Here is a 144,179-nt window from a genome sequence, read left to right on the forward strand (position 1 = left end):
AGAGAAACTGCAGCGGATCTGTCCTGGTGGAGTGTGGAAGGCAATCTGTCTCAGGGAAAGCCTTTCCATCTTCCTCCATCTGTTGCCACAGTGATAACGGATGCATCCACTCTCGGGTGGGGTGCTCATCTGGGGGATCTGGAGATGAAAGGTCTTTGGTCTCCAGAGGAAAGGTTGCTTCACACAACCTTCTGGAATTGCGGGCGATACGTCTGGCGCTCAAGGCCTTCCTTCCTTCCCTTCGCGGTCAGTCGGTTCAGGTCCTGACGGACAACACGACCGCGATGTGGTACATCAACAAGCAGGGAGGAGTAGGGTCGCAGTGTCTCTGCAGAGAGGCTCTGCGTCTCTGGTCCTGGATTCAGGATCATCAGATTTGTCTGATGGCAAATCATCTGGCCGGAGTTCTGAACGTTCGTGCAGACGTTCTCAGTCGACAGTTCTCTGCCGACCACGAGTGAGGCTGCACCCGGAGGTGGTTCACGACATCTTTCAGATGTGGGGGACTCCTCATGTGGACCTGTTCGCCTCTCGCGAGAATGCTCACTGCCTGTCATTCTGCAGTCTCCAGTATCCGATGCAAGGAGCTTTGGGGGACGCGTTTCAGTTGAGTTGGGGAAATCAACTCCTTTATGCGTTTCCCCCCATACCCTTGATTCCTCGGGTTCTGAGGAAGATTCGCCAGGACCGGGCCCAAGTTATATTGGTCGCCCCGGACTGGCCAAGAAGGGTGTGGTACACAGACCTTCTCCACCTCTCCTCTCACCTGCCGCTCCGTCTCCCTTTCAGGGCAGACCTTCTCTCTCAGATGGAGGGGCAGGTTCTACACCCCCACCTCCAGACATTACACCTTCATGCCTGGAGATTGAACGGGGCAACTTGAATTCTTTTTCTCTCCCTCACGATGTGGTGGATGTCATCTTGTCATCCAGGCGTGACTCCACTAAGTCCATTTATTTGTATAGGTGGTCTAAATTTGTCTCTTGGTGTAGGGAGAGGGATGTTGATCCTTTGAAAGCTCATTTGTCTGACATTTTGCAGTTTGCTCTTCTCTGGCGCAGCAAGGATTTGCTGTTGCCACGGTCAAGGGGTATCTTTCAGCCTTATCGGCATTTCTCTGTTTGCAGGATCAGCCTTCTCTTTTTAAGTCTCCTGTGGTTTTAAGATTTTTGAAGGGTCTCACTAGTAGATTCCCTCCTACTCCTTTTGTTGTTCCTCATTGGGATTTGAATCTTGTGTTAACCTATTTGATGGGTTCTCCCTTCGAACCCTTGCACAAGTGTCCCATGAGGTTTCTTTCTTTTAAAACGGTCTTCTTGGTTGCAATTACCTCGGCAAGGAGGGTAAGTGAGCTTCAGGCTCTTAGTTCCAAGCCCCCATTCTTGACCATTCATGCTGAAAGAATGGTTCTCAGGACCAGGGCTGCTTTTCTGCCTAAGGTGGTTACTCCCTTCCATTTAGGACAATCCATTACCCTTCCTACCTTTTACCCTCCCCTCACCCTTCCAAGGAGGAGGAGAGACTTCATCGCTTGGACCCAAAGAGAGCAGTCAGTTTCTATCTCGATAGGACTAAAGACTATCGTGTTGATTATCAGCTCTTCGTGGGTTTTGCTGGCTGCAAGAAGGGCAGAGCGGTCCACAAGCGCACACTTTCCAGGTGGATAATCCTGTGCATCAAGATTTGCTACTCCCTGGCGGGTAAGGACCCTCCTGAGGGTATTAGAGCACATTTAACTAGAGCAAAGTCTGGAACATCTGTGTTGTCTAGAGGTGTTCCTGTTGAGGACATTTGCAGGGCCGCGACTTGGGCCTCCCTCCACACTTTCGCGAAGCATTATTGCTTGGATACCGAGGTGAGGAGGGACGGCCACTTCGCACCCTCTGTCCTCCAAGATTTCCTGGTATAGCAGAGTGGACACCCTCCTCCGGGAGTGGGGACTGCTGTGGGACTCTATTCACAAGGGGAGGAATCCACAAGGCAGATGTATCTATCAGAAGAACAAGTTACTTACCTTCGGTAACGCTTTTTCTGGTAGATACAGTATCTGCCTGTGGATTCCTCACATGCCCACCCGCCTCCCCGTTGTCCGCTCTGCTATACCTGGTTTTATGTATTTATATTTTTTGGTTTGTTATACTTTTGCTACACACTTTGTGTGCAGTTTTGATTTGTGTACACTGTATATATGTATATTTACTGTCGTTGGTCCGTCCGGGTGCCTCGAAGGCACGGAAAAAAGGGCGGAACTGACGTCATCACGCCGACGTGGGTCTAATAAGGAGTCGGTGACGTCAGACGGATTCGCGCGCGATGCCGTGCTCCTATGAGGCCGCTCACGCCGGCGTGCTACGAAGAAAAATTCCGAATGTTGCTGATGCAAGGGGGATATTCACAAGGTGAGGAATCCACAGGCAGATACTGTATCTACCAGAAAAAGCGTTTCCGAAGGTAAGTAACTTGTTCTTTAGTTGCTATAAAAACAAATATTAGCAAAGGAAAGAGTCCGTAGTTAGAAACGTGCGAACTGTATTAGCTGAAAAAGCAAGAGTGACGTAGACCTTGGTGGACACACTATTAGAATCATTACGTCTCCAATCTGCCAATTTTCATTTCCACAGAACTATTGTTTTTGAGGCTTGAGAATTGAAGATTAATGTTGAGGCTCAAAGAGGCAGAAGAGGTGTGGCGCCGTGGCTAGAGCGACTGACTCCGAAATCTGGGGTTCACGGTTTGATCCCCAACACCGGCGGCTGATTAGCCCAGCACCATGTGACTCTCGGCAATAGCTTGCTTAATCTTCCCGACGCTCCCCAGCGCCTAGAGACCCTCACGGGTGATTGTGCGCTTTACAAATGTGGATTAATATTATTACTCTAAGTGGAACAGTTTCTGCCAGGTCTGAGCACTTACAGTTAAAAGGACAGGATGTTCACATTTCCTTGCAAGTCCTTCTTTTGACAGTCTCCACTTGTAATAAAAATTTGAATACCAGCTACAAACATAAAAACATGACAGAATTTTGTTGTATGGCATATTGACCATATAAATAATTTGAGGTTGTTCCCCCAATGAGTCTTACAAGCCTTCATTGCAGGTGATCATTCTCCTCATTAGCATCGGTGTAGCTAAATGTGTTCCTAAAACTGCTTTTAGTCGTCACCCATCTTCTGTGTTGCAGCTCCTGCCTCCATGTTGCCTTTGATTCTCATAAGCAAACACTATACTTTTAGGCTCCTCTGTATTCCAATGGTTCACAGTGTGCAGGGGTGCAAGAGGGACACTGAGCAATCCTGGTCCACAACTGTTAATAGTGAAACAGATAAAGCGGCGCATACATGGATCCAGGTTTTAGAGGAGCACCCCAATTATGTCTGTATTTTACTGTCTAACAGGAAGGAAGGGGAACATTTCCAATAGTTTTCATCCACCCATGCTACATCTAAGTGTGCCCCTTGGCTTGAGGGTGTATTTTGCTGACTTTGGGTGAGACTACATTAGTGGAGTGTGGATCACTTGGAGAAGCAGGCAGATAACTAGAGGACCTGTAGGATGAACAGGGAGAAACAGGAGGGCGAAAGGGAGGTCAAACAGAGGAGGAGGACAAGGGAACAAGACTCTCCAAAAAGTTCAGTACAACTGAATGGAGGAGGAGGAGGAGGAGGAGGACCAAGATCACTAGCAGGATTAACACGGAACTGGATTTCCAAGATAATGAAGAGAAAGCAATAGCAGGAGGACCATAGGAAAAACCTGGAGGATCAGGCAGCCAAAAACCACAGCTGACCAGGATGACTGAGACCCCAAGGACATTAAGCCCAGAATGCCCAAGACAAAGAGGAGGATCAGTAAAACCAGGAGAATAAGTAGAATGAAGTAGACCAGAAGGACCAGAACCAGGAGGCCAAAGAGGATAAGAAGTACAAGTAGCCACTTTATTAAGCGCCATAGAAGCCAGAAACTAGCTGACTCCAAACCCTTTCGGTGGTATAACAATGAATGTATGCAAGCAAGAATTGCCCTTGGCAATGCTATCAGGGTTGGGGAAATGGGTACTGTCCGTACTGCAAGATATGAATACAAAAAAGCTATCCATAAAGCCAAGTGCCTATGGGATGAGCTTAGATGGCAGGACCTAAAAGAAGCTAGTTTGTAGAATAATACCAAATTATTCTGGAATATCATTAAGTGAGGCAGAGGGGGTCAACCTTATCAGCCCCCAAGTCATGTCTCTCATGAAGGATGGGTTAATTACTTTAGGCCCCAATATGCGCGTAACCCTTTAGATGATCAAATGGAAGACGTTAGTTATGTTTTTTATACTGATGAGGCTTTTAATGACAAAGAAGTTTTAGCAGCTCTTAGTGCAGTTGCTGGAGGTAGTTTAAACAAAACAAGTTGCCAGTACTGCTATGTAAATCAACTAATTTCACATGCACAACGACTTCAAACTGTTGCTGCATATATATGGACACACAAATGTCACACTTAATCCTTTTTATTATTTTGACACTTTTTTATATTTTTGCACAAGAAAAGTTTTTCAAAAATTGTCAGGGCAGGGGGAGAGGGAAATATCTTAAAATCTCTTTTATCAGAAAATAGTGTATAAAGATGAAAAAATGCACCAAAATAGATGAAAAAATAGACCTCAATCACGCAGACTCATTTGTACGTCAACATTCATTCTGTGAAAAAGTCTTACACAAACTTCTTACTCGCTAAAACATACATGCAAGTGAAAAAGATAGGGGTGAGAACAAGTGTGAATACCCTCATCGAGACACAGGGGAATCTGTTATAATCGTGGGTGATGGGGTATTAATGAAATGATTTCACAATAATTTTACAAATGACGACAAGTGGTTCAAAGGCATCCCATCAAAAATGTTTAGGCAATCTAAACGTTTTTATAAATGGTATTAGCATATGATAGGCCTGAACAGACAAAACAGGGTCGACGCGTTTCGAAACCCCTTAAGTGCGGGGCTTCTCCTCAGGACCTTGGGGGATTCACTCCTTATCTTCTTCCCATTGAAAAATGGGAAAGCTCACGTTCCCGTGGTTCGACAAAACGGAATTTGCGTTGTCCTGTATATTGTAGCACCAATCATATACTTATTCAAAAAGGGTCTTTTATCTATCAATCTCTTCTGTTGTCTTTTTGATATTTTCCAACGTGCCAGATTCGGCTTGGTTATTAGTCCCAGGGAACCGGATCCTCAGTCAAGAAACGGGTCTCCTCTCCATTGCGCGGCGTCTGTCAATCCACCGTCGCCCTGCCCTTGAATAAGTATATGATTGGTGCACCTCTCTTAAGCCACTTAGATATGATTTGGGTAGAAAAGCTATTATTGATGTCACCAATTTTATATTGGCGCAGGTTGTGAACGACACCTGAACTCTCATCATATGCCTCAGGTTTTCTGGATGTAATAAAATCTGATGCCTTCCACAAAATCGGTTGGTTAAGAGGTGTTAGGAATAGCCTGATTGGCCTGGGAATGAGAATGCGATGGGAGAACCCATTAGAGGCTTCTTTTCCCTCTGAAAACATCCTAAAAGAGAAGTATTGGGAGTGGGCTGCTTTTAATGCTTGGAGTAACTCTGACTCTTCTTCTATGGATGGAATCTTCTTAGAAACAAAACGCATACCCAGATTAGAATCTTATTGGGATAATATCACCAGGCCGAGAGATAGGAAGCTTTACTTCCAACTCAGGGCAGGGTCCTTACCTTTAAAGTCCCTTATGTCCAGGTGGACTCCCACAAGTGATAACATCTGTCCTGCCTGTGGGAGTCATAGCGAAACAGTTGCTAACATGCTTTTTGCCTGTCCCACCTATGCACTCCCTAGGTGAGTTTGGCTGGCTCCCGTGTGCAAACTACTTTGCACATTTAGGAGCGCTGAAGCGGAAAGGCTTATCCGCACCAGCACTTTACCATTTATCACAATAGCGGTAGCCAAATACCTAGGATGGGCGTGGGCTATAAGGCTGAAACCTAAATCTGGGTAATTCTTTGGTGAGCATTAATTTGAACTTCCCTAGCCTGGCCACTGAATGTGATTGATTATTTAAACTGGGTGTAACTTTTATCTCGTCCATTTGCTCTGAGATCTAAGTTTTATCAAACATTTTTAACTATCCAGCCAAAGGCATTTTTAACTGTATCTAAATGTTGTTTGTTTTGTGTTTTCTGATAGATACATCTGCCGTGTGGATTCCTCACCTTGTGAATATCCCCCTTGCGTCAGCAACGTTCGGAAATTTTCTTCGTAGCACGCCGACGTGGACGACGTCACAGGAGCACGGCATCGCGCGCGACTCCGTCTGACGTCACCGACCCCTTATCAGGCCCACGCCGGCGTGATGACGTCAGTTCCCTTTTTTCCGCGTCTTCGACGCTAACGGTTTTCGGGATCTTCTGCGATACTTAGTATCTGGCTGTTGTTTAAATTGTCATTGTTTCTCTTTTGCGACTTAATTCTTCATCGAAGATGTCGTCGAGGAAGACAGGTTTTAAGCAATGTAGGTCTTGTGCCCGCATGATGTCTATCACTGACCCACATAAGGATTGTTTGTGGTGTCTTGGTTCGGATCACGACGTGAAGAACTGTAGTTCCTATTTTAAAATGAACCCAAAGGCGCTTCGTGAGCGTGAAGCTAAACTACTTCTCGCGAAGGTAAAACAGGATACTGGAAGATATTCGAAGTCGACGTCGAGACGCTCGAAGTCGAAGCAAAGGTCTCGATCGAAGTCGAGATTGGCGTCGAGATCCAGGTCAGGTTTAAAATCCAGAGCGGAGTCGAGATCCAGAGCGAAGTCGAGGTCCAGGGAGAGATCTAGGTCTGGATCCAAGTTGGCTTCAGGTCACGCTTCGAGATCTTCGAGGAGAAAGCATAAGAAGAGGAAGCACGGTTCAAGGCATCATTCAGGGAAGGATTCTTCTGATTCAAAGAAAAAGTCTCGTAAACACCATAAGGACTTTGTTTCTCCTTCTCCTGCTTTGTCAATCGAAGGTTCTCCAACTCCGGAACCGGAACCGGATCCGGTATCCTTACATCCTTTGGAACATGAAGAGGAAGAAGAGGTGATTCCTCAGACTCCGACTCCGATGGAGACTCCTGTGGACCCAGAAGGTCAGAGTGAACATGTATCGGAACGACCTCCGTTGGAACATCCGGTAGGTTCGTACCCTCCCTTTCCTGGTCCTGGTCAGGATCCCTCGCATTTTCTCAATGCGATGTTTGGAGTATATTCCAGGGCGATGTACCCCACTGGAGCACCTGTTGGTCCCATGGGTCCGTTATCGTACAGTCTGGGCATTCCTCAGTCGTACGCCCCTGCTCCATTTATGCCTTTTATGCCGGCGCCTCTTACACCTTGGCTCGGTACGGCTCCACCGAGGTCCTCGACTCCGCATACGGCTTCGCCGACTTCGGATCGGCCTCGTAGTTTGGATCGAGTTGCCACGCCAATCCGTGAGTCTCGTCTCCCTGCTGCCCCAGCTCCTCGCTCGACGTCGGAACCGGCTCCGTCGGAGTCGTTACCGGATCCGTCGACTTCGGTTCGAGTGGAGTGGTCGAGGCGAAGGGCTCAGCGTCTTCTTGAACAAAGGGAAGATGAAGTTTCAGATGTGGAAGAAGGTGAACTTCCTGATCATGATGATGACTTTGAAGACCTTCGTGATGCTAGTGGTCTGGAGCTCTCTCCTGAGTGGGGTCTACCTTCGGCTTCTGATGCTCCTTCTAGGGACGTGGCACCCTATCACACTGTTATTAGGAAGGCTGCTGATCTTCTCAACTTGAAGCTGCCCACAGTTGAGTATAAGCCCAACATCCTTACTGAGGTCTTACACTCTCCTTCTTCCATTGTTGAACCTACACTGCCGTTCACTGATGCTTTAACGGATCCAATAAAGGAGATTTGGAAAAAACCTTTGTCTGCTCCTGCTGTTTCGAGAGCTATTGCAAGGCGCTATAGGGTGGCTCCTGATGACCCTGCGTTCCTTTCTTCACATCCCTCTCCAGAAAGCCTTGTGGTACAGGCGGCTTGCTCTAACAGGGCTGCGGGCTCTTTCCCTCAAGTGCCTGCGGATAAAGAGTCAAAAAAATTGGATCAGTCTGCAAAGAAGACTTTCTCTTCAGGGAGCATGGCTCTTAAATCAGCGAATGCTACTTGCCTTTTAGGAAGGTATGTGCATGCATTAATGGATTCAGTGAAACAGTTATCACCCAAGCTTCCTGAGGAAGATAGGAAGAACTTTAATGAGGTGGTTTCTGATACTCAAGCTGCTGTGCGCATGGTCATTCAGAGTGGCATGGACACAGTTGATTCTGTTGCTAGAATTATGGGTTCTTCTATTGCGACCAGGAGGGCCGCTTCGTTAAAGTCCTCTGATTTCTCTGCGGATGTGCAGTCTACGTTGCTGGACTTACCTTTTGAAGGGACTGGTCTTTTTGGTAAAAAGGCTGATGTAGCCTTGGAAAGGTTTAAAGATAGCCGTGCCACCGCAAGATCTTTGGGTCTCCAGATGAGAGGGTCGACAGCTAAAAAGTTCAGAGGTTTTGGGAGATCCTCTTTTCGTCCCTTCAGACAAGGTCAACAACAACAGCAGCAGCAGCAGAACCCTCTATATAAGTCCTATAGAGGTAGACAGAAGGGTCGTGGACGTGGACGTCAAGTCTCCTCTTCCTCCACTTCCTCCAATAATGCCCAACCCCCACCCGCATCAGCAAAGCAGCCCTAGATCCACCATTCTGGATCATGTGGGGCCAGTAGGGGGTCGGCTTACTCATTTTCTACGAGATTGGGAATCGGTTACATCAGATCTTTGGGTTCTCAATCTCGTAGAGAATGGGTATGCTCTTCCTTTTCAGGAGTTCCCTCCCAATTACCCTCCTTGCCAAGGTTATTGTTCAGAGGATCACCTGCTTCTCCTGCAGGAAGAAGTCCTGGCTCTGTTCCGAAAGGGTGCAATAGAGGTGGTTCCAGAGCAGGAGAGGGGTCAAGGGTGCTACTCCCGGTATTTCTTGATTCCCAAGAAGGATGGCAGGCTTCGGCCGATCCTGGATCTCAGGATTTTGAACCTCTATCTCAAACAGGAGAAGTTCAAAATGCTCACCCTTGCTCAGGTTCTTCTGGCCCTGATGGAAGAAGACTGGATGGTGTCGATCGACTTGCAGGATGCGTATTTTCACATCCCCATTCTGAAGTCGCACAGAAAGTATCTCTGTTTTACGGTGGGATCGCAGCACTACCAATTTGCGGTCCTTCCGTTTGGACTTACTACTGCGCCTCGAGTTTTCACCAAGGTGATGGCAGTGGTGGCTGCGCATCTCAGAAGATCGGGGATACCTGTGTTCCCTTATCTGGACGATTGGCTGATCAAAGCGGAATCGCCGGAGAAGGTGCTCCATCATCTGCAAGAGACAACTCAGTTGTTGCACAGGTTGGGTTTTTCAATAAATGTACCCAAGTCTCACCTGGTGCCCTCCCAGCGCAACCTGTTCATAGGTGCGGTACTGGACACTACTGTATGTCGTGCATTCCCTCCACCTCAAAGGATTCACGACATACAGGAGATGATTCCTTTATTCTTCAATGGAGCGGTTGTTCCAGTCCTGAAGGTCCTTCGTCTGCTCGGTCGATTGGCTTCTTGCATTCTGTTGGTCAGTCATGCACGCTGGCACATGAGGGCACTCCAGTGGTGCCTCCGCAGGCAGTGGTATCAGCACAACGGAGATCTCAGGCAGGGAGTCAGTGAGGATCTCCAGAGAAGCTGCAGCGGATCTGTCTTGGTGGGGTGTGGAGGGCAATCTGTCTCATGGAAAGCCCTTTCAACTGCCTCCATCAGTGGCCACGGTGGTAACGTATGCATCCACTCTCGGGTGGGGTGCTCATCTGGGAGACCTGGAGGTCAAGGGCTTTTGGTCTCCAGAGGAAAGGTTGCTTCACATCAACCTTCTGGAATTGCGGGCGATACGTTTGGCGCTCAAGGCCTTCCTCCCTTCCCTTCGCGGTCGGTCGGTTCAAGTCCTGACGGACAACACGACCGCGATGTGGTACATCAACAAGCAGGGAGGAGTAGGGTCGCAGTGTCTCTGCAGAGAGGCTCTGCGTCTCTGGTCCTGGGTTCAGGACCATCAGATTTGTCTGGTGGCAAATCATCTGGCCGGGGTTCTGAACGTTCGGGCAGACAGTCTCAGTCGACAGCTCTCTGCCGATCACGAGTGGAGGCTTCACCCGGAGGTTGTTCACGACGTCTTTCAGATGTGGGGGACTCCTCGGGTGGACCTGTTCGCCACTCGCGAGAATGCTCACTGCCCGTCATTCTGCAGTCTCCAGTATCCGTTGCAAGGAGCTTTGGGGGACGCGTTTCAGTTGAGTTGGGGAAATCAACTCCTTTACGCGTTTCCTCCCATACCCTTGATTGCTCGGTTTCTGAGGAAGATTCGTCAAGACCGGGCCGAAGTCATATTGGTTGCCCCGGATTGGCCAAGAAGGGTGTGGTACTCAGACCTTCTCCACCTCTCCTCTCACCCGCCGCTCCGTCTCCCTCACAGGGCAGACCTCCTCTCTCAGATGGAGGGGCAGGTTCTACACCCCCACCTCCAGACATTACACCTTCATGCCTGGAGATTGAACGGGGCAACTTGAGTTCTTTTTCTCTCCCTCACGATGTGGTGGATGTCATTCTCTCTGCCAGGCGCGACTCCACTAAGTCCATTTATTCCTATAGGTGGTCTAAATTTGTTTCTTGGTGCAGGGAGAGGGATGTTGACCCTTTGAAGGCTCATTTATCTGATATTTTACAGTTTGCTCTTTCTCTGGCGCAGCAAGGTTTTGCTGTGGCCACGGTCAAGGGGTATCTTTCGGCCTTATCGGCGTTTCTCTGTTTGCCGGATCAGCCCTCTCTTTTTAAATCTCCGGTAGTTTTAAGATTCTTGAGGGGTCTTATAAATATGTTCCCTCCTACTCCTTTTGTTGTTCCTCATTGGGATTTGAATCTTGTGCTGACCTTCTTAATGGCTTCTCCCTTCGAACCCTTGCACAAGTGTCCATTGAGGCTTCTCTCTTTTAAGACGATCTTCCTCGTTGCAATCACCTCGGCAAGGAGGGTAAGTGAGCTTCAAGCTCTGAGTTCCAAACCCCCATTCCTGACCATTCATGCTGAAAGGATGGTTCTCAGGACCAGGGCTGCTTTTCTGCCTAAGGTGGTGACTCCCTTCCATCTTGGGCAGTCCATTACCCTTCCTACCTTCTATCCTCCCCCTCACCCGTCTAAGGAGGAAGAGAGACTACATCGCCTGGACCCTAAGAGGGCGGTGTCTTTCTATCTGGACAGGACTAAAGACTTCCGGATAGACGACCAGCTGTTTGTTGGTTTTGCTGGCTGCAAGAAGGGCAGAGCGGTGCACAAGCGCACACTTTCCAGGTGGATAATCCTGTGTATCAAGATCTGCTACTCCCTGGCAGGTAAGGACCCTCCTGAGGGTATTAGAGCACATTCAACTAGAGCAAAGTCTGCAACATCTGCTTTGTCTAGGGGTGTACCTGTTGAGGATATTTGCAGGGCCGCAACTTGGGCCTCCCTCCACACTTTCGCGAAGCATTACTGCTTGGATACCGAGGTGAGGAGGGATGGCCACTTCGCGCGCTCTGTCCTCCAAGATTTCCTGGTGTAGCAGAGTGGACACCCTCCTCCGGGAGTGGGGACTGCTGTGGGAATCTATTCACAAGGTGAGGAATCCACACGGCAGATGTATCTATCAGAAGAACAAGTTACTTACCTTCGGTAACGCTTTTTCTGGTAGATACAATATCTGCCTGTGGATTCCTCACATGCCCACCCGCCTCCCCGTTGTCCACTCTGCTATACCTGTTCTTTCTGTATATATTGTTTATACTATTGTATTGAATTTGTTCTAAGATGTACTGTGTACATTGTATACTTGTATATTTGCTATCGTTGGTCCGTCCGTGTGCCTCGAAGGCATGGAAAAAAGGGCGGAACTGACGTCATCACGCCGGCGTGGGCCTGATAAGGGGTCGGTGACGTCAGACGGAGTCGCGCGCGATGCCGTGCTCCTGTGACGTCGTCCACGTCGGCGTGCTACGAAGAAAATTTCCGAACGTTGCTGACGCAAGGGGGATATTCACAAGGTGAGGAATCCACAGGCAGATATTGTATCTACCAGAAAAAGCGTTACCGAAGGTAAGTAACTTGTTCTTTATGAGTATACTTCGAATAAAGCTACTTTGGAAGGGAATGGAATGGAGAAGAAGGATGTGCAAGTGGAAAGGGAGGTTCATCAGGAGGACCAGTACCACCAGGACAAGAAGGAAGAAGATGGGCAGGTCAACATGGAGAACCTACACCACTGTGAAGACCCTACACAGAATGAGGAGGAGGAAGATGTCCATGAGGATGAGTAAAAGGGGAGGTGAGGGTCCAGGACAGCCAAGAAGTTTAGAAACTCCAGGACCACCAGAAGGAATTGGAAAACTTGAACCAACAGGGGACCAATACCATGTCCAAGAACTAGGAAAACCAAGAGGATCAAGACCAGGAAGAATAGGAAAAGGATTTCTAAGAGGACTAGGAAAATGAGGAGGAAAACCAGGAGGAGGGAGACCAGTAAGAGGAAAAAGACCATGAAGAGAAAGCGGAGGCTAGGAGGTCCAGAACAGCAGCCACCACCATGACCACCAGGAAAAACCTGAGGGCCAACACCAGGATTGCTAGGAGTAACAGCACCAGAGGATTCAGAGGACCTTGGAAGAGGATGACCAAGATTAGCTGGACCATGAACATAAGGACAATGAAGATCATGAGGACCAGCAGGACTGGGACCAGAAGAATGAAAAGATTGAAGAACACCAGGGCAAGAGCACCAGAAGAACAACTAGGAGGGACATAGCAATAAGCACCATGGTAAAGATAATCCTTTTAACAGAAGTAGGATCGCAGGAGGATAAGGGCTACTTATGGCCAATGAACAATACCTAGAAGACCAGGACCATGAATATGTAGATGAAGACCAGGAGGATGATTTTGAGGAAAATATGAGTTGACAGAAGGGAAAGAAGAATAAGAGGATGATCAGGAGGAAGAGACCTAGAAAAAGGAGAACATGAAAATCAATACGAAGATTAGGAGTACTATGAAAAGGAAGACCTGGTAAATCAGGAGCATGAAGAGGAACACCTATAGGTGGAAGACCAGGAAGAGGAGAATGACCAAGAGGAGTAGAGGGACCAGGGCAACCAGGAAGTCCAGGAGCACTAGGATTACTAGGTCCACCAAGAAGGCACAACTATAAAGGGAATCACAACGGGACACGCATCAGGAGAACTAGGGACAGGAAAAGCAAAGGCAGAATGATGATTTGAAAAGGAAAGAGAGATCAACAAAACTGATGGGTACCATTAAGACCAAGACCAGCAGGAAGACCAGGAGCAGGAAGACCAAGGACATGAAGGAAGGGACTAAGATGGTCAAGAGGATCAAGACAGTGCCATAAGAAGAAGGAGTATCAGACAACCAAGAGAACTAGAACCACCAAGAGAACTAGGACAACCAAGGCAAAGGCCATCATCAACAGTGGCTAAGAATACAGGGCCTACGATGACAAGTGAGTCTAGGCTACATGTGTTAGGGCATGCCCCTGTTAAATGCTGAACATGCTCTCTTCTGGTTCCTTGATGGACTAAAATCCAACATCTGACTCCAACAGATAACCTCTACAGAAATCACTATATGGATCTGAGACATCTTAAGGCACTGTGAGTCCAGAAAACAGAGCAACCAGGAAAGAAAAAAATGGACATAAGCACGGTCATTTGTCAAAATCTACTTGTGGTCATATGTATTTAGAATTAGTACACAAGAGAGCTCATTCACACACCAACTCACTCTTGCATTCAGACAGAATTTACACTTTGAAGTTTGTAATTCACCACTGACCATCATCATTTGCACAAACTGCCCTTTGGCCTCATCTCAATTTTCTTATCTCCTTGCAGACCCTTGAGTTATGCATCAAGGCAGCTGTTGCTAAGAGTTGCAGAGCGCTGAATGGAACTGTGCCAACCGTGCTTGCCGTCCTGCATCACCTGGTAAGTATATACATGAGGACAAACAAAGTATTTCAGTGGGAGGCGACAGACATTTCCTGATTAACATATTGTAACAAATAAAGTTTCTACCTTAATCCAATTTATAGTAGGAGTGTTTTTAAAGGGCAGCATTTGGGAACACTCTTGCATAAAATATTAAATTATAATCCATACAAATCCTATATGAACCAATTTGCTTCTAGGATGCAAAGAAAGAAGACAATGGATATAAATCTGTCAGTGTTGAGAGCTCCTCTGCAAGAACCCCCCATAAGTCTGCCTCCCGGCAGCTCTAACTCTGATAATAGGTAACAGAGGAACAGAGTGACAGGGAAAGGGAAGGGACCCAGGGGGAACACCAAGGATGGAGGCCTGAAAGAAAAAAGTTGTACCCAATAACAATGGTTTACAACAGAGACATACTACTAACAAAGCTTATCTCGGAGGTTCAATTGTCCAGTTAGACTTTACTATGTAACATATACTGGACTCTTCATGACATTCCCAACAACAGTACACCCAATCTTAAATCTATATATTTAATAATACCAAGGCTATATCATATACATTTGATTAATGCCATCAATCAAAGGAAATTCAGTATTTATCCCACTAAGGTTCCTAAAGTCAATATGTGCAGAAACTACCCCACAATTTAGTTCATATAATCCAAATACACAACATTTCTGGAATATCCTTACAATCCAAACTTGAAGCATTCAAGACCCAAGTCCACATATAAGAAGGCCCTCTGAAAACAGGTGCACAACTTGACGGCCATAAGCATGAAATTCCAAATAGCAATGCTGGCACGTGGAATCTGGAATGAATGGGAAACAAAAGACAAGCATCTCTGATGAGGACCAAAGTGCGAGAACTGAGTGCCGGTAAAGAAAAAAAAATGAAGTGGTACAGCAGAAACAGCAAGTGGCAGTGAGAACAGAAAAAGGCCCTAATGAAGCCACCGACAGAAACACTCGCTCCCCACTCTGCTGACTAGAGACCTGGGACGCAAAATGGGCAAAAAGTGAAGCAAAAAAGGCCTGCTCTGAAAAGCATGCAACCCACTATGCTGGCCAGACACCGTAGGACGCAAAAGGGGAACTGCTTTACCGTCCCCAGAGATAAACCAAGATGAAGTGTAACAACAGCCTTCGTCTTGATTACGTTGAATAGCAGCCACTAGTGCCAGCTTTGTTAAAAGCATTAAGTACCACTACCTTCTGCAATCTCGCCAGGCTTCTGCGTCTACAAACTATCCAAAAACCATAGGAAACTAAGGCATCCATCTTAGAGTGGTAACTGAGAATTTGCACTTCCACCAATATCAGGCACCCTGAATATGCTGTATTCCACACAATTAATTTTTCTGTAGCGTGGTATGGATCATGGCCCCACAAGTCCTGACAAACTCCTATGCTGTCGTTCCCCCACTGGAAGTTATTTGCTGTCTGGATGTATAGGATTGGCTTTCAGATAGCCTAGCTTCCATTATTATTTATTATGGCTTTGTTATTGGCAGATCTGCACACCCTCAAGTGGGGTTTCCGATGAAACAGAAGAGCCACTCAAGTTGTCCACGGCTATTATCCTGTCACTGGGTGAGTTGGTCATAAATGTATGTATGTATATGTCTGTGATACTGCAAGTATATATTGGCCTTTACTAGGGATCAGGTCCTCTGTAACATTCATTTCTGTACACTGCCCTGCACGTAACTTGATCGTCTTAAAAGCTACTATTGCTTAAGTATTTTTCTCCCCCCCCAGTACATTGGTTGGCTTGCTACTGGAATATGGTGACCAGTTTACTATATACAGCTATAGTAGTCACGTGAGTACCATGTGCTCGTAAGATCATCATTAAATGTTGCAAACCATTGATAACATACCTCCTGGACATTCGTTGAAGAATGGCCTTGATGGGCTGCTCCCCGGCGTTGAGTTCCTTCTTGCATAATTTTATGTTGTGTTATTTTTCAATTATGTCTATTTTTTCTTTTCACTTTACTCTTGCAGCCCATTCTCACTCTAGTGAGGTCCTTAAATACTTTGAAAGTAGCTTGATGCAGATAGGTGCAGAGTCCCGTGCCACAACATTACAGCTGCTCTGCAAGCTCCTTTCGGAAACTGGTAAGACTGTCAGTGGGTGGGTGGCAGTGTGTGATTTAGGCAGGGAAAATAGTTAAAGGGATATAATGCTTGTCATAGAATCCGGAGCCCTAAGTTGTATTCCCAACTTACTCCCTTACTTGTCCAACATGGTGCAGCTATAAGCAAAATACTTCAATTTTATATTCTTCAGCTACATTAACTGCCACCTTTTCCTGGTAGAGCACTGCATTTTACGAATAAAGTCTTGCTTACATCAACTTCAATTATGTGAATCATGGTGAAGAAATAAAGGAGTGCAACTGTTTTCTTTTCGGTTAATTGTTCCCATTGTGAGCCATTAATTGGACAGGGACACTGTGAAAACCGATCCTGACATAGACACTGGACAGGAACAAAAAGGGAAATAAAATATGGAACAGGTCGACACAGACACGCTCAGTGGTAAATCATGACACAGACATGCACGGCGAAACAGGAAGGCATTGATAGCCCCATGGGGCTCACAGTCACAGATTCACAAACCAAAACTGAAAGACAGGACCCTCAGGGTGGTAATCACAGTTGATAGTGGAAACTTCACTACTTATGTATTAATCTTGATCTTACTAGACAAAGTCAATATCTATGTGTTATGAACATTTGGTGTATGGCTTTATTTAATAGATTCAGAAGGTGCCTTTTATCTGGATGCTGTCCATCACGTGCTTGAGGATGACAATCGCAAGGTACCATCAAGCTATTATACATGTGTTAAAGCACTTTCATAATTAGCAACTCAATCTAATTAAAGTTATGCAGTTTTTGCACAGTGCAGTAGTCCTACTTACATGGACTCAGAGCTGTGGTTTGCACACCACAATCTGTTGACTTTCTCCAAGGCAGTGGAGGTGTTGGGTCATGCAACCTCCAGACATTTCTGTCAGTTCAGTTCAGTGTGTCTTGTGTTCCATTGTCTCCCTGTCCTAGTGGACATATCCCAGTTTTCCTGCCCTAGTCTGTGTCAATGCATTATTTTCAGACCCAATCCCAGAGGTTGCTGATCCCTAATTGTTTAATAAATGTGTGTTAAAAGAAAGTTTGTGTATGCTGTTAACATATTTGGTCTGTATTTCACATTGAGTTGATCTGTAATACCCCTCACTGAGGAGGAGAATGTTGATGATCAAATAAGTGGTTTTGAATTTCAGAATATTAATATCTCCTCAAATCTTTAACAACCGTTGTGTAAGGTATTTCAAATGTCTCTACCAAGAATAATATTTGGGCTATGTCTCAGCGAAATCTCACCAAACGTGGATCGATAATACAGGATTATATTCAATGTGCACATTTGAAAAGTCTGATTGTGATATAAGAGATGTATTTTATGTAGAAATTGGAATATATGTGACTTTCTTGATGCCATGTATGTCCACAAGGTGCCTGACTTCAGTGCCATGGAGAAAGCAAGTAACTCAGTATCAGAATCATCATGTTCAGCATGTTAGCAAGCACAGGACATAGACACAAAGGAAAATCAACAAAGCTGTTTTCTTTTGATAACGAACAAAAGGTTGTATTGCCATAACTTTGTCTCTATTGGATTCTCTTTGAGAGGTGTATTGGGTTTGTCATTTTTAACCTCAGGGCACGATATAAACCAAGTGATCCTTAGATATTTTTCTGATTAAACCAGGAACATCAGAGACAGGACTCTGCTAGGAATGTTAGAATCACAGAAATCAAGCATGGATGTATTCTTTGGCAATTGAAGCCATTGTGGCCAGATTGTGCAAATATACAGCGTACAGAACCATGTTAGGGATTTGAATTTTAACTCAATACTGGATACAGGAGACTGTGACTATTTACGGTCTTGAGCCAAAACGACTTCTTGAAAGTGATATGGATCAACCAAACAACAAGGTGTGGGACAATCAACTCTAAGTACTGCAACCCATTTTTTATCTGCTGTCCGTGTTGGGATGTCTGTTCAATCTTACAGGTGGAGTTAGACAGCGGCCATCATTCTTCCCACAGACGACTGTAGTTTTTTTTTAATTCCCTCAGCAGTGGAATCCACAGCCTATTGAATTCTCATTTGCATTTTTGTAATCAATATCAGGTCCTGAAAGCTTTTTTGTTGGTTGTAACCTACCTAGGCATATTTTGCAATGTTTTTTTAATTTTTTTTATCAAATCTCAGGCACCTATAGAAGGTGTAGCCCACCTGGAATATTTGAATATTCCCTCAATCACTCTTCAGTCAGACACTCTGTAAAAACAGTTTAATTAAATTGACTCTAGTTTCATTCTCAGAGTGTCATAATAGCCCTTTTTGCAACATACTTTAAAAGGTTGTATCCAGGTACTGGCTTTCCACGCATAAAAATGTATATCTGTCTACTCTGTGGACAAAAGGAAGGAGAGAATGCATGGTTTTCTCACACTCCCTTGCTACTTTCTCACTGGAATGTGTGATTTTCTCCTATTCATACACCAAAAGGGTTTCTCACTAACCATGCTTACCTTTTTTCTCAATTACAGGTTATTCTTGCCACTTTAAGTTTAATGTCCAGTTTAACAGCCAAAGGTTTTTATGATGTGAACGGAAGAGCTGTGATGGATTATGTGCTTAAAAAAACCAGCCTCCTTATCAAAGAGCAGGTAAGTGGCAGATGTACATATTTGGGTAGGTGAATGTGTTAGGGAACAGCAACAGTAGTCAATCAATCAATCAATCAATCAGAGCATTTGTATAGCGCGCTACTCACCCGGAGGGTCTCAAGGCGCTGGGGGGGGGGGTCCGCTACTGCTCGAACAGCCAGGTCTTGAGCTGCTTCCTGAAGGCGAGGTGGTCCTGGGTCAGGCGGAGGTGGGTCGGAAGGGAGTTCCAAGTCTTGGCAGCCAGGTAGGAGAAGGACCTTCCTCCTGTGGTGGCTTTTCGGATGCGGGGGACGGCGGCAAGGGCGTGGCTGGTCGATCGGAGCTGGCGTTTGGGAACGTAGAAGTTGAGGCGGCTGTTGAGGTATCCTGGTCCTTGGTTGTGTAGGGCTTTGTGTGCGTGGGTGAGGAGCCGGAAGGTGATTCTCTTGTTGACCGGGAGCCAGTGCAGGTCTCTCAGGTGTCCGGAGATGTGGCTGCGGCGGGGGATGTCCAGGATGAGTCGCGCTGAGGTGTTCTGGATCCGCTGGAGTCTCTTCTGGAGTTTGGCGGTGGTTCCGGCGTAGAGGGAGTTGCCGTAGTCCAGACGGCTGGTGACGAGGGCCTGGGTGACCGTCTTACTGGTCTCGGTGGGGATCCATCGGAAGATCTTACGTAGCATGCGCAGGATGTTGAAGCACGACGAGGAGACGGCATTGACTTGTCTGGTCATGGAGAGGGAGGAGTCCAGGATGAAGCCCAGGTTGCGTGCATGGTCTGTTGGTTTGGGTGCGCTGCCCAGGGCGGGGGGCCACCAGGAGTCGTCCCAGGCGGAGGGTGAGGATCCCAGGATGAGGACTTCCGTCTTGTCCGAGTTCAGTTTCAGGCGGCTGTTCGACATCCATTTGGCTACGTCTGTCATCCCTTCGTGCAGGTTGGCTCTGGCGGTGGCGGGGTCGTTAGTGAGGGAGAGGATCAGCTGGGTGTCGTTGGCGTAGGAGATGATGTTCAGGTTGTGCTGGCGTGCGATGGCTGCGAGGGGGCTCATGTAGACGTTGAAGAGTGTTGGGCTGAGCGAGGAGCCTTGAGGAACGCCGCAGATGACTTCGGTGGCTTCCGATCTGAATGGGGGAAGGCGGAATCTCTGTGTCCTTCCGGCGAGGAAGGAGGTGATCCACTCCAGTGCCTTCTCCTGGATTCCGACGTTGCTGAGGCGCTGTACTAGGGTACGGTGGCAGACAGTGTCGAAGGCCGCGGAGAGGTCCAGGAGGATGAGGGCCGCTGTTTCTCCGTTGTCGAGCAGGGCTCGAATGTCATCGGTGGCTGCGATCAGGGCGGTCTCGGTGCTGTGGTTGGCTCGGAAGCCAGACTGCGAGAGGTCGAGGGAACCGTTCGTCTCGAGGAAGGCGGCCAGTTGCTTGTTGACTGTCTTCTCGATGACTTTGGCCGGAAACGGGAGCAGCGAGATGGGGCGGTAGTTCTTGAGGTCGGTTGGGTCTGCTGATGGTTTCTTTAGTAGAGCGCTGAGTTCGGCGTGCTTCCAGCTCTCCGGTAAGGTGGCGATGTCGAAGGAGGTGTTGATGATGTCCCGCAGGTGGGGTGCGATGACAGCGTCGGCCTTGTTGAAGACGTGGTGAGGGCAGGGGTCTGTCGGAGATCCGGAGTGGATGGAGTTCATCGTGCGGATGGTGTCTTCGGTGCTGATCGGGGTCCAGGCGCGGAGGGTGGTGGTGGGGGGCGGTGGTTCGGTCGTGGCGTGCGTCGGTTGAGTGATGAAGCTGTTGTGTATGTCCGTGATCTTGTTGTGGAAGTAGGAGGCGAGGGAGTTGCAGAGGTCTTGCGAAGGGGTGATGTCGTTGTTTCCGGCGTTGGGGTTGGAGAGCTCTTTCACGATGTTGAAGAGTTCCTTGCTGTTGTGTGCGTTGTTGTCCAGTCGTTCCTTGAATGTGTTTTTCTTGGTAGCCTGGATCAGCTGGTGGTGTTTTCGGGTGGCGAGCTTGAGGGCAGTCATGTTGTCCGGTGTTGGGTCTCTGCGCCAGGTTTTCTCGAGTGCTCTGCAGTTCTTCTTGGAGCTCTTGAGTTCTTCGTTAAACCATGGGGCTTTCTTGCTGCTGGGTCTGCTCGGCGGGGTCTTCAGCGGGGCGAGGTCGTCTGCGCAGTTGCTGATCCATTTCGTGAGGTTGGTGGCTGCTTGGCTGGGGTTTGTTGTGCTGGTGGGAGGGTTCTTGTTCAGGGAAGTGGCGAGCTGGTCTGCAGTGATCTTGATCCAGCTTCTGCGGGGAGCCTGTTGCTGGTGATGGTGGAGCGTGGTCCTTCTGAAGCTGAAGTGGACGCAGCTGTGGTCTGTCCAGTGGAGTCCCGTGGCGTGGCTGAAGGCGATGTCCTTGCTGGAAGAGAAGATCGGGTCTAGTGTGTGTCCGGCGTAGTGGGTGGGGGTGGTCACCAGTTGCTTGAGTCCGAGGTTGGCGAGGTTGTCCAGCAGGGTGGTGGTGTTGCGGTCGTTGTTGTTCTCCAGGTGGAAGTTGAGGTCCCCGAGGAGGATGTAGTCGGCGGAGGGGAGGGCGTGCAGGCTGATGAAGTCGGCGATGTCTTCGCTGAATTGTGTGCGTGGTCCCGGGGGTCTGTAGATGAGGGTGCCTCTGAGGGTGGTCTTGGGGTTGACGTGGATCTGGAAGTGCAGGTGTTCGGCGGGTGCGAGAGTGTCGTCGGTGTTGGTCGTGATGCGGATGGTGTTCCTGTGGATGATGGCGATGCCTCCTCCGGTCTGGTTTGCGCGGTCTCTCCGGGAGATCTTGTAACCCTCTGGGATGGCGATGGCGATGTCGGGCGCTGAGGAGGCGTTCATCCAGGTTTCCGTGAGGAAGGCGACGTCTGGGTCTGTGGTGTCGAGCAGGTTCCAGAGCTCGACGGCGTGTCTGTGGATGGAGCGGGTGTTGAGCAGGATGCACTTGAGGTGGGTGCTGCTGGAGGTCGGCTTGGTGGGTGCTGGTTTGGCGTGGGTCCGGTTGCAGGTGAACTTGCAGGAGTGGCAGCTGAAGGGTCCGTGGGTGCGTCTCGGTGTGGCTCGGTAGCAACCCGGGGTTCGGCCGGTGTTGAGTGCGTTGAGTTCGGTGGCGTCGTAGGTCCGTCGGGTCGGCTTCCGTCGGTGGGGGCCAGGGGTCCTGGCACTGGGCGCGGTCCAGACGCGGACGGGCGCAGACGGGCTTACCTTTGACGCACCTTCGGCGCTCATTCGGTGCTCCCGCTGTGCGCGTCCGCTGCGCGGTCGCTCAGGGGGCGTCATAAGTGAGGAGCCGGGAGGGCGGGTCAGCTGGGTGGCGGGAGCGGGGCGGCCAATGGGCAGGAGGGGGGTGGAGATACCGGGGGGCAGTGGCGGGAAGGAGGGCGGCTCGAGGGAGCGAACGGGAGGGGGAGGGCAGCACAGGGGTACAGAAGGCAAAAGGGGGAGGCAAGTGAGCGAAGGCAAGGGGGGACAGGTAGAAACCGGGGGGAGACAGAAAAACAAGTGGAGGCAAGTTACACAACGGGGGGAAGGAGAAGATGCGAGTGGAGGCAAACAGGAGAATTTACCAGGGGGGCTAGTGGATAGTACAAGCAGCGGGCGCACAGAAGACACAGGGGGGAAGCAGGCACGCCGCAGCAGACAGACAGCGGCGAAACGAGGGTGTGCAAGGCAGTGCGCGGCACTCAGCAGGGCAGGGTCCTGGCCACGGCGGGCAGGAGCAGCGGAGGTGGGGCAACCTCACCTGGAACAGGTTCGAGCGGTCGCTGCTCACCTCTGTGCACAGTCCCCTTAAGTGAGGAGCCGGGAGGGCGGGTCAGCTGGGTGGCGGGAGTGGGGCGGCCAATGGGCAGGAGGGGGGTGGAGACACCGGGGGGCAGTGGCGGGAAGGAGGGCGGCTCGAGGGAGCGAACGGGAGGGGGAGGGCAGCACAGGGGTACAGAAGGCAAAAGGGGGAGGCAAGTGAGCGAAGGCGAGGGGGGACAGGTAGAAACCGGGGGGAGACAGAAAAACAAGTGGAGGCAAGTTACACAACGGGGGGAAGGAGAAGATGCGAGTGGAGGCAAACAGGAGAATTTACCAGGGGGGCTAGTGGATAGTACAAGCAGCAGGCGCACAGAAGACACAGGGGGGAAGCAGGCATGCCGCAGCAGACAGACAGCGGCGAAACGAGGGTGTGCAAGGCAGTGCGCGGCACTCAGCAGGGCAGGGTCCTGGCCACGGCGGGCAGGAGCAGCGGAGGTGGGGCAACCTCACCTGGAACAGGTTCGAGCGGTCGCTGCTCACCTCTGTGCACAGTCCCCTTAAGTGAGGAGCCGGGAGGGCGGGTCAGCTGGGTGGCGGGAGCGGGGCGGCCAATGGGCAGGAGGGGGGTGGAGACACCGGGGGGCAGTGGCGGGAAGGAGGGCGGCTCGAGGGAGCGAACGGGAGGGGGAGGGCAGCACAGGGGTACAGAAGGCAAAAGGGGGAGGCAAGTGAGCGGCGAAGGCGAGGGGGGACAGGTAGAAACCGGGGGGAGACAGAAAAACAAGTGGAGGCAAGTTACACAACGGGGGGAAGGAGAAGATGCGCGTGGAGGCAAACAGGAGAATTTACCAGGGGGGCTAGTGGATAGTACAAGCAGCAGGCGCACAGAAGACACAGGGGGGAAGCAGGCACGCCGCAGCAGACAGACAGCGGCGAAACGAGGGTGTGCAAGGCAGTGCGCGGCACTCAGCAGGGCAGGGTCCTGGCCACGGCGGGCAGGAGCAGCGGAGGTGGGGCAACCTCACCTGGAACAGGTTCGAGCGGTCGCAGTCGTAGTCAGCACACAAGAAATAAGTGGACCTTTTAGCCCCCCTGTGCCCCAATGTAGTTACTTTGCCATATAATATTCATCGGCAGGGTCACATATTTGCCCCTGGTGGTGGAATATAGACATCATGTCCCTCTCGTTAGTTCCCATAGTCTCACCTTGACATTCTATGTTCCTCATTTGAGCTTGATGATCCCTACTTCCACTCCAGTGCGTCTTTCTCCCTCCGTCACTTTTATGGGTGTTCCTTATCCATTTGGCTGCTTACATTTGCACCTGAAATTCAGCAGCTGCCCATCAGTGCCAACACTGTACATGCCTTTTCTTCATGTCTTTTTATTCCAGGGTGCCCATGATGTGAACAAAACCACTCAAGTGAATTTACTTATAGCTTTCACTTCAAGAGTCATTCTTCCAGTACACCCAATCTATGGTATTCCCATTATTGTGAAAAGTTTAACCTAGTGTACCCATACTATTGTGGGGTCTGAGTTAGTGATGTCAACTGCAAGTGGAGTCGTTGTCCCGAAGTTCAACTATTGCAGCTGGTTTGATTCGTACTGTGGCACTTCGGGCAATTTTATAACTTTTATCCTGCTCTTATGTTGTGCAAAATCGTCCACTGTTGTGAACAACGAGTTTCAGAAAGTGGTCTGATAATATCCTTTAGTTATTCTCTTTCTCCTTCATTGCCCTCCTCTTCCACAGGCCTCATGTATGATTTTGTATTGGGCACTTCTTCTGTTTCTTCTCTTTTCTTGGACCATCTCAAGTCCTTTGGGCACTTACACTTTGATCCTATCTCTAGTAGCTGGAGGAAACACCTGTCATCTGACTAGGGGCCAGGAATGGGTGTTGGATCAGTGCTCTTCACTGGTGCTTGTGGGGCTGCAGGTGATATGTGGCAGCATGGGCAATGGCATGTGGCATGGTGTCTGAAAACTGCAGTATTCTTGGCTTTGCCAGTGTCTCTGGGAGAGTAGGCCACAGTGTTTTATGGTCTCACCAATTCCTCCATAACAGCAGAGGTGCCATGACCTTCTTGATCACTGTGAACCAGGTAGGACTTCCTCAAGCTTGGCCAATGCATCCATGTTACAGAGTAGTTGTACCAAGATGCACAACTCAAGTCCATGCTCAGTAATATGTGTGGGGATTGGGCACCACTGATGACGTCTGGTATCCATCTCCTTGGGGCCTGACCATAATCCAGAGTGTCTGCAGTCCATGCTTAGTCTCACTCTTGGGTTCCCATTAAGCTCAACTAATAGATGAGCCAGACACTGTCCATAGTTTCTTTTACCACAGGCCAGAGGCATCATGCCAGGAACAATTCAGATGCCTGTCCTTATGTTGCATCGCATTGTAACAATGGTGCTTGAATAGATCCCATCTTAGTAACCAGATGCACATGTTGACTGGCATGACTGCAAAGAAATAAGATGCTCAGACACTGTGAGAATGGAACTCGCTCCGTACACGTCTCAACAGCAGTGCTCCCATGCAGTACATAGGCCTACCACACAATCCAGCCTATGTGAGACAACTGGCCCTTAGACTTTGCCGGGGCTAACTGGGAAAGTTCTTGGGTGATTGGGCAAGACACATGGGCATTCAGCGAATGCACTGATAAGCTGTGTTTTTCACTGATAATTCATTATCTAGTGGGCTCCTTTCTGTTACATACCCCGCTTTATCGTTGAAATGCCTAACAGGGCAAACTACCAAATCCTACACAAAGTAGCACAAACAAACTTCAAATCAGTATTTCATATCAACACTGCCTCCCAAAAATGCAGTTCCCGGTTTTGTCTTATTGAGTGTAAGAAGTACCATAATGTAGCACATACTTCCCCATCAAGCAGCAAGGGGAGGGCTCATGGGGCATCACAATCTTTGTAGTGAGCAAGAGAGACTACCTTGTGGCGCCAGAGGTGCAATGTCTCAGATGTAGTGCCCAGTGCATCAGAACCTTACATATTATAAGTGAGTCCACCGGTATTTTGACTGTATATGAATGCTATACACTTCTCCGTCAAATGACCATATACTTTTATTCTCTGTAGAGCGGAGCATGGGTGCATAACCTCATTTATACATTTTTATTTACATGTTTGCGGCTAGTGGTTTTAATTTCACATTTGAATTTAAGCCAAGAGGTTCTCTCTGTGCTTACCACCTTGATTTGAAAATTGTGATGTTTTCACTCTCAAATCTCTTGAACCTCCATGAGGAGAGAAAACACAGTGAAAATGATGTGAAAATATGTTACTTTACTTCTCTTGCTTTTCCACATTTTCACAGGGCACTACTAGTCACATGGATCCTGAATCTGATGTTGAAGAAGAGACCATCCACATCCAAATCTCTCAGCTCCTCAATAAAATTGCATTACGCCATAAAAATACTGACGAGGTAAGTGAGAAGTATGTGAAATAAGGTGGGTCAATAAACTAGAAGTGTACAAAATATAAATTGCAGAATGTCCAAAGACTCCTCAATTCCAGGGTTATCTTCATTATCCTCTAACTCACATAATAGCATGTTTTAGTAAAGCTCTCTCTGCTGCAGGTTTGTATGTGGGAAATATGCACATAGTGATCTGAACCATGAATGCATGTTCAAAATGCATTCCTTTTCCACCCAAGCCGTTACCATGATTTGCCTTCGGGAAAGCACTGGACTTTGGAATAGTATTTACTATTCCAACTCCAGTCTGTGCAACAGTAGGGAAAGAGTTGGACTTAAAGTACAACATTAGTCCAACAACGCTTTCCTTCAGGGAAGTGGTTGTATTGGCTTGATGGATAAAGGAATGCATTGAAAAGACACATTAGGGCACGTACAGCAATTACGAGTCTTGCAGGGCAATGTGTTGGGATCTTAAATACCTTAAAAACATCTTGTCTTCCTGCCAAAAGGTGCCAGAAAGACAGTGGTCCAGTCTTTAATCATGTTGAGACTGTATTACTGCATTGTTCTGTATCTCGGAGTGTCACAGACATGATGAAGAAGACGACAGTGGGTGCAGAATATGGCAGCTTGGCTGCTATTTCATCTGCCTAGACACTCATCATCAGCCCCAGCTCTATCAATGCTGCTCTGGCTTCCGTTAAGGCATTGGGTATATTTCAAAGCCATGTGCTATTGTCACAAGATTCTCAATCATAAAGGCCCTAAATATCTTCACCTCTGATCACACCTTATCTTCCTAAACGAAATCTGAGATCAGCTGATGCCTCTCTTGCATCTATCCCCAGAATCCAAAGTGCTCACATTGGAGGCCATTCCTTCAACTACTTGGCAGGCAAGATGTGGAACTCCCTACCACTTTGGCTTAGGCAAGAAAAATCTGAAATACGATATCGCAAGAATTTAAAAACATGTTTTTTCACGCTAACTTAGATTAGGGGAATTCATATTCTTACTCTGTATAATAGGACTGATAGCCAAGTGCTGGGACACGCAGCTGACGCAGCTATGTGCTTTATAAATCTCAATATTATTATTATTATTAGTGGTTTGGACCAAGTTGTTAAGGCACAGCGTGATTTGAGACGCGATGTAAAGTCTGTTTCCTCTGCTGCAGGGATAGAGGTCTGCTGTCCCATGCAGTCCTCATTCCCAGCATTTCCGGCATTCATAGAAGATTGTTGTATCCTACCTCATTTTTTTTAATGAGGCAGGAGGTTTTCCAAATTATTCTAAATAGCCACTTTGAAACGAGATTGAATGGCACATCAGTCACATTGCAAAACATAGCTACTCAATCTGCATCTCCTATTTGCTACTTGCCCGATGATACATCAAACACCAATATTTCATATCAACAGGGTTGTTCATTCCCAGCCATAGCTTTGCACACTCTGGCACATTTATAAAGATAGTTCTGTTTTGCGATTGTTATGAGGATAACAGCAGATAATGAGATAATTTACAAAGCAGCTCACTCACAGGGTTTTTGGAAAATAAATGTTGCACTCATTCTCTGCAAATAATTGCTCGGATATAGAATCACGGATTGTAGCATTGAACAGGGTTGGTGCTACATCAGTGTAATACCAGCAATCTGTCTGTATCCGGAAGGGGACAATTCAAATGTAGCCCCATCTCCAGAAGACCCACCAAAAACCCTCCCACCGGCTATGACTGTTTATCTGTGGGAATGCAGCCTTATTAAATGCTAATAATACTAATAACACATTCGCTGCTCTTTCTTGCAGGGATTTTGGAAAGAGATTTTGAGATACATGCTGGAAGATGACTATACTTCATCTGTGCCAGCACTGTGCCAGATGCTACTTGTTGTAGATAAGAAAGCAAGCATCAACTTTCATGAATGTGGTGAGTCTTAAGCATCCTACTCATTGACACAGTGGGATCTACCATTGAAGGTGGTTAATGCTTCCTCCTCCACTCCCCAGATCCCCTCTTACTTTGTTATGATCAGGCATGAGTTGAAGAACCAGTCCATTAGCTCAGGATTTGATGGTTGATTTACTATAGAATGTGGGTGTCAATATTTCAAATAACATGTATTGCTCTCCTTTTAGAGATATATGTGTCTGTGCTGATGTTGCTGCTCGCTGTGAGCCTTATTCTTAAGGAATTAACTAATTGCTGTGCCTCAAGCCATTTGTCTGTGCCACGCTGCGTTAATTACGAAGCACCGGGATGCTTCATATCCACAATGATATAATGGATCCCTTTGCTCTCCCAGTGCTGGTGCATAATTAGCTTCCATGCACCTATGAAGGCACCCTTGTACCATGGTGCAAGGGTGGCTGCGTCACAGGGATGATTGTTTTTGTGCAATAAGGCTATCTTTGTTTTTATGCAGTTAGGCATACCTTTGTGCACAAAAACAATCACAATAGGTAATTTCCTCTTCCTGAATGTGCTGCAGTATGCAGTACGTGTAGAAAGAGGTAAACAACAAGGAGAAATAAAAATATTTGTTCTTGTTGCACCTCCCTATACCTCCCCCTGGGGAGGTGTAGCATTCTGACACATTTCCAGGTGTACTATTTCTTGTAAATCTGGAAATGCGGCAGAAGCCTTGGGTGTTGCGCAGGAAATCTCACAGCAAAACCCATGGCACAACTGTTCCACACAAAGTGTTGCGTGTAAAGGGGCCATATTAACAAGGGCATTAAAAGCCACGCAGGGTGGCTTTACCTGTCCTTGTAAATATGGAGCAGCAGGTTGCACTGCTGGTGTGTCTCAAAAAGTGATGCACAGGTGGCACAAGGGTTTTGTAAATAATCCCTATATACTTTTTGTAGTTTGCCAGACATAAAGTGACTTTCCTGTTTGTTTCAGCTCTTAGTCTGGTTAATGCTCCTACCCTCTAAATGCAATGTACTAACTGTCCCAGGTTTCCACACACCATAAGGCTACTCAGGGCTCTAATGCTCCTCTTCAAACCTTGGAGTATTCTTGCTCTCCATGATGTTACTTCTGTCTAGTATGTTGGTCATGCCCTGCTCGGTATGGTACCTATTTATGTGTTGTTACTTTTGCCGACCGCAACAGGGATGTATTTTATTTCTCCATGGAGTTACTTTTAGTTATGATATTTGTCTCTGCAATGTTTCTGGTTCAACTTTTTGGACTTCAGCTCCATACTAAAATGCTAGTTAGTGGCCCTCACTTGTAAGCAGGGATGCATGCTCAATGATGGTAAATGAAAATAAATATTTTGACTGACTCCAAGGTTACGAAGGAGATTTGCATCTGGTGGTGAATACCTGTAATTGCTATAATTCCAGGGTTCCAATTAGCTCTCCCCGCTCAACTTTCCAGTGGATGTGTTGATAAAGTGCAAGTGACCTGGGAAGATGGTATCATAGTCTATTTATTTGTCACTCATGTTAGGAGTCCTGAGCAGAATCGAACAGGCAAAATATGTGCTCGTTCTTGCTTGCCCCAGGTCGTTAACCTTATTAGAAAATAGATATGCAAGAACATGTTCTGGAGTCCTCTTTCCTTCTGGGGTATCCGCTGTCAGAAAATGGCTCCCATTTTTCCATGGTCCTTCAGGATGTAAAGCACGTCCACGGCTCATGACGCATCCTCTCTTATCCCACTGGAGTCTTCTATCCCTCAATGAAAGCTGTAGCAGGAACCTGTGCATGGCAGCTTAGGTAGCTCCTCCTCCAGCTTTCATTCCTTGACAGCAACCGCTAAGGGAGGGAGGAAGAGAATTGCAGCATAGGCTGTCAAGGTACTGTACACCCCTGGGCGTTCCTTAGTGGTAGGGGTGCCTTTGCCAGTATTTGCAGGAATTTCAAAGCATCCTCATGACCGCTAGAGGCTCATTGAAATGCCACCCATCACCCATCATCTTCTTTACAGGTACTACTGGGTGTCTTAAGTGTGTGTGTCAGCCATATGTCTTCCTTTGGCAAGTATTGCTCAGTAATTTATGGAGTGAGTATGACATGTCTTCGTTCTTTTGTACCTAAACAGCTAAAGAAATTCCAATACACAGACTCTTCATAAGATTGCTGGTGAGTATCACATTCCACCCCCATCATATTCCACCAGATCCCTCTTCCCAAGTTGTTTGCTGCCATTTCTATGCAACCTGCTAATAGAGATCTTAAATTCAACTCAGCTTTTATCCTTTTGAATTTGATGGTTTTATTTCCAGTAAATTGGTTATCAGTACGACATGCTACTTACATTGTACAGAAACAGCCAAAATGTGGTTGGTACTAAGTACTTCGCAGAGAACAAGGTAGCATTTCCAGAAGTTTTAAAGGCTAGAGAATAGGAACTCATGAAAGAATCACTTTCTGAATTCTTTGTTGTGGGTTTTCAGGTAATTTCTTCATATCCTCGCTGGGATGTCGAAAGTGGAACTTCAGTCTTGGCTCTTCTCGGGCGCCTGATTCCTGCAAATTACCCATTTCTAGCAAAACTCCTCAGAATAAAGATCCCCCCGCTGATATCATATTTAGAAGGTGAGACCCCAAAGCATGAACCAGTGAGCACACAATTTAAACAAGTATTAATGGCATTTCAAACAACCATTGACCAATGACAAAGCCATTAAGTCTGGCGTTGGCTGCTAGCTTTTAGACTTTGTCCACTCATGTTTTTTTCACGGTTTTTATAAACTTGTATTGTGGGAGGTGATGCCAGGTACATACCAAGATAAAAAATACTGTTTTGGTCTCAAAAGGTCCCATTCTTATTGTTGTTCCTGGAACTAAATGAAAATAATTTGTGTGTGGATGTGCTCCTTGTGAGAAAGCAGAACGCCATTGTTCACAGTGAAGTTAGCCAACGGCAGAATTGGCCCATGATGTATGCTGTGGAGGACAGAAGAGAATGAGAATGATAGGACATGTTAGGCCAGCAGATGAGGAGGTCTGGCTGAAGGCTTGTTTAAGTAAGCAAAAAAAAGATATAGTCACAGTCTTTCTTTGTAGCTGGCCGATGCCATACTCCAAACCGAATGAGGCAATAACAGAAACGGAGTCAGGTATCTTCTTGCAATTTCTGGGTTACTTCCGCATATAACAGAAAGGCAGTTGACACATTGGTTTGCCCAAAAAATCAGTTTAATACAAAGCTTCTGCCATGAAGCGCTTCATCTGTCAGGTGCAGCCTTGATCACATAAGAATGCGGCATCTTGATTCAGTGTTTTAAAGTACATATGTGCCAAAAAATTCCATAAACATAGAAAAAAGTATTTCTTCAGTATATCCAAGGTCAACATTATTTTAGAGCACTACCTGTTTTGGCACCTTTTCTTTTATTTCAATTGTGACTTATTGTAACAACTCAGTAGCATCAACTCTTCTAATGACTAAACTTGAAACAAAGACCCCTGGTGGCCTCAATACAGAAGAGATTTTGCACACACATTTATGAAAACCAAACGCTCTCTCTGCGTTTGTATTAGAAGTAGGTATTAGTCAGGGTACATGGTAGGTTAGATTAGTCTACTCGGGCATAACATTGTTTGTGTGATGACTAAGGATGAACAGGGTATTTCACAGCAATTAATATGAAAGAAAATGTTAGAACTCTGGTACAACCATATGTTGCAGTTAAAAGTAATGTTTTAAATGTTGCATAATTGAATCCTACTATGTGAGAAGTTCACATGGAGAAACATTTAGAAAAGTTGGTGATATTATGTTGTTAATAAATTGATTGATACATATTTCTGTAAGGTTAGACACCCTTGTTTTCTGAAAAACAAGATTTATATTTCAGCCTGTGTAGCAGATATCATGCGGAAGTGTTTTATTGTGTTTTTAAGGTAGAATTAATTGCAAATTATAATGTCACTTATGTGAATTAGTCGGGTAGTTCCTACAAATCTATAAAGGATCTCCACGTTTTAGACAACATAAACTAAGGGATTGGTGTCCAGACTGATTCCAGACACCCCCAAAGGATATGTTAGTATGTAGACCAGCTAGCTCACAGTGCCACTATAAGCCCCACAACCTTACCAAGGAGATAATAGTTTCTGGCAACTATCGAACATGAGAACCCTGACCCCTCAGGGATCATGGAAACAGTACAATACTTTTTGATGGTCACTTGTGCTCACTTTATCTCCGAGAGATACACAGACTAAATGGTGGGGGCGTTTTCAATAGGTATTTATTGAACCAGAGTTATTCTAGCATAAAATACATGTGCTGCAACAACCACGAGACAGAAACAGATATAGACTATTACAAGCACGAATAGAGTAAATAAAAAGTAGAATTCTACCATGGTGCTAAAATAGTGAATATATGCAGACATATAAATACATGACGTTAATAGTGCGTACTCCTACGATGCAAACCCTAACTAGATGTACCTAAGTGTACTTAGCATGTATGTTGGTGTATAGCCAAGAACCTCCTAGGAAAGAGCAAACCCCAATACCTGATGTGAGAGAGCAAAGGACCCCATCTTGGTCTCGAGTGGACAACCCACAAGTAATGTCAGACGACTGCTAACTGGAGTGTCTGCATGCAGGGACTTCAGCGTCTCATGTCAGCATAGAATCTTTTTTCTCCTCCAGCTTGCCCAGCAAAGATGTGGTACTTATATACCTGAAAGGTACCATCAGGGGTTCTACCTAGATGTGCCATGGTACTGTGGGCATGTCAGCCAAGGATGACGATAGTGGTGACCCTTATACAGAGTTATTATGCACAAGATTGTAATCCTGCTGTGATACTAAGAATCCTCATGCATAATAAATTAGGCTAGTTTTTTGAGAAAACTACACAACATTTATGCAGCACCTAACTAGGTAAAAGGTCAGGGCCAGAACTGTTATGTAGAGCAAGGTAGGACAAATGTCGGTAAAAGCTTGTGCGACTACCTAGGACTATATTGGGGTACATTGGGTATTGTAGCAAATTAAGAAGTGTTACAAAATATTTTGGTCTTTGATATAATAAAGGAGTATTTTTCTATGTGTATGTAATTTTAGAGCACATATGCACTTTTTTACTCTGAACCACAACAGCGATCCCCTATGTGATCAAGGCTTCATCTGACAGCTGAAATGATTATTGGCAGTAGCTCTGTAATAAACTGATTTTCTGCAAACAAGTGGTGTGGTGACCTTTCTGTTATATAAGAAAGGAAACCAGAATATATAAACCTAAAATTACAACCAGATATAAGGAGCTAAGAGTGACATTAAGGGCACATGAACAACTAATGACCTTGAACTCAATTCCCAGTACAGGCTGAGCCAACAAACACATTTTGCACACTTTGAATTGTGTAAATCTACTTCTGCTAGTGCTTGGTATGTAAGCACATTGCCTTTGAAATGTTGCTTGCTATTCACTTTTACTTACATATATTTCTTTTTTACCAACTACTATTTCAGCTTCCACGGAAAGAACCTTTGACTTGGCAAAGTGGAAATGCACGCTTGTTTCAGTAAGGATGAATTACTAATGAATGTCACACATGACGCTTGTCTCTTTGTTTTCCATAGCCACTCATTCAGCGTGAATATATGCAGATATTAAATTCAACCCATCATAGTGCTGTTCTGCTATGAGGTTGCAATATTCTCACCATATCCCTATTATTTCTATGGATTATGATCGTTGCTATGATGTTGATTATGCTTGGGCACAGAGGGGGAGCAGCTGTACTTGATACATAACATTTCCCTAATATGCAATATTTACCAGAAGCATTAAAAACCTTTTTGGCCCAAGTTGACATTCATAAAACTGGAAATTGCATGCTTACGACACCTAGTCCTACATGTATCAGAGTTTATCTGCATGGTTTACCCAGGCAAATTACAGGCTCTACAGTAACCCTGGGCGTAGTGGGGCGTAGTGGGGCTCCGCGGAGCTACGCGGAGAGGGCGAGAAGCTACGCCCACTCCCGCACTCCGCGTAGCCCCACTACGCACCTCCCTCCCGCTCTCCCCTACATACATTATTTAAGGAATTACAGTGATTAAAACAATATTAAAGCACTTACCTTGTCCGGGGCTCGTCCGGGGCTCCCTCTTTGGATAGCGTCCTTTCCTGGATACCAATGCGCATGCGCGGGCGGCCGCGCATGCGCATTTCTCCCGAGAAATGCGCATGCGCGGGCTGCCGCGCATTTGTTTCCAGGAAAAGGACGCTATTCAAAGAGGGAGCCCCGGACGAGCCCCGGACAAGGTAAGTGCTTTAATATTGTTTTAATCACTGTAATAGCTTAAATAATGTATCTAGGGGAGGGCGGGAGGGAGGCGGGTGGCGGCCGACTCGGCTACGCCCACGGAGTGGGCGTAGTGTTGCCGGCTACGCTGTCTACGCAAAATGCGTAGAAGGCAACACTACGCCTACTCCGTGGGCGTAGCCGAATCGGGCGCCCACCCTTACTCTACAGTGATCATTGCATTACTCATAAATCTGATTGTTGTTGCACAGAGCTACAAATGTAGCCCCTTACTGGTAATTGTTTCCTCCGACTCTTTTTTATCCCCCAGGATAGTCACACTAGCACAACGTTCTTCTTTCCTTGGATTGTCACACTATCACTCTTCCCACTGCATTCCACATTATCAGTAAGTTCATATTCTGCAATCAGATTGGCACATGATCCATGCTCCCTATCTTCATTTGAATTGTCACTCTGTCACTGTATGCTTTGCCAGGCCATCACACTCCACTGAGCTTCTATTGTGCTCCTGAGATGCAATTTTTTGTTCCTTGTGTTCAGTCTTCACCCTTGTTAACACAAAAGTTACATTCTGCCCCCTTGCTGGATACCCAAAATGTTTTTGCATTCTGTTTCTAAGTATGTGATATTGTTGCTTAGTCCCAATGTGTTTTCTGTCTGGATGGCTGCACTGTTGTTCTTTTCACAATAATTTGTGGGCAGCATGGTTTTGTTGCATGTGTTTCTGTGTAAATCACGGCCACTGTCAAGGCATCCTGTTTCTTCTGAGCACTGATATCACACCACACTATTTAAGCATTGCTGTATGTGTTCTCTGATTCTTCTGTCCAAATATAATTTCGTCATTACAGAGGTTGTTAGCTGAAGTTTGTTTACCCTTATCTTCTCACAATCACTGCAGACGTCAGCCGTGGATACTGCATTTACGTCTCTATTACTGCATTAAAGTCTCTCACTGTTTTCCTTGCAGTTCCTGGGGACTATCCTAAAACAAGCCCCATACAGAGAATGGCATGTCTCTTTTATGGAAGAACTCACCGAACAGATTGAGAGTTTTGCCTATCATATGAATGAGGAGGTTAGTGCTCTCAAGGGTCAGTATTGAACCACTGGGGAAGTCAATTTAACACAAAGTCGGAGAAGGGTAGAACTGTGTATTCCATTAGTAAAGGTAATTTTTATAATATGGGTACACAGCATTGGGCTTAGCCTGTTGGGAAAATCAGGTATGGTTCTCCCACTCCCTGGAAGGAATGACCTAATAAGAAGCAGATGGAGATGAACTCCCTGAGGTAATCCTCTCCACTTGAATCAATAAAAGCCACATTTCAGGGCTAAATTCATTTCCCTAATGGATCTCCTTTAGCCAATAGGTAGTCTTCATGTTAGAGCCAATCCCCATTCAGGGGATGTGAGGCCATATTCATGCAAAAAGCAGTGGAGGTATTGTTCCTATCAAAAAGCAAAGAAGAAAGGAAGGCGGGCAAAGAAGGGGGAATCTTAAGGATTATTTCTTGGTGCCCTCACACATCACTGAGGATGTAATGCTTCATAGTGGGCTTACTTCTCATAGGTCCAGCGCTATAATGCCCTACGGGCCCCAAGAAGGGTCACTTTAGGGGAGATCTTTTCATTTTTTATGTCTGATGAGAAGTGCTTGTGTAAGTGCATTTTGTATGTGAGGGGTGATGTAAATGTTTACAGTGAAGTAAAGGGAGACTAAAACTATCTAAGAGATGGATGTATGACGTTACAACGCATACTTTTACCACGCATACCTTTACAACGCGGTTTTTACCACGCATACCATTACAACGCATAGCGCTTAGATGTGCTGGATAGTGGTAAGTATAATTTTCTATTCCAACTCCAGTCCCCGTGGACACTAGGGAAGGTGTTGGATAGAAAATTAAACGTATTCCCTATCCTAGAGCGCCCCCCAGCGCAATGCGTTGTAATGGTATGCGTGGTAATGCCTGCGTTGTAATGGTAGTGCGTTGTAAACATTTTGTTGTAAACGTTACACACCCTAAGAGATACCGAACTGAACTGTAATGTGATGGTTCCCTTGGTAGGATTAAAAAAATATAATTTGTTTGGGGCTAAGACAGGGGCGTGATGTACCCAAGTAGACTAAATCTGTGAGTGTGGTCAGGTTTCGATGGCCTAAAAAGGTTCCACAATGATTCGTCAGGACCAAAAATATGGGGGATAGTCCGACCCCACACCTAAGACATGATATGCTGCTAAGGTATTCCTTTAGGAGGAAATACCTGGTTCAAAATGTTTAGAATTGATCATCTAACCTAGAAAATAAATGAAAAAATAAAGAAAACACTCAGTAAACAAATGTTTTGTATGTTTGGTTCAATGTGTCACCAGAATCGATTTTCCAACTCACTGTATCATAGTGTCTCTAAAGGTAGACATGCGCATGCTATTTTTGGCGCTGACCAGTCACCACAACGTGAAAGAAGTGAAAAACACACAAGTACATATAATATAACAGAATAAGCAAGTGAACATACATGGAACAGACAACATAAACCAATCTGTGTTCGTGTTACTCAGCGTATCATAAGTGATTGGTTGTCCTCCATTGTGATTGACGGGTCTTACCCTTTGGATCAATTAATTATGCCCTATAGGTCAAAAGCAGAGGCTAGTGGTCAGCTGCTGACAGTGGAAAGAGCTATGATGGTCAGTAAAAAGAAACAGTAAATCAAGGGGACCCAAATGACTTAGTGTTAAAAGAAAAAGAAAAAGTTTTCAAGAGAAGCAACCATACTCACATGGTTTCTGCACGGAGAGCACAAGAGACCTACCCTCCTCTGCTCGCCTGGCTCGACACTGAGCAGAGGAGAAGACCTGTCATTGAAGGTACGGGCAATTGGTGCGATTGTCCTCAGGTGTGGTGTGGGCAGCAGCTGGAAGGAGTGATGACCTAGTGGACAATGAGGAGAGGAGAGGAGGGGAGGGGCGAGCTTGAGCCAAAAGCAGTGAGCTTCTCACGTGCTGATGTAACGAAGGTATCATGCCTCAGTGGTGCCTATCTCAGAGTGTGCAGTGGTTAAAAGCTGGGCATCCCAAAGTCATCCATGGTTTTTGTAAGGTGGCCTCTAAGTAGTAAACTAAGACAGTTGAATGTTTTGTTAATCAAGGGTAATGGTAAGAGAAAAGTATAGTAAACCTAAGTACTCTTGCATATACAGTGATGGAGAGCAAATCAGGTGCACATAACTCCTAGCGATCCCTCATGGTGGAATCTAGGCATATTGGCATCTGTGTTCATGTTTGAAATCTAGGCCATCTCATGTAATAAGTAACACGAGGCGGCCAAGTGGTCTATTCCCAATGGATTAGGATGCTTGGTGAGCACTATTGGGAAATGTCAAATGAGGAGAAGAGGAAAGAGAAGAGGTAGGCTGGAGCCAATAGGAGCAAGCCCCTCATGTGCTTGTGTAGCAAAAGTATCATCCCTCCATGGTGGACATCTTGGAGTGTGTAGCGGTCAAATGCAGGCCGACCAAAGTTGTCAATGGTATTAGTAAGGCGGCTTATGATGGATACAACTGCCAGTGGATTCCTCACCTTGTGAATATCCCCCTGCATCAGCAACGTTCGGAGAATTCTTTGTAGCTCGCCGGCGTGGACGACGTTACAGGAACGCACGACATCGCACGCAGCTCCGCTGACGTCACCGGCTCCATAATAGTCCTACGCTGGCGTGATGACATCAGTTCCCTTTTTTCCACGTCGTCGACGCTAACGGTTTCGGGGAACCTCTGTAGCTGTTAGTAACTTTGTTACTGTTTTTCTCTGTTTGGTGTCTTCTTGCTTCTTTGTTTCTCATTGAAGATGTTGTCTAAGAAGACCGGGTTCAATCCATGTAGTGAGTGTAGCAAGATGATGTCGATTACGGACCCGTGCGAGGATTGTATCTAGTGCCTGAGTTCGGACCACGAACAGCAACCTGGGCTTCCGGATCCGATCTCGACGCCGGCACCGGCTGCGTCGAAGTCGGTCACGGATCCAACGGCGCGACTCTTGAAGGAGAAATCGAGACGAGAAGCTCAGCACCTTTTAGAGGAGCAAAGATTTAGAGAGGCTGAGGCTGAGGTGGAAGAAGGTGAGCTTCAGGAGGACTATTTTGATCATTTGAGTGATGCTAGTCGTTTGGAGCTTTCCCCTGAATGGGAGCTGTCCTCTGTATCTGATGCCCCTTCAAAAGACGTTGCACCATACCATGTGGTCATCAAAAAAGCTGTGGATCTTTTAAATTTGACTTTGCAGCTGAATACTAGTCTAATCTTTTGACTTAGGTCCTCCATTCCCCGTCTTCAGTTGTGGAACCATTGCTTCCTTTTAATGAGGCTTTGACTGAGCCTATATTGGAGGTTTGGAACAGGCCTCTTACAGCTCCTGCAGTGGCTAAGGGTGTTGCAAGGAGGTATAGGGTAACACCTGGTGATCCTGAGTTTCTATCCTTGCATCCTTTGCCTAAAAGTCTGGTTATACAGGCAGCCTGTTCGAAGAAGACTGTTGGTGCTTTCCCTCAAGTGCCTGGGGATAAGGAGTCCAAGAAACAGGATCAGACTGCGAAGAAGATTTTCTCTTCGGCAAGTATGGCTCTAAAATCGACCAATGCCACATGTCTCTTGGGGAGATATATACATGCCCTGATGGACTCTGTACGGCAGTTGGCTCCTAAAATTCCTGAGGACAGCAGGAAGGATTTTAATGAGGTGTTGGCCGATACACAGGCGGCTGCACGTCAAGTGATTCAAAGTGGTCTTGACACTGCTGATTCAGTTGCTCGCATTATGGGAACTTCTGTTGCCTCTAGAAGGGCTGCCTGGCTGAAGTCATCTGACTTTTCTGCGGACGTTCAGACAGCCTTGTTGGATTTGCCATTTGATGGTGCTGGACTATTTGGCAAAAAAACTGATGCAGCTTTGGAAAGATTTAAGGACAGTAGGGCTACTGCCAGATCTTTGGGGCTGCAGTCCAGAGGCTCTGCGACTAAGAGGTATAGAGGTTTTGGACGTTCGTTCTTTCGTCCCTACCGTCAAACTCAACAGCAGCAGCAACAGCAAAATCCACTATATAAATCCTACAGGGGCAAACAAAGAGCTCATCCTCGAGGACGTCAAGCCTCATCCTCCTCTTCCCAACCCCCTTCACCATCAACAAAGCAGTCCTAGATCCGCCATTCCGGATCATGCGGGTCCTGCAGGGGGTCGGCGTAACCATTTTCTACGGGATTGGGCATCGGTTACATCAGATCTTTGGGTTCTCAATCTTGTAGAGAATGGGTATGCTCTTCCCTTTCGGGAATTTCCTCCAGATTACCCTCCTTGCCAAGGATTTTGCTCAGAGGACCACCTACTTCTCCTGCAGGAGGAAGTCCTGTCACTGTTACGAAAGGGTGCGATAGAGGTGGTTCCGGAGCAGGAAAGGGGTCAGGGATGCTACTCCCGGTATTTCCTGATTCCCAAGAAGGGTGGCAGACTTCGTCCAATCTTGGATCTTAGGATCTTGAACCTTTACCTGAAACAGGAGAAGTTCAAGATGCTCACCCTTGCTCAGGTTCTTCAGGCGCTGCTGGAAGAGGACTGAATGGTGTTGATCGACTTGCAGGATGCTTATTTCCATATTCCTATCCTGAAGTCGCACAGAAAGTATCTCCGTTTCACGGTGGGATCGCAACATTACCAGTTTGCTGTCCTTCCGTTTGGTCTTACTACTGCACCTCGAGTTTTCACCAAGGTGATGGCTGTGGTGGCAGCACATCTCAGAAGGTCGGGGATACCTATATTCCCGTATCTGGACGATTGGTTTATCAAAGCAGAATCTCCAGAGACAGTGCTCCATCATCTGCAAGTCACAACTCAGTTGTTGTACAGGTTGGGTTTTTCAATAAATGTACCCAAATCTCACCTGGTGCCCTCCCAGCGCAACCTGTTCATAGGTGCGGTACTGGACACAACTGTATGTCGAGCATTCCCTCCACCTCAAAGGATTCTCGACATACAGGGAATGATTCCTTTATTTCACAATGGAGCGGTCGTTCCAGTCCTGAAGGTCCTTCGCCTGCTCGGTCTGATGCCTTCCTGCATTCTGTTGGTCAACCATGCACGCTGGCACATGAGGGCACTCCAGTGGTGTCTCCACAGGCAGTGGTATCAACACAACGGAGATCTCAGGGAGTCTGTGAGGATCTCCAGAGAAGCTGCAGCGGATGTATCTTGGTGGAGCGTGGAAGGCAATCTGTCTCACGGAAAGCCTTTCCATCTACCTCCATCGGTTGCCACAGTGATAATGGATACATCCACCCTACGGTGGGGTGCTCAACTGGGGGATCTGGAGATCAAGGGTCTTTGGTCTCCAGAGGAAAGGTTGCTTCACATCAACCTTCTAGAGTTGCGGGCGATACTTCTAGCACTCAAGGCCTTTCTCCCTTCCCTTCGCGGGTGGTCGGACAACAACACCGCGATGTGGTATGTCAACAAACAGGGAGGAGTGGGGTCGCAGTGTCTCTGCAGAGAGGCTCTGCGTCTCTGGTCCTGGGTCAGGACCATCAGATTTGTCTGATGGCAAATCATCTGGCCGGAGTTTTGAACGTGCGTGCAGACAGTCTCAGTCGGCAGTTCTTGGCCGACCACGAGTGGAGGCTTCATCCAGAGGTAGTTTGTCACGTCTTTCGGACGTGGGGAACTCCTCAGGTGGCCCTGTTCGCCACTCACGGCCCGTCATTCTGCAGTCTCCAGTATCCGATGCAGGGAGCTTTGGGGGACGCGTTTCAGTTGAGTTGGGGCTCACAACTCCTTTACGCGTTTCCTCCCATACCCTTGATTCCTCGGGTTCTGAGAAAGATTCGCCAAGACCGGGCCCAAGTCATATTGATCGCCCCGGATTGGCCAAGAAGGGTGTGGTACACAGATCTTCTCCACCTCGTGCCCGCCGCTCCGTCTCCCTCTCAGGGCAGATCTCCTCTCTCAAATGGAGGGGCAGGTTCTACACCCCCACCTCCAGACCTTACACCTTCATGCCTGGAGATTGAACAGGGCAACCTGAATTCCTTTTCTCTACCACATGATGTGGTGGATGTCATTTTATCGGCCAGACGTGACTCCACCAAGCCTATCTATTCTTATAGGTGGCCTCGGTTTGTTTCCTGGTGTGGGGAGAAATCCATCGATCCTTTGAGGGCTCGTTTATCAGCTATACTTCAATTTGCTCTTTCTTTAGCGCAGCAAGGGTTTGCTGTTGCTACAGTCAAAGGTTATCTTTCGGCTTTGTCTGCATTTTTCTGACTGCCGGATCAGCCGTCCTTATTTAAGTCTCCTGTTGTTTTAAGATTTCTAAAGGGCCTTACGAATAAATTTCCTCCTACTCGCTTTATTGTACCTCAATGGGACTTGAATCTGGTGCTTACTGGGTTCTCCTTTCGAACCTTTGCAAAAGTGTCCCTTGAGACTTTTGTCTTTTAAGACGGTCTTCCTGGTTGCTATTACCTCGGCAAGGAGGGTAAGTGATCTTCAAGCTCTTAGTTCAAAGCCCCCATTCTTGACCATTCATGCTGAACGAATGGTTCTTAGGACCAGGGCTGCTTTTCTGCCTAAGGTGGTAACTCCCTTCTATCTAGGACAGTCTATTACCCTTCCTACCTTCTATCCTCCCCCTCACCCTTCCAAGGAGGAGGAACGGCTTCACCGTCTGGACCCTAAGAGGGCGGTGAGCTTTTATCTTGATAAGACAAAGGACTATCGAGTGGATGACCAGTTGTTTGTTGGATTTGCTGGCTGTGGAAAAGGAAGAGCTGTGCAAAAGCACACACTTTCAAGATGGATTATTCTATGCATCAAGATCTGCTACGCCCTGGCTGGTAAGGAACCTCCAGAGGGTATGAGAGCTCACTCTACTAGAGCAAAGTCATCAACATCTGCTTTGTCTAGGGGTGTTCCTGTAGAGGACATTTATAGAGAGGCAACTTGGGCCCCCCTCCACACTTTCACGAAGCATTACTGCTTAGATACCGAAGTGAGGAGGAACGGCCACTTTGCGCGCTTTGTCCTTCAGGACTTTCTGGTATAGAGGAGTGGACACCCTCCTCCAGGAGTGGGGACTGCTGTGGGAATCTATTCACAAGGTGAGGAATCCACTGGCAGATGTATCCATCAGAAGAACAAGTTACTTACCTTCGGTACCGCTTTTTCTGGTGGATACAGTATCTGCCTGTGGATTCCTCACATGCCCACCCGCCTCCCCGTTGTCCACTCTTCTATACCTGAATTTCTGGTAATGTTTTATTAATGTATACATGTTATCCTCAAAGGAAGTGTGTTCTTGTACATGATTTACTATGTTATATTCACACTATGGGGCCGATTAGGATGGCGGACGGACTTGCGTCCGTCCGCCACCCCTGAGTTGGAGGGACCGTCCGCATGGGCAGCGGCGGTCCCTCCATAGCAATTAGGATGTGACCGCCACCCTGGCGGTCACATCCTGTATGTTTTACATTGCGGCGGATGCTGCTTGAAGCAGCATCTGCCGCAATGCAAAAAACGAAAGGTGTGCATTTGCATGCACAAAGCGGCAGGCACCGCGCGGTGCCTGCCGCTTCGTGCACGCAAGGGCAGGGGGGTACCATAGGTACCCCCCATGTGCACCCCCCACGCAACCTTCACCCAGGGGGCCCGCAACGGGCCCCCAAAGTGACTGTCCGTATGCTTTTCCACGGCGGAAAAGCCGCCGCGGAAAAGCATGACTCACCCTGCATCCTAATATGGCTGGCGGTGTCTGATAGACACCGCCAGCCATGTTATTGCTTTTCCACCGTGGTCGCCTTCCGACCGCGGCGGAAAAGCGGCGGACGGATTGGGAGACCCACCAGCCATCCTGATTTGGCGGTGGGTCTTTCAGGCCTCCTCGGCGGATTTCCCGCATACTCCGGGCCGGCGGTGGCTTCCGCCGGCCCGGAGTATGCGGGAAATCCGCCATCCTAATGACCCCCTATGTGTGTTAACTTGACTAGTTTGTACTATGTATACTGTGTACATATCTATTGTTGTTGGTCAGTCCGTGTGCCTCGAAGGCACGGAAAAAAGGGCGGAACTGAAGTCATCACACCGGCGTAGGCCTATTATGGAGTCGGTGACGTCAGCGGAGCCGCGTGCGATGTTGTGCGTTCCTGTGACGTCGTCCACGCCGGCGAGGTACAAAGAATTTTCTGAACGTTGCTGACGCAGGGGTATATTCACAAGGTGAGGAATCCACAGGCAGATACTGTATCCACCAGAAAAAGCATTTCCGAAGGTAAGTAACTTGTTTATCTCAAACAGTAGACTAAGACAGTTAAATGGTTTCTTATTGGAGGGTACCACCTCATTGGTATCAACAGAATCATTTGTGTTACTGAAGAAGAGACCAATGCCAAGTCGCAAAATGCTTATCATAAGCACTGCTTAGTGTGGTGTCTGGGACTCCATAGCCGGGCATTCCATATGTGACATGGTGTCAATGGTGATATGGTATATCAGGTCCCATGTATGAAGAAAATGTCAATCCAGCCATAGTAAGCGAGTATCTGATTTCACAGGGGACTGAATTACACCTCGCACTAGAGGATTCCATCTTTCAAACCTTTGCTGTTGGTGGAGAGGCATAAAATCCACCCTTGTTCCATTCTGAAAAGGTTTGAAGGGCTCCATGAATTAATAGCTTCCAAAATTATCTGCCGGAGGTCATCTGGAGAGTGGTTGGAGTTGGAAAAGTGATGACACATTTTTGTAGTGCTGTGTCTGCAGCATATGTTGCTCCAGTGCTCCTTTATTCTTGGTTCGATAGCGCTCGTGGTCATTCCCGCGTAATGAAGGCCACAAAGGCAGGTAATCAGGTAAACACAGTTTTTTGTACTGCAGTTACTGTGACTTTTCTGTTTCCAGGCGAATTGGGGACCCAACCTGACCTCTTAGGAATGTATAGTCAGTGGGCATACCCCGTAGGACCCACAGGGATAGTGCCCTGTGACAGGTGGTAAGGCCCACGAGGTGTTCTGCATGTGGGACTGTTGAATATGAGGTCTGGTGTTTACCAGGAGGTCCTTTAGTTTCTGGGTACACTTAAAAGCGAATCATGGCTCTTGAATCTCAAGGGGCCCAGTGCGTCATCACTCTTTCCCACGGTCGCATGCACCCCACCCAAGGACAATCACTACAATTACCTGCACCTTAAAAGACGGGTCTTCTCCCCTGCTCAGTCTCAATCCAGATGAACAGGGGATGGTAGGTCTCCTGTGCTCTCTGCACAGAAACCACATGAGTATGGTTGCATCTCTTGAAAACTCTCTGTTTTCCTTTTTTTTCTCACCCCAAGGCAATTTGGGTCCCCTTGACTTGCTGTTTCTTTATGTTGACTATCATTGTTCTCTCCACAGTTAGCAGCTGAGTGCTACACTGTGCTTTTGACCTATGGGTCACTGATCCAAAGGGTAAGACCCTTCAATCACTCCTGCTGACAACTTGTGATACACTGTGTAACATCAACACAGATTGGTTTTATGTTGTCTGTTACCTGTATGTCCACTTGCCTGTTCTGTTATATTGCATGTACTAGTGTGTTTTTTACTTCCTTCACATTGTGGCTACTGATCAGCGATAACAATAGCATGCACATACAATGTCCCGGAAAAGCGATCCTGGAGACACATTGGCCCATACATGCAAAACATTTGTTTACTGTGTGTTTTCTTCATTTTCTCATTTTTTTTCCAAGTTGGACGATCAATTTTAAACTTTTTGAACAAAGGTATTTTCTTTTAGGGGATTACCTACACTTTATATCACATCTTAGATGTGGGGTAGGGTTAGCTCTCCCTTTTTTAGGTCCTGAAGAAGTGGTATAGATACTTTTTGGGCCAACAGGCAAGAAACACGTTGACCTGACCACATTCACAGATTTAGGCTACTTGGATACATTACCTCCCTGTAGTCGCCCGTACCAAATTATGTTTTTTTTAAACCTGCCAAGGAAACCATTAGTTTAAAGTCCAGTTGAATACCTCTTTTTAGTCTCTCTTCATTTCACTATACACATTCACTCAACCTCACACATTCAAAACACCCTCACACTGGTACTTTCATCAGATGGCAAAAATAAAAAGATCTCTGCTAAAGAGACCCTTCGTGGGGCCCATAGGGAATTGCATTGCCAGCTGCCAGCCCTATGAAGAACACCCTTGATGATGAGACATTACATGCTCATGGATTTGTGAAGGCACCAAGAAAAAAATCCTTAGGATTCCCCTTTCTTTGTCCGCCTTTCTTTCTACTTTGCTTTCTGAAAGGAGCAGTATTTCCACTGGTTTCTGCATTAGCACTTTCAGGGCCTAGGTACTGGACCTTCATTATCTCACATTACCCCTCACTTCCTTGTTTTGAGTCATATTCAGGGCCATATACAAATCTCTACAATGTCCAGAAAATATAACTATACTATACATAAGATAACAAACATTTCACTCAACTTATTAAGTGCTATTCGAACGTGGGAGACAAATATGTGTGTAGAGTGAATCAAAGATGAATACTCCAATATGAGTAAGACTTTCATAGAGTGAGCAGGAGATGCTGTTTATTCTTAACTCAGACTGTCTTTAATTCACTCCCATATTAGGGTTTTATTTTCCAGTGCCTTGGTAAGTGCATGGCCAGCTGTGATGATACTGCACTGATCTTACCCTTCCTTCGAAGCATGTTCGAATCTACTAGGTTCATCGCAACGCCTCACCATGCAGTAAGTATCAAGTGCATTTCTTACAATTATCATAGATTTATTTCCCTAGGGTATTTCACCCTGTACGACCACAACAAAAACAAGTTGAGAAGGTAGTCATATGGGGCTGTGGAGCATCTGGATGTACATTGTGTAGGTTTGTAACTTCATTCATAGAACTTGATGGTAAATTATTGATGACCGGTGAAACATTCCTCACTCAGTACTTCCTCTCACCCAAAAGTGTGCATAGCCAAATTATATTAGAGTGAAACCCCTTTACAGAGTAGATGAGGACTAAGTTAGCAGAAATTAAATGTAGAGCTCCTTTTTTCAGGTGATTAATAATGCATTTCATCAGGGATAGTTAGGAGCCTCTTTAGGTGATCTCTCTTGATAGAAGCCAGTGTTTGAACAAGATAAATCAAGTTTAATCAATTTAGCAGATAAAGCGGTGAAAGACATAAAGCTATGTGAAGGCTTTGAAATGCCTCTCAGAAAGGCCTTCAAAATAGACAACAGTAGACATGAGGAAGAAAGGATAAGCACCCCTTCTAAAGAAATCACACTCCTTTGTTGTAAAGAAGGCTTGTGTATTGAACTGTCCTTGCAGTTCCTTTATGTGAAACACCAGAGAGAACAAAATGACAGAAAACAAATAGTGACAAAACTGTCATCTTATTGTCCAAAGACGCTTTTTAAGTAGCATGGTAAAGGCCCTCCACATAGCTGTATAAAGGTATCCTTAAATCATGCTTTCAGGCCACTGAATATATTTGCTTTACTAGTTGACAATCATTCACCAATACCAGCTGTAAACACTGAATGTGAAATCAAGAACCAGCTTTATCCTTTCTTTCTAATATGAAATCTCTAGTACTAAATGTCTGTGTTTGGTTAATGTCTATTGTCTCCCTGAGGCTGTGAGTTGTCTTTCCCTATTTGCAGGGCATAGTAATTGGTTTCCAAACATGTGCCAAGGTTCATCCTTTCGCATGCCGGCAGGTACTTGAAGCGTACACGGGTTGTCTTTCTGATATTGAGCAGGTGAGAACCATGCATCTCTTTCTGTCTCATATTTCAAACTTTCCTCAGCAGCGGCGGTTCACATTTATTAAATGTATTTTACAATTAGATAAAAGTTTACGAGAAAGAAAAGCTCAAATATGTCTAAAGACGTAGGCAGTATACAATTCCGAAAACAAAACTGTATCAAATAAATGGCCAGTGCAGCTTACATTCCTCATGTGTATATAACATTTGTTGAAGAAATTTAGAAATTTGTTTAGAAAATTTATTTTGAAGGGGCTTATGATACCAAAGGCAACAATCTCTTACATTTACCATAAAAACAAGTCATTCAACCTTTACTTTCTCCTTTGATTTACTCATGACTTCAGAAGTAATAGAGCACCAACGGAAATGCCACCCTCCAAGACAACTTACATTTAGGAATGTGGGTGTTCAATACAAGACCGGGTCTAAGACTAGGCCCTGGACTCAAGGGGGGAGTGGTACTCGATATCAAACAACAGACCTGGGCTAAGGCTGCGCTCTGTATCTACAGAATACAGTTACATTGAGGAAAGGTATGCGGCTGAGTCCATATTCTATAGCACACAGCATTACTGTGTTCTAAACTCCTACTGAAATGGTGACTGGCCCGGGCCAGGAGGCAACTGGCACCAGCACTGGTGTGTTGTGTTACAGGACTACCTCTCCTGTCTGAGGATGGGCCTTCATGAGGCCAACGTGAACAACCCACCCTGACACATGGGTAAGGCAGTGTGATTGCATTGTAGGGTCAGAGAACCACACATATCTCCTATGCCTAGGACAAGGCCAGGGAGGATCATTGTATTTGGGGGCTGGGTGACACTGAGGCCAGGGTTGATTTAGGCAGCCGGGTAAGGCAATATTCACTGGATCATTGGTTTTGCAGGGCATTTTGTTCGTGGCGTTCCTGCCGCCTTTGTGGTTGTGTGTGTGTGTGTGTGTGGGTGTGTGGGTGTGTGTATGTGTGTGAATAAGAGTTAGGGTAAGGGTAATGGTACACATTAAAGTTAGGTGTAGAGTTAATGTAAGCATAAAGGATAGAGATTGACTTCAGGTTGCGTATATTGTGCCAGTTACGGAACAGCTCTTGTTTAATGTTAGTCTTAGGGATAACTTTATGGCTAGAGATGAAGTATGGGCATGATACAGGGTTAGGGTAAAGAATTTTGTTCAGCATACTTTGCTGGAATGAACTAGGTTCAGGTCTATGAAAAGTGGTGGGTATATTATCCTCCTAGTGTTAGGGGGTTTGGGTTTCGGTTATAGTACATAATAGTAATGGGCACGTGATAGTGATAGCATTATGGTTAGGCATAGGATTTTGGATTTGTGTACCTTACAACAAGAATAAAATCCTATAAAATCATTTTCAGATACTTATACAGCATTAACATTTGAAATATCAGTTTCTCACTTTTCTTTTTGTATTTTTTTCTCAATATTTAATTTCTACATTTTAACCTAAATACCACTGGAAGGGGACAAGTGTCTTTTGATCAGACAGGTGCATGAGGTAGTGCTGCCCAAAAGTTCTTTGACACCATAATTCAACTTTGAGTGAATAATTTATGTTGCCTGCGCCACCACAATTGTCTAGCACAGAAAAAGAATTGTGTTTAAACTTTATCATAACCAACAGCCATTACACATCCCTCACTTATTTCACAGTACATTGCGTACCAGGGCAAGTGAAAGCTGCACTCCAATAAATGCGCCAATAGCTATGACAAAAAATGTGTTTGTTAAGACATGAAACCTATGGGCTGCACCCTTTAAATGAAATAAAAATAAGCTGTATAAGTTTATAAATGATATTAAGTGTGATGGATCGATATCTGAAATGTACGTTTTCGTTTGAAGTTTAGCAGTGCCCAGAAGCTGCATGAAGTTGTCACTAGTGGAGAAGTGTGGCTCACTGGATAGAGGAGGCAGACCCTGAAGGAGAGGTCAGACCCGGGACCAGGGTTCAATTCCCGACGCGGCAGGGTCTTGAGCCCAAATGTCCACGGACTCGATAATTCTCGCTTCGGTGCCTACTCGAATCACGGGTTCACACTCTGCAACTCTGGGCAATAGCTTGCTTAATCTCCACTACGGCCCCCCCGCGGCGGGATGACTGGCTTTCACCTTGGGGATGCCCAGTACGGGTTATCTCACAGGGAAAAGCCAGGACGGGTTCCTAAAACAAGCGCCTTGAGACCTTGCTGTGAAAAGGCGCTATATAAGAACCTTTGACATTGACATGACATTTACACTAGATGGATGAAATTACTTTTTCCGACAGGTTAAAGATCCGCTTTCTGGCAAAGCTCTTAACTTACAAAAGTGGTTACTTCATAGGTCTTTGCTCTAGACAGCGCGTGTGCGCTGCTCTAAGCAGCCTGCCCATAGGCTTCCCTTTAGCTGCCCCAATCGTCACTGCATTCGTCCGTGGCTTCCTGTATTGAACCCCCCCTGAAAGCACCAGCCAATTACATATGTGTTAACACAGTGGCCATTTTAGGTACTCATTTTGGGAATACTTTTTCCATTGGTTAGAACTACTGTGCACGGTGGTTATAGGCGCACTCTCTCGTTGATCTTAGAAATGCTTGTTTTTTTATCGTTATCTTGTGCTTTTATCTCAACACATTATTGGCTCAGGTTTGTTTTCCGTTTGTGGTGTTTCCGTTGTTCAGCGGGTGCCCCTTTATGGCCGCTGCTTCATTGATCTAAGGGGTATCGCAAAGAAATTGGAATTTCAACAGCACAATACCTGTCGTGTAAAAAGCTATTTTTCTGTAGTGAGAGCATAATTCTGACAATGCCCAATGCTGTGTTGGCTAAAACACCGCTTCTATGTTGTGAAAATCAAATAGGAGCGCTCAGTCAGATCACATTGGAAGCAAAACTGCCTACAGGACCTGGCAGTAAGATCATAGATGGGACCAAGCAAGATGTGAAAACATGGGGTACACGCTGCATAGGGCTGCAGTCTTCTCTGCAGGTTTCGTTCTCACCCAGCAGAAACATTCAGTTTACTCGTATACTTTCTTTCTGCTCTCCTCCTTCTGACTCTGCGCACATGTTCATGTTTAACAGCCTGAACACCGTAATAATAATAATGTATGTTTTCATTTATAGCTCATGTAACTGCATTTTGGTAGTTTCATAGCATTGCTGCACGTCTTGCAGATAATGTTTTTAACAACCCAGGCGCAAATAGATATCACATAGGCCGAGGGCTTTAAGTGGGCTGGGTCTTGCTGGTGCACCAGCAGTTCTAAAAAGCAAGTGCTGCGACGGGTCCTTAATGGGGTCTCCATTTTTGCCCGCACCCTCCATGCAGAAACCTCCGTTTTGTCTGATTCCTCTTTTTTGCTGGAATGTCTGCTCTGATCCCGCTGCTTAAGGGAAGTTCCTTGCTACAGGGAAGGATGTGTCTTTTACCATTGCAACATACTCTGCAGAACAGCAATATAATGCAGAGTACATTATTACAGTGTTCACTACAAATGACATTAACTGTCATTGTCCTCTACTAGGGAAGGTTTCTGCCCTTCATGTGCTTGTATACTTCTGTAATTAAGGCAACGATTATGCTTACATGCTGTTGTTGCACAAAAGGACATATGACTAGCCAGGCCACACCAAGGTCACGTTATGCTTTTTTCTTTCTTTTTTTTCCGGCAGTTTATATAGTGTAAACTTGGCCCTAGGGCACTAAAGGGCTTTACATGTAAACCATATATTTTTACATGACAACTGTTCTGCAGGAAGAAATGCTTTGAGTGTGTAATCGAGGTATTGAAGCATATATTTTGTTAAACACCAGTGTTGTTAAAAATAAGGTGTGCAGGAAAAAAAGTTTTGAGAGAAAGGCAAGGGCTTTACTTGGATATCCTGCGTTAAACTCAGGAAAAACAGAAGATGGCCTATTTAAACTAACCTTTTCAAATCCTCCCTTTGATAACCAGCCCCCATTGAGAGAGAAAAGACTTAAAAGGAAACAAATTATTTGAAAAGGGCATGGAAATGTTCACCCTCAGATATAGCCAATGGAAATACACACCATTGACAAAGCTGACAACCTGGGCTTGTTGTATCAGCCATGTAACTTGCTGTATTATATATCTGGGTGCAATGACAGCAGCTCCAAAATACTAGTGGGGAGGCACACTATACAGAAGCACATATTATTAGCTTACATGTTTTAAGACACATCCGTAATCTTCTTGCCACGCCCCTTTGAGGGACCCACCAGTTTTTTCATAGCTCTTGAAGCCCTGCATAGGCCTTTCATCGTAGGCCAGGGTTTACTTAATGAAGCATGCTACAAACAGTAACTTGCTACATTTAATTTTTTTTCTTTCTGAGCATGATGAGCTGCCAACTGTGGTAGACTTTTATGTTTATGGTAATTGAGCATTAGTCATATCATGTTGGAAATTTGTATAACACGCCCTCCGCAAATTGCTGGAATCTTTGTTTCAATTTTTTTGAGGCTAGTCTTATTCATTATTCTATGATTCTAACTCCTGTGGCCTTGCACCCCTCACACTGCAGTGGAATTGAAAGTGTGAGCATTTAGTTGTCCCTTTCCACCGCCCACCTGGGCTCTGCAGGTAGGGCCTTTTCCTGCAAAGTGTGGCCCGCAGTGAAGTGGCCTCCCACTCTGTGCACTGCCTGGTCAACAAAACATGAACATTGCCTATTTTTCTCAGAAAGTAAATGTAGGTGAAATGGTTAGTATGTGTATGGAAATGCGTGGCAAACTGTAAGGTACTACACAATAAACGTTTTGGTAACTGTCAAAGTCATTTTACACTCATTATCTGATCCAATGAAACCTGTTACATATATTTCTGTTATTATATTGATTATACCGTGATTGCATGTACATGTGATTTTTCTAGGATTACCTTCGTCGGCATTCTTCCAAGGGCAGGATGACATATTGAACATTTAGTGACACCCATATTTCCTGCATCTACAAATCTGTCAACTGCCCCCACACCGTGGTCAAAACACACACAGCCATTTTGTTTGTCGGGAATGCTGCTACCACCATTTCATAAACTACAATGTCTGCTTGCTCATTCAATCTTGATCTCTATCTCACTCTGAGAACACAGAAGAGAACACATATGCGCTTGTACAGGCAAAGCATTGCAGCGCTATTTGGTATCTCTCTGATGGTAAACCACGCAGCTGGATAAAGTCATGTTTTTTAGAACTCAGCTCTAAACGGAGCATATGGGCTGTCTCAAACCGAGACATGCTGCATCTACTGGATGGGCTTTAGCCTGCCCATAGGCTTCCCATTTGCTGTCACCATCATCACTCTTCAGTTATATCCACATATTCCAGAGCACACCATGCCACATATTTCCTCTACACAGCTTCACACCATGCCATACAATTCCACAACAAACAATTCCAATCTAACACATCACTCACTCCCTTGCACTATCATCAACCCTGTCATCACTTCCCTACACACCCACTGCCTCTCTCATCTCTCCCTCAGACTCCCAGTACCCCCTCTCATCTTACAATACCACTGATCTCTCCCATCCCTCCCTCACGTCTTCTCTCTATACTGCCTGCTCACATCCGCTACCTTCCTGTACCTCCTCAAGCTCTTCACTGGTCCACCTCTTGCCTCCCCCCCTATTATTGGTGCCCCTTCCACTTGTACCTCTATCTCTCTCTCTCGTACTCTCTCACTGCTCTCTCTCGCTCTCTCATGCACTCTTCCCGCCTCTCTCATACGGTTCACTTGAGTTCTCAAGCACAGTTTCCATACCATGCCTTTTCACAAATTTCTGTCCCTCAAATCCACACTCTCCTCTTATTCTTTAAGTGTTTTACTTTCCTGCATACATATGTGCCCCCACTTTATGCATCTATGGCCTCCTCTCCCCTTCTTTCTCACATACACTTTCTGCTCCTCTATCTCAAATTTCTGTCCCTCAAACCCACACTCTCCTCTTATTCTTCAGGTGTTTTCCGCATACACATGTGCTTCCTTTTATGCATCTGTGGCCTGCTCTCCCCTTCTTTCTCACATACTCTTTCTGCTCTTCTATCTCAAATTCAATCACCATTTCCTGCACAAACTACCTATCCCTCTCTATCATCCATTTCTATCTATTTTGTGCAGCTCTCACCCCTATCTATTCACAATGCACTGCAATTCCACTACACAAATACACCACACACTTCCACCCCACACAATTTCAAAACTAATAACTTGAATACAACCGACATAATTCCACTGGACACCACATACATCCACTACACTCCAAACCAAAAAACATAAGTAAAAGACATTGTCATTTACGTCTATAGCTCTAACCCGTGCAGATTCGAGACCTATTGTAAAATCATGCAAGCTAATATATGTGAAGGTCTCTGCTCATTGGCTGGGGGTATGACAATGGTAATTAAGATGATCAGTGGCTAACAAAAGCAAGACAATGAAAGGCTCAGATTAGATGAATAGTTTAGAGAAATGCAACAGCACCAAAAAAGGGGGAAGAAAGGTGTCTTATAATATGTCAGTCACAACAGCAGTCCCAGCTCTAGCTAGTTACTCTAACACTTTACACTGGTATTGCATGTATGTATGCATAGATATTTCTATAATCTGAACTTCAGAAATATTGGAGTGTTGATAGATGGGCCAGCCCATCAAATAATGAACTCCATTTGGGCAGGGCAGTGGAAGCATGTACTCCACTGACCTGGTAGCCATACAGCTCACCGTATTGAGGGATTTCTGACAGCCTGAAAATCCCATGATAGGTTGTAGGACTTCAGTCAATAATATTAAAAGTTGGGGAAAAGTCCAGCCGGCACAACTGCAGGGTCAGCTTTGACAGCGAAGTGAACAGATTGGTTGAGTTTCATTGCTGCAATTTCACCCTGGTTCAAGAGCAGTTATTGCGCAAGAGGAAATTCTTGTTGAGTTTTCCTGTAGCTGGATAGTAATTTCTTTTTTTTTTGAAAATTCTTTTTATTGAGTTTTCAACACATTTAAGATCACACTACTGTATCACTGCATAGCACTCCCTCCCATGCCCCCCTTGCAAAACATCCCAATCAGTTCTGGAATACCATGAAGTAGACGTCAGTTAAGTCTGCTGCTACCAATCCGGCTCACTGTAGATGGATATGTGCCATGGACAACTGTGCACTTTCCACCAAGAACTTCCTATGGGTGGCCAGCTCTGGGTGTTTTGTGCTGTACTTTCCACTGTTCCCAGATTCTATCATACTTTTGTGGTTACCCTCTGGATCTGTACACTGCTTCTGCAGCTAAAGAGCAGTTATACCATCCCTCTTGGCTACTTTGAGATTGTGGGGGGCCTGCATCTCCAATGTCCTGCTTTGTGAGGTTTAGCAAAAACACAACCGGTCCCAATCATCTGCTTCTGATAGATACATCTGCCGTGTGGATTCCTCACCTTGTGAATATCCCCTTGCGTCAGCAACATTCGGAAATTCTTTTTTCGTAGCCTCGCACTGACGTGGACTCCTGACGTCATAGAGACACGACCTCGCTCGCGACTCCGCTGACGTCACCGACGCCTATAATAGGCCCACGCCGGTGCGATGACATCAGTTCCCTTTTTTCCGCGTCGTCGACGCTAACGGTTATCGGGAATCTCTGTAGCCAACGGATACTTTGTTGCCTATATTGTTGCCTTTTTCTGATTCTCTGTATCCTATTCTTCGAAGATATCTTCTAAAAAGACCGGCTTCAAGCCTTGCAGAGAATGTGGGAAAATGATGTCCATCACCGACCCTCACAGCGACTGCATCTGGTGCTTGAGTTCGGACCATGATGTGGATGACTGCTCTTCGTGTAAGAAGATGAACCCGAAGGCCCTGAGAGAGAGAGAGGCGAAGCTCTCGGTGGCTAAGATGAAAGCTGGAAAGGAGAAGTCGTCGAGGTCTCGTTCTCGAAGGGCGAGGTCGAAGTCAAGATCGAGGTCGAGGTCTAGATCTCGGGGGAGGTCATCCTCGAAGTCGGCTTCTGATCATGTTTCGAAGAAGAGGAAACATAAGAAGAGGAGACATGAGTCCCGACGTCGTTCTGGTAAGGAGTCGGGTTCGAGGTCAATGTCACCGAAGAAGGTACGTTCGAAGGTGGTGACCCTTGATGTTTCGGATCCAGAACCTGAAGGTGAGGCCTCTCCTTCTGAGTCGCGGGTGCCGTCTCCGGCTCCGATTTCGACTCCGGCTCCGAATCCGTCTCCGAATCCGTCTCCGGCGCCGTCTCCGGCCCGAGATGAGGAGGAGCTTCTTGAGGATGAGGGTTCCGCACCCTTAGGTGAGCCGAATCCGAACACTCCTCAGGACAGGCCTGAGGGTTTTCAACCACCCTTTCCTACCCCAGGCCAGGACCCATCTGCGTTTCTCAACGCAATGTACGGAGTATTTTCGAGGGCGTGGTACCCCTCTGGTGCACCTTCGGGTCCCATGGGTCCCTTAGCTTTTAATTTAGGAGTCCCTCACTCCTACCCTCCGGCTCCGTTTATGCCTTGCATGCCGGCTCCGACGCCGCTGTGGCATTTTCCGGCTCCACCGAAGCCGTCGACGCCGGTTCCGGCTTCGCCTGCTCCGAGTCGTCCTCAAACACGTCCCTCTGAGCCATCGAGTTCGATTCCGACGTCGATTCCGAATCCGTCGGAGCCGGTGGTGGATCCGGTGGCAAAGCGTGTCAAGATGAGATCCAGAAGAGAGGCTCAACGCCTTCTGGATGAAAGGAGGTTTTTGGATTCACAATCTGACATTGAAGAGGGTTAATTGGATGAAGATGCTTTTGAGGAGTTGGCAGACGCAGGAAGCCTGGATTTTTCTCCAGAGTGGGAGTTACCCTCAGGCTCTAGTACTCCTTCTAAGGACGTTCAACCCTATCATTTAAATATGAGGAAGGCTGCCAGTCTCCTTAAGTTGACTTTGCCTACAGCAGAATTCAAGTCTAATATTCTGACTGAAGTATTACATTCTCCGAGTTCAGTGGTGGAACCTCTTCTTCCTTTTAATGATGCTCTGACAGAGCCCATTCTGGAAGTGTGGAAAAAAACCTTTGTCGGCTCCGGCTGTATCTAAGAGTGTAGCCAGAAGATACAGGGTTGCCCCTGAAGATCCTGCCTTTTTAACCTCTCACCCTTCACCGGAGAGTTTGGTCATTCAGGCGGCATGCTCCAAAAAGAACGTTAGCGCTTTCCCTCAGGTTCCTTTCGAGAAGGAGGCGAAGAAGCAGGATAATGTGGCAAAGAAGTCCTTCTCCTCTGCCAGTATGGCATTAAAATCATCAAATGCCACTTGCTTGATGGGGAGGTATTTGCACGCACTTATGGATTCTTTGCGTGTTCTCGTTCCAAAAGTTCCTGATGACAGCAGGAAGGATTTTGAGGAAGTCATCTCTGACGCTCAGGCGGCGGCTCGCCAGGTCATTCAGAGCGGCCTGGATACTGTAGACTCTGTGGCGCGCATTATGGGCACTGCTGTCGCTACTAGGAGGTCCGCCTGGTTGAAATCTTCTGACTTTTCGGCTGATGTTCAGGCGACATTGTTAGATCTTCCTTTCAATGGTTCAGGCCTCTTTGGGAAGAAGGCTGATGCGGCCCTTGAGAGGTTTAAGGATAGCAGAGCGACTGCTAAATCTTTGGGTCTTCAGATGAGAGGCGCTTCAACTGGCAGAAGATTCAGGGGTTTTGGTCGCTCTTCCTTTCGGAATTTTCGGCAAGGCCAACAGCAGCAGCAGCAACAGCAGCAGCAGCAAAACTCCTTGTATAGGACATATAGGGGAAAGCAGAGAGCACGTCCTCGTGGACGTCAGGCCTCTTCCTCCTCCACTTCCTCCAACCCCCCTGCCCCTGAGAAGCAGCCCTAGATCCGACATTCAGGATCATGTGGGTCCGGCTTACCCATTTTCTACAGGATTGGGAATCGGTTACATCAGATCTTTGGGTTCTCAATCTTGTAGAAAATGGGTATGCCCTTCCCTTTCGGGAATTCCCTCCCAATTTCCCTCCTTGCCAAGGGTATTTGTTGGACCTGGGCCTCTTGGCAGGGTCATCCCTAAACTTTTTGCCTTCCTCCAAGACTCTCTCTGACCTGTTTTTGTTGGTTTAATGACTCTGGGCACTTTTACCACTGCTGACCAGTGCTAAAGTGCATATGCTCTCCCTGTGAAAAGTATATATGTGATTGATATACCTGATTGGTTCATTGGATTTACTGTCAGTCCCCAGTAAAGTGCACCAGGAGTGCCAGGGCTTGTGAATGCCAATACTGCTAGTGGGCCTGCAGCGCTGGTTGCGCCACCCACAGAAGCAGCCTTAAAATGTGTCTAGGGTCTGCCATTGCAGAACCTGCGTGCAGTCTGGTACTGTCATGCTGGCTGGGCAAGTGCACACACTTGCCAGCCCCTAAACCTTCCCTTAACTTCATATTAGTCACCCCTATGGTAGGCCTAAGGGCAGGGTGCATTGTAAGTGTAAGGTAGAACATGCCCTGATGTGTGTGGCATGTTCTAATAGTGAATTACTGCCAAATTCGTTTTTCACTATTGCAAGGCTACCAGTTCCCTTCTAGGCCAGATGGGCTGCTGGAATTATTACACTCTATAATCCCAGCAGGCTCAGGGAACATGGTAGAAATTAATGTTTAGTATGCCTGAACTCAGAATAATAAAATACTTCTTTTAGTAAAGTTTATTTTAATATCCTGTGTTTGCAAATGCTACTTTTAGAAAGCTAGCATTTGCTTGTCTAACTATTTCAGCCCGCCTCTGCTTTTGTGTGTATCTGTCTGTCTGGTGTGTGTGAGTGACAGGGCTGGGAGTTGACAGGTAGTGATTAGCAGGAGGACCCCTTAGTGGGTGGTGGGAGTTTCCCCTGAATGATGCATCAGGCTGTGCTCTGCCACCACAATGCTGGCTCCGCCCTCCTGGGGAGCGACTGATGACTCAGCCTGCACCTGGCCCAGGAAGGACCGAAGCTTGTCAACAGAGTGCTCAGGCTGCCCCTGTCTTCACAATGCCGGCTCCGCCCCCCTGGGGAGCGGCTGATGTGCCTGCCCTCACACTGAATACAGAAGCAGAAGTACCCACCACAAGTGCTCAGGAGCTGAGAGCAGTTATGCAGAGGCCCCCCTGGCCAGTGAGAACAAAAGAAACTGTGTATAAAAGTAGGAGCCCTGCTCCTTGTAAATCAGAATCCTGTTTTACCACGAAGGACCTCTGCCCGCCTAGAAGGAGAAGAGACGCTGGGAGAACTGGCCTGCTGCTTGCCTTGCTGAGAAAGGAGAGGAAAAGACTTGATAAGAAAAGACTTTGCTGCTTTGTGCTTAAACATTCTCCAAGGGCTTGACTGAGCTTGCCCCCTGACCTGAGCCACAGGACCATCTGGCTCAACCTGCCTCTGCTCGTCTGCCGGTAATTAACCGGGATATCTACTACTGCCGGAGCTGTGACCTTGGTGCCCCCCAGCCCCTCCCTGAGGCCGTGACCGACTGTGTCTCCTCGTCCCCGCCGAGGAAGAGCTCCGCTCCGTTGAGCCGCTCTCCCCCCGCTGAGGAGATCGCTGTGTTGACCGCCTGGAAGGCTCGCTGCTGTGGTGCCCCCCAGCCCTTCCCTCAGGCCGTGACCGACTGTGTCCTCTCGTCCCCGCCGAGGAAGAGCTCCGCTCCGTTGAGCCGCTCTTCCCCCGCTGAGGGGATCGCTGTGTCGACCGCCTAAGAGGGCTCGCTGTGGTGCCTCACCCTCCCGCCAGAAATCCTGTGCCGGACTACAACAGACCCAGGGGACAGACCTCCGCTGGACGGACGCCTCGGGTGCCAGCCTCGCTCTGCCTGAGCCGCTGGGCACCTCGCCTCTGTCACCGGAGAAAAGCCGCCACTGAGACTGCCATCGGGCTCGTGGCCCGCAACGTTCCTTGACCCCCTTTGTTGTCTACCCTGTTCCCAAGTGCCCCCCCGGCCTGAAGATCCGCTGCGGTGCGAGCCGCCCTTTCCCGCTGACTCGCACCGCTCTCTCTGCCTGCCTTCAGCTCCGCGCTGCGAGAGCGCTCCAGCCCCTCCCGCTGGAATCCTCTAGCTGTCGGGTCCCGCAGGCTGCAATCTCAGCCCCGGCACGAGTGACTGGGGCTGCACTGGGTTCCTGGGCCTTCCCTCCCCCTGGATAGCCCTGAGGTCGGTGTCTCCCCCCCGTGTGGGTCCCGTAGACCAGGGGGGCCATCCGCTGTCAGAGACCCGGCCGGGCCGATCGCGCCTCACGCGGGAAGCGTGAGACTTGGCAGGGCGTCGGGATTTCACCCGTCTGAGGCGCCGCGAAGCGCGGCAGAGTGCATAACCGAACCCCATAGGACCTAGAGGGGAGGAAAAGTGCACAATCTGGGCAGAAACGAACAAAGACTCACGGGAACACTGTGGAATACAACTTGAGATAAGAACAGTGCATTTTTGAACTACAACTAAAAGAGAGCTTGCCTATTTACAACCTGTGGGCATCCAGAACCGTTATTTGATCTTGTGATAAGTCTGTTCTAAAGAGTATATTTAATTTTTACATAAAGAAGCGTATTTTTATATACTCACAGCCTGGTGTCCATTTGTGGGGGGATTGGTATATTTTACTGTGTGTGTGTCTACAAATGCTTAACTGACTAATGCCTGGAGAATCGCCTTGGCTGCTCACGCCACGCACCTAGAGGGTGAGCAAGGGTAATTCTGAAGGGTCATCCTTTGCCCTGACTTAGAGGAGAGGGTCCCTGCTTGTCACAAGTACCTACTTGCGCCAACCAGAGACCCCCAATTCTAACATTGGTCGCAGCGGTGAGGATTTGCGAATTTGCATTTGTAGTTTACATACAGTGAATTACTGATCACCACATAGTGAGAGCAGATCTATAACGTAGCCACAGGTTTCCATTTTTATAATTTTGCTGGGAGATCTCCATGTGCTTGTGAAACGTCATGCCTGGTTCAGTGAGGATGGAAAAGGCAGCAACCAGATGCCTGTCGCCAGAGGAGTTGGCAGACAGGGCAGCAACCAGGGCGCATGAAATAGAGATGGCGAAATTAAAAGGACAAATGGAAATGGACAAGCATAAATTGGCAATGGAAAGCCAAAAATTAGCCATGGAGGCGCTAAAACGCCAAAGAGATCACTACTTTAGGATGAAAGAACTTGATTTGGAGCTTGAAGCCAGGAGGGCTCCCGCCCAACATCCAGAGATTTGTGTAACTCGCAGATTGAGCTTTGCTGAGTTGGAGGTGGAGTCCAGCTCAGATGGTGGCAGCAACATTCAGGTATCTAGTGCTGACAGCATAGCGCGCGCACCTAGAGATATGGCACCTGACTTGGAGGGGGTTAACATACACCAGGAGGTTCAAGGGCATGAGGTAGCTCCAGTAGTGCGCAGCGTCCCTGAAGGGAATAGGGTGGCTGGCGTAGGAGTTCATGGTCCTAGTGGTGGGAGGGATTCCCCCATGGTTGAGGTCCTGGTGGGTGAGTGTAAGGACCGCCCAGAAGAGTGTGGGTTGCGTGACAGAGACAGTCCGCTACTGTCTGGCCAGTCTCAGAAGAATGGTGTGGAGTATGTGTGTGAGGCGCTGGATGGTGAGGTGAAGGATAGTTTGGTTAACCCTGCTAGGGGGCTGTGTAATCCAATTGTGGGAGAGCATACTTTAAGTCCCAGTTTTCCAGAGCTATGCCAACACCTGTTTGAGAGTGAGTTCTCTGACCCCAGGGAGCTCACATTGGAGGCAGACCTTGTGGTGGATTCCAGAGGGTCTGGAGAGGCATTGGGGTGTGATCCTGTGGGGAGTGGCTCAGGTATCTTCCAGCCCAGAGTGGTGGAAGTGGCGCAGAGTAGCCCAGCTAGGTCCTGTAATAGTGAGAGGGGTGTAGGGCCTCACGTCCTGTCCTTAAGGGGAAGGAGTGAGAATGGGTTTTGTCCCGGTAGTGCCCAACCTCAGTCTCAGAGCCTGGATGGTTCTTTAAGGGAACACCAGGAGGGGAGCCTAGGCTGTCCGGATGAGTCACCCTTTGAGGGGGATCCCCCAGTGGCTAGAGAATGTGGAGGCTCTGTAAACAGAGGTCCAGTAGTTCTGGTATCTGGCAGTACCGCTCCAGTTGGGAGGGTGCAGAGGTCCAGATGGAGGGGCGAGAGGGGGAAAGAGTCCCCAGTGGAAGAACCAGTGGGTCAGGGGCCAGCCAGCAGGGCTGCGTCCCCAGTGAATGACCAGGGGGACACCACTTCTGTCCTGGGGGATCTTCCCGCACTGTCAGAGGGACAGGGGTTGGGAGATCTGCGCCAGGCAGACTGTTGCACGGCACAGGAGCTATGTGCCACCCTCAGGGGGGGCATGTGTGCTCCCCGAGAAGTCCTGGTGCGCCAGGCAATTGTTCAACTGCAGGGTTGGGTCCCTGAGTTGGAGAGCCAGGTTCAGGTGTTGTCTGACCTGGAGGGTGGGACCACTGTAATCAGTGTCCTGACCCATGTCACTTCTAGGGGTACCACTCCAGTTGGGAGGGGGCCGGACCCTGGAAGGGGGTGCAGAGGGAGGGAGTCCTCGCCTCTGACCCCGGTGCGACTTGAGGGTTTAGACCCTAGGTTTAAGGGCCAGGTGCAGGGTGTCCCCCCTGACCTGGTGCCCCAGTTGCAGGATAGCACCCCTGAACTGGTGGGAGAATTGTGCAGATCACCTGCCACAGGTGCCCTGACAATTCTGGAAGGGGGTACCACTCCAGGTGGGAGGGTACAGAGACCCAAGGAGGAGAACCGGTTGTGGGAGAGCCCACCCCAGTCTTTGGTCCAGCAGCCAGCTACAGGCCTGGGGCTGGTGAGTCAGTGCCAGGATGGCATACCTGACCTGACAGGAGGGAGAGTGGACAAAGGGTGCCAAGCACCTGGGGCTACTGCCCCCCGCTCTCTGAGGCCACAGAGGTTTGAGAGCCCTGAGAGGCATGAGGCCTGGGTCTCAGCCCTGACTACCGTCAGTGGCCACTGTGATTGGATGACTGCCTGTTGGGACACACCTGTGGGCCAGTTAAGGTTAGAGGCTGCACAGGTGGTGTCCATAGAGGGAGAAAAGGGTGCCCCAGGGATTGGCTTGGTGGACCCTGAGAGTATGGACAGAGGATTTGAAATAGGTTCAGATTGGCGTAGAACTGGAATGTGCCCCTGCTGTTGCGGGCCAGGTCCAGGTTCTATCGCCCAAAGCAGGGAAGCCCATCACAGTGGTGATTGGTCTACCCTGCGTTTCGGCTGGAAGGGGGTTGTGTTGGACCTGGGCCTCTTGGCAGGGTCATCCCTAAACTTTTTGCCTTCCTCCATGACTCTCTCTGACCTGTTTTTGTTGGTTTAATGACTCTGGGCACTTTTACCACTGCTGACCAGTGCTAAAGTGCATATGCTCTCCCTGTGAAAAGTATATATGTGATTGATATACCTGATTGGTTCATTGGATTTACTGTCAGTCCCCAGTAAAGTGCAGCAGGAGTGCCAGGGCTTGTGAATGCCAATACTGCTAGTGGGCCTGCAGCGCTGGTTGCGCCACCCACAGAAGCAGCCTTAAAATGTGTCTAGGGTCTGCCATTGCAGAACCTGCGTGCAGTCTGGTACTGTCATGCTGGCTGGGCAAGTGCACACACTTGCCAGCCCCTAAACCTTCCCTTAACTTCATATTAGTCACCCCTATGGTAGGCCTAAGGGCAGGGTGCATTGTAAGTGTAAGGTAGAACATGCCCTGATGTGTGTGGCATGTTCTAATAGTGAATTACTGCCAAATTCGTTTTTCACTATTGCAAGGCTACCAGTTCCCTTCTAGGCCAGATGGGCTGCTGGAATTATTACACTCTATAATCCCAGCAGGCTCAGGGAACATGGTAGAAATTAATGTTTAGTATGCCTGAACTCAGAATAATAAAATACTTCTTTTAGTAAAGTTTATTTTAATATCCTGTGTTTGCAAATGCTACTTTTAGAAAGCTAGCATTTGCTTGTCTAACTATTTCAGCCCGCCTCTGCTTTTGTGTGTATCTGTCTGTCTGGTGTGTGTGAGTGACAGGGCTGGGAGTTGACAGGTAGTGATTAGCAGGAGGACCCCTTAGTGGGTGGTGGGAGTTTCCCCTGAATGATGCATCAGGCTGTGCTCTGCCACCACAATGCTGGCTCCGCCCTCCTGGGGAGCGACTGATGACTCAGCCTGCACCTGGCCCAGGAAGGACCGAAGCTTGTCAACAGAGTGCTCAGGCTGCCCCTGTCTTCACAATGCCGGCTCCGCCCCCCTGGGGAGCGGCTGATGTGCCTGCCCTCACACTGAATACAGAAGCAGAAGTACCCACCACAAGTGCTCAGGAGCTGAGAGCAGTTATGCAGAGGCCCCCCTGGCCAGTGAGAACAAAAGAAACTGTGTATAAAAGTAGGAGCCCTGCTCCTTGTAAATCAGAATCCTGTTTTACCACGAAGGACCTCTGCCCGCCTAGAAGGAGAAGAGACGCTGGGAGAACTGGCCTGCTGCTTGCCTTGCTGAGAAAGGAGAGGAAAAGACTTGATAAGAAAAGACTTTGCTGCTTTGTGCTTAAACATTCTCCAAGGGCTTGACTGAGCTTGCCCCCTGACCTGAGCCACAGGACCATCTGGCTCAACCTGCCTCTGCTCGTCTGCCGGTAATTAACCGGGATATCTACTACTGCCGGAGCTGTGACCTTGGTGCCCCCCAGCCCCTCCCTGAGGCCGTGACCGACTGTGTCTCCTCGTCCCCGCCGAGGAAGAGCTCCGCTCCGTTGAGCCGCTCTCCCCCCGCTGAGGAGATCGCTGTGTTGACCGCCTGGAAGGCTCGCTGCTGTGGTGCCCCCCAGCCCTTCCCTCAGGCCGTGACCGACTGTGTCCTCTCGTCCCCGCCGAGGAAGAGCTCCGCTCCGTTGAGCCGCTCTTCCCCCGCTGAGGGGATCGCTGTGTCGACCGCCTAAGAGGGCTCGCTGCGGTGCCTCACCCTCCCGCCAGAAATCCTGTGCCGGACTACAACAGACCCAGGGGACAGACCTCCGCTGGACGGACGCCTCGGGTGCCAGCCTCGCTCTGCCTGAGCCGCTGGGCACCTCGCCTCTGTCACCGGAGAAAAGCCGCCACTGAGACTGCCATCGGGCTCGTGGCCCGCAACGTTCCTTGACCCCCTTTGTTGTCTACCCTGTTCCCAAGTGCCCCCCCGGCCTGAAGATCCGCTGCGGTGCGAGCCGCCCTTTCCCGCTGACTCGCACCGCTCTCTCTGCCTGCCTTCAGCTCCGCGCTGCGAGAGCGCTCCAGCCCCTCCCGCTGGAATCCTCTAGCTGTCGGGTCCCGCAGGCTGCAATCTCAGCCCCGGCACGAGTGACTGGGGCTGCACTGGGTTCCTGGGCCTTCCCTCCCCCTGGATAGCCCTGAGGTCGGTGTCTCCCCCCCGTGTGGGTCCCGTAGACCAGGGGGGCCATCCGCTGTCAGAGACCCGGCCGGGCCGATCGCGCCTCACGCGGGAAGCGTGAGACTTGGCAGGGCGTCGGGATTTCACCCGTCTGAGGCGCCGCGAAGCGCGGCAGAGTGCATAACCGAACCCCATAGGACCTAGAGGGGAGGAAAAGTGCACAATCTGGGCAGAAACGAACAAAGACTCACGGGAACACTGTGGAATACAACTTGAGATAAGAACAGTGCATTTTTGAACTACAACTAAAAGAGAGCTTGCCTATTTACAACCTGTGGGCATCCAGAACCGTTATTTGATCTTGTGATAAGTCTGTTCTAAAGAGTATATTTAATTTTTACATAAAGAAGCGTATTTTTATATACTCACAGCCTGGTGTCCATTTGTGGGGGGATTGGTATATTTTACTGTGTGTGTGTCTACAAATGCTTAACTGACTAACGCCTGGAGAATCGCCTTGGCTGCTCACGCCACGCACCTAGAGGGTGAGCAAGGGTAATTCTGAAGGGTCATCCTTTGCCCTGACTTAGAGGAGAGGGTCCCTGCTTGTCACAAGTACCTACTTGCGCCAACCAGAGACCCCCAATTCTAACAGTATTGCTCCGAGGAACATCTGTCACTTCTGCAGGAGGAAGTGTAGACTTTGATAAGAAAGGGTGCGATAGAGTTGGTCCCAGAGCAGGAAAGGGGTCAGGGATGCTACTCCCGGTATTTCCTGATTCCGAAGAAGGATGGCAGGCTTCGTCCAATCCTGGATCTCAGGATCTTGAATCTCTATCTGAAGCAGGAGAAATTCAAGATGCTCACCCTTGCTCAGGTTCTTCAGGCGCTGCAAGAAGAAGACTGGATGGTGTCGCTCGACTTGCAGGATGCTTACTTTCATATCCCAATCCTGAAGTCGCACAGGAGGTATCTCCGTTTTACGGTGGGATCGCAGCACTACCAGTTTGCGGTCCTTCCGTTTGGACTTACTACTGCGCCTCGAGTCTTCACCAAGGTGATGGCAGTGGTGGCGGCGCATCTCAGGAGATCAGGGATTCCAGTATTCCCTTATTTGGACGACTGGCTGATCAAGGCGGAGTCGTCAGAGAGAGTGCTCCATCATCTGCGAGAGACAACCCAGTTGTTGTACAGGTTGGGTTTTTCGATAAATGTGCCCAAGTCTCACCTGGTGCCCTCCCAGCGCAACCTGTTCATAGGTGCCGTACTGGACACAACCGTATGTCGTGCATTCCCTCCCCCTCAAAGGATTCACGACATACGGGAGATGATTCCTTTATTTTACAATGGAGCGGTTGTTCCAGTCCTGAAGGTCCTTCGCCTGCTCGGTCTGATGGCTTCATGCATTCTGTTGGTCAACCATGCACGCTGGCACATGAGGGCGCTCCAGTGGTGCCTCCGCAGGCAGTGGTATCAGCACAACGGAGATCTCAGGGAGTCAGTGAGGATCTCCAGAGAAGCTGCAGCGGATCTGTCTTGGTGGGGCGTGGAAGGCAATCTGTCACAAGGAAAGCCTTTTCTACTGCCTCAATCGGTGGCCACAGCGATAATGGATGCATCCACTCTCGGGTGGGGTGCTCATCTGGGGGATCTGGAGGTCAAGGGCCTTTGGTCTCCAGAGGAAAGGTTGCTTCACATCAACCTTCTAGAATTGCGGGCGATTCGTTTGGCGCTCAAGGCCTTCCTCCCTTCCCTTCGCGGTCGGTCGGTTAAAGTCCTGACGGACAACACGACAGCGATGTGGTACATAAACAAGCAGGGAGGTGTAGGGTCGCAGTGTCTCTGCAGAGAGGCTCTGCGTCTCTGGTCCTGGGTTCAGGACCATCAGATTTGTCTGATGGCGAATCATCTGGCCGGAGTGTTGAACGTTCGTGCAGACAGTCTCAGTCGGCAGTTCTCTGCTGACCACGAGTGGAGGCTTCACCCGGAGGTGGTTCACGACATCTTTCGGATGTGGGGGACTCCTCGAGTGGACCTGTTCGCCACTCACGAGAATGCGCACTGCCTGTCATTCTGCAGTCTCCAGTATCCGATGCAAGGAGCCTTGGGGGATGCGTTTCAGTTGAGTTGGAGAGGTCAACTCCTTTACGTGTTTCCTCCCATACCCTTGATTCCTCGGGTTCTGAGGAAGATTCGCCAAGACCGGGCCCAAGTCATATTGGTCGCCCCGGATTGGCCAAGAAGGGTGTGGTATACAGATCTACTCCACCTCTCCTCTCACCCGCCGCTCCGTCTCCCTCTCAGGGCAGACCTCCTCTCTCAGATGGAGGGCCAGGTTCTACACCCCCACCTCCAGACAATGCACCTTCATGCCTGGAGATTGAACGGGACAACCTGATTTCCTTTTCCCTCCCGCCTGACGTTGTGGATGTCATCTTGTCAGCCAGGCGTGATTCCACTAAGTCCATCTATTCTTATAGATGGGCGAAATTTGTCTCGTGGTGTGGGGAAAAGTCTATTGATCCATTGAAGGCCCATTTGTCTAATGTTCTCCAGTTTGCCCTTTCTCTGGTGCAGCAGGGGCTTGCGGTTGCCACGGTGAAGGGTTACCTTTCGGCGTTGTCGGCATTTCTCTGTTTGCCTGACCAGCCTTCTCTTTTTAAGTCTCCTGTGGTCTTAAGGTTTTTGAAGGGTCTTACTAATAAGTTCCCTCCTTCACCTTTTATTGTGCCTCAGTGGGATTTGAAACTTGTATTGACTTTTTTGATGGGTGCTCCCTTTGAGCCTCTCCATAAATGTCCCATGAGGCTTCTTACCCTTAAGACAGTCTTCCTGGTTGCAATAACCTCGGCAAGGAGGGTTAGTGAGCTTCAAGCTCTTAGTTCCAAGCCCCCTTTCCTGACCATTCATGCTGATCGAATGGTTCTTAGGACCAGGGCTGCTTTTTTGCCTAAGGTGGTAACTCCCTTCCATCTAGGACAGTCCATTACCCTTCCTACCTTCTATCCTCCCCCTCACCCTTCCAAGGAGGAAGAGAGACTGCACCGTCTGGACCCTAAGAGGGCGGTGTCCTTTTACTTGGACAGATCCAAGGACTTTCGTTTGGAAGACCAGCTCTTCGTTGGATTTGCTGGCTGCAAGAAAGGAAGAGCTGTCCATAAAAGAACTTTATCGAGTTGGATTGTCCTCTGCATTAAGATCTGCTACTCTTTGGCCGGTAAGGAACCACCAGAGGGTATAAGGGCTCATTCTACAAGGGCTAAGTCTTCTACCTCAGCATTGACTAGAGGCGTTCCTGTTGAGGATATTTGTAGAGCGGCAACTTGGTCTTCCCTCCACACTTTCGCGAAGCATTACTGCTTGGATTCCGAAGTGAGGAGGGACGGTCACTTTGCTCGCTCTGTCCTTCAGGATTTCCTGGTTTAGAAGGGTGGACACCCTCCTCCGGGAGTGGGGACTGCTGTGGGACTCTATTCACAAGGTGAGGAATCCACACGGCAGATGTATCTATCAGAAGAACAAGTTACTTACCTTCGGTAACGCTTTTTCTGGTAGATACAATATCTGCCTGTGGATTCCTCACTGACCCACCCGCCTCCCCGTTGTCCACTCTTCTATACCAGAGTTACTGTATTGTAATGTATATATATATTTTGTTGTCAGGGTAATGTTTCATTTGCTTTCCTGCATTTGCTTAACACTGTGTGTTTTGCCTTGACTATTGTGTACTGTGTATACTTTGTATATTTCTACTGTCATTGGTCCGTCCGTGTGCCTCGATGGCACGGAAAAAAGGGCGGAACTGATGTCATCGCGCCGGTGTGGGCCTATTATAGGCGTCGGTGACGTCAGCGGAGTCGCGAGCGAGGTCGTGTCTCTATGACGTCAGGAGTCCACGTCGGTGCGAGGCTACGAAAAAAGAATTTCCTAATGTTGCTGACGCAAGGGGATACTCACAAAGTGAGGAATCGACAGGCAGATATTGTATCTACCAGAAAAAGCGTTACCGAAGGTAAGTAACTTGTTCTTTTGTCCCCTTACCCATCCCATCCCAGAAATACTTCCATGATAGCCAACGTGGGATTTTGTTCTATCAGAAATCGGCATACCCTTTGTAGGTTAGGGTAAAGCAGGATCCAATACACCTGAATCACCTGGCATTTCCATACTACATGCATGAAGGAGCTTCTGGCCTGTCCATAACGAAAATATTCAGGGCAGCTGTCCCTCCCCATCCTTCATAGCCCCTCAGGGGTTTAATATATTCTTTAACCTGGTCTAATCTCAGGTGAGGCAATATTACCCATTTTGGGCTGCCATTGTTTGCCTTAATCCATTTGTCATCATCCAAGGGCTGCAGGTCTGACTCATATCTTTCCTGCAATTTGTTTAGCCGGTCTGGGACATTTAGCACCAGAATTCTGTATAAGCAAGATCTGCCTTTCCTACCAATAGCTAACATCATTAGTCAGATTTCTAATGGACTGTACTCTTGAGAGTGCTGTTATGTGGCCCGTGTACCTAACCAGTGCATGTCCGCACAGTAGGTAAATAAACAACTGGGATCTCTGTTAATCCTCTTTAGCTTCAAGTTGGTCGTAGAACGTCATAAGGTATGTCTGCCAGATGTCTCCCTATTTACAGATCCCAAACTTATCTCAGTGCCCTGCAGCCCTACCATTTCCGTTGGGCATGTACCCATGCACAACAGCTTCTTCCTAGTAGGCAACCTCCAGTTAATCAATGGAATGGCTGGAACGGCTAAAATGGCTGGAATAGTGGGCAGGAGAAACTCCCCATACAGCCAAAACCCTGGTGCTTACCCGGTAAAGGGAGTCTGCTTAGGTTTCGTGGCTGGGTCCCCTCGGTCCCCAAAGATCCAGTCATTAACCGCCAGCAGCTGAGCTGAGCTGCCCAGTATTATAGTCTGATGTCTACTGCCCCTAGTCCACCATCACAAAGGATTGAATGCACTCTTTATGAGAGATTCATGGCACCGGTCCTCCCTACTTGTAGCTATTGATGTTGAACTGTAGGGTTGTAAACCAATGGGTAAGGATTTTCTGGAGGTAGTGTGGCAAAACATACAACAGCTGTGGCAATGCCACCATTTTGAAGAGGGCTATACAACCTCATCATGGAAGGAAGCAACAGTGGTCTCAATCTTTAAAGAAAGGCGCAAAACGTGACCTGGCGTGCCAAAGGCCCATTTAGTTGATAGATGCCACAGATAGGGTTTTGGGCAGAGTCCTCCTTGCACGCTTGAAAGATAGGGCATCAGAAAATTGGATTCTGTCCAATACTCAATATGGTTTTAGGAGAGGGCGGGGTGCAACTGAACAATATCTTAATTCATCTTTAATCATTAATAAGCACAGAAGGTCCTTGAAGAGTTCTATCCATCTGGCCTTCATGGACCTATCTGGTTCTTTTGACACTGTCAACCGAGATAAATGATGGGCTATGTTGGAAGGTATGGGTGTGGAAAAAGCGTTAGTAACCCTACTCCCCAGTCGTTACTCCGGTACCAAAGTCATAGTATGATATGGCACTAAAGGGGAAAAAACACATACTTAGATGCCTGTCAGGTTTTAGCACATTACACAGAAAAGGCCAGTAACTACTCATACTTGGGCAATCTTTTTAGCAAACTGTTGAGATGGGAACCTCTTTTAACCATAAGAGCACAGCAGACAAGTAGGGTGATGGATGCACTATTCCGTTTGGCTTCTAAATTGGGGACAACTTTTTGTCTTTATTGCATTGTCCCTAGGGAGCTGGGGGTCTTGTCCTTTTTCCTGTTTGAAAATGAATAAAAGATTTAAACCATACATTGGGGCACAAGCCTGTGAAGGAACTAATTACCCTTTATAGCCAAATGTCTCTCTATTGCCAGGTATGGATCTGCGGTTTGGGGCTACGCTAAAAAGCAACAGTTTGTAGGAATCGAAAATAAATTCATGAAAAGATTACTGATGCTCCCAAAAAGTGTTCCTACCTCTTTTGCCATACAGAACTTAACTAGAATTTATGGAAGACCGTATAGGCAGTGCCCCTTTTCTTCTATAGGCCAAGATAGGGACCTCTGAGGATTTAATATTTTCATGTGATGTTATTAAAGATTCCCAAAAATCAGACAATGTTTTAAAGGTTCCATGGTTAAAGAGGATTTACCATGAGATTGGTCTGGAATAATTTATTGAAAACCCTGAATGAATTCCCCTACATGCCAAATGAGTTTTCAAGGAGGCATACTGTATCAGGGGCAATAGGCTTATTAGTTACCAACATGACAATATTGGAGTCCCCTGTTTGCTTCCTGCCCCTGCACAATGTTATCTATTTATTTCTACTAAGTTCCAGTTTTGATTTTATCTAACCAGGTTCTGTTTATGCACTGTGCACTTTGTTGCTGGCATTTCCTCACCAAGGAGGGTGGTCAAACAAGGTTATGCTCTGCCCATGTGATAATGTCTCAGTTTAAAGAACTATGGACGTTGTATTATTTTACACATTGTATAAATCAGAGAGAACTAGATTTCTGCTCCCATTACTAAGAAATACTCACTCTTGCTCGTATTGATGGTTTTAACTTCTTACCGTCTTTGGCTACGGCTGAAATCTGTATTGCAGTAGCTAATTACATAAGAGACTCCATTGCGATCAGATAGCCTTAGGAGTAAAATCTGTACAGAGATTTTACCTTTTTATGATGAATTGTGTATGTATTGTATTTTAATCATATTAATTTGTAAATCTTTTCATGGTTCTCTGAACTGAAATAAAGTTATTCTTAACTTGACTGGCTCTATACTCCATGGTGATCGGGGGGAGATCTATCTCACCATATTTCCCTTAATTTTGCGTGTCAACTGGCTCATATTCCTGTCCCAGCTTTCCTATGGGTCTCATGTGTTAGAAATTGGGTTTCTGGTTGGCAAAAGAATGCAGCCTGTCCAAGCAGAAGCGGTAATCCTAGTCAGGGTAAGCTAGATCCACACTAAAAGATAACCTGTGTTTACCCTCTGGTAGCTTGGCACAGAGCAGTGAGGCTTATATAAAGAGGCAACACACAGCAACAGAAAGAATACCCCACAAAAAGACTCCATACAGGTTTAGAAATATAACACTATTATAAACAAATCAAGACCAAAATGACAAAAATCCAATGTATAGAAGTTGAAATATTAAATGTTAAAGGAATACATGCAGTGAAGCGCTTAGAAGCAAGTCAAATTTAAAAGTTACTTTACATCGTGCTGGACCGGGTCAAAGTCAACGTTCAGGCTGACCGCGTGGAAGGGCAGGCCAGCTACAGGACCCATGCAGGACCAAGTGATCAAAGTACCTTTCCTGGTCACAAACAGTGAGATGGGTCAATCTGTTCCACGTAGTGATGGCGATGTGTCAGTTCGGAAGATGGGTGCTTGAGTCGAGAGGTGTTGAGTGATGTGCCTCACCAGATTCTGCCACACAGTTGAGGGGATGCATCGATCTCACCAAGCTGAAGTGGCGGAGATTAGCTGTCCGATGCATTAATCTCTAGAGGCAAAGTGCTGGTTCAAATGTGATGTGGCAATTAAACTCCAGCAACAGTGTTGATCGCTGGTTCTATTACTCACAGACAGGAGATGCCCCAAATTCCATGTTGCAAGTATCTGGGCCACTTCCAGTAAGCTTCAAACAACAAAAGAGTGTAAATCAATAAATGTGTAGAAGCACAAAAGGAGAGAAGATGAGTATGCAAGTCTTATTAGATTTGTGTAGGAAGCCCTCACTCACCACCCTGGTTGGTGACATGCTTCATCATCGGGCCCACCGGGAGAAGCCAAATCCCTCCCCGGTGTGCTACAACGCCAGGATTACTGCGGAGCTGGTTAGTTGTGAAGAATATGTAAATGTGAAAAGGGTTTAAAAATGTCCAGATTGTGTCTCACATAAAAACTTTATTCTGTGGTCAATCTGACATATTAAAAGCAATGTGTTTAGGAAGCTACCAAGTTAATTGTTTGGCTATTTCCACTTAAAGTGGGGTCAAAATGTTTCTGCCCTTGATGTGTGATTTACTGGGCATTCGTCAGGACCATGGAGAGTGCACCTCGGCGGTATGGGCACGCTAAGGCCCACCCTGACCAGAGGACGTGAAAGTTAAAAATCAGTGTAAAAAAGGTGAACAATGAACAAACCAGCAAGTTGTGGGAAAATTACCTCATAATCAGCGGAACCTGTATAGTTTGAAAAATAAAAGATCCACTCCCCATAGGTCTCGGGAGGAGGGTGGAGGCAAAAATGGCACACCGCCCGCAACGCCTGGCACCCGTTCGATACCTGCGTGTAGCCTCTAACCGGACCACTTCCAGTAAGTTCAGGCACAGGAGCAGGGTAAGGACTTTGATATCCCTGAGTCTCAAGCAACAGGAGGCAAGCCACAAGCACCTGGAGATCACTTGGCGGTAAGGCAGAGTCAAGCTCTCCTTCAGCAGAATCCGAGAGCAGCAGACAGCAGGGCAACGCAAGATAGAAGCAGGCCTTTCAAGCTTGCAGTCTAAAAATGAGTCATTTCAGCACCACAACAGTCCTTCTGATAGATTCAGTTCAAGATCTAGAAGTGTCTGATTTTCGGGGTGGGGGTCAAAGACCCAGTACTTATACCCAAACGTGCCTTTGATGTGAGGGTGTGACTTCAAAGCAGCCCTCTGAAGTGCATAGGTTCTCCTTTCAACTCAGTCCTGTCCATCAGGGATAATCTGTCCTTTTTGTGAGGACAGGACACTGCCTATTCAAGTGACGTGTTAGACCCTCCCTTCCACCCCGCCCAAGCAAGGCCATCAGAATGCAGATATATTTAGATGGGTACTCATATCCATCTACCCTTCATGTGTTGTGGCGGTCTTGCTTGAATGCACAAAGTGTAGCTGTCACCCACCCCAGATGTATATTAGAGACGGGCTGTCACGCACAAACAGCAGTAAGTGCAATGTCTACTTTCTAATAGTGCTGTAAATAAATAGAGCCTAAAAAGAGCCCGTTTGACTAGGGCCTGTGCAATGTGTCTTGCATGAGATGTAGTATTGTGACCTAACTCAACCCTAAAGTACCTACCTTTTCCCCCAACAACCCTCTAATCAACACTTCTAAAGAGGAAGCATCTGTCGCCCCAAAAACAAGCAACCTGAATAGGAACAACATACAATACAACATAGTACTCTATCAAAATAAAGTAAACACCATAGTCTTGTGTAGCAGGGAGTGATTTGCCCCAAGACAGCCCCTCTTTACAGATGCCATGTGTCTCGTCTTTGTCAGCGAATGAGAATAAACTTGTAGCTCTACATGGAAGAAAGGAAGGAAAGGGACCAAACTCTATACCACTGAATAACATCTCATCATCCACTGGTAGCGTCCCCTCCCCCATGATCACCAGAGCTCTCTGAGGAGGATGCCCTATGTCTGTCCTCCAGTTGTGACCACAGTTGGCCTCCTATCAGTCTACTGAGTTTCCTCCTAGAGTGAGATGGTTGACCCCCTTCGGCCTCCCAAATTGTCATTGGCTCCTTAGTTAATATGGGCAGTTATTTCCTCTTCGCCGCTCAGTCCCAGAGCTCTTCCGGACTCTTAAACAAAATGATTCTCCACTGATACATTACTTTCAGTTTGGCAGGGTACATCAGCATATATTGAATGTCCTTAGCCCTAACTTTTCCCTTAACCTCTAAGAAAGATGTAAGAAGGGCTGCACTTTACCTGCATAATCGGGGGAGAGCGTAACCATAGAGTTGGTGCAATGGACGTTGTTGTGCCTGCCATAGGATATAGTCTGTCCATAAGGTACAGTATACTGATGGTAATGCCTCTAGGCGGTCTCCCTGGCTGTGGTCTTAGGACCAGTGCCCTGTGCGCCCTTTCCAGAATAAAGTAGGAGGATAGCTCACAATCCATGATGCAGGTTCTGAAGTATTCTGTGGGGAATTTCTCTCATGTTGCCCACCCCCTCTTTTCTACTCTGGGCCACCAAATCAGCTGGGCTGTCACAAGCCCATAGGGGTGCTGAAAAATGAAAGGTGGTCCCTACCACTCTGCCCCCATGTGGCTGTATCCTCTCCCTTGCAAGTCAAGAGTCAATGCAGAGGTAGAGGTAAGTCGCTGCAGTGAGATTGCAGCTCCAGGTTGTGTCTGTTGGCGGCATGTCCATCTCCCGGCAGGTCGTTGTTTGCCTAATAAGTTTCTCTCATCCCCGACTCCCTACATGGGCTTAGGTTGACCAAAGGGGACAAGTGTAGCGGGCACCACATGGATGTTTGCATCCAAGAAAAGGTTGCCCCATAGTTGGCTCAACCAGGCTGCAGTTTCAGTCCACGGGCCACCACCTGGAAGTGAAAGCAGCAATGTGCCACACCTCAGCCACGCACCTGTCTTCTCTCCCTCTCATGCTCCAGGAGTCGATGCAGAGAGGGTTTGCCACTGTGGGTTCACAGCTCCAGGTGGTGTTTGCCTCTGGCAGGCCCATCTACAGGTAGGCCGTATGCACACCCAGGCGGTCGATTGCAGAAATTGGCTCTCTCATCCAGGGCTCCCTGGATAGGTTCGGGTGGGCCAAAGGGGGTGATTATAGGGCCACTGCACTGGTGCCTGCAACTGAAAATAGGTCACCTAAGGTTCGGATTCAGCAAGGTTCTAGAAGCTGGCATGTAGCTCGCTCAAAATGTGGCTGCCATCTTAGGCTGCTTGGCCACGCCCCCCAGTAATTTCTTTCTTGATTTCTTTACAATGTGGTGGAGGTGAGTGATCTGTCAATGGTAGGCGAGCCCTTTGGGAGCCAGGATGGTATTTATCAGATAAGGTAGAAACTGTATTGTTTAGAAAGAGCCATACAAGATTTCTTAGGTAAAGAGCAGAGTGAGCACTTATGGTAGCAGCACACGTATACACTGCCAAATCACTATTATTCACTGTTACTGCATCTTTGATCCATTACTCACAAAAGCAATATTTCACTCACACATATGTTCTGCTTTTAGGTGATGAGTACAAGGTGCTAAGGATGTGAAATGCCAAAATAGGAGTGAACATAGTATGCTGTTTCTTGTACATATGTTTTTTATTTGCTTGAGGTGTGCAGCCTTTCATGACTTTCATCTTCAAGACTCATGACAGTCTACATTTGTTTACAATGGTCTTGGTAATGCTGATCTTTTTTATTATATTTTCAGGATCCAGACAATCTGCTTGAAGAAGTACCAACAACAGAATACAGGGATGACTTCCACATCCCCAACTTTTCACCTGAGAAACTAGTGAGTTTTCTTTAAAATACAATACCATCATGTTCATGTGCCTTCTCTCTCAAATTCTGTTTCTTCCATACCATCTTCACAAACAAAGTACATCCATATGATATCACACAAATAACTTCCCATGGAAACTATACTCCATTCTTAGAAACACAAGGAATTCTTTACGTTATTAACAAGGAGTGAATGGTGTAGCAACTCAATCCGTCTCTCATTCACTGGTACCCTTAGAGAGCTAGAGCTGATTTCTTAACTTCAAAGCTGGTTTTTGTGCACAGTGTAAATGTACAGAGGTGGAATTTATCTCCTGAAGGAAAAAGAGATTATTTAAAACAATTGCCCTTCTGACTACTAGACTAACCTCTTCTGCCAAACAAAATACACTGGGGTTGATCCAATTTGTGGGCGAGCAAGGATCTATGGGCTAAAAATTCCCTTTCACAATAGGAGCAAATTTAGCTTTTTCTATCCTCACTTCTAGACTAGACAAAGAATTTGGCTGGCCTTGGCTTTAATCAAAGGAGAAAAAAGCTCCTATTCCTTGGGGTCAACCATTTACTGGCAATGCCCACAATTTGCGTTTTTTGAGAAAAATAAGTCAACTGTTATACATGTTGTCATGTCTAAATAGCCTTCTTGTTTCCATTCTCTCTATCTACCAGCTTGACGACATGATCAAAATGATGAAAAGCACTCTCCGGTTGTGCGAGTTCATACTTTCTAAGTAGGGTGAGGTAAGATTTTGATGCTGTTTTCCTGTCAATGTGAGTGAGAGTGTGAGTACTATCAGACTAAAAGGATCACACAACAAACCATCACTTATCGATGGGGGTCACTGGAATGTAATGTAAATGTAGGGTGGATTTGTAGAGAGCTGCTTGTCACCTGTGAGGGTCTCCAGGCACTTCTTCCATACAATAATGGGTTTACTATACTTGCCAAACAATCCCCCCTATGCTACATAGTTTACAGTTTTTTTTTAAAATAAATGTTTTGCTAGTTTAGAAGAATCAAAAATTACACATGGTGTTGCTCTGTGGCAAACGTTAACTACTCACCTGAATTTATCACCCATGTGTTATACTGGTACTAGAGAGGCAAAACATTTTGCAAGAACAGCATTAATATTTGATAAGGCAGCAAAATAGTATTGTCACAGAATGTACTACATTATGCTGCATAATTTGCACTGTGTTCCATAATTTGGCCTTCCTATGTGTCTCATGAATAACAATATTGTGGGACACTAATATCATTGATAAAAAAATCAGGAGACAAAATATCAAAAGGTAAGTATCTAAAGATTTTCTGTACCTAATTCAACATATGTGTACCAAAATACATATACATATATCTTTATTTATTTGGAGTTAAGAATGGCAAATGTATATGTCCCTTTGTGCATTTACCCTTTAATATTTTGTCCCTCGATATTTTGTCCACAGTATTACTGTGCCACGATATTCTTGTACTAGACGTTCAAGAGTACAATCGGCCCTTCTTAGTCTCATAATTCCAGAGCCACTTATAATATAAGGCCTTTGGTTACTGTTTTAAATTACATTACAGTTATGAGGGTTGAAAAGGAACGAAATACATAGGTTTTCAAGAGCCTAGGGAAATATGTAACCAACAATGGAACTAGCGTGACTGAGCGATCACATCCCATTGGTGCTGGAGGAGGAGAGATTTCGGGGTAGTTTTGTCCAAAGCACTCATTATCATAAAATAAACACCTCTATTTTGGGGAAGATTGGGTGTAAAACCTTTTAGAAGAGAACTACTTTACCAATTCAGAGATTCATCATGTGAGAATAGAGCCACCAAGAGCTTGGCTGTAATTCCTCTATGGATGCTTTGTGATTGCACAGAAGAGCAAAATAATTCTGCAAATGTGGTACAGATGCAAAGGGGTGGGCCCATGAGTAAGCATCGTTATCTGCCCCCTTGAGTCCGCCCAACACTGTTATGGAAACATGGACCGACTGACCTCTAGTTGGCAGTCCCACCGCCTAATTATGATGCAACCACACATGGTGCGGTCACATACTTACATTTCCCTATGGGAGCATGTGTTGTGGCTATAAATCAGCTTTAGCACAAGCTCCCATAGAGAAATGGGAGGCTGTGTTCCTCCCTGCACCACGTGGCAGGCACCTCAAGGTGCCTGCCACACAGTGCTGGGATCAACGTGCCCCATTGGACCCCAACCGGAGGCCGCAACAGAAGGGGCCCTGCTAGAGGCCCCCAAACACGCTTTCCAACAGGCTTTCCATGTCGGAAGCCGGCATGGAAAGTCTGCCCCAGAAACCGTGCATCATAATTAGGTCTCACGGTTTTATGGTATTTATTATTTGAACATTTCCGTCTGTATTTGTCCATATTTATTTTTTGGAAAGCTTATTGGTATTTATCCATATTTAATTTGTGTTGTTTAAATAGATGAGGTGATAACTCGTGTATTTCTGCATTTATTTAACAGATAAATGTGGACTCATACTTAAATGCCTGTCAGGTTTTAGCACATTACACAGTAAAAAATATAAACATAATAAACCCACATTAAAGAAATAGTGTAATAACACATATACATGTTGAGATATGCAGTAATTTAAGGACATATCATTGAGTTTTGTAGCTCCCATTGCTGTCGTTATGTACAGCTACTGGCCTGAAAGTGATTAATCTCAGCATGATGAATCACTCAAAAGAAGCTAAATTATCTGTATTTTTCCACTTTCAAAAATAAATACAGACAGGGGAGACAGTGTTTTCTGTCTGTGTTTATCTGTAAAAATCAGACAAAGCGGAAATCAGGGAACCCTAATCATAATATGGACGGTATAAAAATGCGTCCATATGAATTACGGGCCAGACTCCGACAGGCCGACGGGCTCCTTGAGCCTGTTGGAAGCGAGCTGGAATGACTGGCCAGTTGCATTTCCGACAACCGAAATTGTATTCAGGGGGTCAATAGTGAAACCAACCATCTCGGTCGGAAAGCTTCCGTTTCGACCGAGATCGTAATCGACCCCTAGGACTGACATTTATCAGGCCTGTTTCACATTGTTAAAAATAATCTGTATGATTCCAAAACAACAGGGTGTGACACTGGAGAAGACAAGAGGCACCTACTGGAGTACAATATTGTATGGCAGCACATTTTTATAAACTGCCTTACCTCTTGTCATGTTTGAAGAGTCACAATCTCTTCAGTGCTGACTCCCCCGTCACCTTGGTTAACGTTATTCAAATTCTTTGCAAGCCAAAGTTGAACACAGAGCAAAATATATTTTATGAACTCCTGGTGCCTCCATTGCTTGCTGGACTGTGAGGATGGGCAATTGCCTACCTGACCTATCTGACATTGTACTTTTCAACTTTCAGGTTTCAACCTACTTACCATTTCTTTGGCCTTTGATTCGACCACTGCGACTGATACCACTGACAAAATGTATTGAGGATCCCTAACCATCTGCCTTTCTCATAAACATTCATTGCTGAAACACAATATCCCACCAGAGGACATCCAGAGAACCATTAGAAATCATTGAACAGTAAAGCTACACCAGCCATAGAGAAACATGAAGATTTGACTTTTGTGATTTGGCGAAGGACGACAACCGCATCTCAGGAGTATGGCTGAGGATCACTTCGAATGATAATGAAATACTACTTCCACCTGGTCTGGTGCTCCTACATCAAATCATTCACCAATATCATCCATGACATGTTAGTTCATAATAACTTGAGCAATATTAAGCAGTTGTTCAATAGTCACTGTACAGCCATGGTGAATGTTAAATTGCTTACTATTTGTAATGTAAATCTTACTGTTTAACATGTTTGTATTGCAAATGCTCTTGTGCAACCTCTCGGAATATGAACATTGTACATTATTTTATGTAATTTAATTTAATTTAAGGGCCCTTGGCAGTAAATAACAATCTTTTAAAAATTAAATCACTCTTGTCTTTAATGATGACTCTCATATATTCTTGGCTACATGACTGGCATAATCCTTCAAGACAGAGTTTCAAAACTAAGTAGGTGTGGGGCATGTTGCATCACAATGCGTCATTCTTGAACAATCACTCTCAGCAATGTTTTTCTAAGCAGAATTTAGGATTTGGATGGAACATGCTTCTTCAATCACATTCAAAAGTTTGAAACACAGAGACCCACTGGTCTTTGTCTATTAGTTCACTTGGCTCAGATCTGTGCAAGGGAAGCAATTTGAAAAAAACAATTCTGTTCATTAGACTAATTTGTAGGCCTGGGCGGTAAACTCTGCTACCCTTGAGGAGTTTGTGGACTTTTTCTAACTCTGCACTCCGCATGGACAGCAGAGCTTCTAAAAACTCAGCATATTGGTGTGCAGCAGATTCTTTCCTCTCTCATGGCTCGCCAATATTGAGTTAGCAAGAGCGAGCTAGGAAAATCCAATGCTAGACTATCTCCTGGCGAGATTTCTCATTGCGAGGGGTCACGGTAGGTCATTACTGCTCATGTTGAGAAACCTGCCACTTGCATTGAGGAAGCTGCCACTCGAGTAGAACATCTCAAGTGGCAGAAGGATGCACCCTTTTGAGCTAAAAATCAGCAGTGCAACTTACCTAACTCCATCGCTTGCGGAACTCCATGGTGAGTTTTTTGGTCACTCCGCAAACTCTGGCCAGGCCTCCTACTTTGTCCCTTGTTTACGAAAACGCTTATGCCAGCCATTAAGAATCTAGGAAACCGCATTTACACAACCACTATAAAAATAAATTCCATGTTGTTCACATTTAGGAATCTTCTTTGGCTATTCTCAACGATCATCGTAATTTGGGGTGTTCAACGGACAAAAAGAATCTTACTGTTTAAACATACATCTTTCTTAAAGAAATAAATAAATGACAAAACTCAAAAAAGTGAATCTGTGCACAAGCCCCTAACTTGCATGAGAACTTTATCCCAAATTATGTTTTCTACTCCTGACTCATTCTAAGAAGGTAGATATATACCTCAGGGTCACATGACTTCTCTGTCACAGGTCAGAGACGAGATAATTAGAAAACAAACCCCTGCCACTGTGTGTCTCAAAATGTCCTTTGTGAGAGAGAATTTGCTTGTTGTTTAGCAAAAGTGGGAGGGATGGGATCAGATAAGCAGGATGAGGGTTTGGTGGTTTTTATGGTAGGCTTAATACTGCAATCTCTGGAGGGATTTCTTTCCTCATGATGCCCCTTATTACTTCGTCTTTACTTGATACATGAAAACTCATGTCATATGGTATAGTGCCTCACTAAAGGCCTTTACTAACTGACCCTTGGGTTACAAGTGTTGAAGGCCTAAGGAGATATGATTGTGTGAAAATTGTCATAACAATATGATAGTGCTACTTTTATTCACTTAATCTCCCTGTGCCTTAAAAAATGAATGTGTCCCTCTGTAATGCAACTGGTGTTCATGTGAGGAGCTCTGATACCTTTGGATCAAGTGTGCCCTATATAAAACTGAAAAGAAAGTGCTTCACCCAAAAACAGGTTGCCGGGCTCACTCACCAAACAATGGGTTTGCAGCCGTTCAAATAGGAAACAGCCATAACCAGGCGAAAGTACAATATAACCCGTTCTCTCCTAAGGAGAGGGAGAAAGGCTTTCTAGAGAACTGGGAGAAGTACTTGTTCAAAGGACATCCCATCTGATGAGGTAGAGGCCATTCTTGGGTCGTAAAAAGGAGTGCAGGTGGTTTTACACAGCTTTGCTGATCTGACAACAATGGTAGGCTTGAATTCACTAACAAAATATAATATTTAGTATTTTTATTCTTTTATCCCAAATTTATTGTGACATTGTTAGTACTGATCTTGTTGAGATGACTGTTGTAATACTTAGATAATACTAGAGGATAGGATTTAATAAAAAACCCATTATATTAATTATCTATTGCCTGTATAATGAATTGAGTAGACACAATTGGGGTAGGCACATCATGGGTCCTCCAACTACTCTGTTAGGTGTGCTCACAAATGGGCTTTCTTCTAATGTGTATGGTCCTCGGGGACGGGTATGAGATGACTGTGTGCTTTCCCTAACCTGCAGTAACGCACACATATTCCTACAGCTCTGGGAACTAGCAAAACCTAGCCAGGCGTGCCTTTAGAAAGGAGTGATATGAACCAGTGGTACCCTATATTGGCCAGTTCACTGGTTGCTACAAATTTCAAATTTGAGTGACATACTAATGTGTTTGGAAGACCCATGTGTACTTATAAATCTTCCATAGAATGAAGTCCCCTTATCCCTTAGGGCTTTTTAAGTGTAACAGATACAAAAGAAACCTGAGATAAGAACCAGTACCTGAATGTTACTAAATTGTGGCTGATGAAGAAAATATTCCACAGAAAATGCATCCTGTGGTTACTATCTACTTGACAGGGAATAAAGATCCTGCTGACAGAAGAAGAGGTCTCATTCATTATAGGGACATCTTCACTCGTTAAATCTATCAATAATGAGTAGCTGTAGCTGCAGCTGACAGTAACAACTGATGAAAAAAAATCACTTTCTATTACACCTGCCCAAAATCATCCTTACTAATGCAAAGAGCTTCTCTTAGCATATTCAGAGCTCACAAAGTAATACCAGTGAGGGTTAACACATATCATGGATCCAGGGTGGGTGAGTCTATTAATGCTAGCAGTCAGCAATGACCAGCTTTAGTGGAATACACCTCTCACCTAGCAAGAGACCAACAGTAATTAGTGGTCAGCAAGAACATTCTACAAGAGGTTATAAATGTTTACTGACAGCTGAGACCATATGTATTCATGACTGCAGCAGGCCTACTTCACTTGTTACTCCTACCTAGATTAATTCATTGACTATAACGGTTACAGGGTACAATGAGATCTTCAGGAGTCACAAATTAAATTACAAAGAGTACCAGGGGCATCGACATGCACCAGTTTACAGCTGCACTGCTTACAGACAGTCAATCGTCTCAGTAATCTTATGAGTAATCGATGTTTGTAGCACAGAAGTGCGCCAGTCCAGCAAGGAAGGAGGTAGTGAATCCTTCCATCTCCTACATATCTCCCTCCTGGCCAACAAAATACCATAAAAAAGTAAATATTTAGCCAGCCCCTGAAACTCTGGAGAAACACCAAAGATAACAAGAGCAGGACATAATATAACTGGGGATCCCAAGGAAGTGGAGAGTGATAGGCAAACTGCATTCCAAAAGGGTGATAAAAGTGGGCAATCTAGGAACATGTGCAAATCGGAGGCTGCTATCAAACCGCATTTAGGGCATGAGACAGGTGAATTATCCGAAAACTTTGACAGGCGTTGTGGCGAATAATAGGCTCTATGCAGCGTGAACAGGTGGTTTCGGCATAGCCAAGATGGTTTCACAATATTCCACATGATCTTAAAAGACTCAAACCACAAGTTCGCAACGCTGGTGTTAGTAATATGTGCGGTCCACAACAAATCAGGCAACTGGAACTCACTATCGATTTCATCCAGTAAAAGATTGTACCAAAGTGAGACCTCTTTCTTAGTTGGAGGTTTATCTGTTAAGAGGGACACTATTTTACTATCACCCCCCTAACTGAAATCTGCCTTTAACAGAAATCTGTGAGTGTGCCCAGCTTTGTATTTGTAGATATTTAAACCTGGAAAACCCATCCCCTATTTTTGAACTCAATACCTCCCACGGGAGTAGGCTACCATCAACAAAAAGACCCCCCCATACCACCAATCCTGCCTCTCGCAGCGGTACTGCAAGACTATCCAGAAGCCAGCTCGGGGATCCTGGTGAATTCCATAATGGAGCCTTACAAGAATAATAATCAATTTTAATGGAACGCCTGAGTTTGGCCCATGTTTTAGATATATCTCTCAACACCTTCAGTTTTACTTTTTTTTAAAAACTTGGGATCCACAAACTTATACAAAAATTCGTGATCAGCAACCTTTTCCCCTCTTAAGATCAGGCAACTCATGCAAGAGAAATTTCTGTCTGTTATTAAATTGGTAACGGTTCTTTAATTGTCCATGTTTTTTTTTTGTTTTTTTTCCCCCCAAGGTCCAATGATTACGCTGCTTGGCACCTTTTCCACGTTTATTTATACCCAATAAAGTTGACATCGGTATAGAAATGGGTATACTAACGCAGCATATGACCCTGATGGTTGTTCCAATGTGGTGTAGTTGGAGTTTGGCATTACTTACTGAGGGGCAACTTATGCTGCTCCACTTAAAGCCCCTTCCAGTCTACCTGTGACAGTAAGTTCATCTCCACGTGCTACTATTTGGTTACCAAGGGCGAAATATGAGGACAAAAAAACCAACAAAAAAACAATCTTATGAGTAATCCTTTTCATCTATTTTTATCTGTGTTCAATTTAAAGTTCAGACAGAGAGAATGTGATTTAAAATCTTTTAATGCTCCAAGAATGCCCATCTGGGCTTTGTCCAACAGCTCCGTGTATCACATTTCAATTTGAGTAACCAGATTTAAAGTCCACCCAATGCATTTTGGGCTACAGGCCCTTCGTCAGTGGTAACTGGAAATTTAGAACAACCCATCAGGAACCATGTATAAATTGTTAGACTCTTCAAAATTAATGTAAAATGTTATGCATATTGTACTCAAACATATATTTTATCAAAATATGTGTGCCTATTATCAATTACTTAAAATTGAAAATTAGTGAAAAATTACCCATGCTGTTCATATATGTGCCTTTACACCGCAAAATGAATAAAGCACCAAAAAGTGAATGAAACAAAAAGTGAATAAACCCTCTGTTAAAATCAAACACTATTTATAAAAAACCTAACCCAAAATCCCAGCTCAAGAATTCTATGAACGTTGTTTTTAGTCATCTCTGACTCAGCCTTACAACCTTCAGTGGAGCCGCTTGTTAAATAGTACATGCCTGTAACGCATTGAAAGAATAACCTTTGGGCCACAAGCGCAGAACGGACCACAGTCAACTCTCAAGCTGTGTGAAAAAGGCTGCTTTACTGAAGACAGGTGCATCTTACAAAAAACATAACCTTGGCCTTTGCCTCCCAAAACTAAACCTCTCTATACATGCTTCATCTACGTATCCCCTTTGACCACCCCTAAGGTTTCCACTCCCTTCTCCTGTCTTTGCAACTATTTAGCAACCGCAACTCAGTCAATAACGGTTGTCCCTTTAAAACCTGTAACCTCTTCTTTACCTGTCAAAAGATCTACCTAACTAAGTATCTCCTATCCTACTCTTATTACCTGCTCCTGGAGTAACTTGTTCCCAACTATAAAGTGAACTGTAAAATTGAACAGAACTAGCTTCCAGACGCCATGAACCTGCTTCAAGTGACAACCAATTACAATGCATTTTCACTCCCCCGATGCACCTGTACCCAACAAATTCGGCCGTCCATCCCATAATAACCAAAATAACCCCCCCATATTACCTTCTAAAGGGTCGGTAGGAGGGGATCGGAAACTGTCCCTAACTGCCGGCTGCCATTTCACCTTACAAAATGGTAACACAGCCTCTAAAATTTCCAGCTAAAACACCCAAGCACATAGCCCAAGTGCAGCCCATAGAGAGACCAATTTGTCGCAGGCTGCACCAATTGCCCAAAAACCCCGGGGGGTGCGAGCCTCCCCAAAGCCCCATTGGGCCACATGCCCAGAATGGACCACAATCAAATCTCAAGATGTGTGAAAAAGGACACTTTATTGAAAACAGGTGCATTTTACAAAAAACATAACCTTGTCCTATGCCTCACAAGACTAAACCCAGCTATAAATCTTTCATCTACATATCCTCCACCCCACCCCTAAATTTTCCCCGGCCCTTCTCCTTTATTTGCAACTATTTAACAACCCCAACTCAGTCAATAACTGGTGACCCTTTAAATCCTGTAACATCTTCTCTACCTGTCTAAATATCTACCTAACTAAGTATCTCCAATCCTACCCTTATTATCTGCTCCTGGAGTAACCTGTTCCCAACCATAAAGTGAACAGGAAAACTGTACAGAACCAGCTACCAGACGCCACTCAGAAACAGTCCCTATAACTTTCCTGCCAACCCTCCCCCCCCATCACCTAGGCTACTCTTGGGCATCTTCATATGTATAGTGCTTTGTCTAAAACTTCCTTTATTTGTATATCAGGTAAATCTCCATACCGCAGTGAGACAAATGAACGCCATCAACCCTGAAAAAGTACACTGCAGCATATCTTAGTTCTGGTTGTTCCACTCTACCGAAACCTGACTCACCTCAAAAGACCCTCATGTCCCTGTTTATCTTCCTCCTGGCTTTATCAATGGCGGCACCCTCCATTGTCTTCCAGGGATGAATTCAGTCCAAACGACAAAGCATCCCGACCACTGCTGCCTAATCTCCCTCAAGTCCCTTTTCATTTGCTTTAGTAGGGCCAAACCCTTGCAAACCACTAAATCATTCTCCCCGAAATTAATTATTAGAACATTCTGGCATCAATTTATTCAAACTGGGATTGAGCTTGTGCCAGCGCAAACCCCCTTTCCCATGCCAACTTATTTTAAACAAGGCAGGTTCCAATCCAAAGTTAACACCTTTCCCTTTTTGAAGCTAGTGTCTCTCTGCCAACTTGACGAATGAATGCCCGACTATGCAAATGGCTAGCGCCTCCGACTCTGGCCCTGCTACTGCACCTGAAAAGACACATGTCCATGTTTGTAATACGTACCCCCATCGAACGGGACATATCAAAGCCTCTTCATTGGCCCCTAGTAATACTGTCTTCTACAAACCCCTTTGGTCCGTCTTCGAGTGCGTGAGGAGGATCATGACCGCTTCACTCCGTGTACTTCCCTCAATGAAGGCCTGCAATCCATTTCCTCCCCAACAACTCTGATACTATGAATGCTCTGAAATACAGCCATTACATTAAGGCAGCAAATAAATCTGCTTCCTGTAAGCTAATTCATATCCTGGGTAGCTCCTCTATCATCCTGCCTAATAATGCTTTTGACACCGGCATCCTGGCCCGCCGTCCTTTCCCTGCTTGCCTGGCCCAACCTTCCAGCATACACTTTCCTAATTCACCTGCCAAAGGGGCATATCCCCACCACAACTTGTCCATGAGTGCTATCCCCGCTAGCTTGGCAGCAACAGTGAACTTCACCAAACCCCTATCAGAGACATAATGAACTGTATGACATCCTCCTCTCCGGCCCAAGTCCCTGTCCTCCTCTTTGCCCCTCCTGTTATAAAGGCCTGCCAGATCCTTGCCATATGCCCGTCTCGTAGAAACTCCTAATGACCCTACCACCAGTTGCGGCATCCTTTGTCTCCTACGGACCACATCCCCGCAGGCACCAGCGTCTTCTGAAACTCCCTCTCCGTGGCCAGTCCATAGAACCTCCCCCACTGCGAACGAGAGAAAGCATCTGCAATGTCATTGTCCACTCCCGAGATGTGCTTCGGCCGCAACTGTACATCACACTTCAGACAACTTTGAATGAATACTCTCATCAACTTCAGGACCTGCTCATCTCTTGCTGACTGCTTGTTGACCACCTGCACCACTGCCATGTTAACCACCCCGAAAATGACCTTTCTATGCGCTAGGCTCTGCATCCACACTGTGACCGCTATGACTAAAGGAAACATCTCCAAGAAAGCAATAGTCCTGCCCCCATTCTTCCATTGTTGTGGGCGTACCTCTGGGCACCACCTGCCCTGCCAGTACATCCCAAACCGGCATGCTCTTACAGCGTCGGAAAATACCTGCACATCCCATTCGCACTCCTCTGGTGCGGACATGGGAATCCCATTGAATTCTTCTAAGAACTTGCCTCACATGTGTAAATCCTCTTTCGTCCCTGCGGACAGTCACATGTAATGGTGTTGCAACATGAGTCCCGCTAATGACCTGCTCAATCTCCTGCAAAATGCCCTTCCTGACTTAACTACCCTGCATGCAAAGTTCAGATGCCCGAGCAGCACCTGTACCATCCTCACCATCCCTTTTGTCTTGGCCAACATGTCATCAATAAACAATCTCACATGCATTTTCTTATCCGCCGGCAACCTCGCTTCCATGGCCACCGAATCCAACTCAATACCTAGAAATGACAACACCGTGCTTGGACCCTGCGTCTTCTCTGGTGCCAGGAGCACACCTAGTGCCCCATTGAGCTCTTGGAAATATGCCAACTGTTGCCGATAGTCCAACAAACCAGGCCATCCCACCAGGAAGAAGTCATCAAGGTAGTGTGTCACCATCTCTTTGCCCATTTTCCAAGGGAAGACCCATTGCAAGAAGGAACTAAACTTCTCGAACAAGGCACATGATATTGAACAGCACATGAGAAACTCCTGATCCACAAAGATGTTCCCATCCACTTGGATGCCCAGCAGCTGAAAATCCTCTGGGTATACTGGCATCAGATGGCAGGCAGCCTTAATGTCACATTTTGCCTTCTAGGAACCCCTGCCAACGTGTTCCACTAGGTCCCTCGATTTGTCCCCTGATGAATAAAAAACTAATGTCAGGTCCTCGATATGAAATCATTCACTAATCCTCCCTGTGGCCATGACAATTTCTGAATCAACCAATACTAGCTTGGTTCTTTCTTTGGCACCACTACCACCGGCGAAATAATCAAATCCGTTATCGGGCTAACAGCGAATGAGCCCTCCATGCACCCTGCTTCAACTTCCTTTTTCAATTTTCCCCAAACCACTGATGTATGAGCCACCACTGACTTCAGACTCTCTGCCCATCTTGCTGTCCGAGGGGCCTCATACCCCAATTTCAAACCTTCCCTGAAACCCTTACTCAGTAACTATGCATCCTGCTCCCGTGGGTAGAATGTCATCCAGGCATCCACGCAGTCATTCTTAATGGATGTATGAGCATTTGCCTATGTAACCCTGCGCCCCTCTTCCTCCCCTGCCTCTCAGCCCCCTGTTGTCCCTGCTGTCCACTATAAGCATTCTGTTGTTGGAAACCTTGCCCCCCTTGCTGTCCCCTTCCTGCATATCCTGCCCCGAAGCATTGCACCAATGGGTGCCTTCCTGCGCATTTTGAGCATTCATGACGAAATCTATAATATACCCGCGTACAGGTTCCTTTATTGTAATCCCAACATACCCCGGACTCCCCCACCTCCTACGGTGTGTATCCTACCCCTCCCCTGGTGGGGCGATTTTGAAAAGGGCGGTAAACGAAATGTAGCCCACTGGCCGTATACGTTGTCTTCCCCAAGTTGACTGCCCCCATTATCTGGTGATACAATACCTTCCCAATTTGCCTCGGGATCCCAAACTAGTCTGGCTCGGAACTCTTTGTAGTAGTGCGACCATGCATAACCCCGTATGTCAACTGTGCCCTCCTAACCACGTCCATGTATTTAAACAAGGACACACACCTGTCTGGGTATTTCTCGCAATATACACTAGCGAAAATCAGAAAAGCTGCTGTCCAGTTTTCTATGGTCCTCTTTCGATCTCTCTTTGGGCCGCAATTCCCTATGCAGGAGCTTCAACATATCCACATATTCTCCCTTCCAAATATTTTCTTTTGTGGCTAACATGATGTATGCTCCCAAACTTTTAGTTGGTTTCATTGGTTTAGTTGATTTTAGGCAATCAGACCTCTTTGCTCTCTTTGGCCCCCATCACTTGGATTTTTTCTCCATCTGTTTTGCCATCTCCTGTGTCATCCATCTCTGTCACTGCTGTCTGAGCTTTCCCGCCTATCTTCCTTGTGTTTCCACTAGACCCTGTCTCCCCCTCTGTCTTCCGCCCTTCTGTACCTACCCCTGTGTCCTGTACACATTGTCCTTTGCGCAGATTGATCTCCCCGTCCTCCCCTCATGCATCAGTTCCCATGGACACCTTCCACCTTGGTCTAACTGCCCAGCCTTTTCCCCACTTTCTTAACAGGCTTCAAGGTTGTCATCCTCACTGGATCCCGCTGCCTAACCAGTCCTGCAGAGGGTTGAGTTGCATGAGGCTTGGCCGGGACAACCGCTTCCTGCTCTGTGTCCTGCAACATACTAGGCACAAAATGACTTGTCCCTTCCTTTCTTCATCTACTATCTCCCCGTCCTCTATGCTATCTTCTTCATAATCCAATGGTATTTCTTCCCATAGCCCCCATCTTGCTCTATTTGCTCCCCCAAATGTGCCTCTGCACACTGTCGCATACGCTGAATAAATTCCTCCAAATTGTGCTCCACATGTGGCGGGAGCTTTCGCTGCCGTTCTGCCTCCTCTTGCTGTCCCTGCATTGACCATGTCACCGCAGAGCTAGAGGCCGCATCGGCCCAACCGGGCGGTCACCCCAATGTGACCATATCAAACCTCCACTTATCACTGAGTCCGTAGTCCCTGGCCGTGGTCCAGCTGGCCTTCCAAGACCCTGCCATCGCTTCCACTTGGTACTGCGGAGCAGCATCTGGCTCACCCGAGGTGTGTGCCTCTCACACCCGTTGATCCTACAATGAAATGGCAAGGTCCGGCGGGCAGTGTTTAGTATCCCTATCCGACCCAGTCTCCCATTGGGCCGGGCACAACTGCTAATACTCCCTGGACCTGTACTGCTCTTCAGGTAACTGTCAGTGCCCCTTCACACCCCTTCCCCCCCAAACTGTCTGCCTAAAACCTCCTCTACTCGTTCGCGCAGTGTACCCCCTCCTGTTTGCCTGGGCCCCTACTTTTGACCCATACGCTCATATAACCTTACCAGAAACTCTTGATTACACTCTGCCTCACTACCATAAAACTAAACGGTAGATCTCAATGTTTGGAAACTGTGATCGAAAACTGTCCCTAACTGCCGGCTGCAGTGTCAGTTTACAAAATGGTAACACAGCCCCTAATATTTCTGGCCTAAAACCCAAGCCCGAAGCCCAAATGCAGCCCAAAGAGAGCAGAATTGGGCCCAGGCTGCACCCATGGCAAAAAAAAAACCAAGGGTGTGAGCCTCCCTACTGGACAGCCACCCCCCCAAAGCCCCATTGTGAACACCGCACGTGCAACCTTTTCAAACCTGCTGTACAACTATCCTAACGTGTAAAAACCATGTGACTTAAGTAATCATTCTTAAACTAACTTAGAAAAAATAGATCTGCTAATGAAAACAAAATGAAAATAAATCATGCTGTTTACACCAACAAAGAAGTAATGCAAATCAAGCAATAAACCAAAACAAATTCGTGATAAACACATCAAGGAATAAACCGAAACAATTTGGTGAAAAACACATTTTTGTTTTTCAATAAAACACAATGTTTGTTATCTTAATATGGCTGCTTGGTTATCTCAAATAGCCTCTGAGAGGGTGCTTTTTCCTTTAAAACATATGGGGTGCAAACATTGTTCATAGGTGAAAGGTGAGAGGTGGATCCTCTGGGTTCTTTTTGTGAAGAAGGAGATGATCCATCTGAGCGCGTCCCCTTAGATGCCGATATGTTAGATCCTTTCGATCAGAGTGTGCTGGGATACGGTGTAGAAAGCTGCTGAGAGGTCGAGGAGGATCAAAGCAGCTGTTTCTCCATAGTTGAGGAGGGTTCGTATGTCATCAGTGCTTGCCATTGTGCTGTGATTGCTGTGGTAGCCAGATTGGGAGGAGTCGAGTAGCAGGTGTGTCAAGAGCTGATTGTTGATAATCCTTTCCAGTACCTTCACTGGGAATGGGATGGGAGAGATTGTCCAGAGGTTTTTGAGTTTGCTGGGGTCAGCGGAGGGTTTTTTGAGTGGTGGTATGACATCTGCGTGTTTCCAGGTGTCGGGAAATGTTGCGGAAGTGATAGAGGTATTGAGTAAGATGGTGAGTTCCTGGCTAAACCTTTGGTTTATGAGGTTGAAGGTTTGGTGCAGGCATGGGTCTGTAGGAGCTCCTGAGTGGATGGATTTCATGGTGGAGGTGGTGTCATGGGCTGAGAGGATATTCCAGATGGTCAGTGTGTGGTTTGTGTCAGTTACGGTGGTGTTGTATCTGTCAAGGAAGTCCGTAGGTGTGAGTTGGGGTTTGAAGTTCCTGTATAAGGTTGCGATCTTGTCAATGAAGAAGTGGTCGAGGTTGTTGCACAGCTCCTGTGATGGTGTGATGTTGTTTTTGCTGGCAGACAGGTAAGAGAATTCCTTAATAATGTTGAAAGATTCCTTGGTGTTGTTGATGCTGGTTTCCATGTGTGTGGCAAGAGCTGTCTCCTTTGTTGCCCCCAGCAGGTGGTGGTAGAGGTTGAGGGAGGGCTTGAAGGCTGCCAAGTCCGAGGTGTCCTTGAACCATCTTCTCTCCAACTGTTGGCTGTCTCATTTCACTGTCCTGACTTCTTGGATGTACCATCTGGCCTTTTGGGGGGATTTTCTCTGGATGTTGCTCTTGAGAGGGATGATTCTGCCTGTGGAATTTGTGATCCATGCATTAAAGTTTTTCACTCACTGTGCGAGGTTGGTGGCGATAGTAAGCTTGGAGGTGTTGAGGGCATTTGCACAGCGCGTCTCAGAGATTTTGTTCTACCTCCAGTGAGTGGTGTTGGTCATCTTGGGGGTGATGGTGCGGGGGCTGGAGATGCTGAAGTAGATGATGGAGTGAGCGGTCCATGTGAATTCTATGACATGTCTGTATTTGATACGGTTGCTGAAGGTGAAAATTGGGTCCAGTGTGTGTCCAGCAGTGTGTGTAGGGTGGTGGACAATCTGGGTCAATCTGAGGCTGCTCATATTTCGGGGGTTTCAGTGTTTTTGTCATTGGAGTCGTGGAAATTTAGGTCGCTGAAGAAGAGGGGTTCATTGTAGTCGGCGATGGTGCTGCAGAAACTGGAGGCAGGGCCATGGGTCAGAATGTGAGGGTACCTCCGATAGTTGTCTTGTCATCCATGTGGAGCATGAAATTGAGATGTTCCATGGGAGTGGTGGTGGTGTTGTCGGTGTGCCCAAACAACCAGCCCACCATATGTCGCAGCAGTTACCAGGAGATAGAGACTGAGGCCACCACTGATTCTGGAGAGTGGTCTGACCTAGTGCTAAGCTGTCTAGGGCACTTTCAGATAAGGCTGTCAAATGTGATCACGATTTTCTCAGTCCAATGATTCACAGGCTTTATGTCTTCATGGGAGGGATACCACAAAATACATTTGTGGTATCCCTGGGCATGTCTCAACTACAGGAGATACTTTCCTGGACACAAAGCAGTAATGCTGGGGTCTCGAAACCTCTCCACACAGCCTGAGGTGCAGATACTTCTCTGTTTAGCAGCACACATCTCCAAGTTGTTCCACTCCCAGTTCCTCACAGTTCACTCCTTATAGGTATGATCTTCTTCAGGCAAGAGTACCTCTAGCACTCTTCCTCAGCAGTCAGCCAGCTGCATTCTTCAAGGCAGACTCCAGCATCTCTTTTCCTGACAGATCACAGAGCACCAATTTCCATATTTCCACACATGACAAAGGGTAGCTGGCATTCAGCAGCCCCAACCTTCAAGTAAAAAATAATTTTTGGGGTGCGGAAAAGATGTGCATACCCATGCGGCCTGGGTTTCAAGAAAGTGGTCCAATCAGGCGTAAGACTTCTGAGCTATCGAGTAATGTGTATAGTCTCTATCACTGGGGTGGTGGCTCCGCCATACGTCCCTGATCCCACAATCCTCCTACCACTCCCTACCACTCCCTGACATAGATCCTGCCCCCCAGTCCTCGGGTTAGAGCGGTCCATCCTTGCATCCATGACCAAATTTAAATTGCCACCCACCACAACCAAGGAGTCGGGTGTGTGGAGAACCTCGACCAGGGCCTCAGTCAGGAACTTCTCCTGATGTTCGTTTGGGGAATAGATTGAGGCTATTGTGAGGTTGTAGGTGCTGATTTGTATCCTCATCGCAAAGAGGTGCCCCTTAATCTCTGCCACTAAGCCCTCTATGGAACCTCTAAAGCGTTTGAAAAACAGGATGGCCACCCCCCCCCCTTCTTACTCTTCTCTGAAGACCAGAACTGCAAGGGTAACCCCCTGGATTGCATACGGTGTCTATCTTTGTGAAGCAGGTGGGTTTCTTGAAGTAAAAATATATCCTCCTCTGAATGCTCGAGTAAGGAGAGCACTGCCCTCCGCTTGGTAGGATTGATAAGGCCTCCGACATTATAGCTGACCACCTTAACTTCCATCAGATTGTAAAGAACCATGGGGATATATGTCTTATGCTATGGAGCCGAGAAAGGGGGACAGACCATGGAAGGGACCACACAGACAGATGTGACTGGATGGACCCTCCCAAAAGGGCCACAAGTAAAAAGCTCACCCGAGAGAGGATCCCCCATGCAATAAAAATATAAACAAACCAGAAAACAATAAACCACCAGCAAAGGCAAACACACAAAGTCCATCTCAACTTTGCTGCCACTTGATGATCGACAGGCTTTGGCAAACAGTTTTTCCTTGTGCTGGCAGGTCGCATCCTATATTCAGGGTTGCTATATTTACTGCAGAATATATTAGGTTACTTGATAGGCATCTTGAGTAACACATCACTTTCTTTGCTCACTGATTAACCAGTTCTATTTTGATGGGGCAGTGTCTAGAGAGGCTACCATGTAAGCAGCACCCACCTCTGATAATTCAAGAGAATGCTCTAGAGTGAGCATAGCCAGTAGTGTCCTTTTCACTTGGTGTAGAATTCTCTCCTTAGTTTTTGCGATTAGCAGACCTGGATTATTTCAGCCCGAATTTCTTCATCTGTGTGGTCTAGCTCAGGTGTGCTGGCAGGATTGCACAGGCGAGCATAGAATGAGATTATAGTTTAGTCCAGACCTTGCTTAGTTTGACAATGAACCTCTCGCAGTCAGATTTTGACTGTGTGCTGTGCTGCCCATTTATGGCTGCTATTGTGGCATTATAATTATTACCCTAGCGTTTGTTTGGAAGAGTGAAGAACATTTGTGCATTTCTCCCCCACCAGGTGAAGTAGAATAGGGCTTTTGGTGGTAGAATAGACCTATTGGATAGATCTTTCTCTTTATTAGCCGACAGGTAATTTTTAAAATGAGCTATCGAGATGTTCCAGCAAGAGAGTATGTCAAAAGGCTGGATCATCATATCTGCACTGTTCAACATGATTTCAATTCTGGAGTGCCAATTCTTGGCTGAAGTACGTGAGAAGACAATAGAAATGCTCCCTCTTTGGTCTTGGGTGTCATGACTGAGACTCGTCCCTCGAGAATGTCTCTCAGTGCTTGTTTTACTAGCTTTGAGCAAGTCACGTCAGTCATAAAAGAAGCAAAAACTCAAACAGTAGCAAGAAACACAGCCAAAAACAAGTATTAGATTCTCCATGTTTGCACCTGTTCCCAGTGTTACTTCAGGTTTTATGATCGGAGAACAATTGGCTCAGCTGCAGTCTCACCTACGGAAAACAGATGTTCATCACATATCAGATAGTGAGATGAATAGAGGAGAAAAGCCAAGTGTAGCTGAGAATCACCGTGGCATCCAGTACCTCCTCTCCCCTTATAGGGAAAATCAGACATGATTGCAGGTTGTGCCTTGGCACTTCTTTTTTTTTGTTGAAAGCAGATTTTATTAGTTGCATGGTAGAAATACATCATGTAATTCTCTGAGCACCAGAGACAATCACTAGAGCAAATGATAAATGACTGTAGCATGCAAACATTTTCATAGGCGGTTAATCAGGAGAAAAAAAAAAATCAAACAAAGAAATGTCCAGTAGTGCAAAAAAAAAACGCCCTTTTTACCCACCCTCAACTCCCCCCCCTCCCATGCGTGCTGCTGCCTACTCCGTCTGCATCGTGCCATGCACCTTACTTCATTTGCCATTACAAAGGTCATAAGGCCCTCAGATTAACTGCACAACCACCTCCTCTATGGGTGGGGCCAGGTCCAGGCCTCGATAGTCTGCCCACCGCTTCCAAATTTTATAGTGCTTGAGAGGGCACCCCCGTGCAACATATACAGACCCATGCAGAAGTCCATCCCGTTCTGCCAAGCTATAAAGGAAGGAGCGCGAGGCGCCTTCCAGGATCTCGCTATGTCCCTCTTGGCCAAGGTCAGCCCCAACAGTAGTAAATGACGCTTGTATCTGTTGCCCCCAACCCCAGCCAGTACATGAAGGAGAGCCAGCCTAGGGTCCCTCTGCAGCTCCCAAGCCAGTACCTCATTCAAACACTGAAACACTCTGTCCCAAAACCTCTGAAGAACCCCACAGCCCCACACTGTATGCAGCAGCGTCCCCACCTCTGAGTTGCACCTAAGACAAGTCGGGGACGCAATCAGTCCTGCCCTCCACAGGCGCTGTCTAGTGTAATATGTACGGTGAAGGTACCTGAATTGTATCAATCGCAAGCGCGTGGAAACGGCCGCTCCCCTAGGTCCTTCCAGGGCCTCCACCCAATTTTCCTCGTCAAGCTCCCCAACATCCCGCTCCCATTGGGTCCTGAGATGGGCAAGGTCCGAAGCACTGTGGCGCACCAGGGTCTGGTATATGCGGGAGATCTTTTTGTCAGGCAATTCACCCATGAAGACCTTGGCCTCAATGGGACTGAATTCTGGCATGTCTTCCACTCCCCGTATATATGGGATTAGAGCATGCCGGAACTGGAGGTACTTGTAAAACTGGGCACGTGGCATTTCAAACTCCTCCCGCAACATGTCAAAGGACTTGAGCGCCCCCCAGACATGACGTCTCTCAGAGTAGATATCCCTATCGCATCCCATTGTCGAAAGCCCACCAGGGCCGCTAGTTGAGGCAGTCTACCATTCTGCCACAATGGAGTCTCCAGGGTCAGGACATTCCACCAGCCTACCCTGCGCAGGGCCTGCCGCCAGATCTGAAAGACTACTCGCGTGGCGGACGGTAGTGATCTCCGAAGGGGCGTCGAGTACAACAGTGTGTGTATTGAGGCAGAACCCATGAGGAAGCGCTCCACCGCGTATGCAGGATCCCCCCTGTCTGCGTACCACCAGTCGTTCAGTACCAAGAGGTGAGATGCTTGGTAATATGACAGTACGTCAGACGTGGCGAGACCCCCCGTATAAGTGGAGCGGAAGCAAGTCCGCAACGCAACTCGTACCGCGCCTCCTTCCCACAAGAAGCCACTCAATGCCGCGTTCAGGCGTCGAAACCAAGTGCGCGGGACCAACGCCGGGTGGTTCTGTAATTGATACAATAGGCGTGGGAGCGCGACCATCTTAAAAATGGCGGATCTACCTTGAATGGATAGCGGCATCCTGGCCCATGCCTTGAGATCTTCTCGCGTACGTTCCCAAACCGGGGTGATATTGCGCTATAGGGCCATGGAGGTATCCTCCGCAAGGTATACCCCGAGGTATTTCACACCGTCAACCGTCACCTGCAACCCATCGGCCCACTCACCCAATGGATGCGGACCACCTAGAGTCCAGAGTGTGGACTTCCCAGGGTTCATATAGAGCCCCGACGTTTCTCCAAAAATTTGCAGGATCCGCATAATACGAGGCCCGAACGATCCAAGTTGGTAAGAAAGAATAACACATCGTCGGCGTATAAGGCTATTCTATCCGCCACACCCGGTGACCACTGGAAGCCCCTCACCTGGGCATCAATTCGCACCCACGCAGCGAGGGGTTCCATCGCGAGCGCAAAGAGGTACGGGAAGAGGGGGCACCCCTGCCTGGTTCCTCGCTGGATAATGAAAGAGCGGGAGACGCCACCGCCGACACGAACTGCTGCCGTCAAATCTGTGTAGAGGAGCCGTATATATGCCATGAATCGGGGACCTAGATTTAGACGACCCAAGAGAGCAAAGAGGTATGTCCAGCTCAAGGAGTCGAACGCCCTATCCATGTCTGCCGACAGCAACGCAGCCCGCTCCCCCAAACCCTGCCAGGCCGAAATCGCAACCTGAGCTCGCCGGATGTTATGTCGAGTGGCCCGCTGGGGCATGAAGCCGGCCTGGTCCGGATGGACCAGGTCCGTGATGTAGGGCTTAAGCCTGTTGGCGAGGGCCTTCGCCAAGATCTTGGCCTCAGTATTGAGCAGGGAAAAAGGTCTGTAGGACTCATGTCTCTCCGGGGGGTGTCCTGGTTTCAAGAAAACCACTACTTCCGCATGTCTCCAGTCCGGAGGCAGCAGACCCCTTTCACGCGCCTACTCAATAACCGGCCGGAAGTGGGGCGTCAACTGCGTCGCGTAGTGTCTAAAAAATTCGCACGGAAATCCATTCGGGCCCGGTGCCTTGCCCGAGTTCAACTCGCCCAGGGCAGTAGCCAGCTCGTCATCTGTCAGTGGCCGGTCCAGCAGGTCGCCAACCTCGTCTGACACGGCCCGTGGCGGAAGGTCATCTATGAAGCGCTGCACCATGGTGGCATCTAGGCACTCCCGGGGCGTATACAGGGACTCGTAGTAGGAGGCAAAACTGCCCGCTATCACTCCAGGCTCCAGCAGCGGCTCCCCGTCAGGGGCGATAATGTGGGGCAGCGGCTGCGCGTGCCTAATGCCCTGACACAGGCGATGAAGCATTTTGCACGATTTATCGCCCCATTGATATATGCGGCTCTGTGTGGCTAGCCAAGCCTGGCGGGCCTCATCCAATAATATCGAGGTATACTGCTGTTGCGCCAGTACTAGCCGACGTCGTAGCTGCTCGCCACCGTCCCCCCGACTCCTGCGCTCCAGGTCCTCCAATTCCGCTTCTCGCCGTACCAGGTCCCTACGCTTTTCCCTCCGCGCTGCTGAGCACCACGAGATATCGACACCCTTCATGGTGGGTATCATGGCCTCCCATAGTATTGCTGGGGACGCTACTGAGCCCACATTGGCGGACAGGAAGTGCGCAAGTTCACAAGTAACGTGGGCGCGATAGGAGGGCTGTGTTAACTGCCAGGGGGACAGGCACCACCTGAAAGGCTGCTTGGTACGCCCAGTGTCGACTACCACAGAGATCGGAGAGTGATCGGAGAGTGCCCGTGGCAAGATATCTGCAGACATGAGCCTGCCTGCCATCGCTCACGGGAGGAAGATGTAGTCCAAGCGCGAAAACGAGTCTCGCGCGGAGGAGAAATATGTAAAGTCCCTACGCGCCCCCCGCTTGTACCTCCAGGAGTCAATCCAGTCCAAGCCCGTGACCATTGCCCTCAGTCGAGACGTATGCCCCTCCCTCCCAGCCACCTCGCCTGCAGCGCCCTGCCATCTGTCCCAGGAGACGTCCATGACGTCATTCCAGTCCCCCCCTACAATCGAGAAAGCCGTCGGCATATCAACCCATAGGGACATCAGCTTCTCCACCAGGGCCCATTGCAGCGGGGGCAGCGCATATACGCTACCAAGGACAATCATCTCACCACCAATCTCACCCTGCACGAACACGTACCTGCCCTGCGCATCCAGCCATGTGCATCTATGAGTAAAGGGGACTCTCCGATGAATCAGTATGGCCACACCCCGCGACCCCCTCGTAAAGCTGGCATGATATGTCTGTGTAAAGCCATTGCGCTGGAGGCAGAGCGCCTTTGTACCTAACAGATGGGTTTCCTGAAGGAGCAATATGTCAGTTTCCCTGCCTTTGGCCCAATTAAACACAGCCCCTCTCTTCACCTTATCCAGCATTCCCCTCACATTCCAGCTCAGTATACGTGTCCCACCTGGACCTAACCGAGAGCCCCCAGCATCAGACGACATTTATGTAAAGGCATATAAATCACACATCGCAAATCACAGGCACCAACAGCAGCAGCACATCCCGCACAGACCCCTCCCCTGAACAAGAACAGTCCCAATCCCCAACAAAACCCCCCACCCCCACCCCCACCCCGCACCTCCCAAACATGGAAGCACCTGTCGTGGTCAGAGAGTGGTCCCGGCCCCAACGGGGAGCCAGGGAGCACCCCTTCCAATGGATCCCCTCAGCACAACCCATGTCAAACTAGGCTGTGACCCCTTCCCAACTCTGAGCAAGCGTGGCTTCCAGCCAAGCTAATGCGCCCTGGTCAAAGAGAACGATCGATCAGATGAGCAAGTGTCCTTTCCTCCCCACAGTCAGGGCACAGCTACAGAAGCTTCCTGCAAATTCTCGTCGTTGGGCGTGCTGGATCGTGATTTTGAGCTGCGGTGTGACCGTGACCTGCCTCGGCGCTTACGTTGATCATCAGGACCTCTACCTGAGGGCCCCCCGGTCAAGGAGTCAGACTCACCTCCTCTTGCCATATTAACCCGCACCTTGACAGTCTCGTCCGTCCACTGAAAGACGGCCTCCGGGGTATCGAAGAATAGGGTGCGGGATTGGAAGACTACCCGCAGTCGAGCCGGGTACAGTAGGGCATAGGGCAGCTTCAGGCCCCGAAGGCGGGCCTTGGCTGCGGCGAAGGACTGTCTCTGCTGTTGCACCAATTTCGTGTAGTCCGGGAAGATAAGAATAGGAGAATTCTCGAACATGAGCTGACCCTTCAATCTCGCCTGTTTCAGGATAGCGTCTCTGTCGGGATAATTCAGCAATTTAGCGATCATAGGACGAGGGCGTTCTCCCACCGGGGGCTTCTGCGTCAAGGCTCGATGGGCCCTTTCCACCACGAAACAACGTGAGAGGGTATCAGCCGGCATCCATCCTTCCAGCCATTGTGTTAGGAAGCGCTTGGCATTGCCCTGTTCGCAGTCTTCTGGAAATCCCAGGAAGCGAAGATTACTGTGCCTGGCGCGTCCCTCTGCCTCCTCCGCTCTCGCCACCAGGCCTTTCTGCGTCCTCTCAAGGGCCACGACCCTCTTCTTTAGGGTAGTCATGTCGTCTTCTACGACTGAAATGCGCGTCTCCGCGCCGGTTATGTGTTCCACGGCATTCCGCAGGTCCTGCCGAATGAGCATAACGCCGGAGCCCACTGCCCCAATCTTGGCATCCAGGGCATCTCTGGACTGCGTGATCGCGGCCAAGAGGGCAGCATTATCTGGCACCGATGGCTGCGTCCCTTTGCACCCGCGGCCTCGGTGAACTTATTGATGGGGCCCTGTTTGCCCTGACTGCCACTGCCACCCTGTGTCATGGTGTGATGGGGAGTGAGGACTCTCACCAGTCGGCCGCAGCTCAAACCCCTCAGCCGCTGAACAGGATGCCCACTCTATAGTCCGTCAGTAGCGGCCTTGCCCCCCCACCAGAGCCCAAATATGGCCAGGTAGCTGTATAGGATCACTAGACTCTCGACGGGGGGAGGGGGAGGGTGGGGGCCACCACGCAGATCACTCCATAATTATCCGGCCCTGAGGTCCGATCTGACCCCCGAGGTGCAGCAGGGCCCCGGCCACCCCGGCAGCCCCACTGTCCTGCCACCCAAGGCCTTCTGCAGCGACCAGCAGGCGCCGGACCCGTCCTCCTCCCAGCTGGGCCCGGGTCTCTCAGGTGGCGCGGCGGCTCGCCGTGTAGGGAGACAGGCAGAGGCGGGCCCGGGGCCCGACACGACCCCCGAATAGCTGTGTGGCACCACGCCCCCTCCACCCGTCCACCCTCTGGATCCCCCTCTGACCTTAATTCGCCGTAGACTCACACCAGGTCCCGGACAGGCGCCTTACAGGGTAGCGCCGCACTCCAGCACCGTTAATGATGTCTTTCGTGGGCAAAATGGCGGCCGCGCCACTCAGCTCTCCCAGCTGCCGGGACCCACCAGGCCCGCTCAGCAGCCGCCACCCGCGGCGTCTCCCCGCGGGGGTCGCCCCACCTGGGTCCGGGGGCCCGCGGCGCCTCCCCGCGGGGGTCGCCCCACCTGGGTCCGGGGGCCACCGCCGCTCCGCAGCGCCGAAGCTCCGGTAACACTCGGAGCCGGCACGCCAGTAACTCTCGGCGCTGCTCCGCCCGCCCGGCGGGATGCCCCAGGAATCGAGGCCCCGGCTCCAAAGGCCGCACCACGCAGCCCAGCTCGCAATCACTCTCTGGGGCGCTCCGCTGCCCGATGGCCCAGTGCAGCCGGCTCCAGCCGCGGATTTCAAGGGTACCGATGTCAGGGGCCAGACCCAACTGCAGGGAGCATAGAATTTCGACCAGGGTCAGGATATAAACGGCCGGATAATGATCGGCTGGTCGGAGCTCCGGCTCAAACAAAACACTACGGTAGGGGGGGACCTAGGGGAAATTTACAGACCTAGCTCTGGGTACAATCCCCAACAAGCACATCAACAACAAAAGGTACCAGAGGGTCTCAAGGAATATGCCCAAAAGAAACAGAGAACCAACCTTTCCCAGCAGACCAAAGGGATACAACACAGAGAATTCTCAACAGGATGAGGAAAGTACCCATCAGTCACCATACGGATCCGCCCTTCATCATTTGGGATTTTATCCGTACCACCCGTCTAAGAAGCTCGGTGCCACACTGTGAGGTCAACCCGGTGGTAAGGGGGTCCCTCAAAGGGGAATGGCAGTGACAGTGTGGTAGACCACTCGATATGGGTAAGTGGCCCTGGATGTGGGACTGGGGTGTGCAGTGCTAGAAAAAGTGATAAGGTGAAAGAAACCCAAAAAGTGTGCGTTTAAAATTGGTTTGAATAGGCACTTGAAAAGAAATTTATTCCGTGTTTGCCTAGCATACCAACGGTATAAAAACAATGTAACCTAAGGCCTTCTCGTAAGGTAGACTGCTCTAGGTCAGAGTAGGTCGACTAGTTTCTGCAATAATGGGACTATAGTTCCCTTGCATTCTTCAGGACCAATCTAAGTAAAAACTACTGCACCAAGTGAATTAAAAAATTAGGTGAAAGATGACACCAGGGTAACTGTGCAAGTGCTAGTAAGTCACCTGAACGCTCCCGGTGCCCTTACAGTCTGTGTTGATCACTGAGGAGAAAAAAATCTGGGTTAGGTATGGTTAACAGTATAAATTGGGCTGACCAGAAAGTCCAGTTTATGTGGATCAATTCTTACATCACTTAAACTAAGTTGACATATAGGCAATAGGGAGCGTTCAGGTGACTTACTAGCACTTGCACAGTTACCCTGGTGTCATCTTTCACCTAATTTTTTAATTCACTTGGTGCAGTAGTTTTTACTTAGATTGGTCCTGAAGAATGCAAGGGAACTATAGTCCCATTATTGCAGAAACTAGTCGACCTACTCTGACCTAGAGCAGTCTACCTTACGAGAAGGCCTTAGGTTACATTGTTTTTATACCGTTGGTATGCTAGGCAAACACGGAATACATTTCTTTTCAAGTGCCTATTCAAACCAATTTTAAACGCACACTTTTTGGGTTTCTTTCACCTTATCACTTTTTCTAGCACTGCACACCCCAGTCCCACATCCAGGGCCACTTACCCATATCGAGTGGTCTACCACACTGTCACTGCCATTCCCCTTTGAGGGACCCCCTTACCACCGGGTTGACCTCACAGTGTGGCACCGAGCTTCTTAGACGGGTGGTACGGATAAAATCCCAAATGATGAAGGGCGGATCCGTATGGTGACTGATGGGTACTTTCCTCATCCTGTTGAGAATTCTCTGTGTTGTATCCCTTTGGTCTGCTGGGAAAGGTTGGTTCTCCGGAGCTCCGGCTCTACACGACCGCCATGTCCGCTCGTGCCTTGGCACTTCTGAAGTGTTAGTCGCATCCCCTTTGCTTTGATTGCTGCTGTTATCATTCACCAATGGCGTTTTCCATCTTCACAGGAAAGCCCGGTCCAACCATGTAATCTGCGTGGGACTCCCAATCCAAGTACAAAAAATTAGCAAATGGTGGTGTTCTGTGCCTAGAATGAGCGAGCACCCACAAGGTCAATTTGGTATCCTTGTCAACAGCTTTGGGTTCTAATACTTTACCATGGTCATGGGTTTCATAGGTTGACAGCATATCACAGCACAAGATCACACAGGTTCTTAGTCTCAGCTTGCACATGCAGAATTCCACACATGCCCATAAATTTGTTTTAAACATATGTTGTTGCACAGAGACCATTTTGAGTGGGCTCTTAATGTGCCAGTATCCTTGTAAGTAAGACCCCTCTCAACTGTAGACCTATGTACATAATAGTTGTCCAACAATGGGCAGACCTCTACAGACTTGCGACAAACAGAAGGAGGTGGTACGAGCTCTCTTTTCTTTGGGAGGTATGCAGAGGGATGCCCAGAGGGAAGTTGAGAAGGCAGACAAAATGTCAGGTAGTGGTTTAATAAATCTGATGGACCCCACATTTTGTTTAATAAATTGGAACTGAAAGTGGTCAGATGAGCTGATCCTCTTCCTTCCCTTGTAAGAATGCATTATTACTGTTAACCGCCACTGACAAGCTCTTACCATACTATGTATGTACACTTGCACGACCTTAAAAGAGACGTTTCTGATGCTCCATCACCTCAGGAGACTAGTATAAGAAGTGGATTATTATTTGAGGAGGGCAGCTGCCCATTTCAAGGAATAATGACAGTAACTGGCTAGGGTAAACCATAAAGTCCCTAAATAAACCTGACCTCAACCCCCTGGTAGTTGTGGCACAGAGCAGGCAGGCATACCTTAGGGTAATGTGTAAAGTACTTATGCAGTGCAAAAACAGGAGAACCAGAAGAGGTCATGAAACCTCGCTGTAACCACAGACATCCTAAGTCATACACACTCTGAACCCATAGTAACTGTCAGAGTAAATGGTGACTCGTGAACCTTCTGAATTACAGCAAGCTCTTGTCAGGGCAATCAGTTTGGCTACTTGTGGAGAAGTTACATGGCACAGGTAGGACGCTTCCAAGACTCCACTCAGAGTACATACACCATAAGCGGCTCTTAAGATACCATGTCGGTCTCTTAGGCAGGATCCATCAACAAAAAGAGTGTGGTCAGATTCGGGAAGCGGTACATCTAGTTTGTCAGGTCTCGGTTTTGTGCAAAAACTTGGTAATGCTAGCACAGTTGTGGTAAAATTTGCCCTCATCATCTCCCTCTGGATTCGGCAAAAGATAAGATGGGTTTAGTGTGTTACATCTCTTGATGGAAACATTTTCTGCTGCCAAAATGATTCTCTCATAGTGAGTTAAGAGGCAATTTGTCAAATGCTATGTGTGGGAATGGGTCATGATGTTCTCGATCGGGGTTCACCGCTACAACCACTTTGAGACAACTGTTGTGGAAAATGTGAAATATGAAAACATAGCGAAACAACAAACACCAGCAGAAAGCATTGCACAGTCATACATAGTGAGAGAACAGTGTGGGCCAAAATGTCGTACAGACAAGAGAGAGGCGAAGAGTTTGGGAAACAGCCATAACAACGCATGCCTTACATTGCATTCCTTTACAATGCGGTTGTTACAACAAACGTGTTGTTACAACGTGAACCATTACATCGCAAGTTGTTTCAACGACTTGCTGTAGGGGGCTCACTGGTGTTAGATTTAGAACCCAACACCTTCCCTGCTGTTGCACAAACTGAAGTAGGAATAGTACATTATACTATTCCTAAGTCCAGCCCGCCCCCACAGCAAGTCGTTGAAATTACTAGTGATGTAATAGTTGGTGTTGTAACAACGCGGTTGTTGTAACGACCGCATTGTAAAGGCATGCGATGTAACGCATGCGAAGTAAAAGAATATATTGTAAGAGTTCACTTGAGGACATAATATAATAAATAACTTGAAAGCGATGCAGTTAAAAGGCAACTCATGTTTAACAAGCTTAAAGAACTGTATGGGTTTAGCACATTGGTTTATTGGCACTTATTTTGTGTTTACAAATAGATTGAAGCTTGACTAGACAGTAAGAGCAGGAGATAAAATTACTTAAAAAGAATATACTAAGGTCTTAGGGGCACGATGATAAAGCACACATACCACTAAAATTGTATTTACCACAAATATACATGCATTCAAGAATGAAGACTGGTTAGTTGTTAAGCATTGTTGGAAACTGCAATAAAGACTGGGTAGACTAGAGGATTAGTTTTGAGTTTGAGGTTACGGGGCCACGTGCATTTCAATGCTTTCTACTTTCAATCTGTAACTACTAAGTCAATTATTATTTGCTGGTCTGTAATAAAGTACTTTCTTATTTTGTATATAAGAAGCTGACTGTGAAACAGCAAATTGAGACCGACTGCCTGCCTGTGTGAGGAGGGTCGATTTCCTGGTCACAACAGTAAAAAGCTGTCTTTACATTGCAAAAGAGAAGTCTGTCTTTTATAATTTTGTTAAGTTTTAAAGTCACCCTGTAACAGTTAGCAAGCCAGCCTGGAAGTCCCTCTTGCCCTCACCTGACTGCTAAAGCCGTAAGATCACCTACCCCTGCTGCATAGATTATTGCACACCTTTTGATAAGGAAAGCAGACTTCAGAACTAAGAGATGGGAGGAGCAAAATGGAAGAGCTAGATTTTACAATCAGCCAGGAACCAGAATAGTACAGCCACAGCCAAATCTGCAAATCATATATGTGCCTCAGACGCCATCACAAAATATGCAGCCACCAGTAATGCCTCAAGCACAACAGGTGCCGCCTTAGCAAAACTACCAAACACTCCCAATGGTGACTCCACCTCAACGTGAACAAGGAGGTGTCATTATGAGAGGAGGGAATCCTTTCCAGATTAATTCTGTGTAAGGAAATACACAAGGAAGGTAACCACAGAGTATTTATATGTGTCCATTATTGTCAGTGACATACAGGCCAGATGGGGAACCCACTGTGACAGTAGCTCTCAATGACAAAAGGTATGTATTACTCATAGATACAGGAGCAACAAGATCCTGTATTAGAGAGGGAGACCCTCTGATTTCCAACAGCTCATTGGACACTCAAGATTTCTCTGGGGAAGTATTGAGGGTTCCTTTACTAAACCAGTTGAGGTGGAAGTAGGAGGGAGGTACGTCAATGGCTGTTTACTGTTATCGCCAGCTGCCCTAGCCAATTTGTTAGGGAGAAATCTTAAGGCCAAGTTAAATATGACTATTCATTTTGAATCTGATGGTACCATGAATTGTTCTACCCCTGGAGTGCTACCTTCCAGGATCATAAAAAAGTAGGGTCCTACTGGTACGTGAGCAATGACAAATGCAACATTTAATTAGCACTTAAGGCGAACACCTACCACTCTTGAAAATTGCTAGGGGAGAATGTACATTGATTCTACACCTCCCGCATCACATGGAGCGCTGGCACCATTGTGAGGTTGCCCTACATTTCATCGCACGTCTCTCTGTCCTGATGAAGACTGGTATGCTAGGCTCTAAGTCACCTTAGGCAAACAGTCGGGTCTAACCGTTTACTTTTTTAGACTTACAAGCCGGGACTGATTATTGAACAAGGATAAATAAGAGACGGTAATAAATCCTGTTGACAGGCTACCTTTGTATTAATCCTTTCTTCACCTTCTCCATATCACTGCGCACTTGAGCACCATCTGAAACACATCTTTTCTTTTTGGAGCAACCGTTATACAATAAATTTCATGTATTCCTTTGCTGAATTATAACTAATGAATGTTGACACAAAAACTGAATCCCATTGTTTGACTCTTCATTAAGTGCATTTCATTTATGTTGTTGCCTTTTGTGTTTGAATTTGTTTTGTGCTCACCTAAAGCTCAAATTAAATGTTGTATTTGTCAGTGCTCATGTACTAGTAGGACCATACTGTTTTACATACCACATGTTACCCAGGTCCTATAAGTTTTGTATGGGTTAGCCCAGTATCTTGTAATAGTACCTTCCAGGATCATGGCATTAACAGTAGATTCCTCTACCGAAGGTCAGATCAGAGCATGACCTGCGTATATGGATGCATTTACTATGGCAGTATATACAATCATAGCAGAAACACAAGAGTTACCTAAAGAATTTCTATTTCGGCAACACTGACAAGACTCTTAGATGCCTATTGCTGAATTATTACTGCAAATAGAGGCTTTAGAGATGATACCTGTGAGAAGTTGGCCTGATATATGATGCTCACTAGTTCTAGTGATCACCTTGTATCAGTCCAAACAACCCTTATGGTGATTGGTTGTAAGTCAACCTTATAGACCAGCTATCCTAATGGTAGCATGGGCGAAGCAGTCTTAGGCTAAACTCTTTTGGCATGTGAAGCCAGCTGTTTTACCACAATATACCCCCTTGAATACCAGAAGAAAGGACACCACACAGGTTGTTATGAAAATAAACAATATATTTATTAATAACAAACACCTCTGAACTCTTTATGAGATCAGAGGGCTAAGCACATGACAATCTCTTAGGAAAAATACGATAAGTTGCACAAAATTACAATGGTGCCCTAGGGGCATGGCAAACCATATACTAAGTAAATGGTATAAGGAAATCGATAGAAGGAATGGAGCTGTCCAGAGGCTGTAGGATCGCTGGGATTACGCTACCCTAACTTTAGGTAAATAATAGGAGGCCTATGGAACGCGTGTGCAGAGTGTGAACTCACACGCGAGATGCGTAACAACGTCTATGGACAGTACAGTTCAAGGCAAAGGTGAGTACGGACAATCCTGACTAGTTAGGACTAAAACGACTGTGAATCTGGACACTAGGAGAGTCAAGCTACCCTTGAGCACCAAAATGCTCTTGTTACCTCACCCATGGGCTGCGGGTGCATAGGTGCGAAGTTGTGTCGGGTTTCTGCGTTGAAGTCTATGGAGCCTGAAAGAAAAGATGCTGCAGGCGGCCAGGAGGAAGATGTCCGGTGTGATCCAAGGGTGGATCAGCGGTGCTGAAGACCTGAAAGCAGAGGGGACAATGTTCACAGTCACTAGCCAGTGTCTGGAGTGGAACCAGGAAGGAACCAGATGTCGTTGTCGCGATCAGGTGAAGAGTGGACGCTTGTCTCTGCAGCCACGTGGACCAGGAGGTGTCTTCGACAACCAGGATGGAGGCACGAGCTGTCCCACGCATGCTCTCACTGTCGGCGGTATCGGATCCGGATTTGGAGTCAACAGGCCTTGGCAAAGGCAACCCACACGGTGAGTGGAAACGGCATCTGGAGTGGACCAGGAGATTCCAGGGTGCCCCTCTTTTGGAAAGGAGCAAGGGCCATTCTGGAGCAACCAGACCAGCAGTGTAGGTTTCAAGGATCGTCGTCTAGGAGGCCACTAGCCAGCCGGCAAGTGACCAGACAATGCGTCAAGCAGCAAACAGGCAGAAGGGCCCCACGCAGATCTCGTGGGTGCTGAAGGGCTGATCTTCGGTGCAGGGGCTGCTCGGGGCTGGGGCTTCTCAATCCCCAAAGCACTTGGTCGAGTTTACCTCAGAAGTCGTGCTGGAAGCGAAGTGCAGTTTCTCCAAGATGGCCGGTCCCACGTGTCTCGTCGCACCCACGGATCTCAGCTGTGCTGCAGATGTGAGTTGAGGTAGGAGAGGTCTGGGAATCCAGGTCTCGTTGGGCTCTGAAGTCTGGATCCTCGAGGGAAGACGACAAAGTGAAGCCGCTGGACGCTTGATGGTGCCTGCAGTTGCAGCGTGGACACTCCTTGCCCACAAGGGAGATTCTTCAGTCTTCTGTGGAGCAGAACATCGAAGTCCAAAGTTTCTTCTTGTAAAAGTTGTTCAGGATAATCTAATTTGGAATGGGACCAGCTCCTACCTTTATCCTGCTAAAGGGGGCTGTACTATGACTAGGTCCCTCATATGGGTGGGACCAGGAAGGGGGTGGTTACACCCCCTATCCTTTGTGCCCAAGCAACTGGTTTGAACCGGTGTATGCACAGGACACCTTGTGTGCCCCAGGCATGTCTCATTCCTTTCAGGCCTGTCCTATCCAATACACAAAATCCTGTCTGGGGTGGTGCTAGCACCTCCCCAGGCAGGAAACCCTTTATCCAAGCCTGCCTCGCTGGAAGGACTCCCAGCAGCAGGAGGTCAGACTTGTGTCTTTGGTGGCAGCATCCATTTTGTGATGCTGAGGCTCGAGCTTAACTTTAACCGGGGTTACAGTTACATACATGTCTTATCCCTCCAGAAGGGTGGAATGCTACCCCCGTTGCCAGAACTGGTGTGGGGGTAGTATTCCAAAGCGTATGACACCTTACACGACATGTTTTGATAATGCTATACCAAAGTTAGCAATAACCGCGAGGATTATAATGCACTTAAGAGTATATGGTATAGCGTTATCATGGAACAGCTATAAGGACTTGGTTCCGCAAGCTGCAGACAGGCTCAGCTCATGCTAGAGCACCATCTCACATAATTCCAAGCACTCTGCCTTCAGGATTGATAAGGCCTGCCATAGGAGTGACTGATAGGAGTATATGTGTCCATTTTGGGGTTAGATATAGGTATACTATATCTATAGCAAAGGGTGATTACACCACCTTGCCCCAGCTGTCTTAGCAGCCAGTTGTGTCAGTTTGGATGGCCAGCCAGGGGTGGCATAATACATGCTGCAGCCCCTGGTAGGCCCTGGGTACACCTATGCCCTGGATACCTAAGGTACACTGTACAGGGACTGATAAGGTGACCCAGTATCCAATTAGATATGTACCTAATGTACATGGAGTCCATTTTAACAGAGAGAGCAGGAAGCCTGGGGTCCTGAATAGCAGGATCCCAGGCCAACTAAGTCAAAAACCAGCAAAACACTAGGCAAATAGTTGGGGGTAACCATAGTCAGATATCCACCTTCCTACATAACCCCCCCCCCCCACACAAACGAAAGGAGATAAGGCTATCCTTGACCAGGTAAGCCTATATTGCCTGAGTGGCCATATGAGGAGGTGCATGCACTGGCATGGTTACCCCCTATCTCATGGTCCACTAAGCAATCCCTCACCCTAAGGGTATCTGAGGGTCTCCACCATAGGGAATCTCTACCTGTGGTGTGTTTTGGCAAAGTAAAAGGCTGGTGCTGAGATGGAGTACTGAAGTGAGGCTCCACTAATGTTGGGCTCAGCTTCCTCCAATCATCATCCACCATATAGGCCTTTCTTTCCACGACTGAGTTGTGTTGAGCTCTCAGGGTCAACCTCTGGCTACCTAAAGCTGAAGGCTGGGTCCCTCTGTTTGGCTTACTGGAGGGACAGGTCAGGTCTGGGGCCCTTAGATCCCAAGTTTGGCTGTGCCCAACAGAGTCCATCTGGGGGAGGTCCCTAATTAAGTTTAAGGGGGATCCCTCAGGAGTTTCTAACTTTTTCACCTTGCTAGGGCTGATAGCTTTGGTGTCCCTAATCTGCTGAAGGGGTTGTTGTATTGGACAGGGGGCCCTTTGGGGCTCACTGGCCTCCTTGACCTCTGTAGCCCTGGGCTGACTGAGGCAGGGTAGAGAGGGGCAGGTTACATGCTCCAGACTGGATCCCACCTTGGAAGGGTCCACTGACATCAGGGGCTCTGCCAGGCTAGGCCTGACTACCTCTGGGGCAGTTTCTTCACAAGGGGTAAGATCAGTTCCCTGAGGAGGCTGATCCTTTCCTAATGTCTGGTGGGAGGGAGATCCCTCTTCCTCTTCAATGCTCTCTGTTTGTGTGGAGTGATCCATAGTTTCAGGCTTCACAACACAGGAATCAGTTTGAGTTTGGGCTGTGGTCATCACAGCCCCACCAACCTTTTCAGGAAGGGACTCAGTTTGGGTATGGGCTGTTACCATCACAGCCCTGCTAATCATTTCAGGGAAGGAATCTATTTGAGATTGGGCTGAGACTGGCACAGCCCTCCTAACCTGTTCAGGAAGATTTACCATTTTAGAATGGGTTTCTTGTTCCACCTCAGCCCAGGCTGAGATTTCCAAATCATTCCCCAGTAGACAATCTACAGGCAAGTTTGCTGACACTGCCACTCTCTTTGGGCCAGTGACAACTCCCCAGCTGAGATCTACCATAGCGAGCAATCTAAAATAATGTAATTATGATCGCTCAGAGATGTAACTTCAATCCTGGGGGCTTCACAAAAGGAAGTAATACTCGTTGGCACAATAACATGATCAATCACCGAGCTTGTCCTCCAATTTTTAAAAGTGGGGATGGTAAGCCCGTTTACGTCTTTAGCAAAGTCCAGGATTTCCAAGTCGTAATTGCTGATGAATTTGTACGGAATCTCTCCATAACTATTGTGCCTAAAATGGAGGTCTTCAAATCCAGCGTTATTAATAACCCCACCCACTTTCTGGGATGACAATTCACACAGGGAAATATTAAAATTGCCTAACCATATAAAATCAAAAGAAACATTACAATGATCAGTTAGGTCATCAATAGTACTAGCTAGATTTTTTACAACCGATGTCCTACTATCGTCAAAAATATTATTATAATAGTTGATCAGAGGACATTTCGGCCATTGTCATTACAAAGCCACAATAACTGCACATGTGGTCCCACAGTTAAATATTTTATGATCTTAATCTGTCTGGTAATCGACACCAAGATTATAAGGCCTCCTTTAGCTCTCCCCAGGGCAGAACTAACTGCCTGCAGCTTAAACGTTACAAACCCTGCAAAATGTAACTCCTCCCGACACCATGTTTCCTGGAAACAGAGAATATCATAGGTGTTGATAAAATCCTTCCAACCCAAGGTGTCCTGTTTAGATTTTAAACCAGCGACATTCCAGCTGACAATGGAGATGCCATTAAATACATTCGCGCTGGATATACTATGGGGAATAGAGCCAACTACCTCTTCCTCACTTATAATGTTCTCAGGTGATCCGGGGCTAGTACTTTTTAGTAGGGGTTGGCCCTCCGTCATAATCGGATCGGGGTTAGAAGGCAAATCACAAGTATTGAGCACCCGGACAGCAACAGGCTGGCCAGGAGAACAATCCCCTACCCTGGCAAGTCAGTCATTAGAGTCCAGGGAGCTCAAAGCCTGGAATCTATTTTGAATAGGGACCCCAAACGACGGGAAATGGATAGGCTCGAAATTTCTGTTTCCAGGATTATGGGGTGGGATTTTAGCTAAATGGCTATAAAAAAGCCAAGAGGGCGTACACTTATTGTCTTCATCGGGGATTAAAGACGCAGCCCCTAACAAAGCTGTGGCCACATGCTGGGGGTGTTTAAAGTTGACGATGACACAATCACCCCTGCAGGTTTTACTAGAAGTACCTATCCAATCAACCCTTCTGGTGGTTAAAATTTGATCGGAATAAGTAGTTGGGAAGCCACAGTTATTGTGAAACCATGAGACCGTTTTGTTTTTTAGTGGATCATGAGATTCAGGTTGAGGCCTAATAGGGTCGGTCTCATAAGATGGAACATTAGTCAAAACGGCCACATAGGGTGCACAATCTGGGGGCAGGTCAATAGGGCGTTTCCTTCTAGGTTCGGTAGATCTGGTAAGTTTCAATGAACCCACCTTAGTAGCAGCTAGCTTATTCTGGCGAGAGGTGGACGCTAAGTCAGGAGGTAATGGGGCTGATTTAACTACCTCTTTTACTAATCCTCCCTCGGTTAACTGTTTTGAAGCTACTTCTGTAGGAACTAGACCATCGTTAACGGGCCTATGGTTTCTAACCAGAGCAATATGGGATTCAAGAAGCCCACCTAATCTATTTACTTCAGTTGAGATCTGGTCCAGCTTGTCCACCAAGGGTTTAATGATCTTATCCTTGGCATCAATAATGCTTATTAGAAGTTCAAACTATTCGGCATTCATAAGGGTTGAGACATTCTTAGTTGTCAACTCTTCTTCCCCTGCTGTATTTTTTGCTAATGGGTCACCTCTTCTTTTATTATTACGGGTACGACCCCCCCCCCCCCGATTGATAGGTGCTTTTCTCTATGCTCTTAATGCTCTGGGGGCCGGTGTATTTTGGACAGGTGATACACAAGGAGAAACACTGGGAGATGCACTAAGTGCATCAGAGATATCTTGAACTACAACAGCATGAGCTTGAGTTTCTAATGAGATATCAAGGTGTCACAGGGTACATTCCTGCCCCGTAACGGATTCTGCCTCTCGCCTACAGGAGAGGTCTGGGCCCTTTAAGGCCGACCAGGACGCCGCTGTGGAGGACTTCCCCCCTATGACGTGGATGACGTCAAACCAATCGGAGTGCGACTGGGGGGGTGAAAGGGCGTACCAGGAAGACGCCGAGGTGTGGATGGAGCGGAGCACGGAGGAATCGAGGACCCGTAGAGAATCCAACCACCGAGGACACCGGAAGACGGGAGCGAGTCGAGGCCACGACGAACAGAAGCAGGAAGACGACGCCGAAGCCAACGCTCGCCTTCCTGACCAAGGGGACGAAGTAGGAGCCGGGACGCAGGAGAAGCCTGGAGGCCACCGTTCCCACTTATCGCCCAGCCACGCGCAGGAAGACGCGTGGCTACCACAGGTACGTGAACGCTTGCGTAACCTGTTACCCTTTAGGCGAGTAGGAAGGGGGCAGCAGCGGGAGGAGGGAGGTCGGACCGGGCACGGGGCCTCTTGAGCACGTCACTTTCACCCTTTAGGTCGGCAGGCTCTAGTTGGTGTCGGTATCCGTTTCTTCTCTGCACGCGTGTTGCCCTCACTCCCCCTCCCTAACGTTATACTATACATTAAGCTGTGAACTAACAGCCACCTGTTTTCCTTTGTTTTGGGGCTGTGAGCAAGAGAAGGCCCGGACGAAGCTTGTACCAGTCCATGGGAGAGACGTCTCAACCCTTTAGAAGACGCTTCGTACAACACTACAAACTTATGTTCCTGATGATTTCCCAGAGACACTGTTAACTAAATAAACCAAGTTAAAGCATCCCTTCAGTCTGGGCTTCTTCACTCCTTGTACACCCCTAAGGTGACACAAGGTTAACAAGGTCTAGGCGGTCATCAGTGTATAAAACGGAGTTAGGATCAGGAAGGGTAAGGCATTTGGTTGGGGAGTTCTCCTTCCCTAGTGACATCCTTTGCACCTTGTTAATTTTACTGACCACTTTCACTAGATAGTTATCCATAGTGGATAATACTGGTGGATTTTTCGGGGTCTTTTGTTTAGACATTATGCAATTACATTTATTTATTTATTTGATTCATTTTTAGTGTTTTCTATAGCGCAAACATGACCCTGCACATGGTGTCAGAGCGCTTTACAATAGCATATAAACAACATTCTTACCTTTACATGTTACTAGCCATTGGTGATTACGGTATTAGCAAATCCGTAAGGGCTAACATAACCAAAAAGTTCACAGATAGATTTCCATAAAGTCTTTGGAACTTAAATGAGATAAAAACTAGTATAACATTCCAACCTAGTACAGTGAGTTGCTTGTGTGGAAATTCTACCAGCCAGGCAGAATGAAATAAATGAAGTACAGTTTTAAGGATTTATGGGAGAAATTTCCTCATATAAAACAATTTTGCTTCCTTTTTAAATTTTGCGATGGTTGGAATTCTTCTCAACTCCGGGGGGAGGGCGTTCCAAATTCTCGGTGCCGCCCCTGAGAATGCTTGGTCATAAGTTCTTTTCTTATGGAAGCACGCCGGTTTCAGTAGTAGATCAGCATTGCTCCTGGAGGAACGGGACCCTCCCGACATCGTGAGTTTCTTGGCGAGGTAGACTGGAGATTTGTTGTGAATTGCTTTGTGTGTGACACATGCCAGTTTGAACTGGATTCGTGCTTCGAAAGGAAGCCAGTTGAGAGCTTACAAGTGGGGGGAGATATGGTCAGCTTTTTTGGATCCCGCTATGAGTCTTGTGGCTGCATTAAGGCATTCTTTCAATGGGGCTGTTGAGATCTTAGGGAGCCCGGCTAAGGTTGTGCAACCGTATTCAATCCTTGAGATGACCAATGCCTGAACTGCTGTTTTGAGGTCTGCTTTGTTTAAGAAAGGCTTTAGTTTTCTTAAGTAGCTTAAGTAGAACCTGGCGTTTTTTGCCATTGTGTTGATATGTACAGATATATTAAGGTTTTTGTCCAGAGTGATACCCAGAGATTTAGTTGACTCCACAATCTTCGGAGTGCACTTTAGAGCCGTGATGAGGTTGGACCATTCAGCAATCAATGTTTTGCTATTTTTAGGAGTAATCAGGAGGAATTCAGTTTTTTGAGGATTTAGTTTTAGGTGGTTCTTGGATAGCCATAGAAGTGTTCTTGCTAGAGCAATGTTCATTGTCTTTATATCATCAGTCGACGCAACCTTGATATACAGCTGAGTGTCATCAGCATACATATGGTAAGCAATGTTAGCTTTTTGTAGTATTTCCGTAAGAGGTTCTACGTATAGATTGAAAAGTGATGGAGATAGCGTTGAGCCTTGAGGAACTCCTATAGTATTGTCAGTTGCGCTTGAAAGGGTTTGATTGACCATTACTTTTTGCAATCTATTCTCCAGAAAGGAGCTGAACCAGGATAGCACTGTACCTTCAAATCCCAACCTGTTTTTCAGTCGATCGAGGATATAGACATGGTTCACCATGTCAAAAGCTGACGACAGGTCCAATAAGATTAGGAGGCATGTTTCATTCTGGTCCAGAGCCAGTAAAGCGTCATCTACTATGTGCAGAATCGCAGTTTCTGTACTGTGATTTGGGCGGAAACCGGATTGGCAGTCGTTTAGAAGCTTGAAATCAGAGATGTGTAGGCTCAATTGATGTTGGACACATTTTTCCAGAATTTTGGACAACATGGGAATATTGGTTACCGGTCTAAAGTTGTTCGCATCTAAGGGGTTCTCAGTCTTTTTTTTAGGAGTGGGATGACTTGTCCTGTTTTTAAGCAGGCCGGTATTTGACCTTGAGACAACGAGGCATTAATGATCTTGGACCAGCAGGTGATTTATGGAGGACCAGCATTTCGCCGGAAGGGGATCATTGTAATGATTGTTAGGTTTCGAAGTCGCCATGATCTTTGAAATGTCTAATTCGCTGACCTGTGTAAAATCTGACCATCTAGCACTGTTTTTGGGTTCGGCTGATTCTGGTTCATCCAGCACCTTATCTCCCCGGTCCTTCTCCAATTCAATGTCATCCGCCGCTTTTTTGAGTTCCCTCTCCAATGAGTTGGCTTTGTTTGTAAAGAAGATCGAGAAGTCTTCGCTGTTTAAGCAAGTTTTAGCAAGGACTGGAGCTATTTTGGCCGCCTTGTTTGATTGATCTTTAAGTAGATCGAAGAGTTTCCTTGGTCTATTTACTGCATTGTCCAGTTCTTTCCTGAAGAATTATTTTTTAGATTTAATAATGCTTTTATTACACGCTTTCCTGGATTGTCTCAGTAAGGTTAGCTGGGGTGAGGAGGGGTGTTGTCGCCATTTGCGTTCCGCTAATCTCAGTGACCTTCTTTCTTCATTTAGGGCACCGTTGAACCATGGGTTTTTGTCTTTGTCTGAGAATCTTTTTAGTTTTAGCGGGGCTATGTCCTCAATGATGCTGGACATTGTTTCGTTGTAATGTAGCGTGAGGTCGTTGACGTCATCCATGCTCATTGGTGGCTGCAGATCAATATTGCTTCGTGCCACTAAGTTTTCCATATTAATTTCTCTGGTGTCTCTAGACCATTCTTTAGGTTTAATAGCTTGTGTAGATGATTTAGATTTTCTGAGGGGGATTTCGAAGGTAATTATGTGGTGGTCCGACCAGTCGCAGGGTGTGATTGCAATGTTCTCAATAGATTTCTCTTTAGCTACGATCCAATCAAGAATAGATCCTTTATTGTGGGTGGGGAGATGACATCCTTGGACTAAGGATTGGCTATCCAGGAAGGATTTTAACAGGGTGATTTGATTGTCATCATGATCTTCCCAATGCATGTTGAAGTCTCCTAAGAATATATCGCTCGTCTGCAGATTAGAGTTAGAAGTTATGATTTCTATCAACTGGTCTATGAATTTGGTCTTAGTACCCGGGGGGTGGTATAAGGCATGTAGTTTACAGTTCAGGTTATTTGCTGCTCTTAAGGACATGCCTAGATATTCACAAGACTCTAAAGGCTCAGCTTGTATTTTTGTTATGGAAATGTTAGATTTATGTATACAAGCGATGCCACCACCCTTTCTGATGATTCTGTCCTGCCTCAAAATCTGGTAGTAAAAATAGGCAGAATGGCCAACTAGACTATGAATTAAAATTTAAGTAACAATATACCAAAGCTTTCATGAATTCCAGCAACAAAACTGGTATAATAAAATCAGCAATGTAAAAATGGATAAAAATAGTTCCTTGACGTATTGAACAAACAAACAAAGATCCAAAATGGGCTCAAAAGGGTAAGTCTCAATTTTGGGTCACAGTTTACCTCACCTACAGAATGTCAGGGGGGGGGGGGACCCAGCCCAGCCTCAATCAGCCTCTGATGGCCACAGACGGCCCGCCCTTTGCCCGGGCTTAGACCGGCGGTCGCCCGCGCGCGTCCCGCGACGCGGAGGGAGCGTCTCTGTTAAATAGCGCCTCCGGGCGCGCTGAGTCAGGAAGCAGGAAGTGGCCGCAAGGCTCTCTGGGAGCTGTAGTCTCCAGCCGAGGGATGACGATGCTGCTGCGGCGAGACTACAGCGTGAGGAGCCCAGGAGCTGATCGCCTGTACTGCGGGTAAGTTCGCCTGCCACCGGCGTCTGTGTGGCCCCCCCGCTCCACCGAGGGAGCGTCTCTGTTAAATAGCGCCTCCGGGCGTGCTGAGTCAGGAAGCAGGAAGTGGCCGCAAGGCTCTCTGGGAGCTGTAGTCTCCAGCCGCGGGATGACGATGCTGCTGCGGCGAGACTACAGCGTGAGGAGCCATGGGGCTGATCGCCTGTCCTGCGGGTAAGTTCGCCTGCCACCGGCGTCTGTGTGGCCCCCCTGTTCAGGAAGATTTACCATTTTAGAATGGGTTTCTTGTTCCACCTCAGCCCAGGCTGAGATTTCCAAATCATTCCCCAGTAGACAATCTACAGGCAAGTTTGCTGACACTGCCACTCTCTTTGGGCCAGTGACACCTCCCCACCTGAGATTTAGCACTGCCATGGGATGATTTTTCTGCACTCCATCAATGTTTGTCACCTGGTATGTGGCACCAGGTAAAAGTTGCCTTGAGGGGACTAGATTCTCAGTCACCATGGTGATGCTAGCCCCTGTGTCTCTATAGGCCTCAACTTTCAGACCATTGATGAGGGGCTCCTGTCTGTATTTGTCCAAAGTGTTGGGACAATCAGTGAAGTTGGCAAACCCCATGCCATTTTCACAGACAAGAGTATCTGAGTTAGGGGACCTGGTTAGGCCAGAGTCCCCAGGAACTCCCAAAGTAAAACCACCCAAATTCTTGGGGGCACTCCCACCACCTGGGGGATTACTACTAGTAGTAACAGGAGGCTTGGGAGTATTACTTGGGGGGTATGTTTTCCTTATTGTGGTTCTTTGGGCAACTGCTGTCAGTTTTCCAATGGCCTCCCTGTTTTCAGGCATGGCAATAAGTTTTCTTTTGGGTAGAGGAAGTGTCTTGGGACCCACCCCCATTCTTGGAGTTTTGGGGCCCTAGGGAAGTCTTCTCTGCAGATTTATCCCCACCTTTCTCTTGAGGCTTGGTAGTCTCTTTCTTTTGGTCACCACCCTGATTCTTAGGCCTAATCCTGGTTCTGACCCATTTGTCTGCCCTCTTACCCAATTCTTGTGGAGAGGTCAGATCAGAGTCCACCAGGTGCTGGTGCTAAAGCTGGTTTTGACAGTTATTTAAGATTTGCTCTCTCATTATGAGATTGTACAATCCTGTGTAATCAGTAACTTTACTTCCCAATAACCAGCCCTCCAGAGCCTTAGTAGCACAATCTACAAAATCAGCCCAATCCCGAGCCTGAGTTTTCTGGGTGTCTCTGAACATCAACCTGTACTGTTCAGTGGGTAAGCCAAACCCATCAATCAGTGCATTTTCCAGGACTTGGTAGTCATTAGCATCCTCATCTCTAACAGTGAGGAGCTTATCTCTGCCTTTACCTTCAAAGGAGAGCCACAATATAGCTGTCCACTGACTCTGTGGTACCTGCTGTACTTTGCAAGCTCTCTCCAGAGCAGTTATCCACTTGTGGATATCATCTCCTGTCTTATAGGAGGGCACTATTTTACTCAGGTGTCTATTATCAAAACTCCTGTCTTTATCCTTAGGGATATTGCTGCCACCAGTGGGTGCTAACCCACTCAACTGTTGCTCTCTAGCAAAGGCAACTTTCTCCTTGGCAAGGGCAAGTTCTTCCCTTTGAATCCTCAGATTAACTTCCTTCATCTTTGCCTCGTGCTCTCTTCTCTGAGGGGAAGTCATCCTCCTCTGAGCAGATGCATGAGAGGCATGGGAGTGAACCGTTCTGTTGGAGTCCCTAGAAGGAGATCTATCTCTCCTAACCCCAAAGTTAGGCCTGCTAGTGGACGGCACTGGGGCTCCCCCAGTTCCTTCCCTATATAGGTCTAAGTTGGCCCTTGTAAGTCTGCTGACTAAAGGTTGGCGATTTCCTGCCTCATCCTCAGATAAGTCCCCTTCTTCACTGCTATCTACATTCTCTGTTTCAGGGAGGTTAGAGTCTGGATCACCTGGATCACCTTCTAAGGGGGGCATGCTCCCATCTGGATTAGAGGGACCTGCATTAGCAGCCCTTCTGGCATCATATGTCTCTAAGAGACCTAACAGAAAAGGAGTGGTAGGGTTAGAACCCTGTTTCAGTTTCCTGGAGGTACACAATTGTCTCATCTCCTGGAAGCTGAGGGCTGCATATCTGGAAAGGACCTGTGGAGGGTCACTTACCACAAGGGGAGTCACTGAGGTCTCTCCTGTGGTAGACATGCTTTGTAGTGAGGTGTAAGTGGTGCACTTTTTTAAATTTTTATTTTGAAAGTTTTATATAGCGCGGACAAGATCTTTGCAGATATCAGAGCGCTTTACATAGAAGGGGTACATGAGGGAGCATAGTCAGACAGATAAATCAATAGATCAACCAGTACAAATAGGTGGCTGCAGAGCCAATCATGTGAGTAATAAGACAAATAATACAAATAAGCAAAGGGGTCAAACCTGTAGTACAGCTCGGTGCAGAGTATTAACATAGTTCGAGATAATAGTTCAAGTGTATTTAGCCATGAGGATAGCTTTTACTTCATTTTTAAAGAGTGTAGTGGAAGAGATAAGCCTGGTTTCGGGAGGGAGTGAGTTCCAAATCCTAGGCGCCATTCCTGAGAAGGAGCGCTTATATGTTTTTTCCTTCCAGAATCTTCGAGGTTTCAGCAGAAGATTGTTTGTGCCTCTAGTGTTTCTAGCTCCGCCAGAGATTGTCAACTTCTGAGCGAGGTAGCCGGGTGAGTTTAGGTGTAACGCCTTGTGTGTCATGCAGGCGATTTTCAGATGTATTCTGGCTTCAAAAGGCAGCCAGTTCAGGGATTTCAAGTCAGGGGTAATATGGGAGTGCTTTTTTGACCCAGTGATGAGTCTCGCTGCAGTGTTTAGAGAAGCTCTTAGGGGTGCGGTTGTAGTTAGGGGGAGTCCGCAGAGGGCGGTGCTGCCGTATTCTATTCGAGGGATGACTAGTGCTTGTACTGCGGTTTGGAAGTCTTTGGCTGGGAGGAAGGGTTTAAGTTTCCTCAGAGTGTTGATCTGGAAGTTTGCTCCCTTTGTTGCCTTGCTGATATGTTGCTGCATGTTGAGATTGGTGTCGAGTGTTATGCCTAAAGATTTTGCTGAGTCCACGATAGTGGGTTGGACATTGAGTGCGGTTAGGTGTTTAAGCCAAATTTGAGTGGTGGAGATCTTCGCTGGAGGTGAGATCAGAAGGAACTCTGTTTTCAGGGCATTGAGTTTGAGATGATTATCTGCAAGCCAGGATTGGGTGCCTCTGATCGTTGAGTTCAGGAGCAAGATGTCTTTGGGGGATTGTAATTTGAGATAAAGTTGGGTGTCGTCGGCGTACATGTGAAAGTGTACATTGGATGCTTGTAGCAAGGTGGTGAGAGGTTCCATGACTAGGTTGAACAGAGTTGGGGATAGAGAGGATCCTTGGGGGACGCCTAGCGTTACAGGTATTGGGGAGGACATCAGGTTGTTGCTCTTGAATTTCTGCGACCTGTAGTGAAGAAAGGAAGTGAACCACTTGAGAACAGTTCCAGATAAACCCATTCTTGTGTTTAGTAGTTCTAGTAAATTCTCATGTTTAACTGTGTCGAATGCTGAAGAGAGATCAAGAAGGATGAGGAGGCAGGTGTTGTTTTGGTCTAGCATTTGAAGTGCGTCATCAATTATGTGAGTCATAGCAGTTTCTGTACTGTGTCCTGCTCGGAAGCCTGACTGGTGAGGGTTGAGATCAAATTGTTCAATGTGTTTAGTCAGTTGTAGTTGTGCGCATTTTTCCAGCAGTTTGGCGAGAGTGGGAATATTGGTAATGGGACGGTAATTGTTGAGGTCAGAGGGGTCGGCTGTAGGTTTCTTTAGTAGAGGTGTGACTTGTCCAACTTTGAGGGAGTCAGGTATGCTTCCTTGTTGGAGAGAGCTGTTGATAATTTTAGTCCAGAGAGGGAGAAGCAAAGGGGTAAAGTCTTTTACTGCGGTAGCAGGAAGGGGGTCCATGAGGTGATTGGATGGTTTCAGGGTGCTGAGCAGTTTGCCAATTTCTTCTTCCGAGTATGAGCCAAAGGTTGACCATGTAGCATTGTTTTTTGATTCAATGGGTGCTAAGCACTAGGGTTTGGATAGAGGCTTGCGTCAATGAGTAGATCGCTCTTTATGTTGTCAGTTTTTTGGATAAAGAAAGCAGCGAAGTCTTCACAGGAGGGTGCTTCATGCACAGTGTTGAGTGGTTGGGGTAGATCCTTGGATTGTGATCTGATTAGCTCAAACAGTTTTCTCGGGCGGTTCTTTGCTTGGTCGAGCTGGAGGCTGAAGAAATCTGATTTTGAGCGTTTTATTTTCCTGAAGTAGGCGTTTCTCTTTTTCTTCAGAGCTTTTAGGTGCAGTGCAGAGGGAGCTGATCTCCAGGTGCGCTCTGCCATTCGCATGTCTCGTCTATCCTCATTGAGACTCCCGTCGTACCATGGATTGGAGATTTTAGTATAGACTCTTTTTAGCTGCATAGGTGCAGCCTCATTAATTATTGAGGTCATAGCGTTGAGATAGTGGTCAGTCAGGGTTTGAACGTCCGTAGCGCCTGTCGGTGGGAGTAGGAGATTGCAACTGTTAGGGGGCAAAGAGCCTGGGTTGCGTTTTTTCATGTCTCTTTTCCAGACTTTGGGCTTGGAGAATTGAGCCGGGTTGACTTTAACTTTTTCATTGATAAAGAATGTGACAATATGATGATCTGACCAGTCACAGGGTTGGATGGACTCGAGTTGGATAGAGTCCTCTTTGGAGATGATCAGGTCGAGGATAGAGCCTTTCTCGTGGGTCGGGCTGTTGCATATTTGGGTGAAGTTAAGGGCATCGAGGAAATTTTTAAGACTATTTACCACCGCGTCATTGCGATCGTTCCAGTGGAGGTTGAAGTCACCAAGGTATATTTGGGTGAGCTGTCGTCCGGAATTGGTTGAGATCATATCCATGATTTGTTGGGAAAAGGTGAGGTTGTCCCTAGGTGGGTGGTAAATGCTGTGAAGAGAGCATATCGGTTTGCCCTCACTAATAATGTCAAGGCAGATGTATTCCCAGGATGTTGGGGATGGTAGGGAGGTGGAATTGACTTTCAGAACAGAGAGGTTGTTCCTGTAGATGCATGCGATTCCACCACCTATTTTGCCCGATCTGTCGAGCCTGATAATGTGGTAGTTGGGAGGAACCAGAATGTCCATTATAGGTGACGAAGATTCAGTTAGCCAGGTTTCAGTCAGGATGATTAGGTCAAGGTCCAGCGATAAGAGGAGATCAGCAATGGCGGCGGAATGTTTCGAAGCCGATCTGCAGTTGAGGAGAGTGCATTTGAGACGGGGTGTGTTGAGGGTGGTAGAGGGTTCTAGGGAGAGAGGGACTTTTCTAAGGTTATTGGGAATGGAGAATCTGCTGTTTAGTGTGGGGGGTCTAAGGGGATTTGAGTGTATAGTGGGAATGGTGAGGTGTGAGGTGGTTGTGTGATTTTGGGGGGCTGGGTCATAGGAGCGGAGAAGGGTGAGTGTGTCGAGGTCAGAAGTAGGGTTGTGGGTGCGACGAGGGCGGTTGTTGCGATTGCGAGCTGGGATTGAGGTCCGGTTGGGGGAGAGTTGAGTGAGAGAGTTAATCCGAAGGGTGGGGGGCAAGTTGGGTGGGGAGGTGTAGTTGTGTGAGGGGTTGCAGGGGCGACGAGGGGGACGAGGGCAGTTGCTGCGACTATGAGCAGGGATTGACACCCGGTGTGGGGCGTGTTGAGTGAGGGAGTCAGCCGGAGGGGTAGGGGACAAGTTGGGAGGGGACGTGGAGGTGGGTGAGGGGTGTATGGGGTGTGTGGACAGTAGTTCTTTGATGTTGTGTATATCTTCTTTGATCTGAATGAGGGTGGCCATGATGTTGTCCATCGTGGGGTAGGTGGTGGAGGTGGGGGTGGCAGTCAAAGGTGAGTGACTGGCCAGGGAATTTGCGTGCAGGTGGGAGAGTGGGCTGGTGTTCGAGCAGGGCTGCGTTGTGTTAGTGTATGGGATGGTGTTAGGGAGGAGAGAGGTTTTGGGCAGGAGGGGTGTGGATGAGGTAGTGAGGAGGTTGGTGGTATGAGTGAGGGCATTGCTGGTAGGCGGGGGGGTCAAGGTGTAGGCTGGGAGACTGATGGTAGTGGTGGGGGTGCAGGAAGGGTAATGGGGGCTGAGAGTAGGAGGGGAAATGGGATTGGAGATGGTCCTGTTGTGGGGAGGGGGAGTTAAATTAAGAGAGGAGGTGTGTTCTGCGTAGTTAGTTAGAGGGTAATGAGGACTGAGAATGGGGGGGATAAAGGGAGGGATTTGTCGATATGCGAGCTGTTCTGGTTCTGAACTAGGTTAGGTGTGTTGTGGGTGGGAGCTGTGCTGTCAGGGGTGAGCGGAGTGTTAATGCCAGCTGTAGGTGTGAGAGGAGTATTGATGGTATGTGTGGAGGTCCGAGGGTTGGTAGAAGGGGTGGGGGTGTGAGTGGTGTATGAGGGGGAGCGATCTGTGTCTGTGTTTAGGGCGTGTGTGGCAACTGCCTGGTGCTGAACTGGGATAGAGGGTTTGTGGGTGGGAAATGAGAGGTCAGGGGTGGTAGGTGTGTCCCTGATTGAGGAGTATGTAGTAGCTAACTGGCACTGAAATGGGTTAGAAGGGTTGTGGGAGCTGTGAGGTCATGGTTGGTGGGACTGGAAGAGATATGAGTGTTGGTCCGCGAATTGGAGAGGTGCTCTTTGAATATGGGGAACAAGTTGTCTAGTAGTTCCAGGTTCCTAATTTCAAAACAAGGGGTAGTAAGGTAATTTCTGCGCAAAATCTGATGGTTAAGGTGTAACTTGATGGATAATGAAATAATATGCTACTAAGGGAGTCCAGACAGTCACCACCCTATACTGCCAAGCTGCAAATAACTAAATTTGCAAAAAGAGTTTCCGTTTGGTAGGAACCCCTGAGCAAAGAAGTACATAAACCTTCTTATGTTTTTTCACAATTCTTCAAAAAATAGTTCAACCAATAATAAATGTCCAGAAGTAAAGTATCCTTGATCTTTAATATTTCTTCTTTTCTTTTTCTTCACATGGACTCATGAGAAAGTATTCTTCACACAAATGTATCTTTTAGATCTCCACAAAACAGCCTTAGATCTCCACAAAACAGCCAACATGCATGTTTCGTCTCTGGTGTATCACCACCATAAAGACTTCCTCAGGGCTATAGCATCAATCTGTAGGATAATTATTTCCTTTATAAATATTTAAAGCGAGAAGGCACAGCTCAGATGTAACTCTAAACGGAGCATATTTAAAGTCTTCTCCAATGATTATTTTCACACATATTAGTGTTATTTCCCTGTAATATGATCGTGCCTCTCGCCCCCGAAAAACAAACCAACGTTTGTTTTTCGGGGGCGAGAGGCACGATCATATTACAGGGAAATAACACTAATATGTGTGAAAATAATCATTGGAGAAGACTTTAAATATGCTCCGTTTAGAGTTACATCTGAGCTGTGCCTTCTCGCTTTAAATATTTATAAAGGAAATAATTATCCTACAGATTGATGCTATAGCCCTGAGGAAGTCTTTATGGTGGTGATACACCAGAGACGAAACATGCATGTTGGCTGTTTTGTGGAGATCTAAGGCTGTTTTGTGGAGATCTAAAAGATACATTTGTGTGAAGAATACTTTCTCATGAGTCCATGTGAAGAAAAAGAAAAGAAGAAATATTAAAGATCAAGGATACTTTACTTCTGGACATTTATTATTGGTTGAACTATTTTTTGAAGAATTGTGAAAAAACATAAGAAGGTTTATGTACTTCTTTGCTCAGGGGTTCCTACCAAACGGTAGTTCCAGGTTCCTGTCTGTGGATTGAGATAGGACAATCCTGTTATTGTAAATAGTGATGGTGGCTCTGCCTGGAAAGAGTTGGGATGGTGTGATGGAGAGAGTTAGGCTGTGAGCGGATTTCCTGGTGGAGGAGACGGTGTGTAAGGTGAGGAACGCTTTTCTCCATTGAGCTCTGCGTGTGGTGTGGAAGATGATATCGGTGTTCAGGGATCCAATGACCGGTGAGAAGTAGGTGTCAGCAAAGGGGGTTTCAGGGTGTGACCTAAGGAAGTTGTGTTTAAAGCGTTTAGCGGCTTTTTTGGTGAGTGTCTGTGGGTAGTTGATTTTATATGTGTGATTGCCGATAGGATCCATGTTGGGATGGTGGTTTAGGTGGGTATGGGAGAATGCACTATATTGGTACACATGTGCAGAAAAACAAATACATACAGTAAGTTACAAAGTACAAAAGTGGCACTAGTGATCAACCGGCATAACCCAAATATAAGAGTGTGCAGAGAAACAACTACATACAATAAGTTACAAAGTACAGGAGTGGCACTAGTGATCAACCAGCATAACCAAAATATAAGAGTGTGCAGTAGATGAGTGACACTAATGAAACTTGAGTGTAATGAAATTGAAGTAATGAAACTTGAAATGGGAACAGGTTGCATAAATGTAACAGGTCTATATATGAGCGATTAGTCGATTAATCCCTTGCTAAGAGTTGTAGTCAGGTGTGTTAGGCCCTTTCTACTACAACAGCTGGTTCAGTAGAACTCAGAGTATTTCTAAGCTTGTTATATGTACCTATGGTACCTGATGTGATCTTTCAAATGATATTTCAAGATTTTATTTGGTAAAAACAACAGCAAGCTCAAATCCCAACCGCTGCACACCAATGTGAGAAGTTGGCCTGATATATGATGCTCACTAGTTCTAGTGATCACCTTGTATCAGTCCAAACAGACATCTAATCGTGTATCACAAAAAATTCTGAAGCCTTGAGGAAGTCACACGACGTGACGAAACACGTGTCGGCTGTTGTTTCTTGTGGATCAAGAAGAGGAGGACATATACACTTGAACTGTCCTGTATATTTTGTTTACCAGCCTCTCTTGACCAGTTCTATGTTAATGAAATTTGTGTCATCTTTGGTTTGACTTATATACTACTATGATTGTGCTCACTAATGTGTGGTAATAAAATCTATCTTTACATAAGAACCAACATTGTTACTTGTGGACAATTGTGTAGGTGTTACACAGAAAGCAAGTATTATTCTTTAATATATAAGTAATCTGAATTGTTACAATTGAGTGCCGGGATATTGGTTTTTGTAGTTTGAATTACTCAGGGACTTTCTTTTGATATCCCTGTGTATATGTGCACCTAGGTAGTAGGGTGTTTTTGTCCTGAGAGGCACGACCCTAAATTCATACATGCTGATGAATTATATTTGTTTACTCCGCAAATCTATGACCTAAACCTGATTATATTGTCGAATGAGGTGCGCCCCAATTGCATTACTGCCAGTGAAATTACACCATTGAGGACAGTATTAGAAGTAAGGATGCCCACACCAGGTAGAGTTTTTGGTTCTGTTAGGGAAGCAGATCTGTCCCATGTACCAGACACCTTGTGGACTAATAGTCCAGATGATGTAGTCTTATTCGTACTGCTTCACCATTCAAAATTACATTAAAGGAATGTGCTACCTTACCTAGCATGAGGAAGTATACTTTTTCTAAGGAGGCAAATGGGGGGCGTGGCCAATATGGCATTGTGAGCATACGTGCTTTGTAACCGTTCCGCTCCAGCCCTGGATTTTTGCACCTACATCGCTGAACCCCGGGGTCCTGGGGTGGCCCATCTGCTGCAGCTGCGACACTGGATATTCTCCGCCGCATTGGACGGCCCGGAGGGGTTTTTGGAGGCCATTGCGGGGGCTCGGACGAAGCACCAGCGCTAATGAGCCGGCTCGCCTGGACCTGAGTGAGCAGGGCTGGCTGCACTCTCCGCTGTGGCTCGGTGGGATGCGAATGGTGTGGGACTAGGGAGCTGAGGCCCAGCCGACTGAGTGTGACGCCTCCACGACGTCCAGGCCTGCTCGGTGGCCCCCATCCATATCTCACGCGGCGGCCCGCCGAGGATGGGTCGTCGTCGGAACAAACACCTGCATCTGCATTGCCACTGGCCTTCCCCTGCGGGGCCTAGAGGCGTCGGAGAGGCGGCGGCGTCTGGCCTTCCTTGTCGGTCTTTGAAGGTATGGCGGATCCTCCTGGAGGTAGCAGTCCCCCCCTCACATTACCGCACATCTGACAGCTTGGCTCCATGGCCCCCAGGGGGGCGGCGCTGTGCTCCCCCTAAAGACACTCCCAAGTCCATCAGCAGTGGGAGGCCCGACCTGAGGCCGGCCCCCCTCTTTCATGAAGGCTCTTTACTTCGCCGTGACTACACCAGGTGGCCTGGGGGCTATAACAGGACTGTGGCTCTGCCCCTCCCCCCTTTGTCTTGGCCCTTACTGCCAGAGAAAGGTGCTAGTTAGTGAATCGTGCTGAGGGCCTGGGGAGGGCTGACTTAGTGGCCTCCAGTATTCAGCGGCATTGTGTGGCAGGATGGCATGGGGCCGAGCTTGGAAGTGCCCTGGCGGTGGGACCGGACTCTGAGGGGACCTAATGCTTCACTGGCTCCTAACGCCTTATCTGAGGCCCAGGCTGTTGCACCCTCCCACTGCCTGTTGTGACTCTGGGGGTTCTCCCTTTGGGGCTCACCTTGGAAACAGATGCTTTGCTGGACCCTGCTGGTGAGCTCTGTGCTGGCGATTTCTTCTGGTGCCTCACAGGTTGGAACGCTCCATGCTCCCTTTGGACTAATTACCTGTCCGTCGCCCTTGCGCCCTCGGAGCCCACCTCAGCCTCCAAGATGACCACTGCCTGGGCTGAGAAGGAGCGTACGATCAAGGACATGCTTGCTAAACCCCCACCCCAAGAGCGCTCTCTGCGGAACCTTCGGCCCCGGAGGGAGGCTTAGATGGGGAATACCCCATCACTCGCTCCTGTATTGATGCACTTTTCCTGTCGCTGAAGGAGGACCACCAGCAGATCAAGAACGACCTGGCTAAGGACTTGCAGGCCGTCCCGCAGGATGTCTCAGAGATTAGGGACTGAGTGGACTCCTTGGAATCCATCGACACTGCTAGGGGTGAAGAAATTGAGTTCTCCGCCAAGAAATAATTTGCCTCTTTGATAGACAGATTGATTTACGGGCACATGCTGAAGACCTGGAGAACAGGTCAGACGCAACAATGTGAGGATTCAGAATGTGCTGATCTCAGTGGAGGCAGGAAATGTGTAAGGGATCTCACCTGGGTTTTCTGCAGGAGCGTCCAGGAACCGAAGACAGGTCCACAACTTCCCACCAACACCCACGTGACTATCAAACACTAGATCACGAGTGTGCTTGCGGGGAAGCAGGGAAACAAAACAAGGAAAGGTTGGGGAAGAATCTGTGAAGCGATACCCTCTACTGGCGGTGCATGAATCCCTTCCACTGGCTGGTTTGGCCCTTGACAGGAAATGAAAGAAAAAGAAGAAATTACAAAGATAGAAAAAAGGGAAATAAAAGTGTACAGGAAGAACGTGCTTACAGAATAACTACCTAACTCTTCCTTTGTGTGCAGAATCTATAAGTCGAGGGGAAAGCTGACTTGTAGTCTTCGGCTCAGGTATGATGGGAGGATCCTATAATCATGGAAAACAGGAAGACCTTTAGGCTTATAAGCTGGATAATACCCTTATAACTCCCCTCCTAAACCTCTTCTCACCATTAGTACAATAAGGGGTATTGCAAAGGATCAGTCCTTGTGCCAGAACAGGGCTTCTTCACCAGAACTAAAAGTCACACAAAAGGGAAATAACCAGTAACCATTGTGGCTTTAACGTGGAAAGATATAAGCAAAAGCAGCGCTATGCGCTTTTAGCAGTTTTTGATGATGGGTTCAGACTGGATAGGAGGCTTCGTGAAGTAGATGGCCAGAGAACAGGATAAAACGCTCCTACTTGGAAAGCAATATCTAAATAAAAACGGGGGAAAAGCAAAGAAACGGGCGGAACTCCAGAACCCCTAGGACCACCAAAGCACCAGTGGAACCGCCCAGCCTAAGTCTGGCCGGCGGGCGGGCGGAACCAGACAGGGAACAGTCCGGCCGGCCCCGCGGTGATTCAAAGGGGAGGAGTCCGGCCACGGGGAGACTGCAAACGCGGGGAAAATAACTAGGAAAACCGGGCGCCTGTAGCATGACAGCAGTGCTGTACACAAACACGGCGGCGGTAAAACGGAATCAGGAATTCAGTAGATCCAAAGAAATGCGGAGGGTCGGAAGACAGGTAGTCCAGGAACACGGACGTGACGGGTCGCGGCAAGGCTAGAACGCAAAGCGTTGCATTGAGGGAAAGTCAGGCTCTTGAGCCTGCCTGACCTCGTGCATGCGCGTTGCCAAGCCGCCATTTTGCAGGCTACGGGAGCAATCATGACAAAACGTTGAGGAGTTTGTCTAGGCCCTCTACCCACAGATCTAGGAGGATGTACCCGTCTCTGAGATACGCCTTGACGGTGTGCACCGGGTCGGGCTACCCCGTGCCTCCAACAGGCCCCCACCAGACATCCTGGCCTGTGTCCACAGCTTCCCCATGAAGGAACATATCCTGCGAACTGTCCGGGGGTCCGATTCCATTAGCTTTCGGGGCCACTCCCTCCAACTGTTTCAGGACCTCTCTGGTGTAACCCTCCAGAAGCGGCGACAATTCTGCCCAGTGACATTGCATCTTCGCAGCCTTGGCATCCCCTATTCTTGGGGATACCCTTTCCATCTACTTTTCGACTGGGAAGGTCAGACTTGCCAGAACCTTTCGCACCAAGCAGCATATGCCCTCCTTAAGATCGCACAGCCAGAATCTCAAGCTGGGAGCTTGGATGAGCCAGGGGCGGGAGGTGGGTGCTGGGAGATGCAGCAGAGGAGACGGAGTAGCAAGAAACTTTCAACGTCTAGCCTGAGATCATCATCCAAGAACGCACGGCAGTCCTGGAGAGCATTACCGGAAGGTCCTCGGTGGGAAGAACAGACTGATCCTACAGGACCCATTTCCAGGGCCTCGGAGGCCTGTTGGTTGCAGTTTGGGCCTCAGGGCTGAGCAGCGCTCGGACTGACTATGGCCATGATCGACCCCATCCGGACCTTTCCTCATCGGTGGTAGGGGACCCCTTTCCAGGGCCTATCCCCCCAGAGATTCGATTTTTCTTACTGTTTGGTCATGTTTGTGGGGGTTCTTTTTATGTCTTTTGTTTCCACACCAAGTACCTCTGCACCGAGCACTGGTGCTTGACACACCTATGGACACCTCAGGTTACGCTCTGTGGGTTTCAGGGTACTCATGGGGTACCTTTGCTGAGAGGGCAGACTGAGGGCTAGGCCCCTTGACATGGTATACTCTCTTTCCCTTAGTATGGTGCCCCATGGTTGTCTGAAGGTTCTCTCCCTTGACGTAAAGGGCCTAAACAATCCGGTTAAATGGAGGCCCATCCTCCCGTTTCTAGAGAATTCAGGGGCAGATATCTGTCTCATGCCAAAGACTCACCTCCTGACCGGGGACGAACACCGGCTTAAATCCAGGAAATTCCCGCAACAATTCTTTTTCTCCTCTGGCCATAAGAAGGGCGGGGTGGCTATCCTTTTTTCCCACTCCTTTAGGGGTTCCATTGGTCCAAAACTGGCAAAACTCAAGGGTCGCCTTTTGGCATTTGACATTGGGCACCATATATACCCTGAACGAGGGGCAGTAACGTTTTATTTGGGACGCTCTGGCTTATTCACTGCTTTCGCATGACCGCCTCATACTAATAGGTGGCAATCTCAATCTGTTCATGGACAACCTCATGGGCCGTTCGCCCCACAGGGAAAGCCGGGGCGGGGGCCTTCTGGAACGCAGGCATTTCTTGGTTGAAGGCAGCTGGACTTGTAGACCTCTGAAGGGTTCACCACCCAAACTCTAGGGACTTCACTTTCTTCTCTCATGCACACTGGACCTACACTAGAATTGATTACTTCATGGGCTCTCAGGACTTCCTTAGGCTTTCTACTTCAGTGAAGATTGATCCGCACACCCTCTCTGACCACTCTGCGCTTGTTTTGGAGTTCAAACCCCCCTTCCACCAACAGGCTAGAAGACAGTGGCGCTTACAGGAGACCTTGTTAAGCAAACCAGAGATATAACTAACAAAACGGTATCGGAGGGCTAAAGGGACATTTAAAGACCCGTCTAAGTTCTATCCCCTTGAAGGAACAACATGAACAACAAACAAACTTAGAGGTCTAAATCAGAAACCTAATCTGAATATCTTTCAAAATACCTTCATGACTAAAAAGTACATCAAGATAAAGAAGTGGCTAACAGTTATGAACAACAGACCAGATCGCCAAGAAAAGGGCCACCTGTAATTGCTAATCAAAACCCATTATGGATTCCCATCAATAACTTGTATGGATCAATGTTTTCATTTGGTAATCCTGCCAGTGCAAAAAAATAAAGATGAGAGGTCCTCTCGCAGCTATTTGTTTAAACTGCGTTTATGTTGTTGCACTGTTCTTGTTTTTAACAAGGAAGGGGCTTATGCCCAATAAAGTAATTTTTGTTAAAGCTCCCTATCCTGTTTTAACCATCACATTCATCTTTATTTTTTTGCACTGCACCTTCCCATCAGATCATCATCATTTGGTCTAATCTAGTAATTGTAGGTCATTACCCCATGCCAAAGATGGGGGTATGCTGTATGTCTCAATGATCAAGAGACAGAATACCCTGGCAGGATTACCAAATGAAAACATTGATCCATACAAGTTATTGATGGGAATCCATAATGGGTTTTGATTAGCAATTACAGGTGGCCCTTTTCTTGGCGATCTGGTCTGTTGTTCATAACTGTTAGCCACTTCTTTATCTTGATGTACGTTTTAGACATGAAGGTATTTTGAAAGATATTCAGATCAGGTTTCTGATTTAGACCTGTAAGTTTGTTTGTTGTTCAAGCAAACCAGAGACCCAGGGGAAGATCAGGAAACTTATCACTGACTATCTAGCCACTAATAACACCCCGGAGGTTCCTCTGGCTGTTGTTTGGGACGCAATGAAGGCTGTTGTCAGGGGAGAATTTATCTCCTTGGCAGCTGCTGACAATAAGGACCGGAAATGGAAACGGGCAGTATTCCAATCTAAAGTTAGGGAGTTGGAGGGGATTCATCATCGCACAGGAGCCCCAAGAGTGTGGCGCCAATTGGAAGCTGCCAGGAAACAGTTGGCGGGGTTGGACTTAGACAGGGCAGAATTCAGCTTGCTTCACCTCAAGCATTTGTATTATCTTAGTGGTAACAAAAGCGGTAGGCTCTTGGCTGCTAAATTGCATGCCCAACGCTTAGCTAACATAATATGAGCGTTACGGACAGAGAGGGGTACTGACCTTACAGAGGACGATTCCATTGCTGAGCACTTTAGACTCTTTTATTCCTCCCTATACATCTCACAGACCACCTCATCCAACGATATTACTGACTATCTGCTTACCTCTACTGTTACTAAGCTCACTGATGACTTGGCGTCATCACTCGACTTCCCTATTAGAGTGGAGGAAGTTGTTTCGGCATTAGCCATACAGAAGCTGCTGAAGTCCCCTAGCCAAAATGGGTTTCCCGCCGGGTTTTATAAGACCTTCTGCCCTGACCTTGCCCCAATCCTGACCAACTTTTTCAATTTCATAACTGACTCTGGCTCTCTTCCAGCGTCCCTGCTGGATGCTACCATAACCATTATCCCAAATCCATGGAAAGACCCCACACTTTGTGCGAACTATCATCCAATTTTGCTTCTTAACTCTGACTCTAAACTCTTCACAGGAATACTGGCATCTTGCCTTAACCTTCTCATGCAGGGCCTCATACACCCCGTCCAGGCCGGGTTTGTTCCACACAGACTCTGCACAGACAACACCAAAATACTTTTACATGCCATCGACAAAGATCACCGTAAATGAGGCTTCAGTATGTTGCTTACAGTGGATGCGGAAAAGGCCTTTGCTCGGGTCCACTGGCCTTTTTTCACTGCACACTGGAGCATTTTGGTTTTGGGGAATGCTTTTGGTCCTTGGTTTTAGTGCTTATAAGGCACCACAGGCGTCTGTCAGAGTAAATGGGTGAGTTCTGAAAAGTTCCTTATTGGTAGAGGCACTAGGCAGGGCTGTCCCCTATCGCCCTTTTTGTTTGCTTTATAAATGGAGCCATTCCCCCAGCACATCAGAGACCATGGCCGGATTAAGGGGATCCCCATGGAGGGGGGAGGACCGCATTAGCCTATACGCAGACATTGTTATGGTCATGCTGGACTCTAGTCCAAAGAGCCTCTCTGGGTCTTATAACTTGAGCACACTGCTTATTGCAGAGAACAGAGTGGGGTTTATGCCTCTCTGGTGCCTGTTACTATCTTTGCATCTGCGTGACCGAGACCCAGTCCTATCTGTGACCCAGCAGTCACAATATGGGTAAGCCCAGGGAAACTGTGCCCAACAAGGTAGAAGAAATATGAAAGGGGTGGTAACGTGTTACGAGTGTACAGGCATCGATTCTGGCTCGTGCTGAGAAAGTAGAAGAGGGGTTGACAAATCCAGTAGTGTTTTTGTTGAGCATCATCCAGCAGTGTTACCAATAATGACCCCTCTATGGACCCATGCCTTGCTCAGTTGGGGCGGTCTAGAGCTGACACTTTGTTTATTCTCCTTGACATTGTGTGTACACCTGGCATCTCTCCAAGAAGTGTCTCCCAGCAAACAAGGAAGACTAGCAGCTCCGCGTGGGAGATAATTAACAATCTTTCAATTATTTACCCCCAGCCTGTTTCCTGTATGCGGCAATAATGACTAATGTACCCCCTTTTCCCCAGGTGTAGCTGAGTCATCTAACCAACTATGGTCCTCGATTGGTTACAATGTAAGTGTCGCTTTCCAACAGTGAGGGAGGACCTAATAATTATGACAAGAAGGGTTTGGTGGATTGGACCTAATAGGAAAAGTATCGAGGGGGACTGTGTTACTATAAATGTTAAAGACCCCATGTAGCAGGTGAGAATCTGTCTAGGTCTCCATGCCTAGTAAAAATCCTAATAACATAGCTCTTCTGCCCTGGGGTATTTCTATCACCACGTGCATCACTCTTGCAGGGTGCCAGCCCTCGCTTCACCTTCCCAATTTCCAGCGGCTGATTGTCAACCTGCGGTTCCTCATCCAAAAGATTTATGGCACTAAGCGAGCTACAGGTAATAGAATGACATAACATCATTGGGGATTCAGCCAATCAGGGGGAATGGGGTAACCAGACAGTAGTTAAAACAATGAATTACTAAGGACATTACTATGTGTAATTTAATTAACTACTCTCTGATTTCCCTCCCTATATATCTTTTCTATTCTCATGAGCACAATCCATTTCCAACACTCCCCCTGGAGCAACCCACTTTTCTGTTTTGGAACGTTCCTGACAGTGATCTGTTATAATAACTGTGAGATTAAACAGTCACTAATGAAGCTATTTACGGTGCTTGTGTGTCTTTTTGAAGATATGCTTAATTGAATTGAGGAACTACTAGGGTACACTTATGATGTAACTTGAGTTCTATGTGTACCATGTTCATAGATTTTGACTTAATGAATACCTTCCTAGGAAAATTAGTCTAGCATCCCCACTACCAGCATCAGTGGGACATAAAGGAGTATCTTTTTTACATCATGGAACATATTTGGTTTTAAAAACAAGCTAGATACCCCAGGCTGAGTCTATAGTACCTCCACTTCTCATGTGATTTGTCTTCAGGAAACCTGGGATGTAGTCCCCTACTACGTTGAAGGATTCTCTTCTATTTGTAAGCCCGCTGCTCCATCATTATCAGGTTGGCCAAAAGGTGGTCTTTAAATTCCAATTTCAAATGTGTTACCTGCTGTTATTAGGAGATCCTTTACTGCCTCACCCTATTACAAGCTTGTTTGACTGTCCTTTTCAGGCAGATCTCACCTGGTTTTAATTAATTTTTATAATAATATTTTTGATTCCACATGTAGTGAGGTTGTTACTTCTTTAGAGGCGGATTTAAATATATTTTTACAAACCAGTTCTTCAAATTGTTTTGTTTTATTAACATGGGATTTTAATATACAGACATGTATGCTTGCTGCTAAATTGGTGTGGGGTATAACCCGTAAGCAGGTGACGGAGTCCCTCACTTTTTGCTTAACTTCTATGGGTACTCTCTCAAATCCCTAATTTTTAAGTACGATTGATTATTACTGGAGAAAATTACAGAGGAAATGAAACGCCGACTCACACGTATACGCTGAATATGTTGCTCTGACCGGTTTGATGCTGATCGTACTTTTAACACATAATTAGGAAAGGCCACACACCTTTATGGCTAAGTCAACATAGTGCAAAATCACAACAACTGGAATTTTCCCTATTGTATGAATTTGAAAATTACTAATTGGCTTTACGCTATAATCCTACAAGAATTAGCCTTGACGAAGTCTGTGGTTGTTACCACGAAAGACGAAACACGTGTTGGCTAGGTTTGGAGTTGAAGATCAACATTGAATAAGGATATTAAATGAACCCTGTATTTCACTTGTATTTCTACTGTGTGCTCTCATTGAACTGTTTGTTTCCTATGTAAAGTGCTCTGATACCTTTAAGGGTCTTGTTCGCGCTATATAAAATCTTCAAAATAAATTTTAAAAATAAAAATTATGAGAAGATTGCGACGACTTTGATTTATTTTGAACATTGATTAGTGTTGGAATTTAGCTCAGGATATACCTGTTTGTTTTTTAAATAAATTACCAGATCCCTTCGTTTATTGGTAGAGGAGTCAGTATGACTATTGATCATTTTAGTCTTCCTTTCAACCAGGAACCTTGTTATCGATCATGGAATAATACCAAGTGCACTAAGTGACCATAAGCCGCTAGTTGTCTCTTGTTATTGTAGACTGAAAAGCAGAGGGTTAGCTCCAAGACTGCTAACATGGATGCCATAAGTAGACGGGGATAGATCCTCCAGCTGTGCTCCAGAAGCTGTTAATTACTAATGAACCAGAGTTTAAGTATTGCCTGGGTGACAAGGTAGATATGTTACTTATTTTTGCATTTGAAGCTATTACTAGGCCACTTAATGCTTTCTTAACCCAAAAGCCTAGACACCCGGCCCATAACAAAGCACGATTGGTTTCATCATTCATACATTCAGGATGCTAAAGTGCTGCAGACAGCACTGCACAGCTCTCCAAGGGAGCAAACTGTCTTCAAAATACTTGATAGAACTACAACTCAGCTTCAGGCAATAGTAAGTAGGCTCTCAGGGTAAAGACTTGGGCAAATTTAACCCAGGCAATCGAGGCCAATGATGCCACTCTGTTTTGGAATACTGTTAATGCCCCATTGCTGAAAGGTGAAACAGTTCCAGAGCTCACTCTGCATGTCCCCCCCATACATTGGTTGAGCATTATTCAGACATTTTTGGCTCTCTAGTGAGTGACACAGAGCCGATCGGCAGCTGAGTTGTTAAGAGTCCTCTAGAAACATCCCTGGAGGAAGTTATTTTGGCCTTCGACAACAGTGTAGGGGTAAATTGCCCGGGGCAGATGGTTTTCTGGTTGATGCCTTCAAGGCTGTGGGAGAACTCTGGGGCCCTCATTTTCTTGACATAGTTGCAGAGAGTATGATTTCCCCTAGCTGCGCTGACTTTATTATAGTGTCCATCTTTAGGAAGGGGGATAGATCAGCTCCGAAGTGCTTCCTCGTTATTTCATTACTGGATTCTTCTGCCAAACTAATCAGCAGGGCTCTCCTACAAAAATTGGAGCAGTGGGCCACCGATAACTCCTTCCTGTCAGGAGCCCAGTTTGGTTTTAAGAAAGGGTTAGGGGACCTTAAAACAGTGTGCCAACCTGGACCTTCTTTTCTGGAAATCTACAAAGGTCAAAGCTGGCTCACTATCTTTAATTTTGCTGACCTTAGTAGTGCCTTTGATTTGATAGATTTGGCTCAAGCTGGGAATGTACTCACTCCTTTAAAGTCAAGAAGGGAATAAGGAAGGGTTATGTTCTGGCTTGTTCCTTTTTGCCCTTTACATCAATAGGGTTGATGATGCTCTCAGGGCTCTGCAGGCCAACGCGCCTATTGTCGCCCGCCGGTTGGTCCCTGTGGAACTTTCCGCCAGTGGCGCAGTTTTGATGTCAAGAACACAGTCGGCCTGCACAGACTATGGACACCTTTGTCGATTTTATGGAGAGGAGGAAATTGAAGATCATTATTACCAAAACCTGTACGAGAACATATGGTAATAAGACCTAGAGGAGCAGAAGCATCCATATCACAGATTCCCTGATTACAAGGATCAATACATTCAATTATTTGGGTATATCGCTTGCCAGCAATGGCTCATGGTTCAATCACATACAAAGTGGTAGGCTAAAAATAAGTGGGGTCTGCATGGGTGTCTTTAGATCTTCAAGGAAGCTCAGTAGTCATCCTACTAGAGAAATAATAAATATATATGAAGCCAAAGAACTGGCTGATGGCTTGTATGGAGGAGGCATCTGAGGATATGTTCTGAGTGGCTCTTTACAGACAGAGGAGAATGCCTTCCTCGAGCATCTGCTAAGACTCCCTACCTATGTCTCAACATACATTACCCATAATGAGGTGGGACTTAGCTATCTAGAGCATTTACTCTTACTAAAGCCGATCTTGCTTTCGTGGTCAATTTGAGCTAAGCCTGAAATGACCTTTACTAGATCTATCATCATGGATTGTCATACACTTGACCATGTTTTGAACATTCCTTGGCTCTTCTATATTAATGATGTGCTAAAGAAGTTTCATGACTCCTTCATAATTCAATCCCCATCCAGTGTGATGGACCTGCATAAAAGTGATTTTAAAGACCTTTTTTAGGCTCCAGATCTGGAAATAGGGCACTGGTGGAGGGTAGGAAACCTATGGTCAACCTATACATGTCAATTTCATCCGGGGAAGGCTTCCAACTGTAATAGTCTATGGGCTTGTGTTCTCACCAGGCTTCGAAAATTTAATTGTGCACTTCCTAGTCTCCTTTCCAGTAATGACACAACAACATAGCGATATGACCCCCCATGCCCATGACCATGTTTTGAACATCCCTTGGCTCTCCTATATTAATGATGTGCTAAAGAAGTTTAATGACTCCCTCATAATTCAATCCCCATACAGTGTGATTAACCTGCATAAAAGTGAGTTAAAAGCCCTTTAAGGCTCCAGATCCGGAAATAGGACACTTGTTGAGGGTAGGAAACATATGGTCACCCTATACATGGCAATTGCTTCCGGAGAAGGTTTCCAACTGTATTAGTCTATGGTCTTATGTTCCCAGCACCAATTTGTTCTAACCAGGCTTCGGAAATTGAAATGTGCACTTTCTAGTCCCCTTTCCAGTAATGAAACAATGACCTAGCGATGTGACCCCCATGCCCATGTGATGGCACTTCAAAGCTGAGCACTAAGCACTTTATTATTTTTTGATATTTTATGATGGACTGCAATAATTTTATCTGAAACCACTTTTCATTGCAAATAATGCCAGGTACCACAAAGCTGCACTAAAATTCCTACATGCCTTGACGGACTCTTTTTTATTTTCTAGTATTGCTTCATTTATATGGGTTGAAGTACAAATTAGGAAAAGCATTTCTTTTCTAGCTTAATACGGAGCATACTCATTTAACGTATTTTATTATATTTTAGAAGCATATGATGAACTGAAGACACACTGTCAAGAAGCGTCCTTCTAAGGACCATTAACTGAAGTTCTGGGGGCCCTCCAAATCTGCTGCCTATCAATCAATAAATTATTTGTATAGCATGGCTAATCCCTCTGGGGGGTATCCAGGTGCTGTGCTGAAGGTATACGGTGAAGACCCAAGTCTTGAGTTCCTTCCTGAAGTGGTTCAGCGAGGGAGAAGTGCGGAGGTGTGGGGGTGTTCCAGGCTTTGGCGGAGAGATGGGAGAAGGAGTGTCCTTCAGAGTGGCGGATATGCTGTGTCTGAGTGAGCACAAGGTGTGTGGAGCGGGGGTTTCTGGGGGTTGGTGGACGATCAGGCGGTGGTTCATGTAGTCTGGTCCTTGGTTGTAGAGGGCTTTGTATGCGTGGGTCAGGAGTTTGAACTAACATCTCTTCTGGATGGGGAGCCAGTGAAGGTCTTTCAGATGCTGGGTGATAAGTGCCGTCTTGAGCAGGTTGAGGAGCAGTCTGGCTGCCGCATTCTGGATTTTATGGAGTCTTTGTATGAGTTAGGTGGAGGTGCCGGCATAGAGTGTGTTGCTGTAGTCAAACTGGCTGGTGAGGAGGGCCTGTGTCACAGTTTTCCTCATGCTGATGGGGATCCATCTGAAGATGTTGTGGAGCATGCCGTTCATATAGAAGAAGGCCGAGGCCATGGTGTTGACCTGATGTTTCACTGAGAGTTTGCTCTCCATTACGATGCCGAGGTTTCAAGCATGGTCTTTCGGTGTAGGGATGGGTCCGAGCTCCGTTGGTGGCCAGGAGTCATTCCAAAAGGGCAGTATGGTTGCCGAAGATCAGAACCTCCTTCTGTCCATGTTGAGTTTCAGACAGATGCGATAATCTTCATGCAGTTGTGGCAGTTGGTTTTTGTCAAGGTGGGGTTGAGAGTGAGAGGAGGAGTTGAGTGTAATTGGCGTAGGAGAGGATGTTGATGTGCAATCTGACAATACCTGCAAGTAGAGTCATAAAGATGTTGAAGAGGGTAGGGCTGAGCTGAGGGATGAGCATTGGGGGACTCCGCAGATGGTGTGCTTGGGTTGCGAGATGAAGGGAGTGGTGTAATGTATGTTGTATACATCCCCTGTATTGTTCTAATTATTGAGAATTGTAGTAGTATTGAAGTATGCACTGTATTTTATTACCACAAAGCAATGGTCCGGGCATTAGTTAATAGCCTTTTATTAATAATGTTGTATTATTGTTCTTTTATGGTCAACTTGTTTGCCCTAAATAAAGCCTTTAAACAAAACCGAGTCTCCTGGGCATACACAACACCTGCTTCCCCTGGAAAAGTTGCCTCCTGGCATTAATTTGCCTTTAGTGGTACAGGCTACAAAGAAGGCACAGGAAGCACTCTGGCTGGGCTACGAATATTACAAGTAGCACATCTGTATCAACTGAAACACCTTAAGCCAGGTAACAGGAATAAGTGCTTAACACCTTGCAGGAAAACAGTAGTTCACACAGTTTTAAAGGTCTAATAATACAGTGTGAGACCTAAACCACAAACAGCACCATAGAAAAGTCAAAAAGAGAGGTTAGAGAAAAAGAAGGAATAGATACTGTGAAGGATTTCCATTGTTTGAAGTCTGTGGTTTAAATGGGAGTTGCAATGTGTGAATTGTAAATGTTTTTGCTTTAAATGATTAGTAAATAAAAGACAAAAACACAATAAAAGCCTCACTGTCTTGATGTAGAATGAGGTTCCCTAGTACTTGTGTGGTAGAGGAGTAGAGTACAGAATGTTTAAATCTCAAACAAAATCGACTTAAAACACTAATTCTATAAAACTATGGGAGCATGAGGTGCACACTATTACTATTCTAATGTATGTACTTTTTTTTAAGAGGAATTGTGTGCCATCAAGGGTAGTCTCAAACCAATGGCCAACACAAAATGCAGAATTGGAATGGTTTAAAAGAGTTACTTGAAAAAAGTGATTCAAACACATTCAAAAGAATGGACAACAGCTTGAGGAATATCTATTCTATTAATGGACATGAAGAAAGATCTAAGCTTGAGTAAATGCTTTTTACCTTTCAGGGTTAATTTACATCCAGAATATGAGTGTATTCAATTTCCACTGGAACGAACATGCTGTATGTGAGGTGTGAAGCAGCAGCAGTTCCCCAGTAACAGTGTTAACCATTCTCATCCCTTCAGGTCAATCAACCTTCCCGCTGATTCGTAGGGTATTTTGAGAGAAAGCATGAATATGGCTTAGTGAGCTAACCACCGTTGCTAGCGTCTGTTTGAATCCTGGTAAGGGCAACTAAGCCGTTCATACTTCCTAGTTCTAAGAGAAATTCAGTACCACTGATCGGGTAAAGGCTGCACCCACTATTGACAGCGTTTAGAAAAGGCCTAGCCCTCTAGACTCAATGTCAAGTGTGAAAAGTGTTGTACTTGGCCTACTGTCCAGAGCCATAGAAGGATTATCTCTAGGACACCAGTTGCAAATGACCTCAACCACCATGGTTGGGGCCCAGTAACTCCTGTCTACCCTGGGGACCTTGAATGGGGACTGACAACTTGACTCAGATACTAATTGCCTTTCATGCACCTCCCCAAGATTTTTCCCGGGAAAGCTTTCTTCACATGGACAGGAAAAAAACGTTCTTGGGCATGTACATTGACCATGATTAGATCTTGCTTCCTTTTGAGAGGATTGGAACTCCCAACCATTAGGTTGTCACTGCACTAGCTTTGCTAGAACTGAAAACTCTACAAGACTCAGTATGAATTTAGTAAATGTAGGCAACATACAGAGGAAATACAATTATCTTGGAATTCATCGGTATGGTATTGACACCATCACGATCATCATCTTTATTTCGGCTCAAAAGAGCCATAAAAGTACACAATAACACAGCACATACAAAGGAAAAATAATAAAATAAACACATGATAAGAACATACAATTCTCATAAAAAAGAAACATTCAGCAGCAGCTAACATTTCTGAGCGAAGTTATAAAAACCTTCATAAAAACATAATTAGGATCACAAAGTTTACAATTAATAAAAGGAAACACAGAGATACCCCCTTGTCCTAACAGCATCACAGATGGGCAGCCTCTAACAGTAGCCTAAACTAAGCTCTCAGTGGCCCAACTGTGCTATCGGGCAACTAAAGTAATAATCTGAATTTGGGTTCCCCTCATATCACTAGGTTTTAGAAGTGTGTTAAAGTGCACAGTGTAAAAAGGTAGTAAAAGTGTAACTAATATAGTCTAGTATTTACAGGTCACAGCTCTAAAAGGCGCTTGCCCCCAACAACGTTTTGTGTAATATATCACATTGAATGGAAAAAGTTGGAATCTGAATATACAACACTGGGCCTAGCATGTGACTAACATATTCTTAAAGGTAAATGTCAGTTCTCTAAGTGTAAGAGCTGGCAAAGAGAGATGATCCAACGTATGCGCTGCTTAGCATAAACAGTACAAGAGAATAAGACATGTTCTTCATTTTCAATATTTGGACATCCCAGAGGGCATAAATTATTGTTGGCCATAGCAGAGATTTTATTCCATGTGCCAGTGAAGACAGCCAGCGGGAGTATTCCAAGTCTGAACTTAATAAACAAAGATATCACTGAAGAGACACTCAGAAAATCTTCAAAGTGGGACTCACACTAGGTGGATAAATAAAGATCAGATAAACAACCTGCAGGAACAATGGAAATCCTATTGCAGAAAACGATGTTCCAATAACATGATTTAACAATTTCATGGGCATTCTTGGGCATGGAAGAAGAATTCTGACAGTATGCAGAAAGGCAATGCTTGAACAGCCAGGTTTTGATGTGAGATACCCGGGGATCGGGAGGCCCAGGCGATTGTCGATTATCTCACTGACATAGTCTCTATATGGGGCAACGTCCTCATTTAATATTGTCTATTATAAAATCGGTTTCAGACAGACTACATTAGCGAGGTATGTAAGGTTTAAGTCAAACCTCAGAGGAAGTGAAAGAGTGCTTCATGGTAATCTCATAAGAGATTTATTAAAAGTGTTTTTACGAATATCTAACTGATTGAGATTGCAGTCCCGTATAGCACTGCCCTACAAGCTTGGGTCTTATAAATTTCAACCACGAGAAAATTGGATAAGAAGCTGCCTTGCTGATGAATCCTAATAGTAGTAAAATACTTTTGACATTTTACAGCTCGGCATGGATAGCACTGTGCTAATCCTATCCTTAAAAACTTTCTGTA

The 144,179-nt window shown here is 46.9% G+C and overlaps 1 protein-coding gene across 1 annotated transcript; it reads left to right on the forward strand.

The window, feature by feature from the left end:
* Positions 1–12,707: 12,707 nt before the first annotated feature.
* LOC144764995 (maestro heat-like repeat-containing protein family member 2A) lies at positions 12,708–79,773 on the forward strand. The gene is made up of 17 exons (XM_078650308.1): positions 12,708–12,890; positions 14,032–14,124; positions 15,647–15,725; positions 16,143–16,256; positions 16,902–16,963; positions 18,765–18,884; positions 25,961–26,071; positions 27,880–28,000; positions 30,128–30,168; positions 30,483–30,624; positions 33,523–33,575; positions 35,296–35,403; positions 46,005–46,124; positions 47,052–47,150; positions 75,773–75,856; positions 76,516–76,587; positions 79,241–79,773. Exons 1-16 carry the CDS (start codon positions 12,708–12,710, stop codon positions 76,579–76,581), a joined length of 1,596 nt encoding a protein of 531 aa, XP_078506434.1. The 3' UTR covers positions 76,582–76,587; positions 79,241–79,773.
* The last annotated feature ends 64,406 nt before the right edge of the window (positions 79,774–144,179 follow it).

The sequence above is a fragment of the Lissotriton helveticus genome, chromosome 1_1 (assembly GCF_964261635.1).
Source record: "Lissotriton helveticus chromosome 1_1, aLisHel1.1, whole genome shotgun sequence".
Classification (NCBI taxonomy): Eukaryota; Metazoa; Chordata; class Amphibia; order Caudata; family Salamandridae; genus Lissotriton; species Lissotriton helveticus.

Coding starts and splice junctions, on each gene's coding strand:
- LOC144764995 (XM_078650308.1), top strand. CDS start 12,708: ATGACCACCAGGAAAAACCTGAGGGCCAACACCAGGATTGCTAGGAGT. Junction 15,726..16,142: donor GGCTATTATCCTGTCACTGG/GTGAGTTGGTCA, acceptor TTACTCTTGCAG/CCCATTCTCACTCTAGTGAG. Junction 16,257..16,901: donor CAAGCTCCTTTCGGAAACTG/GTAAGACTGTCA, acceptor TTTATTTAATAG/ATTCAGAAGGTGCCTTTTAT.